The 144179-nt window shown below is 35.5% G+C and overlaps 6 protein-coding genes across 8 annotated transcripts; 2 read left to right on the plus strand and 4 right to left on the minus strand.

Annotated features, from left to right (window-relative positions):
• The first annotated feature begins 6483 nt into the window (after positions 1 to 6483).
• On the plus strand, positions 6484 to 10157 carry LOC105250411 (E3 ubiquitin-protein ligase RNF13). Its single transcript, XM_011256490.3, has 8 exons — positions 6484 to 6973; positions 7673 to 8005; positions 8082 to 8274; positions 8353 to 8564; positions 8661 to 8835; positions 9001 to 9156; positions 9247 to 9456; positions 9546 to 10157. The coding sequence occupies exons 2-8, from the start codon at positions 7826 to 7828 to the stop codon at positions 9767 to 9769; spliced, it is 1350 nt and encodes a 449-aa protein (XP_011254792.2). The 5' UTR covers positions 6484 to 6973; positions 7673 to 7825; the 3' UTR covers positions 9770 to 10157.
• A 9804-nt stretch (positions 10158 to 19961) lies between these two features.
• LOC105250403 lies at positions 19962 to 79285 on the plus strand. The gene is made up of 4 exons (XM_025406129.1): positions 19962 to 21969; positions 75657 to 75879; positions 77809 to 78012; positions 78204 to 79285. Exons 1-4 carry the CDS (start codon positions 19981 to 19983, stop codon positions 79064 to 79066), a joined length of 3279 nt encoding a protein of 1092 aa, XP_025261914.1. The 5' UTR covers positions 19962 to 19980; the 3' UTR covers positions 79067 to 79285.
• A 25973-nt stretch (positions 79286 to 105258) lies between these two features.
• On the minus strand, positions 105259 to 117614 carry LOC105250382 (cryptochrome-1). 3 transcript variants are annotated; one of them, XM_011256447.3, is made up of 11 exons: positions 112238 to 112476; positions 111443 to 111676; positions 110365 to 110616; positions 109766 to 109950; positions 108113 to 108369; positions 107678 to 107845; positions 107275 to 107415; positions 106771 to 106922; positions 105992 to 106188; positions 105774 to 105800; positions 105259 to 105664 (listed from the first exon to the last, which is right to left on the minus strand). In XM_011256447.3, exons 2-11 carry the CDS (start codon positions 111658 to 111660, stop codon positions 105519 to 105521), a joined length of 1743 nt encoding a protein of 580 aa, XP_011254749.2. In that variant the 5' UTR covers positions 111661 to 111676; positions 112238 to 112476; the 3' UTR covers positions 105259 to 105518. The 3 variants fall into 3 exon arrangements, with proteins under 3 accessions (XP_011254749.2, XP_011254741.2, XP_011254767.2); XM_011256439.3 differs by lacking the exon at positions 112238 to 112476 and adding an exon at positions 116733 to 117614 and having other exon boundaries at positions 105261 to 105664; XM_011256465.3 differs by lacking the exon at positions 112238 to 112476 and adding an exon at positions 116733 to 117613 and having other exon boundaries at positions 105263 to 105664; positions 108140 to 108369.
• Positions 117615 to 122102: 4488 nt separating this feature from the next.
• On the minus strand, positions 122103 to 127052 carry LOC105250376. The gene is made up of 4 exons (XM_011256426.3): positions 126584 to 127052; positions 125300 to 126172; positions 125010 to 125141; positions 122103 to 124895 (listed from the first exon to the last, which is right to left on the minus strand). Exons 1-4 carry the CDS (start codon positions 126924 to 126926, stop codon positions 123595 to 123597), a joined length of 2649 nt encoding a protein of 882 aa, XP_011254728.1. The 5' UTR covers positions 126927 to 127052; the 3' UTR covers positions 122103 to 123594.
• A 1569-nt stretch (positions 127053 to 128621) lies between these two features.
• LOC105250368 (translocating chain-associated membrane protein 1) lies at positions 128622 to 131035 on the minus strand. The gene is made up of 7 exons (XM_011256413.3): positions 130768 to 131035; positions 130060 to 130236; positions 129859 to 129974; positions 129541 to 129753; positions 129355 to 129464; positions 128981 to 129268; positions 128622 to 128870 (listed from the first exon to the last, which is right to left on the minus strand). The coding sequence occupies exons 1-7, from the start codon at positions 130897 to 130899 to the stop codon at positions 128776 to 128778; spliced, it is 1131 nt and encodes a 376-aa protein (XP_011254715.1). The 5' UTR covers positions 130900 to 131035; the 3' UTR covers positions 128622 to 128775.
• Positions 131036 to 132846: 1811 nt separating this feature from the next.
• LOC105250361 (vitamin K-dependent gamma-carboxylase) lies at positions 132847 to 138142 on the minus strand. The gene is made up of 11 exons (XM_011256401.3): positions 137950 to 138142; positions 136934 to 137172; positions 135861 to 136182; positions 135602 to 135784; positions 135307 to 135470; positions 134964 to 135191; positions 134636 to 134898; positions 134243 to 134443; positions 133868 to 134106; positions 133341 to 133655; positions 132847 to 133096 (listed from the first exon to the last, which is right to left on the minus strand). Exons 2-11 carry the CDS (start codon positions 137157 to 137159, stop codon positions 132928 to 132930), a joined length of 2310 nt encoding a protein of 769 aa, XP_011254703.1. The 5' UTR covers positions 137160 to 137172; positions 137950 to 138142; the 3' UTR covers positions 132847 to 132927.
• Positions 138143 to 144179: the final 6037 nt, after the last annotated feature.

Consider the following 144179-nt stretch of genomic DNA (forward strand, 5'->3'; position numbering starts at 1 on the left):
AGTAGAACGATAAAGTAACACGGATGAAATGTATTTGTGATTCTAAATATTAAAATTATTAAAATTATAATTATTGTCTGTAAAAATCGCAATTATCGAAGTGATTATTTAATATTTTGGATCCCTATAATTTAATCGATTTTCGATTAAATTGTATATTGTTTTATTAATAAGGATTGAGAAAATTTAACGCATTGGTTGAAATATAGTTAATTTTAATATTGTTAAAGTAATGTTACAATAAGCATCGTTGATCGATATTATAACATAATTCATTTTTTTATCCTCTTTTACGTATCCCGTGTTTCAATTTGTGTTCTCAGTAATGAATGATTGTGATACGATAAAGATTTATCGTTGCAATACAGTATCATGTCGTTAATTAATTTTTAATTAATTAATTTTTGTTAATATTTACAGCAAATTATGTTTCAATACTAATCATAAACGTGTTTAACAAAAAAAATTACAATAGACGAAGCGTTTCTCACCACAACTTTATTACTCGAGAGTCACTGTACGAATGATGACAAAGCGATAACGTATAGAGCGCTACTGTTTATATTTTATATTTCCAAAGTCGAACGCCGTTATCGATAATTTGCTGAAATATTTTATAAATTGTAAAATATACATTAACGCAGAATATTAAGTTAATGAAGTATTTTAATTTATTGATTAAAATTGATTATATATTAAATAATTTATCACGGAAACTTTTGTTATGCTAATTATTTGCAAGTATAATTCAATTGTTTTAGTTCGTGTTCTCTCATAATCCAAATTATATTTAGATTTTCAAGAATGATAAAATAACACGGATGAAATATATTTGTGACTCTAAGTATTGAAATAATAATTATTCCGTAAAGATCGCAATAATCGAAATGATTATTTAATATCTTGAATTACTATCATTTAATCGATTCTCAATTAAATTGTATATTGTTTAATTAACAAGGATTGAGAAAATTTAAAGCATTGATCGAAATATATTTAAGTTTAATATTATTAAAGAAATATAATATAATAAGCATCGATGATCGAAAGATTATGTTTAATTCCCCTATCCCTTTTTATGTATTTTCTGTTTCAATTTTTAATCGCGGTAATGAATGATTACTATTCGATAAAGATTTAACTGTATCGTTGCGATACAGTTTCATGTCGTTAATTAATCTTTAATTATTTAATTTTTGTCAATATTTATAGCAAATTATGTTTCGATACTAACCGTAATCGTGTTTAGTAAAAAAATTACAGTATACGAAGCGTTTCTTACCACTACTTTACTCGAGAGTCACCGTGCGAATAATGACAAAGCCATAATATAGCGCGCTACTGTTTATATTTTACATTGCCAAAATCGAACATCGTGTTATCGATAATTCGTTACCAAAATATTTTATATATTATAAAATATACATTAACGTGAAATATTAAATCATAGAAGCATTCTAAGTTATGGATTAAAATTGATTATTTATTAAACAATTTGTCACGGGGCCTTTCGTTATGCTAATTATTTGCATATATTATTCGATTGTTTTACTTCATGTTACTTCATTTTACTCCGTACGTTCCAAACTTCCTTTCTTCTCTTATGTATCTTTCGTTATTTCTCTTTGTGGCATTCACTCACTCACGAAAACACGATTTAATTATAATTAATCAAATACGTGGCGCACTTTGCACGAGACTCTCAATAATCATACAAAATAATCATACGAAACTTATATACGCACTTAAATGATAAAAAAGCAACATGACCTTTACACGAGATTAAAATCATTCGCTACTTGCTACAGCAATGCGTATGCTACTGATACGCATATTATATGCTGTATAATATACGAATTATAAAAATGAAAATATTAAAATAATAAATAAAGTTGTGATAGTAGTCATTTAATTAATAATTAATTTATGTTCACATTTTAAAAAAATTTGAAGTTTAGTTGTTTGATTGTAACGCAAAATATTAAATTGTAGAAGTTTTTATATTTATAGATTAATTAAATGATTATATCTGAATATAAGAAATGAATATAAGAAATGATATATGATCTGAATATAAATGACATATATATATATATATATATATATATATATATCTGAATATAAATGATAAATATAAATGATAAATAATTTATAAACTATTTACCGGATAATGTTGCTTAATACGTGGCCCAGTGCTTTTTAGACTTGCTTTTCCTTTCCTTCGCTATTTTTTCGTTGCACTCACTTTCACTCCTGAAAACAAGATTAATTAAGATTAGTTAATTAATATTAGTATACGCGAAAATCGCGAGACATTTTGCACGGTATTCCTGATCGCGTAGTAATTACAATTAAAAGTTTAGCAAGTACTAATTATAATTATCATAGCGAATTATGTTTTAATACTAGTCATAATTTTATCGTTAAAGAAGAAATTTAATAATATACGAAATATTTCGCACCTTACTCTTCGAATGTTGCCGTGTGAATGATATGAAGACCGTACATGTAAACACAGCGCGTCATACGCCGCCAAGGCGGATCGTGTTATTATCCTGCCGATCGTGTTATTATCCATTCACTGCTGATATATTTTACGTACTTTAACATATACACGAAATGTTAAAGTGTCTAAAAGTTTTAGATGGATTAATTAAATAATATTTGTTAATTTGATGTATTGCAAAGCTTTTTATTATGTTAATTATTTCGATTTATGGTTCGATTGTTTTGCTTTCATGCGTTTTGATTCTAAATTAAATAATTAAATTTTAAATAATTGAAAAATAGAACGAGATAAAGCGTCGCGGGAATTATATTTTATTCTATAAATATCATTAAAGTAATAATTGTTCATAAACAATACGGACCACAAATATTTATCAAAATATCTTGTGTATCATCATTTGTGTGATAATAATTATGTCGCGCGCGTATCTATTAATAGTATTGATTATCATATTATAAAAATTATACGTATATTTCTAATCGAATATTCTTATTATTATCGATTTATTTATTCGCGTTTTCTCGCGAATTTTAAATCGCGATTTATTTTGTAATTTAATTGTTGATTTACATTGAAGCTTATTTTATTTTTTCGTATTTTGAATATTTCCTTTGATAATCTACGCAAAATGCGCTAGTAATGCAAATATTTTCTTCTACAATCGAAGAAATGTTCAATAATTTTATTAATGACTCTTTTAATCACGATTATATATATTTACGTTACATAAAACTTATTAAATTCTATTATCGCATATCGATTGTTAATGATAAATATTGCATAATTAATCATCGCTAATCGGGATTGTCTGGACTATATAAAAATTTTTAGTAAATTTTATATTATACGTATATTTTAGAGACATTTTCGTGTATTAAATTATTCCATGTAATAAATAAAAATTATTTTGTATTAAGTTTCAAATTATATTTTACATTCACTTTTGTATTAATCCCTGTATTGAAAGAAAATAAAAATAAAATTAAAAAAAATTTTTTTCTTTGTATCTCCACCTTACAGAGGCATTTGCCGGATGAGATTTGAGTGCTCTAATGAACCTAAGAGCTATGCCGGCAGTAACGTATAATACGCCGATATTCATATATGTAGACTATTTTTATATTTAAAATAATCTTAAGTCTGATCTTATATCGCGTCTTGAGATTCCGATCAGTTAGTAAAATAGTTGTATTTTCCAACTTACTTAAGACGATTTTAAATATAAGAATGAATTATGAATGCCGGCCTTAGATAGGGTTACCTATGCCGGACAAGTCGAAGGGAAAGAGTCAGACTAAGAAAGATATCAAAATTATATATATAATTAAAATTATGTATATATATATATATATATATATATGTCAAAATTATATATATATATATATATATATATATATATACATATATATGTTATTTTTAATTATATTAATATTTTTGAATAAAATGAAAGAAAAAGAGATAGTAATTGAGAAAATAGAAAAAAGACAACTACAGTGATTTGAATATCTCAAACCCTTTCTCCTCCTCTTTCTCTCTTTCTCTCTCTCTCTGAGTGATTTGAATATCTATACTCGAAAGAACAAATGTCCATAGAAAATATTTCGATGGACTCCATAGGAAGGAATAAGCATGACAAATGATGATAATCCCTATGATTTTAACACCAAGGAATATACAATAAACCATAATAATCCAAAAACTCGAAGAAGAAAATCATAGATAATAGAAATAAATAATAGAAATGCATAATGATTGGAAATGATTAGAAATTAAAAGACAGTATGAATACAACCTATTTATTAATAGTAATACTATTTTGTGATTATATTAAATTTTATAATTTAGTACATTGTATTATATAAAATATTAAGCATAAAAATATTATGCTGGTAAGAAAATTATAATAAAAGTATATAAATAATGTCGACTATATTAGAATGGAACATATGAATTCTTTATATTTTATATAAAGGAAGAGATATTTAAAATATTTTGCAACTATATTTTTCGAATCTTAATTATAAAAACTTTAGAAAAATCAGTGATTAATTTGACAAATTCTATACATGTATTAATAATTAAATAAGTAATAAATAAATAAGTAAATAATTAATAATATAATAACTTTTTTAAATAATTAAAAAAGTGATTAATAAATATCAAAGATCAATTTATTGCTAATTAAGATTTATAGAAATAACGGTTAAAAATGTTTTTATTCCACAGCAGGCATTTTGTGTTGCATGTTCACGATTGCATAATTTATTTACTATCAATTTATATACATGAGTGTCTTGTTATACTCTGGTGTTACCGACATTTCGTGCATATAGCACGGAACGAAATCAGAAATTGTGCACATGATACCCTTTGAGAATATTCATGGACTTTGGCTTTGTAGTTCATGTCCACGTTTTCAATGTCCATAGAGGGAGTATCGCTTTCAGGGATCACCTAAAAGCAGGCAGTGACATCTCTCAGTTTTCTCTCTGTATATAATTATATGTCAAACCATTTTCGATATTGCGATTCTCGAAATATCAAAATGATCGACAGTTTCAAGCGTCTTCAGTTCGCGAACGCATTTCAGCAACTCGTAACATCGCGTCCGAATTATTTTGTGTTTTTCGCGATTGTTATTAGTTAAAAGTAAGTTAAAAGTGAATTTTCCTCGTAAACTGCGCCGTCATTTTCTCATTCAGATGCAGCAAAAGTGTAATATTCAGGTGTGTATTTTTAGAAACGCATACATAAAATTATCGATGCCTTGAGATAATTGAGGTAAATTTATGAATATTTCAAAGCTTAAACTCATATTCATGTTAATTATAAATCATATTATTTATAACATTATCATAATATTATTTATATTATTCATATTTATATTATTCATATATATTAGTGATCATACATATTATATATATGTCATCTTTCTACAATTAAGATAAGAGATTGAGAATAATTATTTTTCTATTTTACTCTTCGATTACGTAATTTTTCAACAAAGGGTAAGAGAAATAATGAAATAATACGTAGGTGAAAAAATGATTTCAGCGAAGTACGCCGAAGAATGACGCTACTTCGATACTTTGAAAATCGCAATATTAAAATGGCCGACAGTTTCAAATCGCAGTCAATTGCGCCGCGTCCGAATTGCTCCGCGTTTCTCGGATTCTCTCGTAGAAATTATCGCGACGGGTTTTGTAAAGTGTCGACGCACGATTTTGTTGTAACGTGTATTAAATACATATCGTGTACAATTATTGTATGTCGATTTTTCAGTGTCGCCGATCCGCTTTTGTGAGTGATCCAAAATCCTCTCTTCGGATACTTCTTCTGGTCTTCATTTTCCCGTAGAAATGCAACAAAAATGTAATGCATAGTCAGGTATGTACATTGCCAGGTATGTGCATGTCATCATTTTACAATTATTCTTCGCATATTTTCGTCATTGATTCTCTCTTTGAATCGTCGTTAGAGTAATTTTGTCTGACTTAATAAAAACAACATAAAAAATAGGTCTTTTCACATGTCAGAAACTACTATATATTTTTTTATCACAATATTTGGAAATATCACACGATACTTTTTTGAGTCTACATTGTTCCTTTGACAAATAATATTTGACACATTATTATTATAATTATTATAAGTATATATTGTACATTATAAATCCACACATTTTTCTTTTATGACTACAAAAAAATTGAGTCGTATATTTATTTATATCTATACTTATATATTTATTTAATTTATCTACATTATCTATAAATCATCTATATTTATTACAATACAAGTGATGTGTATTGCGATTGTTAGTTAACAATTATTCCCAGAGCTATCATGACTATCCATTTGATAGTCACGTAACTTGGTTGGGTTGTCTAATAAATTCCGTCGATGATATCCGGAATCTTAGTCATAATTCAAAGCGCTGCAAAACAGTTTAAATACGCCTCGCCTACGCACGCATGCGATTGGTCGCATCCTACGCAGTTCTAGGCATTTTTATGCACGTATCATTAGTAGTGACAGTCAGGCGATTGACAGTTTGCTTTATCCGCCAGGTGATTACGATCTTCAGCTGACATTGACCTGGCAAACAAAAAACAAACTATTCCGATTAACGTCTGCCAGTCGTTGTATCGTCGTCGTTCGCGTTCGTCGTTCGATGACATTAGTTGGGAAGAGAATATACCTAACCTAAAAACCGAACGTCCGGTCGTGACATTTTCGTTGTGAATGTACGCGTCTCATCTCTCTTGTCAAGTGGTCGCATTTATCGAGTGTAAAAACACTCTCTCGGGAAAGAGGGATATTTCCGAGTCGAGAAAGAAAGAAAGAGAGACAAAAAGATAATTGTCGGAGGTGTCATCTTTATGTTAATGGCCAGTCGAGGAACATACGCGACACGACCATGACTAATAGCCTCGTCTGAATGAGAGTCGTGTATACAATTTTCAAGTACGTATATCACCCGTATCCTTATTAATGACGAATTAATGAGTTGCTCCAAAAATTGTACGCGACTCCATGTAATGCGTCGTTTGATAACAGCAGTGCGTGGTCGTGATATAACGCACGGTTAATCGGTTGTGTGTTGACCCGCTGCACAAACACACACGCGCGTCGCGTCACGTTACTCATCGCGTTTAATTAATGTAATAAACTACTATAGCGAATGTTATCGCGACGTTCTCTTATCCGAGGGGGCTCGTGTCAATATCCCGAGATCATTCATGGGAGCCATTTCACAAAGGAAACAGCAACAACAGGTGTTACTACGTATTACTACGTCGTTTCGTTAACTCGGATAATTGAAGTGTTTTTCTTGGCTGGGTGAAGATCAATTTTTACAACTGTCATTTGAGAATCGCGCTAATAATGCTTTATCTCGAGATCTTAAGGTTGTTGAAAAATACGTGAAATTATGTACATGAAGCTAAATTGTTTAAAACTTGTTTGTTTGTTTTGACTATATGTACATATCATATCACAAATCATGAGTAATATGTGTCACTATCTATTGTGTATGAGTAACTCGAAGCTTGAATTTAGTACATAAGGATTTATTTTCATGTGATAATTACAAATTAAGAATCTAATCCGAAATTGCGCAGCAAAATATTTGAGAAATAAGATGGAACATATTTGTCTTTCTAGAATAGATCTCAACTATACTTTTTACAATATGCTTTTATCTACTTTGGATGCATTTTCCATAGTAGATTTGACAATTATATAATGAATTGTTTAAGAAAAGTTTTAATAAAATACTAAAATTGATAAAAAGCTGGATGCTTAAACTGGTTCAAGATGCGACAGTGTTGTTTAAATCACCAAGTCCTATTATGGCTTATGTTTCTGATTCTGTATGCTACATACAGCAGTGCAGACATTTTAGTATTTTCTGCAATGGCAAGACATCAAATTGAAGAAGAATTTCGCGATATGCCTGCCAAATTTGGAGGTATAATACCATCAGAAGGAATTAAGGTATATTTCTTTAATTTTTTTATGATATAAATTTTATTACACATATATATGTATATATTTTTTATAATTTTATTAGGGTATGGCAGTTTATGCCAATCCTGCCAATGCATGTCAAGAGATACAAGGTCCACCTAATAATACTGATTACCATGGTAATTGGATAGTTTTAATACGACGTTATAACTGTAGTTTTGAAGTGAAAGTTCGAAATGCGCAAAAAGCTAAATACAATGCTGTTATTGTACATAATGTAAACAGCAATGAATTAGGTAAATTAGATGAATATTATATAATTATAAAAATGTTATCTATTTATATAAAATGTTATCTATTAAAATTGATTCCAGAACCAATGTCAGCAAAGGATAATACAGGAATTTCTATACCAGCTGTATTTGTTGGTGATGTTACAGGATTAGTTATCAAAGAAAATTATTTATATGACCAATCATATTTTCTATTGATTAACGATGATCTGCCATTCAATATCAATACACATTTACTCTTGCCCTTTGCTATCGTTGTTGGAATATGTTTTCTAATCATTGTTATTTTTATGGTAAGTTACAGATGTGATACATTCAAATTTTGCATAATATGTTATTTTGCTACAATACTGATTACCTATACCATATGTATTATTTATATTGCACAGATTGTTAGATGTATAAAAGATAGAAGGCGACAACGGAGGCATAGATTACCTAATTCTAGTTTAAAAAAGATTCCTATACATAAGTATACAAAGGGTGATCCATATGAGACATGTGCTATTTGTTTGGACGATTATGTGGAAGGAGAGAAGTTACGAGTTTTACCATGTGCACATGGTAAATATTTCTTATTAACAAAGATTATTAATTTAATTATATAATTTAATTATATAACATTGAAACAAAGGTATTTTATTTCATCAATCAAAATATTTCTTAATATAATCTGAAATATATTGAAATAATAAATTATTACATTATTTCCTTGTTTGTAAATTTTAGCTTATCATTCAAAATGTATTGACCCATGGTTGACAAAAAATCGAAGGGTTTGTCCTGTCTGCAAAAGAAAGGTTTTTGCCGCTGACGAACAAGTTGTAACCGACGAAAGTGATTCGGATGCTGATGACACAACGCCCCTCATTCGCGTCCAACAAGGTATGCACACAGATATTTTTCTTTTAGAATTAAATAATTCAGATTTGTAATTCATCTACATCACGAATAACTCGAAGAGAAATATTCTAGGTACACAAGGAGGAACGTTCGTGCAACAGAGAGAGAATCCTTTTGATAGAGCCAGGAGATCACAAGCTAGGCAGGATATTAATAATTCTAGCGATAGTAACTCTGATTCCGATCAATCGCTTGTTACTACCGATAATGGTAATAGTACGACTAGTGAACCAATGAATGTAGCTTGTGATTTTCTGGTATCCGATAGCCATAGTATAAATGGTGAGATCACTCGCTGATTGTACACATATCCCGCGTATGCAGCTATATGAAATAATGTTTACAATCTATTAATTTTTTTCAATTTATAGGTGAACGACAAGAGTTAGAACGTTCGGATAGCAGTACTAATCCACATACAGTAAGTTTATACACGGGCGCTGAAGAATTTCCCGCATCTATTGAAATCGCACAATCGCGACGCGGGGTCATGACAGATCTCCCTACGTCAAATTCTGATTGTCATGTTGAAATTTCGGATAATGTGACGACGTTGGCCAGTAATTCACAAAATAGAAACGATGTCATTACATAATGGCCTGACTATATGATTATTATTATACGTTACGAGTCGAAATTCGTGAAAAGGATTTTTTCTTTTCTTGGGAGAAAAATTGATTCAATATGGTGCACGGAGTTATAATAGAAACAATGTAGGATAATGAAAACGGATAATCCAAAAGTAGGTAGGTAAATAGATAGTATTTTTTAATATAGGCAAATTCCATTATATTTTTCTCAAATAATGATATTACCACTTTGCTTTATGCCAAATATCTTTTTGCACTTATGTGTCTAGTATTTATCTGAATTACATCATATTTCTTTTGCGATGAATACCATATGCAATGACGTATCATGGATCAATAACTCTATTTTATATATAATTGCGAATCTTTTTCGAGGAAAATATTTTATATTTTAGATTGAATTTATGCGAAACTTAGTGAAAAATTTGTTACTTATATTGAAAAGATATTATATATGTTTTATTTTGCTTTATTTCTTTTCATCCTTAAAATCATTTTCAATAAATATGGTAAGACTGTGTTGAACTGTATGTGTGTATGCATGCGTATGTATGTGTGTATCTGTGTGCGTGTGCTAACTCTAATTCACAATTTAATAATATTATTTTGTTTATTCTATATATAATTTAGTGACTATATACATATATATGGCCTACTTGATTTTTATATTCTAAATTTATTCTAAATTTTGTATTTTCCTTCTTATTTGATTACCAAAACATAAGTATGATTTGTTATATACTTATAAATAAATGATTATGTTAATGATAAGAGATGAACATACTGGTGATACTATAAAGTGATGAACATAGTTTCGTTTTGACGTTTTCTGTAAATATTATCTGTTAATATATAATAATCGAAGATTAAAAATATATGAATTTTTTTCAATGCAGGACATAGAATACTGTGAACAACAAAATAAATTTCGAGTTTAGATATTAACTTCAAGTTAATCAAGTTGAATCTTTAATATTAAGTTTTATGAAAAATTTATTGTTATTTAACATATATGCTAATTAATTAACTATATGTGAACTAACTATATACTGTTTTATATAAAAAAAGGTAGAATAGTACTTATATAAAATGGGCTGTATACAATACAATATATCGATAATTATCTATAAATTTTGTTACCATCAAATACCGTCTGTCTATCCGATTTGTCATCGATGTAAACAGGGAAACAAAAATTACTATGATAATGTGAAACAGTTGTATGTCATTTAAGTCAAATGTAGAAAAACATCAACACTGTCAACATTTATGACTATTAGAATGTTTTGATAGAGATTCAATCGAGAGTTCGTATTCATGAACGTTATGAAGACTCGTCGAACAATCCTGTTGATTATTTATATAATAAAAATACATACACACACATGCATATACACGTGCGCGCGCGTGATTTAGTTTCAGAAAAAGTAAAAACAATATGTTTAAACTAAAATTATCTGTGAATAGGGTGTAACGCAGTTGAAAATTTGTAAAAAGATGTGTAAATAGCTCGGAGAGATTCACTATATAAATAAGCAGTACGTGAAAAATATTTTTATTTGTTTTTATAATTACCAAATCGGGACACAAGAATATTTGCTATTATCTTATTGTTTAACGATACAGATATATTAATAAAAATGAAATGTATTTATATATTTTATCATATTATATATGATTTGTCTTCGTTGGGAGACATAGGAAGCACAGACATTGCAAAAAACCTAATGATAGCGATATCTAATAAATTGTCTTTTTTTTCTTTTATCGAAAGAATAGGAGGGGCAAATCTATCTCTCTCTCTCATAGCTCATTAGAAAAAAATAGCGAGTTCCCTTAAGTAGCTTTATCCTTTTCACTCAAACAGATTTTATATTTACGATAAAAATATAATAAAAACAGTCTATGCTTCCTCGGCCTCAACCTAAGACTTACTGCCTTTATTGATAAGCGATATACTCGATAACAGAAAAACAAAGTTAAAAAAATAAATAAAGATATTCAACCTATAAATATTATAGCAAGAATTTGTAAAAAAGAATATCAAGAATGTCAAATTTATCTAGTGCGATCTCTATAAAAACGAAAAAAAATTACGAATTATAATACAAAGATAATCTCTTTAAAATTATAGATCTATCTATAGATATATCTATAAATATATCATTATATTTTGTAAAAAAATATCCATCACTTTGAAAATCAAAGATAGAGTAGCGGAAATTAGAATCTTTCAAGATAGAATCTTACAAGTTTGAAAATTTTTAAGTAGAGAAATAATAAAAATTGTGAAGACTTTCCGAATTCCACGATTAATTTGTAACTCGAAAATTAAAATGACCGCAAGTGACAGCGAGTCAATCGACGTTTTTAAGACGAGTCGGATATAACAGAAGAGGAGGATGGCAGGACCGCAGTCGAGGGAGGAGCGTTGAGAGCGAGGCTAACACTTTGCAGACGGCAAGTGGTCGCACGTGACGGTACAATACTGTTCGCGTCCTTGCCTCTTGTACCTCGCCTCAAGACGTGTACACACGAGCGGTAAGAGATGGCTGTGCTGTTTTACGTCGTTCCAAGCTACTCGTCCCATATCGTCCCCCCATCGTCCCCTCATCGTCTCTTCGACGACCGAAAGAGAAGCTGGTCCTCTTCACCTTCGCTATCACAGCAACCCTGATGCGACTCTCCAACGGCTTCCTTCCTCCATCACATCGTCCTCTCGACACGTCCTTTTTCTTTTTTTCGTGATATTACTGATAACTTTTGCAAGCGGACAGCGTCACGCGATTGAAATTGTATATGAATTTATTAATTCATGAAACAGAATTCAGATACTCTTATTGTTACCTGTGGATTGTAATAATTGAGGAGGAAAACAATATCTCGGAAAATGTTGAGAATCTCTCCAGAGATTTTGTTTTTCCATCTAAAAGAAATATATGAATTTTATATATTTCTTTATTCTATGGCGTTGAAGACGCGTGCTTGAAATGTATATGTGCATCATAATTGCTGTCGCGAGGAGTACGTCAGGAAGAGGCGCTCCGAAAGGGAAGAGTGATAGAGGGTGGTTTCGGGGGTCATCCGTGGATGGACCAAGCAACAAGACGAGACGAGACGGGCTATCTGCGTGACTAACCCGTCGCTACAGCTGGTCGTATTATCGATTCCTGAAAATTTCTCTTCACTCATGGTCATGCGCAACTTCCATTTCCACCTTGAGAATACGGGTCGCGCACGCAACGTGGCCATCGAGGGAGATGCGGCGGCGCGCCAGCACGCACGTGTATGTGTGCGTGTACATGTGACACGTACGTGTCAGTAAGTATTGCATGAAAAAAGGGAGGCCCGACATCAGTGCGTGCGCAGGCTGTCCCGAGGCGGAAAACGCGTTGGATCTCTCCTCTCTCTGTTAGAGGTATAATCCCCGGGGGTGGCGGCACCTTCCGCCAAATGGTTCGAGAGAGTCTAAAGTTTTAAGCATATTAACACCAGAATACACTCGTGGAGATGAGCAACATGTTCACCAATTCCAACTGGGATTTAAGGGTTTCTTCGCGCGTGTATGTGATCTTGTTATGAATAATTTATGCTTTTGTTGATATATTGTTGTCTTTTGTACTTTCTTATGCTCGAGGGAAAACTTGTATAATAAATAATAAATATGATAATAACACTTTATATAATAAATAATAAATATGATAATAATGAGATAAGATAATTTTAAAAAAACACAATAGGATAATGGAGAAAATGTTATTTAAATACATGATGCGGATATCTTTCAATAAATTTAATGCAGAAAGAAAGAATTTAATGCTGTTCCGAAAGTTGTTTTTCATGTAGAAAGAATTTTTCTTAAATGCATGTTTGATATTGATTTATTATTTATTTTTATCTGCTAAAGAGCCATCTCTTTTTTCCCAAAGAACTTCAAGAATGAAAAAATGGCCTTATATAATTCTCATTCTATTTATTAAATAGTGATTTTGTAATATGTTTGTACACTTATGACTAAAATTTTTTAATCTAATAATTAATAGTTGTAACAATTGTTTAAGATTACTCTTTCTGAGCTACAAAATATACGATTTTATTAAAAAATTGTAGAAAAATGTAAAAGATAAAAATCATTATAGATATTTACATAAGATTTTTTTAACTTGGTTAACAATGTGAAAGTTTCTCTGCTAATCAATTAATCGCTAATCAAATTTAATTAGCTCAGAAATCAAAGATATATCAAAAATATGATGAAATATTAATATTATAATATTATAGGATTAATAAGGATTAGAGACAATAAGATATGATATTATACGAGCGGGTACAAAATTTCATTTAAATCTTGATTCGTGCAACATTTCAACACATCACTTTTTCTCCCGTTCTTTCTGTCTCTATTTCTCTCTTTCCCTCTCTCTTTCTCTCTAGTCTGTCTTTTTCTGTCTCTCTCTTTCTCTTAGCTGGTCTGCGAAACTTAAATAGTCGGATGGAGCAGCTGTTTTCACAAAAGGATGTGCACGTAAAGACTATTCTTCATATATGCGTTTTAATTTCATTTTCTTTTAATAATACAAGAAACATTGTAAATGTAAGTCGAAAGTCAGCTCAAGTTTCAATATTTTATTCTCATTTATTTCACTATATGCACCTGTAAACTGAAATAATTTATTTGTGTAAATAAATTATAATGGAAAAAATGCGAGTTTTTTCCATTGTAGGAAAGATCGAGCTAACTAATAATCAATATTTGCGGAAAGTTCTCTCAAATATATAATGAGTAGAATGCTTATTATCATTTTATGCTTGGAGAGAATAATAAAGTCGTTAAATTGTCGAAAATGAAACTTCGACTATATTAATAATAATACAAGAAATTTTCGTTGTTTTGAAAATGTTTTGTGCCTTGATATATTATTATGATAATATTTTTTCTAAAATTGATTACTTTATACGATAAAACTGCATGATTTCATAGAGATATATGCGTAAATATGTATAAAAAAACCAATTATCTTTAATCATTATACATATAACGATCCTTATCATTTTCTATCATTTCAGAGCAATCTCACAAGTATCGCAATTTTTCTGCGAGTCGCGATACTCGATAAAATTATGCTAAGCATCTCGCCATTTCGACAATACTCGCTGATAAGCGTTATCGTATACTTCCGCAAGAATTCTATAATCTAAGAAGCACCATTCTGGAGCAAAGAGGTAGTCTTCGAGGGCGCCGCGGAGAAAGGTGATGCATCCTACCGGTCCTCATAATCGGAAGTCGAGCCGAGACGAATGCAAAGTCAGCCCAGCTTGTGCGCGGTCCGATCTCTTGTTCTCCCTCTTTCTCTTTCTCTCTCCCTCACCCCTCTCGGGTTCGGCTCGGCCTCTCGACCTCGTCGACGCCGATCGAAGTCGAAGCGTATATAACGCGCGGCGCGGCGCGCGGCCGTGGCCGCCGCCGCCGATATATTCGGGTCGTTCGGACGGTCGCACGAATCTCGGAACGAGCACAAATCCATACTGCGCCGCGCGCACGAGAGAGTCGAGGATCGTACTTGGGCCGGTTTCTCTTCTCTCTTTTTTTTTTTTCGGCGAGCGCTGCGTTCGTCGGCACTGGGGCCGGTTGGGCGGGTCGACGAGTTGGCAGCGAACGGGGGGAGGCAACGAAAGAGATGAGGAAAAGCAAGACGATGGAAGGAAAGGGAGGGTAATTACAAAGAAGAAGACAGAGGCTGGCGAAGAACCCTCCACGGGGGCTAGATTCGAATGTCGGGGGAAGGAGAGAGTAGAAAAGTTGGAAGGCGATCGTGTGTGTAGCGCCGTATGCGCCGAGAGTAGGCTGGAGGGGGAAAACAGAGGAAAAGGAACGAAAGGGGTTAGTACGATTCTTGGGGTATAAAGGAGATAGAGGTCGGAGAAAGAGAGAAAGAGCGAGGGAATAAAGGAAGACGGGAAAGGGGGTGAGCGAGGAGGGTAACGGTGGACGGAAGGGATGATGAAGGGTGCAGGATGCGAAAGGGGAAGAGCCGCATGGAGAAGGGGGGGGTGAAAGCGCTCGAAGCCGCCGTCCCTGGATGGGGAGCGGCGCGAGAACGAAGATGGCGACCATGCTCAATGACGTCCATCGTCGTCGTCGTCGTCATCGTCGTCCTCATCGTTGCTCTCATTGTCGTTGTTGTCAAAATACGCAAAGGAGAAATGTAAAATCTTGAATGCCAGATGATGTCGCGACGATGATTACGACGACGAGAGACTTGGCTGTCAAACGTACCCTGTTGGTACCCCTCTTTCGGAATCGCGCCTCCTCAAGGGGTGCAAGGACGAGAACGCAGGTGGCGCAATTTTCGCGAGGAGAAAGAGTCCGCCCTACAAATCTCTTCCCGCGGAGGCGAGAGCGATAGGGGGAGGAGATGGGGGAGAGGAAAGGGAGATGGATGAAAGCGGTTGGAGTCGAGGATGGAAAGAGAGAAGATGACGAACGCGTGCACGAGAGACAAAGAGATATCAGGAACAGATAAACAAGCCAGAGAGAGAAAGAGACGAGGGTAGAAAACGGGATGCAGGAGAGAGGACGGAAAGAGTAGGTACCAAGAGGATGATCAGGGGTGGGTGACGAGAGAAGGGAGGCGGACGATGCATGGTGCGCGCGCGCGCGCTCAGCAGCGCGACACGGGGAGACGCGAGAAAGAGAGAGACGGGACGAGGGCGCTCTCCCCCGAAGTTTTGCGACGAGTCTCTCCAAGAGGGATCCTCGGGTACGTCCGTGTAGTACGGGAGCTAGCCGATAACGAGCTGGCGCGCAGTGCCTGATGTCGGCGCGGGTCGCGCTTCTCGCGGTGTTTCTTCTTTCCTCTTCTTCTTCGTAACGTCGTCGTATCGATACGTGCGCGCGCGCGCTCGATCGCAAAGCAAGCAAGAGTGGTGTGTTGTACATGTTGTGTATGTGTGATCTACTTATAGCTTGGTGCGCTCACTCGCTGTGCTCCCTGTCGTCCCTTCTTCCATCGCCGGGCCCGTCTCGACGTACGACCGTTGGCATCGTAATTGTCGTCGTTGTCGCCGCCGCCGCCGCCACCGTTGTCGCCGTCGCCGTCGCCGTCGCCGTCCTTTAGAGCCGAGATATAGGAATATAGGGGGTGGATAGAGAGCGAAAGAGAGAAGGAGCGCTTGTTATTACCTCGGGTAACATCCGGATACGTCGGATCTACGTGTCGCCGTGCAACCCGACGCGGGTCTATTCTCCCCCGTTCGGGGGGGCGCGAACAGAGTGGATTCGCCGTAACCCTCTCGAAGCTTTCGTTCGTGTCGCGCGAACAACATCCCCTCCTTTCACCCTCGCTCCCCCTTCCCGCTTACCCGCCCGCGATCGACGCATTCGATCGTCCCGCGATCGTCCCCGACGATCGTCGAGCGCCTTTTACATACCAAGTGCACGATAATAAATCATTGACGTCAAAGGGTAGCGCGAGATATTGATACTGCGAGAGGTTCGCGCGCAACAAGGGGGATAACGAAACACCACGTATCGTACAGATACAGATCGGTAATCCCGTCGCCGATCGCGGGGACGAGGAGAAACAGCTCGCGCGTGTCTAGACTACCGCACGTGTGCGTAATGGTATTATAGGTGCGTTGAGAGGAAGTAAAGAGAGATCGAGAGAGAAAAGAGAATAAGGATAAGATAGAGATATCTTTGCGCAAAGTATCAAGGGGAACGGAACCAAGGTAGAAGGCGCATCAACGAGGGCGAGGGATAAATTTCCGTTGTATTCATCGGGGACATTGGATTTACGCGATTCGACGAGTGGAGGTGCCATTAATCCTCCGACCCGTTACTGTCATCGCTACATCGCGAGCATCATCTACCACGATCATCCGTCCGGAACATTATTTTCCGGTGGCTCGTGCTGCCGTTGATCGCCGAGAGACGAGAGTGGAATCGTCGGGCGCGCCGCGACAAGGCACACACGGGGGTGACAATGCGCCGATGCGACGACGGTGGTGCCAGCATCAGCATCAGCATCAGCAGTACCAGCAGCAGAGTTCCGAGTATCACGGAGTGGCCTCCAGCGCGTACGTCCAACGTCGCGAGTGTCGCGTCGACCCTCGCTACGATGACGATGACGACGTCCTCTTAATAATGCCCCCTTGGTATACCTCATCTTCGTCGCGGCCGTGAGATACCCGCTAGTGTCTGCCGATTGTCGTCGTCGCCGTGATATCGTCGTCTTCTTTCCGCGTGCGATCTTCGGTTCGCGGGCGGAATTTATCATTCGTAGCAGTTAGTTAATCGGTCGTCCCGTTCTCTCTCGAGTGTGTAGGCAAGCGCGAGAGAGGGTGGCGGTGGCGGTGGTGGTAATACGAATGGTAAAACGCCATAACCTCATTCTTTCTCCCTCCCTCGTTCAGCACCACCGAAGAACCACCGAGACATCATCGCCGTGACCGAAGCTCGCCTTGTGTTCATTTACCGTTGTCGTGTTCCCGACTCGGTTCGAGTGAGCGCGGGTTTCGCTTCGCTTCTCCGTGGGTGACGTTCGCGTCGGGTTGTTTGATCGGTTGTTACCGACGCGTAGTGCCCCGGGATATGTCAATGAGGTCTCGGGTGCGGCGATTCGACAGACTACCGCCCTTGTCCGCGTCATCGTCGTCGTCGTCGTCGTCGCCGTCGTCGCCGTCGTCGTCGTCGTCGTCGTCGCCGTCGTCGTCATCGTCGTCGTCGTCGTCGTCGTTGTCGTCGTCGTCGTCGTCGTGGTGGTGCGTGCTGTCGTGCCGCCACCGGCCGTGATCATCGGCGACGACAAGCAGCAGCAGGGGGTGCTAGGAGAAGGAAGAGGAGGAGGAGGAGGGTACGTAGCCGGGAGTTCAGGATGCAGCATGAACCTCGGTACCCCGTCCTGGGAGCTCGCGAGCCTCGGCAGGGGGACTACGACGACGACGAAGCGGGTGTTGTTCAGGTGCTTTCGCATCAGGTCGTCCTCGATACACGCAACGTCGTCGCGCGCGTCGAGAGCTGCCGCTGCCGCCGGCGTCGTCGCGCTCACCCGGAAGTGGCGCACAACACCTGGCACAGCGAGGACAGCAGCAGCAGCAGCAACAGCAGCAGCAGCAGGGGGAGGAGAAATCGCGAGACCGGCGAGCGACACGAGGTGGTGGTGCGGGAGAAGGTGCAGGTGGCGCGGCAGGAAGAAGAAGCGAAAGCGGAGGTGGTGGACTATTACTACGAGCGCGTTGCGTTGCTGTTGCTGCTGTCGCCGTCGAGGGAACTCCTCGCGGCGGCGGCCGGTGTCGTCGTCGTTGCCGCCGCAACCACCGCAGCAGCCGCGACTATCGCTGTCTCGGTTGGCCGTGGTACGCTGGTCCAGGGGAACTTCTAAGGGCCCCGCCAACCCGGATCGCTCAGGCAGGTACCTGGGCACCTGGTCCGGGCGACGTACGAGCGGGGCTGACATCATCGAACAGCGGGAATACTCCGGTGAACGGACGCTTGCCGAGAAAGGGACAGAGTGGACGACGAGGGTTACCGTGGCGCGAATTCGTCCACCGCAAAGACGAGAGACGCGAACGGCGAGAGAGGAAACGGAGGGTTTTTCCGATCGAGAGCGGAGAGACGTCGAGACCCGATTACCCGTCCAGGAAGGCGTCGACGCGTGTCGCTGCGCGGTGGAGAAGAAAAACGACAGGGATTTGGCGCGAATTATCGAGTGGCTCTCGAGTATTTCTTCCGGGATACCTCCGAGGAAACATTCGAAAGCGAAGTCGTCTCGGAATCGGTCACGTTGCACCGGAGCATCGCGTCTCAGCGGATATAGCGGAAGTAACGGTAGCAACGTTGCAGGCCGCGTCGCGAGCGGCGTCCCGGAAGCACGAGGAGTCGAGAATCGGGGAACGAAGAGCGTGTCGAGAGGCGGGCCTCAGCCTTGGTGGCAGCGATGCGGGGCCTCCTGCAGCAGCCCGGCCGCAATACGGATCATCCACGCCGCGTGTCCACCGCGAGTCCGTGTCACCATCGTCATCATCGTCGTCGTCGGCCGGCGTGCGCGACACCGACAAGCAGGAGGCGGCAGCGACAAGATCGGTCGTTGGTGGAGGAAGGCAAAGCACGTTGCATCGTACGGCTCCGAACGTGCGCGCCGAGGAGCGTCGACGGGGAGGAGCGCGACAACGGGACGTCGGGGACGTTAGCGTCCCCGATCATCTCCTGGCGCCCATGCGGCTCGATCCGTTCGGACTCACGGGACCACCCACGTCGAAAAAACGGAAAAGGGAAGAGAAGAAGCGGCAGCTATCGCGGTCATCATCATCATCGTCGTTGTCGGCCCCGTTCGTTCGTGCCGCGTCCTCCAGATCGTTCTCCGGATCGACTCGCGATCCGACACGCAGCGTCGTCGCCGCGCGACTCCACGACGAGGAAACCGGCCGACATCGCGACGGCCCCGATAACGAGGAAGCCGGAATTGCCACTGCCTTTCGCGTCCCTCGCGATTCCGCTTCGCGCGGCGTGGTGCACGCGCGCACGCGCGATTGCCACGAGGATCACGAGGACGAGAATGATTACGACGGCGTCGTCCTTGCCGGCGCGCCGCTCGCGCGAACGCGCATTCTCCGCGTCGACCGTCCGTCGCTGCAACGACGAGTCCCGCGTTCCGCTCGAAGAGCAAGAGGAACGGCACGGAGAAGACGGGAGGGAGGACCGATCCCCGAGGAAAGGCCCGACGTGGCTGCCTCGGCCGTTTCTTTTGTCAACGTGCTTGCTTACACTGCCTATAGCGATGACAGAGACGACGACAACGGTGACGACGAAGGAAGAGTGCGTTTCGAGCGAAAGAGGATTCACGGTGGACCCGAAGGGGATCGCGACGAGCATACCGAAAATGGAAATGACGACGACGACGACGACGACGCGCGTGTTAGTGTTTCGAGTAACGAACAAAGATGCAGAGACGCGAAAGAAAACGCATCTCGCGAGGACTACATCTGCGCGGAAGTGGATGCGATTAATCATGGTGTGCCTAAGAGTGATCATCGGTGGGCATCGCCATCCTCGTCGTTGGAGCGCATCGATAATTACGGTTGCGAGCACCCGACAGTGGACGAGGAGTTTGACAGGCATGGACGAAGAGAGGAAAAGAGATGGAGACGTAGCGATAACACTGCCTGGTTCCAAAAGCCAATTACTAGGAGGAGAGGAGGAGGAACAGGGGAGAAGCCGCGTACGCGCAGGAGTTATTACAAGTTGCTGCTATTTATGCTATATCTTCTGGCGTGGCCCCTGCTGTGCTCGACCAGTCCCTCGGCTCACTTTACCTCGACCTTCACGCAGAATCCGACCCTCGCGCACACCAAGAATCCCGCGCAGCGAGGGAACGCCTCGCCGCCAGACGCATCGTATTCGTCGTCGACGGTCACCATCCAACACCAGCACCAGCAATCGCAACAATACATTCCGGGTAGCGATTATAATACCGATAACGAGCATCATCGTCATCACCAGCCGCAGCAGCAACAGCAATACCAGCAGCTGGAGAGGAAAGAAAAGCGAGAGCAATCGGATCGAGAAGAGAAGCCTCAGTCAGCGCTTCCCGACAAAACAATATACACCTGGGAGGTGAACCAGTTGAATCCTTGGCTGTCGGCCTGCGATCTGGCGGGACCAGCGCCGGCCGACCTTCAGGGTAGTTGCGGTCCACCGGAGGTGCCTAAGTACTGTCCGATGCAATGCAAGGATGAGAAAGATATGATCGAGAGAGCGGGGATCAGCGGCGCGAGGACGAAGACGACGACGACAACGACGAGAACAAGGGTCGAGGATGGGGTTGGCAAAGAGAAAAAGAAGGAGGAGGGCGTACGGACTGCCCGGGAACAGTGCCTTTTATATCTCGAGGAGTCGCACAAGAAGAAGATCTGTGGGGATTCTAGTCGGAGTACGTCAAATCTTTCCTTAACGGATCGATATCAGTTCGTGAGCAAGCTGCGTCTGCGGCATTGCTGCGAGCAAGCGGTAGTCAACGCCCTGGCGCCGGGCAAGGACGGCCTGCTCGAGGTGCTAAACGGTGGCCGGACATGCAACGATACCCTGGACAAGCTGTTGATTGTCGATGCCCTGGCCGCGAGGCTGCATTGCGAGTTCGAGGAGGTTCTGGCGCGCTACGATTGCGCCCAGCCATACTCCGTCATCCACAACTGCACCCATTGCAAGGTAAGAGGCTCGATTTCTTGTGTTTCGCGACGCAAGCTCTCTGTATACAGCACTCGTTGTTTTCAAGTTGAAAATAAAACGATATATATATATATGGCATGAAATCGAATTATGATCTTAATAAACTAATTCTTCGTACATCTTGACATTTGAAAGAAAACGTGTTAACTTCGTAAATAATCTGAGAATTATATTGAATTTATTTGTAACATATTTAAATAAATCTTGTCGTATATAATAATTTCTCTAAAAAAAGCTTTATATATTATAACAAATTATAAATTTATTTTACACGGCTTGCAATCTGTTTCATGCTATTTATAAAAATGCACTTTTTAATTTAAAAAGCGAACAGAAAAACACATTTTAGATAGGATAAGAATTAAGATATCAATCTCTTTCGTCGTTTGCACTTTGGCGATTCGATAAATCTATAAAAGTTTCCATATTATTTTCATCATAATTACAAAATATCTAATACATCATCATAATTAATACACTGAATCTCTAGAGATTTCTAGTTACTACTGTAGATATACAGAATATTTTTTAATAAGTGCGAAAAATTTTAGGAGATGATTCTTTGTCGAAAATTAAGAGGAGTTTTTCATATAAACGTTAAAAAGTTCTAATAAAAAATTGAATAAAGGTTGGTAGTTTCATCCCCTTCTAATAATACGAGAGCCTGAAAAAATATTAATAAACAACTTTTTTACCAGTAGAAAATATCCACTTAATTTCATTTCTTTAACTTGTTCCAAATTTGAGAAAAAAATAAAAACTAATTTTTACTCGCATTTTTGGAAGAGTGTAGGAATATATGTTTATATGAAAAATTTCCCTTAATTTTCGACAAAGAATCATCTCCTAAAATTCTTCGGATTTATTAAGAAACATCCTATTTATCCTATATATTTTAAATGTATTTAAATGTGTGTTGTTTCGAAAATCTTGCTTGAATATACCGCGCCAATTTGTAGTCACGCTCCGCTGAAATTTATAATGTTTCGAAATTGTGCTTGCGTTTAGCTGAAGAAACGGCTCGTACGCAATTATTTGCGAACAATTAAGCGATTAAAGTGCGCGTAAAATCGCTCGTTGATTGGAACGAAAGAGTTTCGCGCATCGCGACGCAGCCTTCGGCGCGGGAGAAGTTGTTGGAAATTCTCGCGAATTCTCTCTCTCGTTACCGAGAGTTTACATCATGCTCGCATCTAATATAGGATATAGTAAATTTACTCGCTGCATCTCTTCACAAGCTGTCGAATCTCTTGTTGGCTTCGCGAGAAAGAGAAAGACAGGGGGAAAGAGAGCCGAACTGTTAATCGTTTAGCGAATTCGTAAATTATGCAAACGCTATTATACTATAATGTGTAAGATGCAGATTATATAATATAATATTATATATATAATGTGCGTTCTGCGAGTTGTCGGGGTTCGAATACCTGGGACAGATACCTTAGACCTTTTGGGTATTTCCACAGGGAGCTTTCACGCGAACGTTTCTAAACGCGTATATATAGATCTTTTTCTCTCTCCTTCTTCCTACATCTTTAGACGCATAAATCTTGAAATACGTCAAGTCGCGCAGCTTTAACTCTTGGAGCTTATAACTGTAATTAACCACCGGTAGTCGAGTATATTTGGAGGAGGCATTCTCGTGTCTTCATACACACAAATCCGAGAGGAACAGGAGAAGGAACATTCAAGAGATATATCTTCTCCCCTTATAAGTTCTTCTGTATATGTAGATAACGATAGTAATCTCCGAGGGCGGTCAATTGCAGCAAGACGAATTATTCGACCCTCGTAGACTATTATCGATAGACGTCCCGGTGTCTACGACAAATGGGACTAATTGACGAATACAATGGTAAATCGTGGGTGTATACCTTGGAAAGCGAGCACTTTGTCGTCGTCGTCGAATGAATTAACACAGATGTTTCTCTCTGCCTTCTACTCGACAGATAACGCCGATGCGTAAATTGTCACCTAGTGATCGCTCTCCGGCTCTCAATGAGCTAAAACTAATGCTACGACCAGCGGTATGTCTGTCCTCGCTTTGTTCCGCATTATCATCATCGTCGTCGATGGTCGTGTACAAGAGTACGGTAAAGTTCGCGCGCGACAATTCACAATGGCCGATATTATGCCTACGCGACGCGGTTCACGTGAAAATTACGCTTCCGATAGATGATGCATCATCGGCAACCCTTTGTTGCCGTTGTCGCTCCAGTTTTGTTGAATTTGTATTTTTATCCCGCGCACGATCTTAATTTTAGAGATCGATTATTTGCTATTTATTTTGTACGATTTATTCGCTTTATCAATTTATCCTTTTACATTTTTTCCGATATCATTTCGTTATATCCACAAAAATATAAAAGCGCTTTCGGTTGTAGTAAATACGATCCACGTTCGTTTAATTCAGTTCGTTTGTTACGTGAGATCGAGATGCGGATTGATTTCCTCAGTCGGTTTCGAGAGTTTACCGCATCGCTATTGGCAAACTACATCGCGACGTGTGTAGAATGCAACGTATGAGAATGAATCCCCCCACAATCGACATTAATGAGCGTTTCCAGCGGTAAAGTAAATACTCTTAAAAGCAGATTTAATTTATCGTCAGCGCTTCTCCCTTTCTTGCCTTGTCTCGTTTTCTATTTCCCGAGAGCGAAATGATCTTATTTCCTGCGAGCGACTCTGAGTAAATTTGTCCAAATTTACCTGCTGACGTTTCTACAAAACATAGCACGGCTAACGAGGAGAATTCCATCTCGTTGATTGTTTATTGTTTTATTTTTAACGTGAATAGAGAGAAAACATCTGCTACAATCGCGTGAGAATTATATTGTATTTTACCATACAGAGTGTCATAAAATTGGCAGAAAATGGATACGATTATTTTTTTTGCAAAATACATGGCCGATTCTTTCGGATAACGCTATGTATTATATTTTTATTGAATATACGTCTTAAATACATTACCTTTTGTTATTCGTATATGTTTCGCATAAAAAATTGTCACAGTATTTTAATTTCATATATTCTACAGTGATAAAATGAAAGTCGAAAATTATAATATGATAATATTGAAATCATAATAATTTTCGAAGTACAATTGTGATTAAAATTGATCCACGAATTAATATCCAATAGAATTAAAAAACCAATGAAACTCAAATAACATATTTATATAATCTGTAATTTGCTATATATTGATTTTTATAAGTGAAATTGATTTCCCTGCTCAGCTTATATTACATCATCTTTTAATTTCTTATTGTAAATATTAGCTAAATAATTAATTGATAATACTTTTAATTAATTAATAATACTTTTTATCTGTGTTAGTCGCAAATTATTTACTCATTTTTCTTGAATAAAAATTTAAATGTTATATTTTTTGAACTTTTATTGTGTCTTTGAAATTTTTATAAAATTTTCGAATCTTATTAATTTTTAAAAATACGTTAAAATATTATATAAATATTATATAACATTATACACGAGATGTATTCTATATATTTTATATATAATATCATACATATATGTATATAATATCGAGAAAATTTTTCATTTTGCATTTTTTATATTTACAATAAATTCAACACACATACATACATGTGCTTTACATGTAATTATTTCTATCATTTTTTTGATACATAGGGACTCATAAACAAGCAAAAATAAGGGAGAAGGTTTTTAATGCCGTGAGAAATGTGTCGTTAAATTCAATGATTTGATTATAAATAAATTACGACTGCAATTATTTCTATTATTTTTTTCTATAAATCGTGACTCATAAACAAGCAAAATAAAAAATAATAATAGAGAAAATTTTTATTCTGTTCTGAGAAATGCGTTGTTAAATTAACAATGATTTGATTGTCAATAAATTACGATTTATAATTATGCGATAATCTTATCGACATTAATTTAAAGCTGCGAGAAATAGAATAATATAAATATTTAACATACCTGCCGATCCGCCGATCTGTCGACGTCTGTTTCATAATGCTAATAATAGGGCGAAACATCGGGGCGAGGTATCAACACTGAGGTATGCGCGGTATTGTTTTTGTTTTGGCGGTGTAGAGAGAGAGAGAGAGAGTGTGTGTGTGTGTGATAGGATACGTGGCCTCGTCCTATTGACATTAGCGCGGTCGAGTCAGTAGTCAGTAGATCGACAGCTGAGCGGTTGTACGCGTCTTTGCGTTATTCTTTAAGAATACGCAATTATTTTACGTGTGAACAAGTACAGATTATTAGTGAATGTGCGTGATTTTAATCAACTCTCGCGATTGACACAACTCATAAGTATCGAGGCAACAGCTACTTATTGAAGCACGATTATTTCGCTCGACTAATTCGAGTTCATGTAGAAATCGCATGAGAAAGAATGAGAATTATAAATTTTCATTTCACTACAGCGTTTATTGACGTTAATTGTCTCTTTAACGAAGCTCGGATATATATCGCATTCTTGAAATTTTTCATTGAAATCGAATTTGCTCGTCATCATTGTAAGAGTACGAAGTAATACGCAGATCGCCGAGTGATTTAAATAATGAGTAGTAATGTGATATTGACCGTTTTATTAATAATGCGCAAATTTCACGGGATGTATATTGAAAATCAATTGTGCGTAAAATACTGTATTTCAATTACATATTTTCCGACGATCTATCGCGTCTTAATTGGCCATTAATTCGATTCGCGTAGCATGGTATCGAAGTAAACTTGCCAATATTCTCGATTTATTTCGATTAGTGATAAAACCTGGCAGATGCGGGACGAATTCGGCTTCGAATCGCGCGGACATCGCGACGCATTTATCAGAAAATATATAGTGATAATTAATTTTATATCTCGTTAATTGCATAACATAAATCCGACAAAAATTTTGGTGTATATTTATTGAAACATGTGTTTCGCGTAAATTTACTTTATTTATCGGCAGAATGACGATGTTTCGAATGTTATATTAGCTCTGATTTTAATTCGTATAATTATTTGTATACATCATAATATCGTTTCAAAATGCGGGCTATATATGAATGATGTGCATTTGATCGAGCAATTTTCAAATTCGTAGCTTCATATTCGTAGCTTCAGCTTTGTTGTTTTCGTAATATAATAAAGTGATCGAGAATATAATAAAGTGATCGAGAATGCCGTATTCTTGTGATTAGCGTGTGCACAATTATAATTAATCATGTTTTCGCGAGTGAGAATCATATGAATGTCATGAAAGACATACAAGGATGGAGGAAGAGGCCCGAAGAGACAACGGCGAAGCAACGTAAGGTAAGCAGAATTTATAATTTATTTAATTTCTTAATCGTTATTTATGAAACTAATTACTGATTTATTTCTTGTCTATACGTGCTTGTTTTTTATTAAATTAAATATTTAATTAAACTCTAACTATAATAATTATTTTCTTCAATGTTAATTATATTAAACATTAATTATATCAAACATTTTCCTTTAATTTGGATATTTACATTTTAGGAATCAGCTATGCATTGTTTGCTACGACTTCACTGCTGTACATCGTGCTGGTGAGTTTTTATTTTTTATTTTAATTTGGAGGATTTTTATGAAGATTATATTTCCATATATATATATATATATATATATATATATATATATATATATAGATTCACATTCATACACATTCATACATATATGAAATACATTAGATAATGAGAATATAAAAATATAAACGAAAAATTAAAATTATGTTTTGGTATAATTATTAATATATAAAAATTTTAATTATCCTTCTCTTGTTTCTCTAAAAATAAATTTAAAAATTTATTTTATTATATAATAAAACTTGTTCTACTATATAATATAAAAGAGTCCTTTATTCAATAAAATAAAAAAAAAAAAACATTATGGCGATATTTATAATAGTTTCTTAGAAAGTGATGTATTATGGAATTAATAATTTATTTTTATAAATAGCAATTTTATTTTAATTTTTGATGGTCTTTCTATCCATATTTCTATTGATTCCATATTAATTTTATATAATCATATTGTGATGTTATACTATTTGAAAAAAATATTAATAATCTAATATAAAATCCCTCTGATAAATATTTTATCGTAAAAAAGAGATTTTTTTATATAAATTATTTCAAATCAATCAATTATTAATTATCGTTTATATTTTTATATATTCGTTATATCAATATCAAGTATTAAAATACTTGATATTAAAATAATAGAAAATATATGTCTAAATTTTATTAATAATTAATATCATGAAGAATTAATTATAAGATGATAATTTATTCATTAAATTGCTGTGAATTAAGCGCGCTTTTAAGAAAACAATATTGAGAAGATTATTATCATAATTAAATAATTGGGAAAATAATAAAAATGATTGTATTATTATATGTTGAATCTATTTCGAAAAAAAGAAGACTAGGAAGAGAAAAAATTTCCTTGTATGATATGTATGTAACATGTGTAAATAAATTATTTTGCCGACTATTTTTATCTTAATTTTGCTACAAAAAATTAGTTTTTATTTTTTGATATAATAATAATGTCAAAATGTGTTTTAAAATTAATATCATTAACGCTTTCACGCGTTCATTAATTGCATCGCGTTTAATTCTATGCAAGTGAAAAAATGATGACAAAAAATGGCAAAATTGTTTACAGACGACTATATTGTCGTATATTACACTCGGAAAGATGCTCGCACGGTAACATTAATAAAGCTCATCTCTCATCCGCTCTCGTTCCCTTCTCCCCGTGTCTCCTCTGTCCTCTTTCATCCTCATTCTCGTTTTGTAGGAACCATTGGCAGTATATAGTAAAGTTCCGTAGTAGTATCCTTCCCTCGAGCAGAAATCCTATTATGACCTGATTCTACTCGCGCAGCCATCTTAAAAGATGAAAAAATTATGATATAAACCGATATTGGCATCGCGGAGAGAGGATATTACGTGTGGCTTACGTACCGAGTACGGTGGTCATATTTATCACTTATTGAATCGATGGGGTGACCAATAGTACCCCTATAATCCTGTCGTCCTGTATGTATAGGCCGCTGTCAATTCGTAAAAGGTTGCCGACCCGACGATTTCAGTTGCTATTTTAATATCAATTCCTAAAAAGATATACATTTTAACCGCTATTTTCTCTCTCTTTCTAAAGCACATATACGTACTTTTTAAACTAAATTATTTTCTATTTATTTCGCAGATTTTTATAATAAATTAAATTTAACACACAAATTCTTATCACTCTCGCAACGTGAAAAATTATTTTGCAAAAATATGAGCATTTTTACGAGACATGAAATGCGATTTTTTTTTAGAGCTTTCGCGTAGATAAATAAGCACCGCACTTTTCTGATGTTACAGACGAAGTCCATTCGAGATAAGTTTATGCGCGTATTAAGTAACCGAAGTTTCTTTCGGGAGCGCATACTCTAAATGTATATAAACGTTCAATTTTTACACCCCGTCGTAAAGTTTCGACGAACTGATTTAAATATTTTTATTGTTTCGCGCACGACAGGATCGAGATGTATGATGGTCGAAGTGAAAGAGTTTATTGACGAAAAGTTCAATTATGAGGCAAATCTAATCGTGCGGAAAAGACATCTTTTTTAATACACGTCAACTCTGCGATATTTTTAATTCCCTTGTCTCAAACATCAGCAATACTTGAGTTACATTTTAAATGATTTTTATCTCGTAAAAAGTAAATCTCGAAATCGGTAAAAATATTAATTCGCGAAAAAGATAGTCGTATATATTTTGATTAATACGCGTTGTATCTCCAAAAATTTCCGGAACGAGTATAGGATGCATATAAAATTTGTGATTTAAATAATTCTGCGAGACTTATCGACTAAATTAAACTGCGATTACATAATTGTGAGTGGCAAAGGTCAAGCAGCGAATCCGCCCAGCCCTGATCATGCATTACGTACGTGCATTTTTAAAGTAACTCGTCGTATCTCCGAGTGATATATGGACCGGAGCATTCTTAGACTCTCTTGAGGAGTAGGAGAATGACGGCTAAATCTCTGTGCGCAACTTTCTTTCCTACCATCGGCGGAGGGTAAAAATACGCGGGGACCAGATGATTCTACAGTCAAATCTCAAGTGGGAATATAATGGTCGCGAATCGATTTTTGCCGAGTTATTTCTAAGTCTATTTTAGCTTCTCTTGTCTTCCCGCATTAGCCGTTAAATCCTGACCTCGAGAAGAGCCTTAAAATAAATCGTACAGTTAGCAAAATTCCAAATTAGAATATCGCTAATTTTATTGTAGATAACGTATCATCGAATTAATAGGGAGCTTAACGAGATTTAACGGAAGAGATTAATATTTATCACGTGCACGATAAGCGCTTTACTATTTTAATTTGAGCTAAATTAATAATCTATAATCTGCGCGTACACTATAATATTTTGTCTTTAATTCGGAATAAAAAATAAGCAAGTTTTTCTTGCTTACAGATTTTGATGCCGATTAATTGCGAATTTCCTAACGCGTGAAAATTAATCGTTTGAATATCATTTATTTATGGATCGTATGGATGGTACATTGTATACTGTAAATAACAACGAAACGCATAAATTGGCCAACTTTCGACGGAGTTGTTTACGCGATTTTCGCGCATTAAGATCGCACTTCACGTTTCCACGACAATGGTTCCTATCAAAAATCTCATATGAAAGAATCTTCATGTTTTTTTCACGATTTTGCATCCCGTGCAGCTATTTTCACATGATTTATTTTTGCTCGGTTTAATTTACTATATAATTCATGGCAATTTGCATGTATTAATGAAATTACTAATACATTATTGAACATTTTTTTCTTATCAGTTATTGATCGCAGGGAAATTCTTTTTTTTCTCCTTTTTTTTATTATGATAGCAATTGATTTTCATGTAGAATTGATTAAAACAATATAGAACGGCAAACAATGAAATCGATAGTGTTAGGAGAAATTAAACGTTACGTAGTTAAATAATATTGTACGTATTATACATATCATGCAACTTAGAATAGTATTAAAATTAATTTTTTTATATTAGAAATGATACATAATAATTATTACATTACTTCTCCGAATATTGTTTTCTTTTTATTTTAGATATAAAATATAAAAAAATTGATTATTAAATATACAATTACATAACTTAAATTATATTTTCGAGTAGTAACGTTTTATGAAGTTAATTAACACTTATATGATTTAATTTATTATTATATACATTTTTAACACACACACACACACACGTGTGTCATCATTAATATTTCTGTGCATTTAGACTGCCAAATTTGTATTTCAACAATAATTCAGCACACTCGAAAAGAGAAAACTGCAATTTTCAGTAGAATACATTTTTAACTTCTTAAATGAGGATGCGATGCGCGATAGTTTGTTCCATATCAAAGGCTCGCTTTTGAAGTTTTACTATAGTTGCGAACTACTTCGTTATAAACTCGAGATTATAGGTCGTATTCATATAATTTTCTCGAAATACCTCTCTTCGTGGCTTATCGCTCTCGTTTCATCACGTATCATTATAATTATCGTGAAAATTCAGAATTTTGACATTTTTTCTCTAAAACTATCTCTTTCATTCTCTCTCTCTTTCTCTCTCTCTCTCTCTCTCTCTCTCTCGCTCTCTCTTTCTTTCTCTCATTCTCTATTAATGTAAATAAAAAATGCTCTTGCAATTTCTGCGACATTGATACGCTTGTTGATTGTTCAGATAAGTTTGTCCAATTTACTATCTTATTCAAAAGCTAGACAAAAGTTGCCAGGCTTATTTAATGAAGCTCGTTGCCACCCATATACAACTTTCGGCTGTTCACTGAAGGAAAGAAGAGCGAAAAAAGATAGGAAAAAACGCGACAAGACTTTTAGTTAGAAGAGACTGGAAAGTCTCGGAATGAAATCTTGTAGATACACATCTCTTTCTCTCTTTTTAAACAGAGTTACATCTTTTTTCCGAAAGCTCACTTTAATTTTGTAAAGAATTTACCACTCGTTGCGGATTATTTTTGTAGTATAAAACAATTGCGGTATCACTGCAAGCGCAAAATTTATTATATACAATACTTTAATTGAAAAAAATAATAAAAGAAATATTGTATAATTTAAAAAAGACATCACCTTAGATAATTTTTAATTCTTTTCTTTTTTATTATTAAAAAGTTTCCTAATTTTATATCTATTTTTATACAATAAAAACTTTAACAATTTAAATAATAATAATCTCTACATTATATATATATATATATATATATATATATATATATATATATGTGTGTAAATATAAATATGATATATTAATGTATTAATAACATATAATGTAATTTATATAATATATATTAATATAATATATTAATATAAATCATTATATATATATATATATATATATATATATATATAAATTATATGATTAATTAATATTAAATTTATATTAAATTATGTGATTTATATATAAATTACATTATTTTTTTTATTTTTTTAAATAAAATTTTTTTATTCAAATTGTTATTTTGCGCACATATATTTGTTTAGAGTTTGCTACATTTTTTTGGTAGTTTTTTTGATTACATTGATTATTCAATCGCTTTCTGTGTTGTTTTTAAATCAATTTCCAACTATTTATTTGCTGTTGAAATATATGCGAGAGATTACAGAACTATCCGATCGTGTTACAACGACTCGATGCATTGTAATCTGCGCTCGATAGCCAACAACTATTTCGAAATGCGAAACAGGGTTGAAATACATAAAATTTTCTAAATATTTTGTGTTATTCTTTCAGCTACATTTTATAACGTCAAATCAAAGCAAAAATAATTATTTTCAAGTTAACTATAGTCCTTGTGATAGAAATGATAAAAACTTAAAAATTCAATAAATTAATCTCTAGAGATTTAAATAGATAATAAAATCTTTAGATAATTTTAAAAGAGAATTTTAAAACTTTTTTAAACGAAAGTTTAATCAATTTAATTTACCCTAGTTGTTTTATATAGTATATAATTAATATATTATATAATAAAATTAAAAAATACAGTTATTTCCTCCAAGTAAAAAATTTTTTACTTGGAGGAAATAACTGTATTTTTTACTTTTTTAATAAAATTTTTATTTTCTTAGGCAAAAGTTTTAAATTATTTTAAAAAGAACTATTACTTTTTCTACAATATTTGTAAAGATGCTCAATAATTATACTACACAATATAATTGATATCGTGTTGCATCCAGTAGATTGTATAAGTGGATCGACAGACAAGTTAGGTCACGGTGTCCTTAATTGAGATCATCTTATCGGAAATAATTGCATCTATCTTCAATATCGATCCACGAACCGACAACGATGTAGTCTGATATCCGTTGAAAGGACAGATGTATCTTTCGTAGATACCGTTAACGTCGAGCCTTCTCTCTTGTAACTGTCATGCAAATAGTAGAACAGATGCGTTACAATCATCTCATCGGTAATCGATTGTTGCATCTGCCTGCAGTTTGATAAGCTTTAACCAAGTAGCACGCAAAATGTTCTCTCAAACGGTCTTGCGTAACTATGAATAGATAAATGTTTGATAATTTTCGATTAAATTATAAAATCAGGCATAAAAAATCTTATAATCTTTTAGACTAATAAAATCGATATATATGAATAAAGTGAAATTATTATCATATTATTAAGATAATTTATATTAATTTATATTAAATTTAATTATCGTTAATTAAATTTGATTTTGATATAATCAACATTATGATTACTTTAGTACTAATAACTTTGGTACTAATAATAAATAATATTATTTTTCATCATTAACAACATTACTAGAATCTGATAATCTACAAATTAATATGAAAATTAGAAATTAATATGAAAATATAATTAACACAAAGTTGTTATGAAAATGTACATGTACGATATCATAATATAATGAATGTGATACAACACAAATGTACAATATATTTAAGACACAATTCCATTCTTCATATTTCTTTCATGATTCGGAACAAAAATTCTTAATCTCGCGATGATTTCGATGATCATATAGTGGTCATTAGATCGATCAGTAATCAATTAATTCAATCGAGTTTATCGTGCAATTTATCTCGTTCTCTGGTTATAATGCAATAATTGTCGATCTTTTCGCTCATGGTGCATGATGGTCGCATCCGCTAAATTAATTTTATTAGGCTCATGCGGCGTCGTAATTTTTATGGAGGTATATCGATTAAGTCAAATCAGCTATAATGAGAAAGGGACGAGTATAATTCAGATGTCGTATGAGCAGAAATGAGTTTTATCACGATCGAAGCATAAGTATAATACAAGTCATGTACGAAATATGATTTCTCCCTTCGAATTCCATTAAAATAATTCGCCGCATTAAAAAACTTAATTTCATATCGATAACGATGCCAATTTATTTGGACTGTTACGTTCTTTTTTTAAAATTTATTTTTTTTACATTTATTTGATTACGTTTTTTTAGATTTATTTAGATTTTTTACATTTATCTGGTTTTAATCTATCATGTTACATAGAATGTAACAGTGCATATTCGATTCATTTAATTAATTCATTTTTATATTTGTTTAAACGTCCTAATCATAACAATGAATTATATTTAAGCTTCAAATTTTTTTTATTGCAATTAAAATATTTCAGAAACCAATAAAATATATTGTTATTAAAGTAGGAATAATTATATATTTTTGTATACGATTCTTATTTTAAAGAAGAACAATATATCGCGTGTTGATTGTCAGTTTGAATGAGCGAAAAGGGAACATAAATATATCGTTTATAAGCTATAACGGGATAATTGCGACGTAGTCGGTGAGAGATCAAAGCGTATAGAGAGGTTCGTCAACCTTTCGTCTAATCAACAACGGGTGCGGGAGCGATTGTTTGTCAGACGGGATTCTCGCCTGATTGCCCGATCTAGTTAGAAATGGACACAGAGCGGACAAGGGGACGCCTTGGTTAAATCCTGGGATGCGCCCCTTCATTCGCAGACGATGCAACGTTGTTACGAACGACCGACGAGTCAGGAGAAGATCCGGAATCTCTTCAATCTCGGGAGAATTACGCGAGATTCTCGTCACGACTAACGCCGCTTTAACCTGGCTGTTTATGAGCATCCACTCTTCCCTCGAATCCTCTCGTTCCTCTCGAATTCCTCTTTTCTTCCCGTGACGATCCAAAGCAAGTGAGATAATTCGTTTCGTTAGTCTGAGAGCTTAAAAAAAAATTCTTTTTTCACCTTTTCTCTTAAGCTACAATGTAAATCCCCTTGTGATATTTAATAAGGCCGGTGAGTGAGCGATAGTCTATAAAGGAGATTAAGACTTGACGTTAATTTTAAGCTGTACAATATAGGTTGATTCATTTTAATTTTAACAGGCAAATATTTTGAAAAATATGCGAGATACAAAAAAATGTTTCCATCCACCATCTTATGTCTCCTTTAAAATATATAACTTTTGTCTGAAACATTTTTTCGTATCTCGCATATTTTTCAAAATATTTGCCTGTTAAGATTAAAATGAATCACCCTGTATATAATGGGTGTATATATATGAAATGGGAAATTTCTTAGTCTGAAGAGAAAATCTTACTTGCAATATAAAATTTATAACAGATATTGTATACAAATATATATATTTTATAGGTTGCAGTTAATTAAAACGAGATATTAATTATAATATTTTTTATAATGTCTTGATATATTTTTGAAAATAACGAAGATTGACTATACGTAAAGTTTGTAAAAACATTTTTCCATCATGATTCTGTATTACATAAATAGACTCTTGGGAAACGCGCGGGGAATGTTTCGTTTAATAGCTCCACGTCTTGTCAATTCTGTTCGGCGATAATCTGAGATTAATGATATAAACAGGTCGTTCGAGAATCATAAAGGCAACGTTAATCTCGCGAGTCGCCCTTAAGTCACGCTAAGTCAATGTAATACGGCGAGCTAAATTCTGGTTAACCACGCGATGGATTAAGATCCAGATCGTAGGCCCGACGACAACAACGATGACAGCTACGACGATGCCGTGGTCGAGCGGGAAGCTACGCGAATTTACGAGCGATTTCGTTCATCCCGAAAACCGCATCCCGTTTTCCCTAATATCGAAGGGGGCGGCGAGGATGAAGAGGGATGAAAGAGAGAGGAGGAGGGGGAGGAGAAACGGTAATGGACTCGAGCGTAAAATAATTGAATCCAAAAGCTGGGCGCGCGAAACGTTAACGCGTCATTCTAAATTATCGCATTAACTTAACCACAGTTATAACTCTTTTCACTGCCGGGTGTATATTATGAAAAATTATTTACGTCACTCGCATACCAAACTCCATTTATAATTCTATTAGATATTCATTTAACACACGATTTTTAGGAGTTTTTTTTTTAATTGTACATTTGTGTGCGCGTATATAGGAAAGAGGAATAAATTTTATATAAAATTAATTAAAAAATATTGCGAATGCGTGATTAAAAATTTCTCAAATATTTTATATGCCATTTGTATCTTGCAATTATTTTCGATCTCGATTCTGCACACACGAGTCTTTTGACGAAATCGAACAATGCGTATCGGCGTATGTTACATGTTGGATGTCGTTATCAGGTCACAGTTATCTGGCGTTTTATCGGCGAGACTTTTCTCACGTTCCCATGGTGCATTCGACATGCAGTCAAATGGAGGTTTACGGTTCGGGATTTTAACATCGTATACGCGCGCGAGACTCCGAGGAGCGGGATTTTGTTGTGGGATAACGCGTTATCACTTATGGCGTTGTCGTTACTGCTGATTTTTCCCTGATATGATTGAACATACGCCACCCGATCGAATTTTCATGTTGAAAAGACATCAAGCAGACGAATGTTACGGTCCCCTGATGGTAATATACGATTTTTATGAGATATTCATGATGTCTCGCCCCGTCCGTTCTTTAAAGTCTTGGTAAAGTCAGTCAATAACGGCATTATCGCTGATATCAAGCATCTTGGAACGAATTATTATTATTATTATTCAGACTCCATCAGGAGCATAAGGTTTCAGCAAAAGATTTCCACGTCTGTCTATTCCTCGCTATTGATTTTAGTTTATTAAACCATTTGCCAGTTTCGCCATATACAGATCTTCTTCAGGATAATCGTGGTCTTCCTCGACGTCTAGTATCCTGTGAGTTCCATTCCAACTTGGAACGAATATGCTTTCGTTATTAATTTTACTCTTAATGAGAGAGAAATAAATTGGCTGAATTTTTTTCCTCAATTATGATAAAATTGTTATAGCGGATAAACTTAAAAGAATTCGCTAAAATATTTCTACATTTTTGGTCTTGTATTTTGGGAGGAATATCGACTCTTTTTCTGAAACTAATTTTTAACAAAACAGACAAGGTAGATTTCGCGTTCGAACAACGAATCCGATCGCGATCCGATGACGATTTTCAGCGGCAATTTCGTGGTCTCTTTGATCGCGAGATCGTTTTCTGCAGTGCAAATCGCCATTTCAGCGGAATAAATCCGCGAGCGAAAGTTTTCCGCGCGCCGGCGGAAGTTCTCTCGCGCGGAAATTGCTGCCGTGCCATTTGCGTACGGAAATCGATTCATGGCAGGATAAACCGCAAGATAAATCCCTATCTTTGCTTTCTTTTTTTTTATCCTGTCGCGGAAAAAATATATTTTTAATTTCACGGATACATTCTCTCCAATTCAGTTGTTTTAGAATAACTTAATCCGATAAACTTTTGACTTTGAATAAAATACATAAATCTCTTGTCGTCGCTAACTCGATAATTGAGAAAAAGACACGTTGGGATACAGATACCATCAATTTATATAAATAGTCTAATGTAATTGAGAGGAAAACTGTCTCTCGCGAGTTTAAAGTGATATATATAACTGATGTATTTTCAGATCAAAAAATGACATCGATATGAGAGTGTAAAAAATGTACGAGATACATGATTCGTATTGTAACTTGGCGAATGATATCATTTATCTTGAACAGCTGACGATTGTAAGCGTCATCGGATATTGACATTTAACAATTTTACGTGATATAAAAACTTTATATTATATCCACAAGGTAGCACACAGTTTTGCTGAATAATATTGCAATTTTTGACAGATTAAATATATTTTGAATTTAGCAATATTTAGAACTTTTTCTTTTATAAAAAGAAAAATAAAATAACCTTTTAAGTATTAAAGCGACACATTCCTAGCTACACATGCTGTTATTTTTAATCGGCAACATCTTTTTACTAGACTCTCTGACAAGTTTGATAATCGCAATGTTTTTTCCGAACACCGCTTCGATTATCGCGGATAACGCTCAATTTACGCTGCACTTTTCTTTTTTGCTTCACGTTCGTTTCCGTCCGTTAACCATTCATGGTGCATTTACGTGTCATAGGGAAAAAGAGGAGAGAAAAAGGTGAGACAGCTCCTCGTCTCGATGACGCGATCGATCGCGAATCGCGACGTGCGCTGATTATTATTATCATTATATTTTATCGCGATGATTATCACCGCGTACATCCCTTTATGTTGAAATAGTTTAATGCATGTGTACCAGACGACCGTCACCGTGCAGTTGCAGCTTCGGCCTGTCGCATGCAGGCGGTCACCACTCTCTCTTTCTCTCTCTCTCTTTCTTTCTGTCTCTCTCTCTCTTGTGCGCGCGCGTACAGCCTCATATGCATGTGTGTGCGTTGCTTAATGATTTATTGTTCGATGTAGTAGCTATAGAGTTCCTCCTCCATCTCGTGTTCTTTCCTTCTCTATGATTTATAAATTCAAATTATCCGTTTATCAGCATTTCATTGCGATACGCAAGTGAACGCGTCTTCATTACTTGCAGAGCTAATTGTCGTTAATCGTTTCATTGATTCCAGAAAGTTTAACTTTTCTTTCATTTAATATAATTAAATCCGCTCGCCGAGCATTTACTGCTGTTCGTTTGATATTTTATAGTGTTTACATTTTTAAAAAAATATATATGTAAATTATTCTATCGTTAGAGAAATTTTCAAATTCATAGATCTTTAATCTGTGAATAAATTTGTAATTTTTAAACTGAAATTACGGATAAATTTTTTAATATAGATATTTAATTTATATCTTATAGTATTTAGGTTCCCTAAGATGTATTGATTCTTTGAAATTTATAAGACAGATCTATGGATCAAGAGAATTATGGATCGTAGTCATATATTATTTATTCGTACATAACTCCACAGATCTAGGATTTCATAGATCTTCAAATATATCCGAAGATCTATGGTTCGCGGATTTTCGGATTCCCAGATCTCGTTTATCACGCTTTGAACTCATTCGACGATCCTCCACTCCACTTTCTCGTGGCGGAAACTGCCACGCTTTCAGCGATGATGACGAGGGTGCTCTCGTTGAAAAATGCGAAAAATGCGCGTTACGTATCTCGGAGCGAACGGAGCGTATTATTCATTCAAATGTGTCACGGGAATTGATATTGTCATCATTTTGCATACCGTCGAATTACCATCGAGAACGATGCGTGTGGAGCGTTGCAGCCTGTCGTATGCAGATACCGACCACTTCTCTTTCGCGTATATGTGCGCGTTATGGGCAATGATAGTTTCACACGTTTATGTATGTACATACATTCGTGCAATCTCTCTCTCTCTCTCTCTCTCTTTCTCTCCCTCGTATAATCTTGTGTAACGATTCAATGTCAGATGTAGCTGGTTTTAATCGCGGATATCGTCACTATTCAGCTCGCGACAAATGTCTCTCTTTACGGATAATAAATTAGCAGCGAGCGAGAGTTCGGTGCAAAGCTTTGTGCGAACGACAATACGATAATTCTGGAATCATCCCGCGAAGAGAGATTTCAGCAAATATCAATCATCACGGCTGTACCGACATATAGACGTAATTAATTGAAATCTTTTTTATTCAAAACGAATCTCTGTCATTATATTCTCTCCTTACAAAGCGGATTATATTCGAAAATATACTTCCGTATCATATAGAAATATTTATTTTCGGTCTGATAACAGTATCGCAAAGGACCTCGGGTCAAAGAATCACGCACACACACATATACGAGTCGTACCGTAAATTCTCGTCGCCGCAAATCCCGGCAAATTTCACCTTTCGTACGAGATTACACGTGTCGTAACGTATAAGAGAAAATCCGCACAGAAAAAGCCGCTCGGGGGATATGATCGTCATCGTCGTCTGATGCCGTTAGCTTCACGAGTTGGTGTATATGTAGATGTAGAATATTGTCGATGCATATGTATATGCAGTTGCGGCCTGTCGTCCGCAGACGATGAGCCACTCCTCATTCTCATGTATGTACAGCCGTGTAGGTGCATACGTATTTATGTGCGCGCGCGCTCGTCGAGTGTCGACGGCGCCCATTCCTCATCCGGGCTGGTCCCCCTCGAGCATAGGAGGGAGAGGACACTTCAGATATTTGGCAACGAGCCGCGGCCACGGATGTGTCGTCGTTATTACCTCGATAAACCCGATGTTCTCCCAGGGCCGACTCGTGAGCATGGCATCGTAACACGTGTTGTCACGTCGTAAATACAAATCTGTACCCGAGAAGAGCGGAAGGACGTATAAGCGCGAAAATTATTTTCTAGGAAAGATCCGCGCGAAAGTCGAGAATCGTGAATGTATATTTTTAAAAGGAATTAAATAATATATAAATAAGTCTAGATGAGAAGTATGAATATTAATTATTTTCTTGTGAAAATTGCGCACAAAACCTTTGAAAAATGCATCAAAAAATCGCTAAATAGTTAATTAGACTAATACACCGATGTCTATCTTTTTATTGAAAGGATTAGGGGACTCGATAAAAGCTCCGAATTATTTATTAAAACACTTAATCTCTTCTCAGCGCGGTTATCGCTTATTAATGTCCCCTGAGATTGTTTCATATAAAGTTCATTCACGAAACGCGTTTGACGCGGCTTACTCTCGTTGCGGTCTCGTTATATCCCACCGATGTGATCCTCTTCCCGTTTTCTCTTGTTGCTCAAGTTTCCCCGGAGAATATCATGTATGCAATCAATTATTCATCTTTAACACGGTTCTGCTTAGAGTAAAGTAGTTCTTCATAAAATGCATCTCACATCTCTTATCTTTTTTTTTTCATTCGCACTTCCCCTTTTCTTTTCAAGTTCCGTGAAATATCTCGCGCGGATTTCTTGGTCGTACACATCCGGAACGATAATAAAAACGGAAGGATTGCGAACTATCGAACATGCGACAGAAGTAACGTCCTTTAATATCCTCCTTTTTATGTCACCGTCTTTAGAATTATGGGCCGAGAAGTGATACTGTTACGTTTATCGCGATGGGGAGATGCGTTCCGATGAAAACACGCGCGGCTCTTGCCCTTGAAAAATGCAATCGCGAATAAAAACACTCTTATCACCCAGAAAAATGTAGATAATTTATGGTCGATATAATTTAGTTAACGATTCGCAAATAATATATCTTTTTGGGAGAAAGAAGAACAGAATTTTTCACTCAAAAACCTTAAAATTATTGCTGTACTTTGTTTCACGCTCTTATCTTCCCGTTGATTTTTACGTGTCATTTATTTTCGACTTTTCGCTTCTACCTAGATTCAATTATTAAATTCCACGGATGTGTCCCGTCTCGTAATTTCATTCACGAATTTATCTAGGTCCCATAGAGCCAAAGAGGAGCATGTCCTGCGCGGCTTTTACAAAAAGCCACAATTTATATCGTGCATTTAGGAAACGGTCTTTCAGTGGGTCGGAACGACAGCCGCTCGTTGGCGATATTAATGCATAATTAGTGCGTCATTTGTCAACCGTCTCGTCGTCGCGGAAGCGCGACAAGTCATCCGGCTGCAAGTTGTTCGCCGATCTGGCGTTATCCTGTCGGCGCCAATTGTGCGAAATGCGAACGTACGCGGTAAGCATGGTATTAAAAGTCGATGATGTTCTTTACGCGATTTACTTTGCGATCCTGTTGAAACGATCCTGTTGAGCCGGTATCCGTAAGTTTCGTGTACTGTTAAAAGTCGGATAATCTCATTTGAATTTTGACAGAGTAGATTTAATCGTTCCCTTGGATAAGTATTTTCACATAGATTCATGATCAGAAGAGAAACGTGAATATATAATTAACGTTACCGAAGAAGACCAAGATTGTTCTAGCAATCTAATATGTTGAAAAATTGCTGATACAAAAATTTGATACATAAATTTTTTGATATCTCAGCATTATCACGATTATGCAAAGAAAAACTATTATGATACTATTACGATACTATTAAAAGAAAGAGAGAGAGAGAGAATATTTTAAAAATAATCCTGAGATTTAATTTTTCAGATTATCAATTATCGACAAGTAGTAATTAATTCCTCACTTCTTATTCACACAACGATTTTCCTATATTATAAATTATGTATATGTACATTATCATTTTCATAATACTATTTTTTTCGTAAATATTACAACAATCAAATAGATAAGTTATGCCAGCTGCGAGAAATCGTAAGTCTTGTTAGTGATGCTACCAGTTCTTTTCTTTTCTCTCGAATACGAATTTGTCGTAAATCTCTCTTTCGCGGTCCCATCGTGCTCTGTTCCGCCGCCACCCTTGGCACATCTCCGCACTTTCACGCTCGTAAATCAAGGATGAGTCGAGGGTAAAGTTAATAGGAACGAAGTTTGACATGAATCCAACTCGACGGTAGCCGGGGCGAAAGTTGCAACGAAAACAAGGGGTCTCATGAAAGTGTATCACGCGTACATATCGCGAACGCATTGATACACTTTTGTCGATGAATTTACTTGAAAACCGTAGAATACCGCGCGATTTGATGAATTGATCAACTTAACATGGCACGCGCCAAGATTTATGCGTTATCTGTCGAGAAAATAGGAAAATACAACGCCGACAAATAATGAAAGTCTCTTATAGAAAATAAAGAATGAAATAAAATACAATTAGAGAAAAATTCAGATTATTAAGAAAAATTATTTATTTAATATAATTACTTATATTAAATAAATAAAGATATAAATTAAAAATAAGAACATAAAGATGATATAAAGAGAGAAGAGACACTTTTATTCCGATCATTGTTTTACTGTCAAACATGGTGTATGTTTAAATCTTTTTTTGAATTTCTCTTCTCGAAAAAATTCCGCAACAAAGCGAGCTTCAATTTTTGTCAATTTTTTTCTCGTTCAAAAATGGACTCCCGATCAAAATTAGTCGACGATCGAATCGATGGGAATTTAGACGATGGCATTTCTTCCGCGCGCAACTGAAACTCCGATATCGAGTGCGATAAAGTGCGCGTCATAAAACGTGTTGTCGGCAAAATACGGTCGTGCAACGGTATAAAAAAAAAGTCTATACGGAAAACAAATTGTCCCACTCCGATACATCAGTGGCACGTACGTTTCGAAGTGGAACGAGCCGAACCTCGGGGAGATCAATCGAAAAACGGCCATCGATTACACCGGCTTTCGTAATTTCCGAGCTTTCTTCCGGAGTTCCTCCCCTACGGTCTCTCGCCAAATATCTCTTCGAGAGAATCGGTACAGAGGACATCTTCTACCTTTATACTCTTCTGAAATTGATGGATATTGGCTCTTGTCATTTGAACGAAACGGAAAATCATCATCATTACGGTTATGATCGATAAATTGCATTATCCCTTACATCATTGGTACGCATATCTATAGGATGATTAGTAATATATGCTTTTCACAATAAGATCTCTCGATCTATTTTTTTTTATGAATTTTATTTAATAAACGTTGCTTTCTAGCCGAATAAATGAAATATCCATATTATCAATTAATCTCAAGGGTTGAACAGAATCTTAATTTAGAAATTTCACATCATCAAGTTATTCAATATCGGATATCAAAAATAATTGGGAAGGCACATCGCGTGCAATTGAAATATCGTTAGAGTCTTGAAAGGGATGGAAGAAAGATTTCCGGCGGGGCATGCGCAAGGTAATTTGTACGGGATCCCATTAATGGATCGATTCTGTAAATTACCGCGTTTCCCTTAGGATCTCATAATGCAGATCGAATTAAGCGCCCGGCGACGAGATAGAGAGCGAGCTTGCGATCACGGATCGGTTAATGGAATTGAATGAAATTCCGGGATACGATGTCAGGCGCACGATTTTGGGTGGATCTATTTATTTGACGCCAATGTTATAGATAAAGAGAGAGAGAGAGAGAGAGAGAGAGCGACAGAGAAAGAGAGAGAGAAAGAGAGAGAAAGGAGGAGGAGGAGGAGAAGGCGGTGTCCTTATCGGTTCTAAGGTAAGCAAGACATTAAGGCGTTTCCCTTCGGTCTCTGTCTATCCGACGAGGAGGAGGACGAGAGAGTATCGATCCTTGTGAAAGACAAGGAGAGGACAACGTCGTTTCTAGAGCCCTGGAGAGGAAACCACGGGATGGAAGAGCCTGGGATCGAACCTGTTACCACGCCGTGCTCTTAATGAAATTATATGATTTCGATTTAATTCGGCGGATGAGCAAATCGAGGCAATCATCTACACGGTTATCATCCACGCATAGTTCCACATAAAACGCTCTAATTACATAAAACGATATACGATCGTAATAATTTGCGTTTGTTGGACGAATTGGAAATTGGTTTCGGAAACTTTATGTTATCGTTTTCCGGCTTAAATAAAATCTTCATGTAAAATCGAGAGAAAAGGAGATTATTACACGAAAAATATCGTGCTGTCATCAGCGTGTATCTTTTCGCGATATCTCGCGTAAATGAATTTATCGATGATTTTTCGTTAAAGAGATATATTTTTTTTGATGTCTATTTCGCGCTGACAAGAATAATTCTATTATCATGGGCGGATTTTATTCACCTGTAAGACATTGTGCAGTTTTTCATTCGACGAATATATTCATCATATGTGAAAGGGAAAAGTTTTTATCACAGAAAAGAGTATATATACATAAGAATGATTATTTTTCTTCGGCAAGTTTCAAAGGCTTTCAGGATTGACTCTAACGATACTGAGTTTGTGTCATAATCCGATAAGTGTATCTAATGACGAATTTTGAACACTGAGTTTAAACATGATGTACATACATCCGCGAGTTTCTCACGGAAAACAAACTAGCGTCGGTTAAATATACGCTTTGAAACTATAGCTACTCTTCATTACACGATAATGAATTATAGTTTCATAAACTGCTAATTTTAAATAAATTTTTTTAGGGCAAAAGAAATCCATTTAATTAAGAAATATTATGCATGCGTTTATTTTTATGAACATATCATGAAAGTAAAATGTATTATTATAAAAAAATGATACTGTTACTAGTATCGTCGTGTAAAAAATTGTATAATTTTAAACATATTATTATAAAATTTTTCGTTAATATTTTAGCTTCTTTACTTTGAAGATGATTCAGACATGTCTATCTTATGGGCCAAAATGCTCGCATGTATCGACGCCCGAGAATCCGCGAGAATACGCTTGAATGTCGCGACGCAGCCGCAATCCCAATACTATGTCACCGGAGATACTCTAATAGAGACGAATTAATTAACGAGATTGATGTCCAAAACAGAGAGAAAGAGAGAGAGAGAGAGCGCGAGAGAGAGAGAGAGAGAGAGGGAGGGAGAGAAAGAGAGGACCGCAATGAGAACTGGAGCTAGCCCAGGTACCGGGCTGTCGCGATATCCTACCAAAAATAGGCATCGTTATTTCGAGAGGGGTCGCGCGAAAGGAGGGGGTGGAGGACGAGAGAAAGGGAGGGGGCGGTGGCGGCTGGATGCTGGTGGCGGATTGAAAGGGACCAGGACGATGGAATTGGGGTGGCCGGGGTAGAGTGGCGGCAGGGTGAAATAGGTTGGGACGGTGGGTGGACGGGTGGGGAGGCGACGTGGGGGTCGGTCGGGTAGGATGCAAGGTGCAATCAATAGCGAGATTGCCCTCGCTCGGTCGCTACTCGACGCCAATATAGGAGCGTTATAGACACATATACACATGTAGAGCCGTTACGATTGCAAATCTACGCGAGTGCTACACACGCGAGTGTGAAACACAGCCTCTTCCTCTCACAGAGGAAGGGGGCAGGGGAAGAAAGGGAGAAGAGAGGACGCAGTTGGTAGATGACGAGACGGGTTACGATCACGGCTTAAACTATACTATCGCGTGCATAAGGCGTTCTGAAAAGTTTCCAGCTTCCGCGACGTGGACCAGCGGGATAATAACTGGAGCGCGGGTCCTATCTGTGAAGCCTCCATCGCAGCTCTCTCTCTCTTTCTCTCTTCCTCTCTCTCTCTTCAGAGATGGAGAAATGAATAGATTTTTATGCGCCGTTTCTTCCGATCTCAATATCGCACTACTTGAGATCCTCACGTATTTCACTTACTCAGTTCGGTATCGGTATTATAGCTATATGTTCTGCGGAATATACAGTCTTTGAATCTCGTCTGTTAGAGAGAGATAAATATAAAGGTATCTACATACAAGGTATCTCATATAGATCCTATCGTATTGCTTGTAAAAAAAATAAGCATCTGGCTTTGCCAAAATTTCAAAAAATGCATCGCATGTTTGTGATATTTTATTTTTTTTAATATATAACTACGTGTATATGTATTTGCTATTTTAATTCTTCGTATAAAAATTTGATGATTTTATTTTAATTAAGTCAAATATTTATATTATATATATAAATTTATATTACATTAATGTCACTTTATTTACATTACAACCAGAAAGTGTTACCATTAGGAAATTTATTTTATGTTAATTTACATAAAATTTTTTCCTTCAAATGTTTTATTATAAAAATATAAATATTACATACAAATTTAATTACATTAAAATTATCAAAATTTTTATAAAAAGAATTAAAAAACAGCAAATGTATTATATTGGCATTAAAAAGTGACATCTCGAAAATGATCAGGAAGTTTTGCCAAAAAATTCTTATTTATTGACAAGAAGTACAATAATATTGAATTGTAATTTATCTAAATGGAATATCTTGTAGACTAGATATTTGTCGTTAATTGATTGAAAAATTAATTGATTTCGCTTCAGTTGCATTAGTATTATATGTTATATCAAATGATTGTAATTAATTCTGAAACATCTGTATTTTACGATGTTCCTAAAACAATATCTTACTTTGAGGAAAGAAGTAAAATGGAAAATTTCTGTCATAGAAGAAAATTTTGAGAGAATTTTCTTTTTCTTTCTTTTTGTTTAATATATATAGATACTATTTGATTATCACATAATTTTATTTTTTATAAAAAAGAAATAGAATATATTTTGTAATTGAAAAATTAACGGTAGTTAGAGTAGAGATTGTATTGCTGGTAAATAAGACACCGATAATAAAAATTTATGATGATATAAATTTGTAAAAATCATATATTAAAAATCATATACTACGCGAATTAAGAGCTAAGAACTTGAGATTAGATTTGTGAAACTGCCAATTCGCATACCATTTCTTCGTGTTATATTATTTACATTCGCTTATCTATAATGGTGAAAATAATACTCGCATAAATAATATTTTGCATTTGTCTGCTGCGCATTTTGATTAAATATTTTGCATATTTTGCATTTTGCGAGATTGCATAATTCTTGATTCTTGATTCGAATCATTCTCCCTCTTTTGTAAAGATGTATCGTTATCCACATAATCAATTCAATGTACGCTAACTGCCATCGAATATGCTTACGCATGTTTACACATGCGTTTATGCACGCTTGTATACGCGCGCGGTTAATGCGAATATCTGCTTATCTGGGGAAACGCATGAGGTGTCGAGATACCATGAATACTTCATCCTCATATTAGCGTCGATACGCCATCGCTTTCCCTGCTTTAAGCTGCCGACTATATTATCAGAATATTTATCCAATGGCGGTCAAAGTACATGCATTTTCTTTGTTTTACACAAAGTTTGCATCGAAAAAAGATTGGTTTTCTTCGAGAGATTTATAAATTATAAATTTATAAAAAATCATAAAAAGATATTTTAAAATAGCTTTAAGTAATTAAAATAAATAACGCATCTTTTCTTAAGAACTGTAGACTCAGACTTGCAATTTTTAGATTGCTAGTAATTTTTTTGACAATACGCAAATTACTGATTGGAAAAAATATTTTGGGAAATATCTGCCGTATAGTAACATTGCTATTCACTTGTTCCGTATATCAAAAATAATAACGATCATTCATGATTCGATAATTTTTATTTTGGCAAAGAATCCAAGGCTGCGAGAGAATTGGGATAACTTGAGAATTTACTATCGAGCTTCTGCCAAATCGGAGCGATTTATTATTTTTGCATTCGTTTAAACAGAATTTTTCAGATTACGAGAAATCAAGTTGGATAATATATTGAATAATGCCATTAACGTTAAGAGCCGCACACTTGCAAGAGATTGTGATTTCTAAATTGATCGAATGCTTAAATAAGCATAAAGAGGAGTAATAATTAAAACGATAATTAATTGTTAGTGCATTTAAACCCTCCCTTTGGTCGATTATGTGTATCTAAACACACTGTGTATTTTATGCAACATCGATTCATAAACCTTGCGAATATAGCCGACTGTGTTTCGTAAGCGGCTCTATTTAAAGTAGTACGTAATTAAATTGACTTAATTCTGCATATAATACTGCATGAAATATCTTCCTCGTTATAACTGTCTCTGTGCCGTTTTTGTGTCGACAATTGCAATTGCATGATTCTTGCTAGGTTTTTCAATAATTGTTCGCCTTTTGTTTAATCCATATAAATTGATCTAGAATTATAATCTATTTAATTTTATATGTATATATCGAAAAATAAATAATTCTTTTAATCAAGAAATTATTATCATTACACTGAGAAAAATTTGAGTGTATCAACAAGATGTATCTGATAGAAGGCATTTTAGTTAAACCAAGCAGAATTTCTAGTTATCATAATAAGATTTGATTTTTTATAACAAGAACGTTTAATAGACTTTACTATAAGGATTTGGTTAGTATTTTCTAGTTGACTCTATAAAACTTTTTGTTGTATTAACTAAACATGGACAGAGTGATGGGATATTTTTTTTTGTAAATTTAGTATTATTACCAAGAAAATTTGGTAAATTTAACAGAAATTAATTATACTTATCTAGTAATTCCTAAAGGAATTCTGATTCGTCCATTTTCCAACAGACATACTGATTGAATCTATCAGATTTCTAATTAATTTAATGATGTTTTTTTTCTCAGTTTAATGACTTATATCATGCATGACATAATATGTGATTGACATTTTAATTTAAAATTATTTACTTATTTAAAAGAAACTTTACTTGATTAAAAGAAAATTAAAGGACGATAATTATAAACTGAGAAGATAGAATTGTTTCTGTATCATTTATCGCATTCAAAGTCCGAGTGTTATTAACTTGGAAAAGAATTCAACGCATATATATACAATATGTTAATTCGATATATGTTTGCAAATCTTGCGAACAAATTAAAGCGCGGACAAAGAGCTCGTTAGATGACGGATAGAAATTAATGGCGATTCATTTGCGAACGATTGAATATTCATGTATAATAAAAAGGACTTATCTTTCTTTCTTGAGAATCAGAAACATTCCATTCAATTATTCATAAGCGTGACCGTAATTCGCACAATTATGCATCGTTTTAGCGAAAGATCTGAGGAAGTCTGGGACGGTATCGTTTATAATGGTAGTTAGGGAAAAGCTAGTGTAGCAAACAAAAAAAAAAAAAGAAACCGAGAGCTCTAAAACTAGAGACGTGCTTGACGTCGAGCTCGACTGATTGCAGCTGTAACACCGTAAGGCGTTGCACGCAGTTGCAACCTCGAACGTGTCGGGCAGGCTATTCGAAACTTGAGATAAGTGGAAAAAGTTGCGCCCTGTACACGGTGAGAAAACGAAGAAAACAAGTTTCGTGCGAAAAACTAGCAATAATCTTTTTTTCCCGTCAGCACTTTGTCTTCACTTTGGACGTAGAGATTTCTTAATAAGCGTCTCTTTATATGTACGAGCGTTTGCGTGCGTTGCGTCCACAGGTATCAGGTCCGCAAATTGTTTAATCATTATTATCACTACTATATATTGCACAATATATCCTAGATAAATGTGTAGTAAAGTTTCTTTGTCGAAATTTAAGACTATTTTTCAGATTATATTTGCGATATTTGCATTGAACAAAAATAGACAATTTTTAACATTAAGTATCTTTATGAGACTCCAATATTTAAATAAAAATTTTAGTCATTTAAAGTCAATAAAAAAAGATAGGTGGAAAATAAGAAAATTGTAAGAGCCAAAAAGATATATATAATAGACTAGAATTTGCAAATAAAATTGTAATGGCGTATTCTTTGAAACTTGAAAAGCGACTGTCAAATTCTCCAACAATTTCGCGTTTCAGTTACAGAAAGTCAATAGCGTGCTGCACGCTTCCGTTTCTGTTTTATCTCGTTGTGTTGTCTTCGCTAAATCATTGGCCGTTTGGAAGGAGAGGGAATGAATGAGAGGAGGACTGAATAGGAAGAATCTCTTTTCGTACGCTTGTCAAAGACGCCAGATAGGACGTGAGAGGCCAAAAGAGTTTGGTCCAAAGAGGCAGAACGAGCTTCTCGGTTACTGATATTGATCCAGTATTCCATTCGTGCGGAACTAGTTCTCTCTCCGAAGCAGCTTTTCTCCTACTCTCTCTGTTTCTCGTTCTGTTCCTCTCCATAGGCTCTTTCTTCTCACTTATCCCTTTATCCTAGGCTTCTCTCTCTCTCTCTCTCTCTCTCTCTCTCTCTCTCTCTCTCTCTTTTTCTTCTCTCAAGTAGCAGCAATCTTTCCTCGAGCCTAAAAAAGGAGAAAACTAACGCGATGTTCCCGTCTTGCTGTTACCCTCTTGCTTCCCGAAGAAAAGTAAGAGAGCGTAGAAAGTTGGCCCCTGGTGACTAAAAACGCTCGTACAAAAACGAGGCGAGGGTGACGCGAGAGAGAAAAGATCGAAAAGAAAAAGAAAGAGAAAGAGATGGGAGCTTGTGTAAGACAAGCGAAAAAAGTTGCCATGCTAGATTTTTTTGTATGTAGCGTCAGCATCTTACTCCCGTTTGAAAAAATAATCTTTTCAATTAACTTTTTATCTTGTCTTAACTTTTTCGTCTACATTCGTTTTTTATAAGTCTTCCATTAATAAAGCTTAACATTGTCTTATTGCGAAAATGTCGTATGAAAAAAATAAAAACGTGAAAATAATTGTTTCACTAAGAGATCGCTTCGTAAGAATACCCTCAGCTGCCTAAGAGTTCTGTCATTTATCGAGAGCGCGATTGCTGTCGGCTTTACGGAAAGCAATCGCAGTCAACGGCATATTGGCCGTTTGTCACCTTTCCCCACTATTAACTCCGAGGTAAAAAAAGCGCTCGCGCACGCTGTAAAAGCTGCGGTTTTTTTATCGTCTCATGTACAGAGAGGAGAATTGTTCTAACATTCTTCTTTCCATCTTTGTTTTTCTCTCGGTGACAATCGCGATGATCCCCTCGTCTGGCGCGGTGCCAGAGGGTGCATCGCGCAATGTTCTTTTTTTTATCTCCGACGAGATCTAGTCCTCGCTAAGAAATTTTTACGATCACATGGGAGAAAGTAAATTTTTGTTATAGTACAACGAGACGAGTCACGCTAGTCAAATATCAAGTAAAAATCAGGATTCTAAAAATGGATTTTCGAACATTAAGAACGTACCGTCTCCATCTTTGATACCTTTCATTAAACACATACAAGCACACACATATATTGTAAATAATATGTTATAAATGATATATAAATGAAAATAAAATAGTGTAGAACACATGATATATTTTAAATTTAAACATTAAATTCAACTATTTCCACAAAAACAATATTTAATTTTTCTAATGTTATATTACAAATAATTATAAATTGAAATATGTATATATGTGCTGCAAAGATATTATAAAATATCATTTAATAAATAATAATAATAATAAATAATAATTTATAAATAATAACAATTTATAAATAATAATTTTTATAAATATAAATTGCATTTTTATAATAAAATATAAATCGCAAATAATATATAAATCGCTTATAACTCAAACTTACAAATTTCTGAGGTCATAATTGGACAAAAATTTGGCATTATCATCAAAATTTATTGAGACACTCTCCATGAAAATGAGATGCTTAAAATTCCATCTGTAATCCGCGCGCGGAAAGATTCTGCTCTCAATGAACAAGCCTCGAAATTACTCCGACAGGAATCCGACGATTCGAAATGTCGTCGCTGCGAGCGCGTCAACGCGAATACTCTAATTCAATCATTCCGACGACGGTAACGGGGCCTCGTCTCTCGACCGGGAGGCTGTTGTCGCTACTTAAATTAATTCACCCGTCTATGAGGGGAAAATCTATCGAAGAAGAGAAGAAAGCCACGTCTGTGGTCGCAATTCCGACATAGATCCAGCTCGCTGTTCCGTGATAAGCGTAAAAATAATATCGCATTCTAGGTATTGTGCGCCTGGAGAATTTTGTCGATCAATACAGTATAAAAGATGAAATAAAATATAGACAGAGGAAAACTTTTAATAAAATATATATCTATATATGGCGTGCCCTTTTTGATGCTTTCGAAACTTCTTCTTTGCAATCCCGATCATCGACTTGCTCTCCGATAAAACGATTCGTCGCGCTTCTTTTTTTCGTATAGAGAAATCACGTTATTTAGTTACTACATTTGTATGGAGATATTAATCTTTAATTACATTATATATTTGAACACATATCTCGTCAAATAAAAGTAATATTAATGTAAAGATAAGATGTAATCAAGACAGCTTCTGCTTTGCGGGTAATTTAATCGATTTTGTTTGCAAATAACAATTCGTTTTTGTTATTTATGGAAAGGCAAGATGCAATTACGATAGAGCGACATCGTCGAGTTGCTTTTTGGTGGGGAGGGATACTTTTGCAGAGGGTTGAGAGAAAATGATCGTCGAGCGATGAAAAGGAGAACAGCGCTGTTGAGAAGACGAATAGCAAAAGGAAAGGCGGCGCAAGGTTCTGATCAACGATAGGACGTGGTTGGAATTCGAAATTTACAGCAACGAATAACGAATCTGATATCGTGTCTCGTTTCGATACTCGAACTTGGCGCGAAGTCACGACCGCAATATCAATCAAACGTCCATTGTCCAGTGTCGTCCGTTACATTCAATTTTCCGACACGTATAATGACATGAAATAGTGTTAGAGAGATAGATAAAGAGAGAGACGGAGAGATGATATATCTAGAATAAATTCTCAATGAATAAGAAATTAAAAGAAAAAATATATTTTGAAGAAACGCAAAATGATTTGTTCGATATGTTTAAAATCAAACAAAATAATAATTATTATGCTAAATTAATTATTCTAGCAGTCTAAATATAAAAGAAAGAAAAAAACAACATAAAAACAAATGAAACACTAAAATGCTACAATTGATAGATTTATTAATTCTGAAATTGATTAAAATTATTATAAAACGTTTTGACATCTTGTATATGTCGCTCATACTAGCATGTAAATTGTCTTTGGTTAAATAGTGTGAAATGTCATGGGTGGAAACGCACGGATATGTGCGAGTTCCGAAATAATTGAATATCATCTGAGAAGCTCCGTAAGTTTCCGCGAGTTGAACAAGTTTGTCATGAAGGGAAATCACGGTTCGCCTAAGTGCGGCAGTCGCGAGAAAACGACGACGGTGGTTGGAAGCCATTGGAAAGTCATCAGAGCCATCGTGGAAAACTTGCCAAAAGATTTGCATCTCTATAGAAATCTCATCGGTACACGACATAGTGATTTTCGTACTTTTTTCCGTAGCAGTTGTCTCTTAAAATCAATTTGACATGTTATTAACATGCAATGGCTATTATAAAATAACTATATTATCTATTAATTTAATTTTACTTTTAATATTTACATAATTGGAAGAGCATTCGCGTGATCGACATAATAAAATTTTGAATTCTTCAAAGTTTGATGGAGCAGATTTGCAATAGTCATTTGCAATAGTGAAATTGCATTTGACACATGTTAAGTCAGGAAACGCGCTCAAAGGTCGATGTGAATCAGAGAAGCTCGCGCCTCTTCGCCTGTTCAGGAACATCTGTGTTGTTCGATAAGCGTTATCGCGGCACCTCGCGATGAGAGAACAAAAGAGGCCGTTTGTGGGAATGACTGCGGCGAGAAACGTTGCAGCGAATCGTTGCGGAAATTAAGGACGCACTTGCATGCGAATGTGGCTGCATTGTCGTTGCAATGCCTCGTATAAGTGTACATTATTTATGCGCTGGAAAAAGCTGCGAGAAATTCGAAACATCAGCGTCGAAAGAAAAAAAACAAACGAATAAAAGATATCAATCTCTCTCTAAAATGGAGACAAAATTAATATCGAGAAATATTAAAAATTTTGAATTAATCTATATGCGTATAATTTCTAACTTATGCTAAATGCTCTAAATTCATTTTTTTTCCGGTTTTTCTGGCCACGAAAAGTTATACTAGAATCATTTATTGGAAATATGATCGACCTATCGTTATGATTATAGAGTCTATTGAAATTCCCTCTATATTTTACAGCGTTTCTTATCAATTACCAATATCACTTCTTCAGCATATTAATCATAAGCTTCATAGAACACGGTGTGAGTTTTGAGTTGGGGAGCAAAACAATGTCGGAACTCGTACTTGTCGCTCGACTGACGCTCCGACACTTTTTACCGCTCTTCAACTGCACGCGGTCAGACCAGTAGTATAGCTCGACGTCTTGCGAGGCAGGCGCCATTCGTGACACGGCGGACTTGTTTGCCGGCTCGTACGATAGTTACAGAAGTGTGGAGGAAAAGTGTCTTGGGAGCAGTGGACGAACCTTATGCGACTTTTCATTCGGTTCCCGGTTGCGATAAAAATTAGGAACTTTGGTCCCCAAGTCGCGCAGGTCACCCCGCTAAAAATTTTCTCTCGGCCGAGAAATAACGTCTATTTCTCGACTTGGTACTTCGCGAGGGTATCTTCGGCGGCAGCTGCTGTCCCGCGGGAATAGTACGAACAACTCTGAAATCGATTCGCACCGACTTCGAAGATTGCGGCGACTAGCTGTCGCAATCTGTCCACAACAGTATTGAACGCATCATCATTGAGTATGCAAATTAATTGTCGTGTATAAAATAAAAAAGATAACACGCAAGATTTTTATTTATTTTTTATTCTACAGATTTCAGTCGAATTTTACTGTAAATTTCATTTTTACAAAGATGAATTGAAAATCGAGCATTAAAGAAGATTGTCAGAAAAGATGACGTCTAAAAAAAATTTCGGCTCAGAAAAATTCATTTAAAATTTGTCAAAAAATGTAGGACTTGATGAAGAAGAGGGAAGAGAGAATACGAGAATATATCTTGTGGAATATAATAGAAAGTAATTTATATAAGAGAGAAAAAGAGAACGTGCAGATATATATATACCGTGTCTGTGGGACAAAATTACGGTGTAAAATTGCGATACATCGAACGACGGTCTATCGATACACTATCCGACGCGAAAGGATGGTCTTTCTTGAAGCTGACACTGATACGTTTTCCAAGGGACGGAAGGAGACATGTTGAGGTCGAATAGGGTCGCTTGTTCCGTCTATCACTTCTTCTATATATGCCGGTCAGCGTATTCTTATTGATAGCGTCTTACATGTCCGATAGCTTGCTCCGGCAGATTTTAATTTCTTACAACATGCCGCTGCAATTTTATGACATTTTTCCGTTAATATCTATGAATAAATTTATCACGTTACCGTCTAGATTACAAGTTTGCGTTTAATACACGTGAATAAGAAGGAAATAATATTTAACGATATTTAATAATCTTTATATTATATCAAAAATTTTTTGTTTTCTTTATTTCTATTTTAAAATATTTATATATTTATTGACATACAGAAAGTACTTTGGTTGTTTAAAGAAATATATATTTATTTATATAGTTTAGCATAAATATATTATAAATATTATTAATATTATGAATATCATTAATATTATTAATATATGATTATAAATATTTATAATGTGCGAAACGATTATTTTATAATTTCATCATTTGCAGTGATTTTAACGCGATAAAATAATGAAATCAGATAAGGTTCGATATCTGTTAAGCACTAAAATACCTAGGCATTAAATTCTCATGGTACTAACTCTAGCTAGGAATGTAAAATGCATGTAGGTTCAATTTGCGGCTCACGTTCGCGAAAGAGCGATCACATTCCAGACGGTGATAATGCGGGGAATTCGCGAGTGAATCGCTGATACTAACTTAATATCCCGATTTTGGCGGCGGGCCAAGGATCGGCGGTGTCCCGTTGATCACCGTGTCTGAAAGGCGCTGTACACTCATTCGCGTCGACATGTCGACCAAGTTAAACGTTTCGGCGCACATATACGCAGGCACACGCACATGGTATTTTCTATCCGCTGACGCTTCCGCCCACAAATTCCCGCCGATCGATTCTCCCTCCTCCTCCTGTGTATTTACACACGGACTCACAATGGGCGACCAGGGCCAGCGCACGCATCATTCCACCCCTGTTACACGGTGCGTTGAACGATTTACACGTCACGAGTTAGGTTTTAAACGATGCCCGATGGGAGAAAGAACCCCTTGAGCCTCGCCCGAATGGCGGAGGTGTCAAAACGTTCCGCGACTCGGAACCGATTTGACTCGATTTTCGTGCGTTTACTTTTTCTCTCAGAGGGATTAAGTGGATAAACCGCGAATAAAAAAAGAAAGAGGGAGAGAGAAAATGAGAGGGATAGTTTATTTAAACTGTTTTACTGTTTTAACGATAGTCGGGGATAGCGTGTGAGGCTATAAAATTTTTAGCGAAGAGAAAATGAATGTCTTTTAGAAAAAAGATGTGTTGTATTTACGTAGCTAAAAGTTTTCATTTATAAGTTTAAATGTGAATTAATAACACGATACCTTTTTTATCTATGCAATCTTATTTTTGCGAATATAAATACTGCTTCATTGAATTGACGTGACTACATCATAGATTGAGAAACAACCCTCCAAAAATTTTTATTACATTCCAAAGAAATTTGTACATATTGATTTTGCAGAAAAGATAATGCAAAAATAAAATTGTTTAATTTACAAATACTGTAATATTTAATTCGAACAAGACATTTTTTTTAATTATTCAAAAACACGTTGGGTAAATCATGGGTAAATCATGGGTATTGTTTTATGCGAATGGTTAATAAACGTGATTCGTTCCGGAGTATCGAACAGTTAATTTCGCTCCAGCATTAATGAAAGCAAGACAATGAAATCTTTGAAACACTGCGCCACGTTGTACGTCGCTCTGTCTGCGACTTGATCGCTTCGCAATTTTCTCGTTGTAAAGGGTTAATTACGTGCGAAACGAAACGCGTCGCTGACGAGGTACAAAGGATCCGCGTTACGTGGACATCGCCGCTGCACTGAGAAAAACACTTTGATTGTACCAACAAGACATATTTAATAGAAGGCATTTTGATTAAACCAAACAGAATTTCTAGTTATCACAATAAGACTCGACTTCTTATAACTAGAACTAGTTTAATAAATTTTACTATAAGGATTTGATTAGTATTTTCTAGTTGAATCTATAAAACTTCTTGTTATATTAACTAAACGTGGACAGAGTGATGCCATTTTTTTTGTAAATTTAGTATTATTACCCAGAAAATTTGGTAAATTTAATAGAAATTAATTATACTCATCTAGTAATTTAAAGGAATGATTCTGATTCGTCCATTTTCCAATAGACATACTAGTTGAACCAGATTTCTAATTAATACAACCAGATTTTTTTCTCAATGTGTGTATATTTAGGCGTATCGCGTTGCATCTCAAATCGATTCGTGTCCGCGCTTTTACGATGGAGACCGGAGGCTCCTTTAAATTCGTCTAGTGACTCATGTAACGGCGTCGCGTTAATGAACGTGTATATATACACGCTTCTTTTTCGATTATCGATTCTATGCGAGAGAGAGGTGAGTTGTACTCACCCCTCCTTATCATCATCGCCGCCGACATGACGGCGAGCGAATAAGCTACCCCCGTTGTAAACTACCCTGTCGCGCCGGCGATGACAGGGCAACCGCCGGTTATTTCGAAGAGTCCTTTGCTTCTCTCCACGCCGTATTTATGTACATGCAATTGTAAAAAAGTACATATTTTATCCGCTGTTGTATTATTAAAAATAAGAGTCTCGAGATGTTTAAAATCCTCTCGCGCGAATTTTTCTTAACAATGTCGAGATTTTATTGTATTAGATAAATTAAGATAAATTCTCTTTATATTATGACGTGTATAAATTTTCACGTTTAGGGGAATATTACGAATGCATGTAATACTTACATATTAATTTCAAAAATATTGAATAAAAATATTAAAAAATTCTATAATTTTATTTTGAATAAAGAGAAAAGATAAATATACATTTCACAGAGATCAAATATTCCATATTTTAGTATTGAGTCAAATATTTGAATTACGTAATCTGCTTCACGAGCGGCGACGAACATATGTTTCCATTTTTGGATCTTTTAAATCGCCGAATGAGTGCTCCAAAAATTATTCTCTGAAACTAGCTGAAAATAAATTTCTTTCTGACTTGTATTGTAGTATTTTCCTGATCGTTCTCTATTTCCGTTCGATGTTAATCTTATCTTTTCTTAGGATTCGGTAAATTAGATGATACGTCGCGCGTTTCTCCTCGTATTTTCGCGAACATAAGCTCCAAGTGTCCTACGTGGAAAAGCTGCAAGCAACTCGACTAGGCACTTGAGATACGAGAAGTCCTCATCAACGATCCTTTAACCCTCTCGCGAATTCCAGTGGCGTTTTCTCGTTTGTTCGGCTTCGATCATTCAAATGAATATTTTTCGTTTATTTCTATGCAATTTTTATTTTGCGATATTTCAATGATTCACCTCGGTGTTTTATTATTTTTTGTCGTTCTTCGATCAAGCATATTTCTCGACTAAAGATTAAAGAGATCACCCAACTTCATTTGATCATCCGACTTCATTTGTAAAAGTAACGTCGCTAAGCTTTTTGTTCGCCGAAATAGCGTAATTAGCATGAGTGCGTCTCGATTGTACTCTTTTGCTCGAATTATCGAACCGCACTAATTGAACCCCATCGATATTCGTGCGTTAACAGCCGTGAAATTTCATTTAATTGGGGTGAATGACGATGGTGCGAAAGACACGAATTTAATACAGGAAAATAGACGCCGAGATAATGTCTCGCAAGGACGAAAAATGTCTCGGCGTTTTCGTTTATTATGCTCTAGCAATCAACGTTGACAGACACTTTATTCCGTCGCGTTTTCTCGCCGCGCGATTTTGCTTCTCATTTTTTTGCATGTTCTTCGCGAATTTCTCCAATTATCTGGGATTCACGCTGACGGTGCAATTCTATGATATCTAATTGCGATTTGTTAGGTGTCCAAAATATGAAGATTTAGATGAACAAAAGTGCAACGTATATATAAGATATATGTCCCATAAGAATAATTTATTATCAGTATCCGCACATATATACACATGTCTATACAGTAGAACGCTGCGTGTTAGTGGCTATAAACGCAGCTATCATGAATAATTTGACATTGCCGCCAATTCACGGATCGTTTAACGTCACCCTTCCAATTTTCATACGTCTTTCAAGCATATTGACATATATAAACAGCCGTTATACATATATGTATATATTCTGTACGGTACATATACGTGTACCGTATCATATACGTACACATATATTCTCGGTCTTTTTAATATTTATCATTTATGTTTTTCATTCAATTTCTTAATTTGTATGTTTAAAAATTTACGTTATTTCATAAAGTGTGCATAAAACAGAAAAACAAATTTTTAGTCACCATTATTTATGAGAAACATATGAGAAACAAAAAATTTTATATAAATATCCTATTTGATCTCTCTTGTTTTCTAGTTATAGCCGAGTTTTGCATTCTAATAATATACAGCTGTTTATTTTTATAAGGGATATTCGAAATTGCTACCTTCTGTCTGAATGCAAACCTGCAATCGTATTAGAGTTCCTCAATCTTTTAAAAATTCATTTATTGCCAACATTGAAATACTTTCTCAACGTATAGGAATAGGAATTTTCGCAAATAGAAACTTTGAAAGTTGGAGAAACTCTACTGGTTTGCAGTCAGACCATTTCAAACATTTTCTATAAAGGTAAACAGCTGTTCATTATTGGAGTGTAAAATTAACTGTAATACGAAAACAAGATTAAATAGGATGTATGTGTAAATTGTTTTCATAGTCTTTGTATCCTCTGTTCAGCGTTGAAGTTTGAGCCCATAAACTCGTTGGAATGACTGAAATTGTGACAAGCATGTCGATGTAAAGTGCAAATTTACCATTTATTTTCGGAAGATAGCTTATTTTTTCGCGAAATATTATAATATAATATTATAATATAATATATAATATATCTTTATAATATAATATTATATATATTTTTTATCTTCGTGGACAGGAGTGCGGTTTTGATTTATACATAAAAAACAGTTTTGTTGGTAAAGAATCCGCTCGAAATATTCCTGCATTTTATGAAGGATGTATAGGTTGGTCGAATAGATGGATACATAGGAGGTGTATCAAGTTCGAACGTCAATCCCCCGTTCGCTCACGATGATGAAATTCGTTACGGTTCAATTTCGGTTCAATAGCGAGCGAGCGTGAGCGTTTACAAGCAGATACGCGCGCTCGCTTGTAATGCAGCGCGATCACTGCGCAAATGAGGTCAAACCGTGTTACCAGAAATCTCTCCAAGTTTTGCCGCGATAGATATATATGTATAGATAACCGATTTACACTCTCTCCGTTCTTATTCCTTCGCGTCACTTGGCTCTTCTCTTCAAGAAATCGTTCCTGTTGTCGTTTTTTTCGGACGACGACAAAGACCGTTTATATTTGTAAGCCTTTGAGGTATCGGCTTTTGAACTTTCGACGTTCGAACGCCGCGAACGTCACAAAGCATCGATTTCGTCTCGAATCACCGCGTATAAATAGTGTTTTACAGCCGATCGTCGATTCTTGCGAGACAGTTTTTAATTTATGGTCCGTGTTGTAATCACGATTTATCTAGTTTATCACTTAAACGAAAATTTGCAAACGCCGGATAGAAATATAAAGTAACTTCTTCTCTTCTATTTCTTCTTATTTTCCTAATATATTTAAATCAATATAGTTAAATGTAACACATATACATATCTTCTTCTCATTATTTAAAAAATTTATGTGACATAACAAAATTTCAGATAATGTACGCATGTCTAAAAGATATCTCGGTGATGTCTAAGATATCCTTAAAATATGTAAATGTTCGCGGTATTTATTCGCAATATATTTAAGACTATAAAAGAAAATATTTTTTTATACAGCAATATTTTTATTAAGCACGTAAACAATTATAATTATTTATTCGTCATTATCTTATATTATTTCACATTCTTTTGCATAAACAGGGATATACGATAAAGAATGTAACATATTTGTGAGTATTTATCGCGTTTAATAGAACGATAACCGCGATACAGATTCGCATATGTATGGCAGTTACACTAAACGCGCCAATTAACGTGGGGCATCCCGTGGATATACAACAGAACAATAATTACCATCACCTCAATGCGTTATTTCGATAATTATGGATCTTTTGATAATATCGATACAATATCATTTTAATTTAATTTAACTCGGTCGAGAGAATGCATTGTAGATGTATTCCCGCGGTGTATGTACATACACGTGTATAAATGTTTCATTCGATTTAAATTAATTACTCGAGTTTCGCTTTACCGCGCCCGCGGTGTCGATGAGCTAAATTCGATAACTCTTTTTTTTTGTCGTACGTGTCCCGAACATCTGCATTCAGCGCAGTTTATTGTCGATGTGCTTCCTGCAACACACAATTACTATCACAGTATTATCAGATACGATTTCACGTACTCGTGTATGTTGCATTTTAAAAAGTCATGTTATATATTATAAAAGTTTTTAGTGAGAAGCGAGAAAAAGGAGTATTTTATGTATATAATTTATTTCTTTTTGCTGCGTGTAATGTATAACGTTATCATATCAATATATCTTTAATCTTCGATACATCTTTAATCTTCGATGCAGACATTGAGATTTTATGTAGAAAAAAAAGAGAGGGAGGCAAAGATTCGAAGTGCATCGAAAGATTGATTCGTAGAATTTTTCTCAGAATTTTAACGTTTGAATTCACCGCAATGTTAGCTCATTAACACACGCAGTTAACGCACTTTTACTAACTCATTAACTCCTAGGTCACAATTTAAATTTATCAACTTCAATTTTCTACCCATCGTAACTTTAGCGCAGCGGTGTGTTTTAAACGGCGAACTCGTTACTTAGCAGCACTCGGTGCTATTCGATGCACTTCGATCCGCTGGAAATTCGTTCGCGGTCCGCGTTTATTACGAACTTGATACACGAACTCGATATACGCGGCGGTTACGGCTTTTACAGTCGCGGTGTATCAATTCATTTGGTATGACCAAGCGTTGCATCTAACAGCCGCTTACAGTTGCAGATAGTGCATCAGTTACAGCCTCGAACGAGAAAGAGAGAGAGAGAGAGGGGGGGAAGGGGGGGGAAAGAATGCATAGGAGAGATGAATGCGTTTTGCGGTAATTAATTGTGCGAGATCGTACGTCACGCACGTCAATGGTTTCGATTTTAGATAGAAAGAGAGATAGTGAAGAGGATACGCGATCTAGCTGGAAACCCGATTCACTCATGCGTTTCCCCGAGGTTTTACGCAAACTGTTGCGTTCCGCACGTGCGCGCGATTTCGATTCGAAAAACGCGAGGTATCTCCTCTGCAGTTGCCGAATACATCGGCGGTTCCGCTTTGAAGATATTTCATGTCGGAGGTGATTATTTATATTCTATATAATATATCTGTTCCTATATAAAAAATTATGACGTTTTTCAAAAAAATTAAATAAAATTTTTTCAAGTGTTTTATTATGCAAAAATATAAATATTATAGATCTAATCATTTATTAAAATTTTTACACGAAGAATTAAGAAACAGCAGATGCATTGTGCCAACATATTGAAAATAAAATATCTCGAAAAATAATGCATCTTTAACAATTTTTCCAAAAAATGCTTATTTTTTTTGATGAAAAATATCGTAATATGAATTTGTACTCACTTATATAGAGCATATATTTATATAGGTACAATACATAAAGAATTTTTATGACGCGATATATGGAAAAAATAATTTTTATTTTACGAAAAATCGCGCTGGGGAGGGAAATTCTTTCACATTTAGATTTGACGTGCGACATTTAAATCGTACAAAAGTTGACGTTCATCTTAAATCCGACAGCTTCGACAAGCGTTTCCCGAAAAGATCGGGCCCATCATTCATCGCACGCCATTTATCCACCCATACATACCGTCACATCCCGATTCTCGTGTAGATATTCGGGGATGTCGACGGCGGTTACATCGGCGTTGGCCGCTGATAGCGACATCCTTTTTCCCTTTGCCTACATATTTGCATTTTCAATTCGTCCATCGTCTCGTCGACATCGCGGTCTGCGCACTTTGAACCTGCCCGCCCTGATCGAGAATTATTCACTTCGCGATGTTTGCGACACGACCGTTTATCATCCCTTTTGGCGATAGAGCTTGTCTACATTCCGCTCCCCCTATCCCAGTAAATATATCCCGATTTTTCATTTGCACTTTCTTCTTCTTCTTTTTGGTAAAATAAAACTTATTTTTCGCACCCATGGATGGATGGGGTAATCTTTATTCTCTCTTTTTTTTTTTTTAAAGATATATATATATATACAGGGTTATCTTCCGTCATCTTTTAAAGACAGATTCCTGGGATCATCTGACGATTTTTCCTCAATGAAAATGTCGAGGTACTAATGATTTTCGAATTATAAGTGATTGGAAATAAGGGATTTTTCGTAAACTAAGCTTTGTAGAAATAAAATATTAACAAAACCACATTCTTTGATTAATTTTAAATAGAGTTTATTTTAGTTGAGTTTTAATTTAAGATTTAATTGCAAAGATATATGATGACAAAAATCGGAAACATGCAAAAAATAATGGCTTTCATTGATATTTTCGCTGAGAAAAAATCGTCTTCAAATGATCCCAGGAATCTGTCTTTGAAAAATGACGGAAGATAACTGGGACACTCTGTATATATATATATATATATATATATATATATATATATATATATATGCAGATCAAATGATGATGATATTGAGATAATTCATATTCCCGCTTATTTTGTATGCGGAAACATGATACATCAAATAGAATTATAAAAATTAAGCTAGCTTTGGCAGAATCGTTCGCGAATGCGTTATTAATCGCAGATGTAAGATGCAGCGAGTTGTAAAGGTTTAAGTCCCAAGTTTGACGTGGCGCAATAAAAATGAGCTCGGTATTCGGTCGTCGAGTTGGCTCGCAATATCCAATAATCGATGTAATACCTTGTCGGGACGCGAAAACCGGAATTTCCCGCTGAAGCCTATTATACGGTCGAAAATACAGATAATGTAATTATACGGCTTTGTCGAAAACGACGCCGGGGATTTCGACGCTGTAGGCCGAGAAAGACCGCATCGTACACAGAAAGCTCGCCTCTATATAATACGTTAACAGAAAATAAAAACAAAAATTAGTGGCCATTTAGGAACTCTTCGAGGCAGTCGGCATTGCTTCTATCTTTATCTTGGAAACGATGAAAAATACAAATTATCGTTGATCGTTATTATTTTATAACGACCAACTATAATTTATATCTCTCGCTGTTTCTACTTTTATTATAGTATCATGAAATATGTGAAATAATTAATGATTTATAAATTAGATTTTTGAATGTGTGAGGATTATATATTTTAAGCCGAATATTAATTGATTATAAATCTTTTAACGTAAAATTAATTTAATTCATTGTGCACGAAGAGAATATTTTATGTATTTTATATATTTTTTTAAATATTTGATTTGTATACTGTTATTATATTATTATTATTATTATTAAACAATTTTACATCGCGATGTAAAATTTCTGTGAGAGATAACATTATTAATTTTACTCTCGTGCTGCCGTCTGCATGTACGTAAAAAATTACTCTGCTTTATTCTCGCGATAAACTGAAAGTATGCATATTATTCCCTTGCGCGTTTCATTTCCGGCATATGATTTTTCGTCATTTTCAAATTTCATCGCGAAAAAAGGAAAAAAACCGCAGTGCGACCAGAAAATAAAAAAAAGTTTTACGGTCATTGTTCCACAAACTTGACTTGTTATGAAATTTCATTAGCGTTGTCTCGAGAATTGTGCTGTGAAAATACTCGGTCAAAGAAATCGATAATCCTTTTAAATGACAATTTTTCATCTGCGTGCAGGCATGTGTTCATAATTAGTTTAATGATCAAGCATTATTAAAGGCAGCGCTAGAAAGCTATTCTCTCCCTTTGTAATAAATTAACACAAATTGTTCAGTTAAATTAGAGTGAGAAAACATGAAAATACAAAGTTTAGACTGATTGATCAGGGAAATATAATAATATACATATATATTTCTTATTATATTATTCAGAGACGAGGGAGAAAGAAGTTTCATTGCATGACAAGTAGCTCGAATTTTCGAATTTTCATATTTGCATAATTGAATAGCTAATATTAAAGTAACAACTTATGCTGTATCAAGAATGTTTATATTATACACCATAAAAACTAAATCTGAATTTCTTAATTTTTTCTTACGTCATTTTAATCATAATTTTTTTAATCAGGATAAGTCTCATCTACGCTATTTTTATAGAATAAATTTATATCCACACATGAATTAACAATTTAGAGGGCAATTAGCGAACAAGAAACTCCGAATTATCGAAGCGCGAGTCGTTCATTCGGTGGAAACGATGTGAATTCTTGATTCAAGGCGCGTTAAAAGGCGTCGAAGCGTAAAAGGCTCCTCTTTGTCTCGCGTGCACTCTGCTTTGTGTGTATATAAAAGTGACACTTGCCGTCTTCCAGGCAATTGTCTTGCCAACAACTGCGGTGGCTCTATCGAGCTGTAAGTGAGCTGCACGTTGACGTGCGATTCGCGTCATTCCATAAAGCGCGAAGGATTCTCTCCTTTAAATCACCCGATCTCACGATCTTTTGCTCGCGCAGACTGTATTAGATAAAAAGAGAGGAAGAATTCATTATGTTCTCTTTCTTTATCTGAAGAAATTCCTGAAGAATTAGATGAGAGTAAGAAGCTAATCGGCGTTATTTTAACTTACGTCTTACTCCAATTATATTTCAATTTTAATTAGTAAGATAAGAAAGAAACTCTGGATGGAATTATTTCGTGAATTCTTGATTATACTCGTTTTTTTATTTTTATTTAGTTTAGAATTTGACGCGATGTTTCATGCTTTATGGAATTAATACTTTGCAGGATGAAATGATACGAGGAGATGAGCGCATCGAATTAATTTGAATTTTTTTTTATTGATTATTTATTGATTTCAGTTTCAGTTGGCCGGGCCGTAGCGTCAAATTTCCGGGCAATGACTTCGATTTTCAGTAACGGATTGTGAACGGCGCGAATACGAAAACCGCTCGGTATTGAATCCCTAAACCTTTTCGCTTTTCGCATATTTCCGGCTCTCTCTTCCCCTTGGACTTCTTTTTTCGAGCGAATTATTGCATGCGTGGTCACATTGCATTCGCATTCCAGATCGACGACACTCGTGTGAGCGGACACGTATAGAATACCGGAAATAATAGCGGATCTGCGAAATGAAATGTTTTTCTATTAATATTGCGGAAAATATTCGTCGATCGAAAATTCGAGCTCACCACTTGAAACGCAACCAATTGGCGAGCGGTGGGCAGCAATATTAGAATTCGATACTTGCAAATTCGTCCTGTTATGTTGTGGATTTATTATACATCGTCGGAAAATCGGACATTGATGAGAGAATACTCGGACGTACAATCCAATTCCCCGGTATAAACTCTTGACCTTAATTTTAATAATAAATTCCTTAACAAATTATGTTAGCAACCTCTATCGTTATTAATATTATTACCAATTCTAAAGTCGTAGATTTGAATTCCAAAGTCGGAACAAAAGTAGAGAGATACGAGCATATTTAGATTGATTGCCTCTTGCGCGAGATATTAAAGTCTCGTGAGTATAAGATTTAAAATATTCCGAAATTCTCGACTCCTCGCGAATTCTAAACAGTTTGCGAAAACACAAATTTAATTACACAAATTTAATTAAACGCGCCCTTTTCTATTTATATGGATTTACTCATGCGTATGAAATAAGCACGCATCGCTCGGCGATAAGTAATCGGATGAACAACGAATGTTTATTCGTTGACTAGTTGCGTTTGTTATTTTCGATAGAGTAATACGATCGCATTGATCCACCTAGTGTAATTTACAGGCTGTCGAATTGGTATCGCGCACGCGATAGATATCGACTCTCAATTCGTGATAAGGGATAGATATTGGATAGATATTAGCGTGTCGTGTACACATACGCAATTAGCGTGATATGCCGGTCGAGGTGTGCCAATATGCTTGTTAGTAATTATATACATCGCGAACGTTCCTGGGAGGTTTCTGGACGTGCCAACCATAAGTTTAACATCACAGGAAGAGTGCCCTCTCTTCAGGGAGGATTCGATGCGAATTAAAAAGCAAAGGAAAAGAAAGAGGGAGAAGAACCGAGCAGGAAACAACGACGTCGATGGTCGGCAAATGAGTGACTCGGGGCGTAGCGGAATCCAATTATACCACCAGTATTTGGACGATCTTTTCCATCCCTCCGTCGCGGATCGACTTCCCGGATTAATTGTGCGATTCTTCTTTCTCTTTTCTTCTTCTTCTTTTTTTCATTCTCGTCCATTTCGTTAAAATCGTTATCATGGGATGCGCTTTTTTATGAGAAGTTAGTTGGTGCAATTGTTTATTAATCGGGTTACGAGAGGGTTATTAGATTACTGTTTATCAATATCACATGATATTATCAATTGTTTGCATTAACATTAGAGAAGCCAAATATACATAAATTTAATCAAATATGACATAAAATTTCTCTCATATATAAGTTAAATATATATTTATGATAAAAGTCTCATTAAAATATATAAAGTTTTAACTTAACATGTATTTCTATCTCTGAAACAAAATAGCAGTTAATTACAAACGTTTTATCTCGTGTTAAGAGTCAAGTAAAACCAGATATCTCGAATTTTTTGTAATTTACATGGAAAATAAGTGAACTTTCTAAAAATAAAATAAAATTTGACAACATATTCGAGCACGGAATAAAACAAACGGATTTTCTACTTCCGCTCCGGTGATCGATCGCCCGTGTTCGACCAGAGGGTTTGTGCGATACAAGCGGATTTCCCCATCGAGTCGATGGTTGCCAAGCTCCATTATCTCGTTCGTAAATCACTACATAATGAGTCCAACTTTCCGCAAGCGGCAAAGTTGTTTCTGGAGTCGGAAAAGAGGGAGGGATACAGAAAAGAGAAACAAGGAAAACAAGGATTGCGACGATAGTCGGATTTTGAGGGGATGGAAGGCACGCGAGCGCATATAATAATAGTCTTCCCCAGTTGCGTCCTACACTGGAGGATTTGAAGGGAGAATCGCAGCGAAAGACAAAGAGAGGAAAGGAGAAAGAGAGAGAGAAAAGGAGAGAACGGATCTGGGAGGACGACGTTGACGACGACGGCGGCTACGAAGCGCGAGGATGAGTCGAGAGGAAATGGTGGCGAGCAAGCGCGTGGATTTTGGGTTGGCGGGAAAGAAGGAGGAGGGAAGGGGGATAAATATAGGCCAGGTAACTGGGTCACCCTGACTGAGGGCATTGCTTTTGCCGCGCGACCACCCCCTTTTCCATCCGGTCACCCCCCCTCGTACCGCGTTAAAACCCCCCTTGATATCCCGATCCGATACGTCGACGATGTTCGACGACGCCGACGTGTCCCTCTGCTGTCGCAGCCTCGACAGGCGACCACCGTTCTCTTATTTATATTATGTCACGTTGTACATCACCCTGTCCTGTCTCTCGTAGATGGGTTCCTTTCTTCCGTGCATAGTTAAAAGTTTTTCCTCTCTTCGATGCTCGCGCTCTGATTTTTCCTTTCTCATGTTTGTCGATTTCTCCCCGAGGTCTCGTTTAACCCCTTTACAAACTCTCGTCGCACTCCGGAATGTATCTATCGGTGGCGATGATTCTTAAAAAATAGATGATAAAATAGGTAAAAATAGATAATCTATTTTATAAATAACGATTCGATGGCATTTCTTGTCGTGGAAAAACTGTGAAAATCAATTAGACAATTCCATTTTCTAAACGTACATCGTGTTTCGAAGAATTTATATAATTCTAGAATAGAATGTATTTTTAACTTTGAGACTTTTCTTGTGAGTTAGTTTCGAGTATGACTTATGACCCGCTTCTCAGAGCTTCACGAAGCGAGAAAGAAGGCAAACGGTGCAAAGAAAAATACAAGACAAGCAAAGAAACGTGTCCATTTTGGGATCTCTTAAGAAAAATGTAAGACCGAATTTAAAACTTTACAACAGACTTCATTTGTATGCGCATAAAAGCGGTGATAAAACTCGGACGAAAAAGGTGCATTTATTTTGCGAAATATGTTAATGCAGCATTATTCTTCAAAATTACCCCCCTCTAATAATTAATCGACGCACGTTGCGCGATTTTTCCGAGCAGTCAAACTGCAGTAGTCACTCTTCTTGATTGCAGTCTCTTTTTATGATTTTCCATCCTTTATTTCATTTTTTAACGCGATTAAGACTGTTTAAACAGCTGTTTTAATTTTTAACTTTGCCTGAAAGCAACGGGTCGTTATCGATTAGATAAGACCACACGCCAGCAGATTACGCAATAACGATTGGTCTTGACTGCGGGGGTAGCCGGGACAGGAGAGAATACTCGACCTTTCTTTTACTGGGGCGCTAGGATTTTCCCACGTCGATTGCGTTGTCATTTCATTACTATTGTGTCGGAAGCCTTTGGAGGGAATTCCTTTTTTATTCGAAAACTCATCCTCCCTTAGGGAAGGTCATATTCTCTGCGACACACGAATTTCGGCATCTAATACTTCCGCAATTCATTTCTCGAATTTTTAGAAATGTACACAAAGCACATACAGAAATAAGAAATTTTTTATAGATTTATTTAATATAATTTTTATATATATTTATTATAATTTTTATATAGATTTATATAGATTTTATATAGATTTATATAGATTTTATATAGATTTATTTATAAAAAAAATGTTGCATGGAATGTGTGGTTACAAATTTAAATCGATGAAATTAAAGATCTTTATAATACATGTATTAAATTAATTAATTAAAAAATAAAACTTTTAAATATTCTTGCTATTTCAAAATTATTTCAAAGTTATTTAGTTGTGTAATGTAACACGATTTAATAGTTCAAATTAATTTAATAGTTTGGATATATTTTAATATAACTTAAGATATGTTTGACATATGTTATGCAATGTATCATTGTTTTGTTCGCCTGTTGCTTTTCCTTCTTTTCGAATCTGCCTCAACTGTTTACTTTTGTCTTTAATATTAAAAAAATTTTATTATTTAAAAAAATCTGTGCATATACAAAGTTTCACTGCGCTATTGGAATTCCCAAACAAATTGAAAGCATTGTGCAAAGTATACAGTAAACGTTCTGCATCTCCTCTCAAATCCCAATTAAAAATAAATAGATAAAAGAAATTTAACGATAATAGATTTACAGAGAATTAAGCGATAATAGTCCAATATTTTTATAATTATTATGGAATAATATTCGAGAAGAATGGAGAAAGAGATGGAATTAAATAACGAGAAACGCCTCACACAAAGAAAGAGGGCCAGGATTAAAACATACGGGGGAATGGATGAGTTAAAAAGAGAGAAGGCAGAAATATTCGCATCTGTGCCTGGTTTGTACTAACGTGGGATAGTTGTCGAAGAGTAAAAGAGAGAATTGGGTCAGCCAGCTTGGAGGGCACTTCAGCTGTAGGTACCTATCTTTCTGCTAGCGGAGCCACCTTGCCATATTGTCTCTCTCTTTCTTTTTTCTCTTTCTCTCTCTTCGCTTTCTTGTTCGAGAAAGAGGCTATAGCGTCGAAGGTAAAACCTATGACAAACCATTCGCATTAAAGAAGAGGACAGAATGAAGGAGATATATGTTCGATGCGGCAATCGCAGCCTCAATCCGCGCGAGAACCAATCACGTAGAAGATTTCCAGATATCTCTTATGTTTGCTATTTGGAAAGGAGGAAAAAATAGGAAAAGGGAAGAACTATCTAACGCTCGACAGATGAGAGAAATCGTTATGATTACAAGTATGTACGTTTTCTCTAAAAAGAATACTATCACGAAATGATGATTACTATGGAACATATGATATTATTTTGATGCTATTTTTTGACACGGGGGCCTTGTATATTAAGAATATAAATGTTAATACATTTCAGAATATTACAACTTTTATTATTATTCAGGTAATCATGGAATAATATCGTAACCTATCTTTCCTCCCTCACCTTCTCGCCTTCGTATCCTTCCATGTATCCTTTATTGCGCCGTTTGTATATTTGCGCATCTACCGTCCTGGTTATTCCTCACGCTGTCCTATTAAACCCTCCTAGCCATCCCCGCCTCCACATCGTGTCATTACCGACAAATATCCTAGCAACGAATATTCTAGCAACGATGCGACAGAAGAGTCGGAAATGAATCTTCGCTATGTATCGCGAAAAACATTTCTTGTTTGATTAATTTGAAGGTGCCAACTATTTCGATCAATCTGGAGATACATCTCAATATTTTCTTTGTGAAAAAAAAACCGGAACTTCTGATATACAAATCTGATCAAAAGACCTCTTCGCAAATTAGCGATTCCTCGAAGATTAAAAGATATGGAGCACTTTAAATTACAATGCATATTAAAAATTTAAATGCTAAAGCATTTCAAAGGTATACCGTGAAAATTTTAATCTGATTAATTCATTCTAATTTAGTTGTGACAAAATGTTCATATTAATTTATATTTTTTGCAATAGAATATTTTTACGTTATAGCAAGTCGAGGATTCACGCTTATTATTCGCTACAGCCAAAAATTGCATCTTGAATGCAATTGCAACGAAGCATATATATGATACTCGATAGGTTCAATATATGCATCGTCTCGTGGAATATCTCTCAAGAACAGTCATCGATGTCCATTGTTACGTCGACTGTTCGGGCGACGCTTTGCGCGAATTTTGAATTGATTTTTCTCGATCGAATCTTCAACAATGCGTGCGAATGACAGAGTTGCATAATTGGATTCGCGTTTTCTCTCGCAAAATTTTATGAGAATATCCGTTTATGGATGATAGATACAACAAACTCTCGATTAATGCATGATTTTAACGTAAATTTTTTAAGTATTCCTCGTTGCTTTTAGAGACGCAAATCCTTGAACATTCTTAAATGCGTTTTAGGTGATATTTTCAACGAGACAAATTCCGTATAATCCGGAAAGTGAAATATTTAAAAAGTTAGATATTTGAATTAGTTATTACTACCTTTTAAGATGGTGCACCAGGCACCTTCTCCCTTTTCAATATATAAAGCTTTAAGCTTTGACTATCCTAAATGTCATCATTTTTAAATGTGTTTTAAAAGATATTTGCGACGAAGAGAATTGAAATTCTGTATCTATATATGTATAATGTCTCCAACAGTGAAATAAAAGATTTAAAATGTGAAATAAAATATTTAATATTTTAAATATTTTTAAAATAGTTGGACATATCTCTGGACATATTATTTATAACTAGCTTTCTCTCTCTCTCTCTCTCTCTCTCTCTCTCTCTCTCTCTCTCTCTCTCTCTCTCTCTCTCTCTTTCTTTAAATGATATATTTGAAAAACGAAGGAGAAGAAACACCGAGTTTCGAGCCTTTATACCATACACTAAGATTAGTCTATTTATAAATTCGAATCTGTATGTGTGATCCGGAACTTTGCTTACGCTTACTATAATACAGTTGTGCTTCTGTCTCGGTAGAGTTTAATATGGAACATTTTCCCAGCGGAGAGAAGCGACGTTCCAACAGCCTCTCGCGATGCTTTTGACGTCTACTCTCTTTTTTCCGAGCGTGCACGCGAGTAATATAATACATACACTGCGAATTTAATAAACTTCTCTCGAGAAGCGACACAAAAGAACCGAATCTACCGGGTGTTTTGAGAACGATATCTCTTTATCTCTGCGCAATCTCTTCACTCAATTCGCGCTTCATGTAGTAGCGAAAAATTAATTCTGCTAATTGAAGTGTGTTATTAGGCTCGTTTTGCTAGGTAAAGGATTCATTTGATGATTAATCGTTTACGGTTCGTTGAAAATCAAAAGATCTCGATAAACGGAGGATTAAATTTGCGTCGAGGACATATTTCATCGTGGATAAAGTTTTCTCTGCCTGGTACGCAGAATGATTAAACACAGGATATATATATATATATATATATATATATATATATATATATCATTTATGTAGATATATACATATATGTATTTCTTTTTTTTTCAAGGCTATTTTTGTGTCATTTTTGAGATTAGAAGGCTATTAATTAAAGTACCTATTCTATATTCGATCGAATTAAGTATATTAACGGTATATGGATTTAATTTTTGATCATGTATATCCACTTCCAATGCTTGTTCATATCTTTCCCAAGAGATGGTTAAAGTGCTCTGCATTTAACAGTATTGGGAATTGTATGACATTCGATAGACACTGGGATTGATTTGATGCGCGGATAAAAGATTGCATGTCAATATATAATTATAGCACATTTCGAAAGGATGCGCTAGAGCGATCGTCATATTTTAAAGATGTAGGTCAGATAACTGACCCACCTTATTGCCTATTTCGACCTCATCGGTTTGGCCCCGGAGATTTCTTGATATTTGACAAGTAATCCTCGAAAAGCCTGAGACGCTCGTAAACCGGTAGTCTGTCCCATAGGAGACGGCTAATTTAGACGGACGAACGAATGAATCGGCATTGACGTCTTGTCTTTTGCCATCAGCTTTTGTTTTAAAAATGGATCTGACCTATACCCGTGTGATTTGATTAGGAATAACGCGAGAATCATCTTTGCATTAATTTTTATTACAATTTTAAGTAGCGTGATTGAAATATCGAATCTTGCCGCGACATTACATTTTCGATAAAGCTTGCAATTGATACTTATGTATTTGCATAAATCATTAATGGATGATATTTTAACAATGATATTTTTTGCATAGTTACATAATTTTGAAATGTTAAATATTTTTATAATCTTATGAAATGTAATATATATATTTTATATATATTTTATAAAATTATAAAAATGTTATATTTATTTATTTATTTATTTATGTGTATGTGCTATATATATGTATATCTTCATAGAAAGAGAAAAAGAGAGTATTACAGCTGTTAATCTCATAAAGAATAATTTATGAGGAGAATTAAATAGAATTATCTGAAAATAAACATATTACTCGAAATTGGTATACTAATAATGATTTATTTATTTACACGCGTTTCAACAAGATACGCTTTTAGAAGAGCGCTCCGTTTAATAGGAAAATATACTAATTGGGAGGCTGGGAGAGGAATAATAGCTTAACGCGTATAAACTCGTTTATTTAACCATTTCCAGCTCCCTTATTCTATGCTTTGTAATATAGTCTCATTGCTTTTACTTGCATTAACAGCATCCAGAATAGCAAAGAAATGCTTAAATGTAAAAACACATGTGTAGAAAAAAATATCCAATGTACAAAATATCCATAATACAAAATGTTTTATTGAAAAATCTTCTTAAAAGTTTAGTTCTTCTTTCTACAATTATAATATACAAATCCTCATAAATTATTTTGCGTATAGTTTTTTTTCAACTAACAAATAATATATAAAATTTTACTTTGCATGTTTTATGTATGAATGGCTACAAATTAAAAATTAACTTATACACGATTTATTAATTACACAATATTGTATGATTATACAAGTCAAGAATATACGAGAAATTAATTATTATTAATTGTTTATATAATAATAATATGTTTATATTAGTATTAAATAATTGATATTCTAGTTATGCCATTGTTAATTCGATAAAAAACTAATTAATTAATTATACTTAATTGTAGAAATATTAAATTATATTGATCAACAAGAACAAACTCTTTGACTCAACTTTCAGCTTCTTTTTTCCTTCTCGAGATTCCATTAATAACTGATTCAAAAAAATATCATACATCGCGAACAATTACAGAAAATTCGACTAATCAGGACATAACGATTCTGATTGCAGGAGGCGTATAGGAAATGGGTGTGCAGCTCCCTGGTGCCTTACTTTGCTCACGGGGGACCGACGGACGCGGAAACCCCGGGGGGCAGTCGGAACGGCCCCAGACTAAGGCCCTGCCGATCCTTCTGCCAGTTCGTGGAGCAACGTTGCCCCTACTTACTTCCGGGCGATCGTGCCCCCGCGTACCCCACGCAATACGCCGGCGAACCCACCTTTCTTTGCAGAGGTAAAAAAAAAACAAAAAAAAAAAGATAAAAAACGAAGTTAATCGAAAGCATAGCAAAGTTACCGTGCTTGATTCAGTTGAGTTGTTTTCTCTCTTTCGACGAACCGTCTTCTTGACGAATCTTGAAGAAAGGGTAAAAATGTTCGCTGGCACCCTACTTGCTTCGCACAAATTTGCGAAGCGACGTACATCGAATCAGTTTCGTTCTTTCGCACAACTACGTTCATTTTAATTAAGAGATATAAATTTGCATGAGGACGTAGGAGCGCATAAACAACCTGGGTGTGGTGAAACGCCCTTCATATAAGCTTCGCGAAACAATGCGGGTCTCAATGAATTTACGCGTTTGCGCTGCATCCTCATTTAAATTGTTATTGCGTACACCATAAAGTGACCAATGATGTTTTAGACTTGCGTAATTTCCCATAACAAAACGAATAATACATAAATTTTTTTCACTCGCGCACGCATTTCTATCTTCACATTTTTGTTTTTTCATCCAGCATATCCCGTTTTTTAACTCGGCTGATTCGGTAATTTTGATTCTTTACGGATATTCTGATATGAATAAGTATTAAAAATATAGTAAATAAAGAAAGATATTTATATATAAAATACATTCTCATATATAAAATACATTTATTAATTAATGATATTAATGATATATATAATAGTGTGATAATTATTAATTATCGCTGAAAAAGGAAAATAAATGTAATAATTTACGTCTTCCTTTCTATGGGAGAAATTGACCGTGTAATTTTATACGATGTCGGAGGAATTTCCTCTCTTTATATCGTCGTGTGGAGCGTAAAGGGTTGATATTATCGAGCGCATGTCGAACCATCGAATATCTCGATGTATTTTCTCGTTTTTTTTTTTTCCTCTTCGTGCGGCGATCGTAAATGGCGAAGGAATGCCGCGTACTTTTGGGTATAAACCGCGTTAAATGGGACGCGTGTCGTATGGTTATTGGAAGACCGGACGCTTTATCGAGCATTCCTTTTGTCCCACCGTCATCCCAAGATCGTCCTGGCTGATGTAATCCTGACTCGAATGCAATTCAACTCTTCACTATTCGCTATCGCATTTACGTAATGAAATCTTGGAAATCTTTCTTTCTTTCGTTATTTCATGCCATCTCCTCGCAACTCGATTTAAAATGCAGAATTTAAGATGATATAAATGCTTAGCTGCGAGAGAAAAAAATATAAATATGAAAAAGTATACACTTTAAAAGAAAAAGGAAAATGTGAAAATATAAAACGAAATAGAATAAAGAATAAATAAAGTTTAGCTCGTTGCATAAATTTTAGTTATTTGCAATGTTAATCGTGCAGCGAATTTAATTTACAAATAGATAATTGATTAGAAATTTGATTTTTGATCATTAATAGTTTATTTTTATAGTTTATTTTTATAAAATTTGTTTATCAGTTGCTAATGTGAGAATTATTTAAAAAAAAATTGCTTTCGAATTAATCGATGTTAAATTTATCTAGAAAATCTAATGAATCAAGATTAGCAGTTACGTGTCAATTAATTCGTTTTTAATCAACTAGACTTAAATTCTTATACGATAAGATTGCGCATTCGAAATAATCTAATGCACTGACATACAGAGAAAGACCTTTACAGAAGTGCAACTCTCTATGTGAACGACACACTTTACGATGCTTTTGATTTTACGATACATTCCGCGTATATTTCGCAAGCCCTCTCCCTTGAGGAAAGTATCGAAAAATGAATACAACTCGCGAAGCTTTTGAGTTTTCTCCGAAAAATGATACACGTTGCTAGAGTGCATGCTAGACAAGTTCTCTGCTTCTTGTTTTTCTTTCCCTGACGAATTTCTCCCGGTCGATGGTCGACGACCGTTCATGTTCGACCGTCCGTGCACGAGGTCGTTGGAAAACGCGATGATTTCAGATCCGAATATCCCCGAGACCGGCGAGCAGGCCGCGAGGGCGTTGCACAACAGCGATGACAGCGAGTGCTGCTTCAAGGTGTGCGCCGAGGACGAGCCAATGATGGGTATCTGCGCCAACTGTGAAGAGCCGTGGAAACATGGTAGGGTTTACGACCCCTGGTCGGCTCCCCAGTGCGACACTGCCCTTCAGTCTGATCCTACAGGTAAATTCGACGAGTCTCGTCTTGGCGATTAAAATTAACGATTGATCAAAACTTTATTAGAATAAATGATTTTTAAAGAGCAAAATATTTATCTTTGGCAAAATCAAATTTTAGATTGTTTACAACGTTTTTTTCTTTAAACTCACGAATAAAATCGTCTTCATTGATCATCGACATCTTTCTGGGCGCAGATCAGTATCCGGGTTCGCAGGCGGGCCAACCGGAAGCGGACACGGACCGCGGGCCCGCCGATGACAGCCAGGAAACAAGCACCGCATCTTCCTCGTCCAGCACCCCGGTATCTTCGTCAACCACCACCACCGACAAACAGAACACGTTATTTTGCGGCAGCGGCCGCATCGGCTCGATACCAAGCGCATCCTCGTCCGGTCAATCAAGCCCGTCGATCGTCCTCCAGCTTTTCTGGCTCTTCTCGATCTTAATTTCCCTCCCCGCGAATGCGCTGCAATACAACCTCGCGCCCTCCTGGAGCCCCTTTGGCTTTTTGCGACTGATCGGTTCCGGCCTGCCAGGCGTATTCGTTCTGAGAAGGACCTTCAACGATCTTCGCGCTTCCACTTTCGGTCCACGCTCGGCCGGAATTTACCGGTATGCCGTAGTGCGGTGTCTCTTGTTCATCCTCTGGATTCCCAGACGGGCAGTGACAAAATGTCGTCGTCGCGGATGGTGGTGGTGGAGGTCCTGGAGGAGATCCAGTAGCCGGCACTTTCGCTGGAAACTTCCTCGTCACGTCGTTCCTGGTGACGTCGCGCCCTGGCGATCCGTCCTGCGCGACGCATCGACCGCGGTCTTCGTGCTGTTCCTGAAGTTCACGGCGAAGTGTCGGTGTCGCGATTGGTGGTGGTTATGTCGCCGATGGCGGAAGTGCGGGTCGACGGATGGACAAGACGCGAGACTCGTCCGGAGAAAACGTTCTACGATGATTCGCGGGAAGCGTCGTCGAGGACGTCGGCGAGGAAGGGGTCCCAGTGGAATTTTCAAGACGGACGTCGCGAGTTCGGCCAAAACGATGTCCAGGAAGGATCCGCCATAGAGCGGCAAAGTTCGCTTTCCTGGATACCCAGGATCGTACGGGTTTTTTTCTATCTTTGGCATCTCCGCGAGAATCTTCCCTCGCGGAGTGCCGGTACTCGAGAAGTACACCAGGGTCGATCGAAGCCAGACTCGATCGAGGACAGACCGATAACGGAACGTCGCGTCGAGCACAACGCAAGAAGACAGGAAGGATTAGAGGATGTTGCACGGGTAAAAAGAACACCAACGCCGCGAGGAGCTAAAGAGAAGATAGCAAAGGCGAAAAGGATCAAGCGGAGAAGCGCGGGGCAGTCACGTCGACAATTCGGTTCCGCAGATTGGAGCAAAATGGCGAGAAAAAAGGGAGAATAACAAAGAACAACAACAACATCAACTACAAAAAAACAAGAACAGAACGAAGGAAACGTAACGTCTAGCGCTAATAATAATGATAATAATACAATAATAATGAATAAAACAAAATAAATTAATAAATAATCAATAATAATAGTTAATAATAATGATAATGATGAAATAATATAATGAAGATTAAATAATGGAGTAAACGATATAAATATATAAATATATTATATAAAGAGAAAAACGATTGAAAAAAGAGTAACGTTAAAGTAAACGATAGAATAATAATGATACGATTATTATTACACATTAAATTACGTTACACACAGAGTGAGAGAAAGAGAGAGAATAAGAGAGAGCGAGCGAGAGAGAGTGAGAGAGAGAGAGAGAGAGAGAGAGAGAGAGAGAGAGAGAGAGAGAGCGAGCGAGCGAGCGAGTGAGAGAAAGAGAGAGAGAGAAAGAAAGAGTGAGAGAGGATGAAAAAGAGAAGAACGAAAAGAGGATAGATGTAAAAGCCGACAAAGGTAGACATACAGGCACACAAAATAACACACGTACATACACAGAGGAGTATAAGTCGTTAAATTTTAACGAGGTAGCATTAAAAAAAAAACCGTAGGTAGATAGTTTCTTCGCGGCGAAAGAACGATCGAGGGAGGTCTCTTGAACGCACTAAGTAAGATGCTGACGTATTCTTATATAGTCGGTGTGTAGGCTCTGCTAGGAGGGAGGGGGAGTAAAAACGCGTGGCACGGGATGATAAATAAGCACGGCGTTATCGAGATATAATATGTGTTCGTTTAGACATTACCGTATAAATAATAACCATAAATATAAAACATAGAAAACTGTGTTGTGTAATGAGAGACCTGAGAGTCGAAATAGAGAGGGTGCGTGTATGTGCATGTGTGCGAATGAGGAGAAGAAAAAGAGAAAGGGGGAGAGAATGATGAGGAGACGCGAGGATGAAAACGTGTTGGACGACGCGCTCCACGAGTCACGTGGATGATTTACCGAGATGGAAACCGAGATCCGGGAGGGAGGAAGAATTTTAGAGTCGAGTTTTTTCCCCTCGCGCGTCGGGTGAGCGCGAAAACGCGAGATTCCAAGAATCCCTCGGCTCCCGTTCCGCATTTCGATGCGGTGCGTTCGATTACCGGGATCGACCATGCGGAAGGTAAATGTCGTGGACGGTTGCATGGTGGCCGGTCGCGTTGAAATCACGCTGGTGATTTCGCCTCGCGCGATGAAAATGTCAGGACTCCGATTCTTTCTAGGCTTGCTATGATTCTTAAGCGTCATCTTGGCTCGGATTCTTCCCTTGGAATTTTACGCGACAAGTTCATTAAGTTTTGAATTCGTATCGATCCGCATTTTTTTCCTTTACCTGTTACGTTCTCCATTTCATTCTTTTCGTTTTCCCATTATTGGTTTCCTTTGATTTTCGTTATCTTTTTTTTTATTGGAGAAGATCTTTTTGTGGAAGATTGCGCGCGCTTTTGTTCGTAGCTTTAGGGATCTTTTGGAATGGAATATCTATCTGTACGGATAAGATCGAAGTCGATTGCGAGTCGATTTTGGGATAGAGACAATAAGAATTTTAATTATACTAATGGAAATTCTAAATAAATGCGAAATGAAAGATAGGAGTGCGAAGGTTTAGCTACTTTTTATCGAGCAATATACCAAAGAATGAGATCTTATGAATCTCCATCGAACGAAAGATGCGAACAAAGAAGGGGAAATAAAAATATGTGAAGTTAAAGCTATGTAAACAGTGGAAAGAGGTAAGGATATGATAGATGAATCGACAAAAGAACGCGAACAACGCACGAATAATGGCAGGGTATATTAACCAAAGGAAATTTAAATCCCAAGGGAAGCGGATTTCGTTTCGCTTGTGTAATAAAAGACTTGGTGTAACCGAATTTTCCGAAAATAGGAAAAAAATAGCGCGCGCACACACATATACACACACGCATACACATTCGCGCGCGCGACTATCGTCGATGAAAAATAGAACGCAGGGTAGGAGAGAATGTCCTCGATCACGTAGAATAAAGCGCGAAGTAAGAAGAAGGTGTTTTCTGGTCACGTGAAATAAGAAGCGGAATAAAATCTTCGATCACGTCAGGATCAAGTTAAGGAGTAGAAGTAGAAGAGGACGAAGAGAAATGAAGACAGAGGGAGGAAGAGAAGATCACACGATACGCACAAATTCGCCCACCGCCTAAAGAAATCGTGCTGTTACTTGTTTGTGTTATTTCTCGTTGTTGAACCGAGTGAAGCCACGCGAGGGTGGAACACTGACAGAAAAGAAAAAAAGACAGCCTCTTATGAGAGAGAAATGTATCTATATATAATATCTATCTGCCATCGCGGAAGAAAACCCGGGGTGCGGCGGTTCGATTTAGCGGATCATCGTAGCCCCGATCTCTTAGGAAGACACATGCACATTCAAACACACGAACACGAATAGAGTGTTCATGCGCAAATCGTGCCCGTTAGTGCGATTGCATTGCGCGAAGAACGAAGGTGAAGAAAATCGTATTTTGCGCGAAATCGTACACCTGTTCCAGTCGGTGCGACCAGGTGATTCGACTCGAGAAATAACGTCGCGACGCCGACGCCTCTTTCTGGTACGACGAGAAGAGGGAGGTAACTACCTTGGCTCGTTTTTTTTTCTCTCTTTTTTTTCTCTGATTTTTCGCCGTATTTCCTCTCTCTCTTTCTCTCTCTCTCTCTCTCTCTCTTTCTCTTTCTCTTTTCTTTGACCGTAATTTCTGCGGAGGTCAGTGAAAATTGATCGAGTTTCTTTTAATGTCACACGGAAAAATGTGTGATCTAATATATACTAAAAAATACGTATATATACTATATTTGTATAATTATAACTAAATTATATTAGATGTAACATAAAATTATTATTACAGTTAATACATAGACACATATATACATACGTTTAATATTTAATATATTTATCTACCAACTGTGTAACATATTTCATCAGACTTGTTATTTTCTCAAGAATTTTATTCCGAAGTCAGAATTGAAAAGCTTCTCGTTGCAATTGTTGTTTAATACCTCTCAGGTTGAAAAGTTGAACGAAAAGTTTAACTTTGAGATGAACGAACGGACGTTTCGTAATCTCGCGTTAATAATTAATATCGGGGAAATTGTATACCGACGCGGATGTAAACGCGGCCTAATTACGCCGAAGGGGCGAAGCTCCGGAGAGCATAATTTTGCAATCAAGTTCGATCGATGCAAAAGGAACGCGGGGGCGGGAACGCAGGGGATGAGGAGGGGAAAGAAAAACGGGCGCCTCCGCGCTGAGTCAGAAGCGCGCGCGTCGCGCTTTGATTAATCGTCGCCGAATCCGTTTATAAATCTGTTACGCCGCGTCGCGGAGAAACGTCCATTCTTGATCCAAAACAACCCGCTCGCGCGGCGAATCTTAATTCGGCGAATAATTCGACGGGAGACATTGGACGAGTCCAACTAACAAGATGAGAAAATCGAATCCTTAGCCCTAAACTTTGTAATTGTGAGATGCATCTCCGTTGTTTACTACTTTACTCGAGTAGTTTCCAACTTTTGGAATGATTTTCTTGGAAATTTTGGAATCTTCTTGATCCGCCTGTTATAATTTCTTTATATTTCTCTATACTTGTACGTGTAATATAATATTATATTGATATTATTATTATTATATTACATTAATGTTATAATTTATCAATATTACATTAATATTATATGTATATAATTTTGATATATTATATATAATTTTATAATATAATTTATATAATTTTAATATATTATATCTATAATTTATATCTTACAATCAATACTTGTTCAAATTTATTTGTTCATTTCTTTCTGTCAAATTTAGGATAAATTTAAGTGGTTATTCAGACCTTTTCGACATTTGGATATAAAGAAACATTTAATTTTTGTTATCTCAAAAAAATGGAATGATAAATTGGTGCACTCGAAAATGCAGTTGCGTTAGTATGTGTTTTATACGCGTGTCTATATTCATAGACGTAAGTGCAACGAGGGGGAAGAGAAATTGTTGAGGATGAATTATGATCGTCCATCCCGATCGACTATTTGCTATTTACTCGGTCTAGCGGGAACGTTAAAATGTTCTCTAAAGTGTTCTCGCTGGAATCTATCGCCAAGAAATTGTGAGTAGATAACGCACGTTATACAGCAGAAAATACGTAGCATGAATATAATTGGGTTATAAATAGGTACCTCGTGCAAATAAAGTACAGAAAATTGTGACATTAATTGATGAACATAATTTAGTTGTATGTGTTAGAATCTTTTGCGATAAAGCCCTTGTTTCAAAGAGACATACATTATAGTAGAAATGAATTGAAAAGTAGAAGAACACTCTTTCCATCTTCTGAGATTAATCGTGATAAAAATTTCGAGTTAAGAAGCGTATTTCGTCTAATCGATTACAATGTCTGCTTGATAAGAACCGGGAAAGAAAATGAGGGGAAAAAGTGACAATACACGAGAGAGTAAATAGCAAACAGTTGAAGGGCATAGTCATCATTGCAAAAATGTAGAAAGAAGAAAAAGAGAGGAAAAGACAGAGGAACAGAGAGAGAAAGAGAAAAGAGAGAACAGTCGTTGTCATCATTGTGATTGCAGGAAATCGTGCAAAAGAATAGGGTGTGTTCATTGCACATTGCGGAGCAGAGAGAGAGAGAGAGAGAGAGAGAGAGAGAGAGAGAGAGAGAGAGAGAGAGAGAGAGAGAGAGAGAGGAACGAAAACGAAAAAAATAGAAAGACGTTTGGCTTCGCGCGTGTGTTAACCGTATTGTTAAACATTGTCTAATATGTGATTGTTACCAATTTACACTTATCAGATAGGGATATGAACGTTACAGAGAGATTTAATCATAGAGCACCGCCATTGAGAAAAAAAGAAAAAGAGAATATATAAATAATATAAATATACATGAGAAAAATTAGGTATACTGTATACATGTACACATATATAATATATATAGATATATATATATACAGGGTGTTTTTTAATAAATGCGAAAAATTTTAGGAGATAATTCTTTGCCGAACATTAAGGGGAGTTTTTCATGTAAATATACACTCCTATATCTTTTCTTATGGGGTTACACTCCTCTAAAAATGGAGGTAAAAATTAGATTTTTATTTTTTTCTTAAATTTGGAACAAGTTAAAGAAATGAAATTAGGTGGATATTTTCTACTAGTAAAAAGATTATTTATTAATACTTTTTTCAGCCTTCCGTATTGTTACAAGGGGATGAAACTAGCAGCTCCTATTTAATATTTTATTAGACCTTTTTAATGCTTATATGAAAAACCTCCTTTAATTTTCGGAAAGAAACATGAAATAAAAACATAAAATTTTTCACACTTACTAAGAAACACCGTGTATATATATATAAGTATATATAAGAAATAGCAAAAAAATGTAAGGACAAGCAGTTTCGAAGAATAAGATAAATAGAGAGATAGAAAGATAAGGAAAGACAGAGGGAAAATTGTATCACGGGTAATCGAGAGTTTTCCTTATCCTCGGAAGTTTTCCCTACCTTTAATTTTCTTTCGCGTATGTAAATATATGTAATATCGCGCCAATGCGCGTAGACACGCGTGTGATGGATATACGTGGTAGTGTATGTACGTATGCGTGTTGTGTAAATTACAAGAGAAGCGTGTTGGCGAATGGCAAAGGGCGCGTATGCGTGCGTATGTGTGCTAAATGCACGTAAAAGAAATGAAAATTAAAGAACACTGTTTATGTGCGAGAAAAATGATGCAGACAAATGAGGCAGAAATCGACCAGGAAGTCACCGATTTATTCTGCGATTAATTCGTTCTGTTTCGTTCCGCGGCGTGTGGAAAATCTCTCGTGATATTGAGGGAAGTTGAGAAATTGCGTTTTGTAATTTTTACGATGGCCATTTGTTCCAGAATTCTTGGCAAGTGGCGGTGCCACGATAGTTGAGGGTTAAGTGGACAAGTTTCGAGAGTGGTCAAGAAGATCGAACACCCGGCAGCTCATAGAAATTTACACAGCCTCTGCCTTTCCTATCTATCTGTGTGTCCGATCCTCTTCGCGGATTAGAGAAACACGTCGCTCGCGCGTCAATTTCCGCGATATGTGAAATATATCCTCTTCTCTATCTTTTTCCCACATATCTTTTTTTTTTTATCCTATTCTTCCGTCTCGCTTATGTTTTTCTAAATTCCACCAGCAAAGAGAACGTCGATCGCACGTCACTTTATACATATATACAGGTTTCTCTCTTCTATTATTTCCATCCTCTGTCCTTATTCCTCGCTCCCTCGATCGACAGATCCATTTAAGGATATCGAGAAGAGTAAGAGAGAAGGACGCGCGGCCTGCGGTCAGCTTTTGCAGCCGGGAATTTCGCACTGACAATTCTCGTTGCGCTGCAAAACCGCGTTGCACCGTTCACAGCTGAGGGTTAACGACATTACAATGGATAATAGTATTATAGATAATTCGAAAAGACTGCCGTGACCGAGTACGTTAGGTTTCCTTCTTTATCCTCTGTCTGCTCGACATTCTTGCGCAGAACAACTCGCAATTTCCAGCAGCTCCTTTTACATCGTCCGCATTTTCATCAGTCACTTAATATAATTCAGACCTGGATGTCTCCGCATTTCAGATCTCTGAAGTCGGAGCTGCCTTCTAAACGAGTTCTTTCTCATCATTCGGTTCATGTTACGCTTTATTCCTTGAAAAGAGAAATTGACTTGCCTTCTAAATCAAATAATTGAATGGTTCTCTCTTTGTTTCGATATTATTAACCACGTTAACGTGAGCGTAAATGACAGGTCGCCCCGATGGGCCTTAATTAATGGCAATTAATTGCTAATAATACGAGGGAATAATCGAGAAACGGAAGAGATGGGAAATATCATTTGTCGTTGCCGCAAAGAGGCAGAACGTTGCGAAAAAAATACGAAATGTGTGTTGAATTTAAAGAGAGATCTCTCTGAACCAAGCCGAGCAACTAAAACATGTGTATAATGTATCTCGCGCGTATACAGGTGCCTTATCTCGAGGATTCCGACATCGCGTATATCTTTAAAAAAAATCTTAACACGCCTTGAACGCCAGAGGCGTCTGAGTGAATATAATTTAAAGTTTACACATGTCTGATGTTCAAGGAGAAAGGATGTATCGCGAAGAGGGTGGTCTCCATTTAAAAAAAATAACCGACGGTGTTTTTCGAAGTCAAAGTCGCATTCTCTCTCTTATCAGTTTCTCCATTTCTGATACATACAATTTGGAAACTTGAGACACGGCACCATGTATACATACACACATACACAATATATATATAGAATGACATCGTGTAGAAATACATGAGCTTAAAAGCTCTCGTAAGCACATGCAATTTAAGTAGAGCGAGAGGAAGAGGAGAAGTGGATATGAAAGAGTATATTATGTGAGGAAAAGATGGTGGGACTCTTGAAGATCGAGTATGAGGGACGAGCCTCTGATCGATTCGACGACGCATGAGTGGGAGAAGATTGTGCATAAATGGATCGATGCTAATTAGTTTATTAATTATTTACTTGCGTTCGCGCGTACGAAGTTTGCCGATGGCGCCAGATTAATCATCAATCTTGCCATCGCGGAAATTCGCTGGGATTCCCTCTTGTCGGTCCATCCGTACGTGTAACGCAATTATTTACGTCGTCACACTATTGATACGCTAAACATTATCGATTGCGCGATTCGACTCAAGAATTTATTAGACATTCACTCGCACGATTGAGAGGCACAAGAGAAACGCGAAATACATTGATACACAGTAAAAAATAAAATGTTAATTATAACATTTTTCAAATATCCCAGAAAGTCCACTCTAAATTTTAAGTTAAAATAACTCATTCGTCGTATGTTATTTATTGACAAACTAAAAATGTTAAATAATTGATACATTTATTTTTGTTATTGTGACCTTAAGTGTAATGTAAAAATAACATACAAATTAATTAAAAATTACATAAAAATAGTTACAATAACTCGTAAGAGAAGTTGTTGTAGGTTATTAACATATAATAGTAATTATTTTAACTTAAATTATTTGTAATAAAAACATTTGAGTTTGATAAATTTGATTATTTTGTATGTCAAAGTTCAAGATTATTTGAAGATTTACTTTAACTTTTCTTAGAATGTTAAACTGACTTTGAAACATGTTGATTGTTTAAAATGATTATGTTAAAAATACTCAAAATAATATTTCATTTCTAAGAGATATATACAAGGTGTTCAGTTATGAAGTTAATATAAATGTAACACATGAAAACATTATAAAAATAATAACATAAGTTGTATGTTAATTTTACATTAAAGTAGTTAAAAGTAATCAAAACGTGGTAATACAAGAAAATTTTAACATATAGACTCATAATTTTTTACTGTGTACCCGCTTTTATGACAATTGCAAACTTATTAATGTAAAAAGGCAATTTACCGTAATGGTTCTTCTCGAAATATCCTTAAGCGAGAGCTATTACAGAGTGTATGAAATTCATTTCGCTTCAAAGCATGACATCAAACATATTCGCGGAAAAATAATCGTGGAAAAAATAATTCTCTACACATTGCGAGAGACGTAATCGAGCGAAATATCGCATGGAATGCAATTTTATTTGAAAACGAATAAATTCTTCTAACACAGCATTTTTATCTCGCATTAACTTAAATGACGAGCTTTAATATGACACTCGTGTTTCATAGATATGTCCTGAGATGATTTGGTGCCATCACAAGCGATTAACGAGCTTTTAATTTTCATCCTCATTTGCTACAAACATAAAAATATGCTCTATTTATTACCGCTTCTTCTCGTTATCGATTACGATTACTCGGTCGACTTCCGGTCGATTTCCTCTCTACGTCGATGCATCTAGAAGGAACGATCCGCGGATCGCTCACTTCTCTTGCGGAGTTCACCTCTAAGAAATGATAAGCAATGTTTTTGGACCAGTCGATTAAAGAAAAAGAAAAAAAAAAGAAAAAAAGCTAGATAAAAATATATCTGTGGGAGCGGAAATAGCGGAGAGATATATGCAAGTGTATAGCTACGGTTTTCCGCGCGGTGAAAAATTCGCGACGAAGGAAAATCGAGATAGAGGAGAAGAAGGAGCAAAGGAGTGAAAAGATCGAGAGGCAGAAGAACGAATGCAGACGATGGAGGTGTGAGAAACTCGTTTCGCAGACTTCTGCGTCGTTGGTTATGCGACAAGGAACGCGCCGACTATATTTACAGAATGCAGATTAAAGTCTCGTTTCGCGACATACAACCGGACGTTCGCGCTCTCGTTCTTTGTACACTTCGACTAAAGGAGAGATAGGTACAACCATTCACTAAATATGTCGGAATTCGTCGATATCTTCTTGAGAAATGTCTATTCGTATCGCGAATAGTTCTGATTATCTGTAATATGATTATATAAATTAATGAAATATTTACGTGAAAAAAAAAAGAATCAAGAGAATAGAGAAGCCACAAGCCGTTTCTTTAAGCGACAATGCAGAAATTTTAGATAGAGAGTCCGTCAAGTACTGTATTCTCGCATTGCGATTCTTCAACGTATTTCGCAATTAAAAAGCCGACATAAATTTTTATTCAATTATTAACAATTTTTTGTTTACGAGATACACCACGTGAAAATGGAAAATATCACAATGCGAGGTAACCACTCAACAAACTCCGGGCTTGAATCTATTTGCACGCCGATTTTCGCACCGCGTTAACAATTAATATCCCCCCATTGTTCTCTCTCGAGCCTCTATTCATCGGATACATTCTAATGCGCGCGATTCGTACAGCTCGACTCTTGAAATTTTAATTACGTCCAGCTATTATCTCGGCAGTCCGCCGCCACGATAAAAACGTCGGAATATCGCGTATAAACGCATATAAACCATCTTCTCGTTTACATTGCCTTGCCCGAACGTCGGTCTGACTCTTTACGACGACGATACGAGTGCGAGTCTTTATGACGAGTCTTTATCTTATGGTACCGCCCATGAATAGCACTAACTTACAAATATATGGTTTTTATGTAAGAGGGATCAAGCGCCGGTTTGAATCATCTCGAGTCGAAGACGATTCGAGAGAAATGAAATATGAATATAACGAAAGCGAATATACTATATATTCGTAACAACCAGGCAGCGAAATTAATATAAATATAAATATTGTCGCATTGCATCGTAAATATTGATGCGAAATATTGCCACATTCTTTTTTTTTAGATAGAGAGAAAGAGAGAGAGCTTTAGAAGCTTATTTTTCGATTTTATCGGAAAAACACTTGGTTATATAAAATCCGCTGAAATTATTTATTATATATGTACATATATATATATATATATATATATATATATATAAAATATATAAATATAAAATATAAATATAAAAAAAATATATATATATATTATATTTTTTTTATTTATGTATTTTTTCCTTCAACTGAGCTGCATAATAAAAGTGTAACATTGCGCTGAAATTAAAAAAAATATCCATTATTCACAAACTTGATTCGGGTTTGAGAAGAATTCGCCATAGACACGATGTTTCTTGATGATTTCTCCTGCCTATTTGCGATTCTCTTTAAAAATTAACTTTTTTATCTCTTTCTCTCTCTCTCTCTCTCAATCTTTTTAATTATCCGATACTAGTGATGATAATAGGAACGGTGACACAGTCGTAGAGAGCCGCGCCCGCAATTCGCGCATGACGTACATAAAAGAGAATGAAAATCATGAAATCTCGAGATACGCGTTTTAATCTTTTATTTTTTCTCTCTTCTTTTCTGCTTTTCTGTTTATCTTGCCAATTTTTTAAATTGTTTCTCTTGCCCTCTTAATTCGATACATGCAGTTGATTTTTTCCATATTTATAACATGCTACTCTTCACAATATTTGTGTACAATTTTATATTTCGCTTTTATTTGCTTTAGCGGATTTTTTACAGAATGTAAAAAGAGTTTTTCTTGTCTTTCTTTCATTGTTGCTTATCGCTCAGATTTTTATATTCGTCTTTTTGCACTTCAAATGATAAAAATCTCAGTCTGAAGACAGCAAATGAGTCACTCGCTTTTTTTCAATGCTTTTAATTTTGTAATTTTTTATAAATCATCGTTTATCGCGAAAAATTCATCTCGCATGTGCGTCGACAAACGGTAAAAATGATCGTAATTTTATGCGTGTTGCGTGTTCGCGATTTTAAAAAGCGTTGCTCTCATTAAGGCGTGTCGTTATCACGGAAATTTCCCGATAAAAGATTGCCCGAGAAGAAGGATATTTTATTGTTCTATGCGTAAAGTAGAGCACGGCAATATGAGTTCAGGGCGTGAAATACTCGGATCTTTATATATACAAGTACATATATTTGCTAATAGGCGTGTCTCGCGCGAACCGGGCAATATTTCTTATTCTTTTCATTAATATTTCCAACTCGATTTCTTTTTGATTAAAATATCAAGATATCAAGAATCGAGACCCGTGTCCCGGCTGCGCTTTGAATTATTCCGATATCACGCGGAGAACTGTTGCATTATTCTCACGCTCGGAATTTATTTCTCATTTTTCGCATAAGGACATTCCGGGTATAAGAACATAAGATTTCCTGCGCGTGAAAGTCATTTGCATTTCACTTTGAAATCTTTGCGATCGTCAAAAACATTAATTTTATTATTAGTATTATTTAGTATTATTAATAGTATTTTATTATTAGAATTATCGTACCTCGATTATGTTTGCTCCCGGTAATTAGCTATTAAAAGCAGACTTTGTAAAAAATCGCATTATCATCGACTGTGGTCGCATGTATCGCAAACACGATCGATTTCAGCTCCATGCTTGGACATAAAATTTGTCGGGACGATCGCGCTATTTGTTCCGAGTGAATTCAAACGGCGCGACGCTAAAACCGCAGATTTTATCGACCGATGGCGTGGAACTTTAATGAATTGCCGGATCGATAGAGACCAAAATAATTGAGTGCCGAAGACGCGTAAGAGGAAGCGTGCAAATAAAGGTGGACGGTTTTAATAATGAAATTGTGACGATAGATAAAAGACTAATAATGACGCGAGGGAAAGATAAGATCGCGTGTTATTGGATAACGTCTCGGCAATATTCGATTTACGCTCGTCAAAATACGGGGAATAGAAACGAATAACGCATCTTCGGCGGAAACTACGACATATGAGCGCGATAATGGAGAATAATGGAAGAAAATGCGAGACGATCCTCACTTTAGAGGACCAGACCCGCGAGGAAATTGGAGTCGGAGGCGCGAGGGAACGAAGGGAAGATACATCTTTCGGCGCCCGGGGGTTAAACGCCCTCGACATCTCCCGGAGACCGAACCCGAAAACTCCTCGATCCCTGCGCCCGTCGATTCTACCATTTTTTTCGCCATCATCCCCCGACATCACCTCCGCGCGAACCTCGAAAACACCCCCTTGGCACCAGTCGAGTCGCCGAGTCTCAGATTACTCTCCTTCCTTCGCGTAGCAGTCTGCTTCGGGCTCGCGGGGGTGCGTTTTACGACGCGTCACGTGCGAAACAAGCGAGCGAGCGAACCCTCTTGGCGCGAATCATTCGCCGGGCGTTAAAATAATAACGGCAATAAATTCCGGCTGGAAGGGAAGATTGTGCGGAAGGGAGGGACGTATCGCGAGCAACGCGACGAGAGGACGAAAAGGTAGAGACGGCGAAGGAGAAGGCGGTGGCGGCTTAAGGGTGGCGAGAGGATGCGGAGAAGCGGCGGCGGCGGCGGCAACTGCGGAGAGGAGAAGCGGCCTCGGCGAGGGTGAAAGAGTGGTGGAAGGTGGGTCGGAGGAACCAGGGTCGGGGAACCGGTCGGGTTTCGGTCGTGACGGGCTCCCTCTCTCGGGGGGAGCGAGAACGAGAGAGGGTTAGAGAGTACGTATTGATCTCACACACACACTCACATACACACACACACACACACACACACACACACACACACACACACACACACACAAGTTATCCGATACATAGCGTCCGCATAAAACAGGCCACCGACGTCGACGTCGTTCTCGACGACGCCGATGTCCACGTCTTTGTGTCTCACACTTTTGACGGTTCCTGCGAAACCAATTTCGAACGAGAGTGACATAGCGAACAGAGAGCAATGGGAGAGATTGAGAAAGGCGGAGATGCGGGAAGAGGAGGTCAAGTTTTCACCTCCCAATTGGTCAGTATCGGATCTATTGAGTCGATAAATTTGATTTAACTGTTTATACGCGGATGATTCCGCGATCTTGCAAGCATCTTCGCCTTCCTTTCCTTCATTCTTCGTCTAATAAATTTTGTCATCGGTGTATTGCAAGAGAGCTCGTATTTTTCTATAAGCGCTCTAGAAGTTCGTGAAAATCTCTGCGTTATTCAGAGCGATTTTCTGACGTTACAATTATAAATTGTAATAAACTCGTGTTGTCAGTTAAAAGAGTTAAATTTGAAATCTGAAATAATCAGAGAATATCGAGCAATTACGAATTAATAATTATTATTCGTGTTAAAAGAGAATTTTAATCAATGTATATCACAACCTCTCTCTTTCTCTTTCTCTCTCTTTTGTGTTTCGTTAAATTGATTGACAGACTAATAGTTTTATTCGATTTCCATTGGCTCGCATTTTAAGCTGCTAAAAATTATACTAATCAGATCTTTCTCAGCATCAATTTAGTTAATTTTTTGTAAATTCAATTTCACTCACCGTCGCCCGTTTCCTTCATTTTAACTACCGTCTTTGCTTTCGTAACTTCGTTATTCGCGATATTACCGCGGCCGACCCAGTTGTGAGGGATCGCAAAATGGAAGGTCGGCGAGAAAAAGGGCCGCGAGAGGTGAAAGAGCGGGAAGGGCGGCTGAGCGGTCATCTCGTGGAATTTCGACGGAAACCGCAAAATTGCTTTGACGCGCGAAGAAGAAGAAAAAGAAGAAGAAGACAAACGAAACGTTTCGTAATTTCAAAGGCTACGATAATTTCGGATTAAACGCCCATATTTCTCCCCGCTCGTTTCGTCTGCGACGAGGATGTGCGGAGGCGTGGATGAAAAGGAGAGGGGAGGAGAAAAGGGGGAAGGTTAATACTAGGGAGCCGCGAATATGAGTACGCGGGGGTGAGTCGAGCGACCTGAAATTCAATTTCACGCACCGCGGCTTTCGTGACTACCGTCGTCAGCGATGCGCCGCCGTCTGCGGGCTTCTTCCGAAAATCTTCTCGGATGAGCATTCCCGGACGTCCCGGACGTCCAAGTCGTCAAGATCCCCAAAATTGCCGTGAAAGATTCGATGATGTCGTTGTCAAATGACGATTAAGCGGAAAATCGCGTCAATCATGCTATTGACTTTTCGAGATATAAATATTATGATTTTTCTAAAAAGAAATTTCTTGTTCCATTTTCAGTTTGTTCCGAGATAAATACGAATAATTATTATATCATTGAAATAATTATCTTAACTCTTTTGAAAATTTTTACACACACACATATACGCATATCTAGAAGAGAGAAAATTTTAAAAATTTGAATTTTACAGCTCTCTTTCTTTTGACTAATTGGACGTGGTTATAAAATGTGAGATTTTAATAAATTTTGCGTGATTTCCATTTTATTTAAAAATCCCAGCCGGAAAAGAATATTTTAAATTTTATTTTAAAGCGCTTCTTCGTATAAAAATGATGATATAATTCGTTGGGATGAAATATTTATATTAAGAAGCTTTAATTCTCCAATTCTGAGAGCAATTTCATGTCGGAGCAAAATTTTGTGGTACAAGTTTCCATGTATCGGCAGTAATGCAAATTCACAGGAGCTTCACTGTCATGAAGGAGCTTCACTGTCTTGAAATGATTCATAGTCCGATTAATAATAGTTTCTCATCTGATCAAGCCGAAAAAAATTAGCTACGTTATTAGTTATTTTGTCAAAGTTCTAATCCTGTATTTTCGATTGCGAAATTATGGTAAATCGAAGGAATTTTAAACTTTTTTGTCATTTTATTATAACACTTTTCACGATTATTATTATTTTTTACAATTATTTATTTGAGAAAATTAACTCTACTTCAAATATTCGTTCTTTATAAAACTCAACGAAAAGATTTGCGTTTTTCGACCGAATTGGCTTAATAGCGTGGTATTGAGATACAGAAGTAGCGTTTTCGTTTTGTCGGACGGGCTTCGATAACGAGCGAATCTCTCATTTCGGCGAGGATGGAAACCAGAGAGACGGCACACTCGGTAAATACTCGTTGCGAAATAATAACAGCGCTGTCTCTACGGATTTCGTAATACTCCTCGTTATTGCAAAAGGCGGCGCCCCGGCTTTATTATTTCACTATTAGATATCATAATAATCCTAACATCATTCTCATTCTCGCGATGCAATAGGCAGCGCGAGATATATTCTTCGACACACGAAACAACCTATAATTATTTTATATATGTGTGAATCAAAGTATGTATAAAGATGAGACGCACAAAATTTTCATTAACTGTGAGAAAAACCGCCGCATTTGGAAGTGACCGTTTGATTCGCATTATTTGTCACGACGATTAAAAGGAGGAGAAATAATTGTATTTATCCTTAGATTAAAAAAAAATAAAAGAATATAATTGTCCGAGCTCTTCCTTGGAAGCCAAATTTTTGGATGATGAAGAATAATTCCCGTTAATTATTACTTTCAGTAAATCTCTCCTATTGAGTTTTTATTATATTATCGTCGAGACTTTTTAATCTCATACGCAGTTTTCACGCTCAACTTCTTGCTAGCGATCTACTTCATTAATCATCGGATCTTCATTTATCTTGCTTTTATCAATCAGACAGAGATTACGTTTAACCGGGATAATGATCGTACACTGAAATCTTTCGTTTTGACGATTACCTCATTTACCGTCTGTCTTTCTAAACTCGACTAAAATCGACTCGCAATCATTAATAATATGACCAACGTGAATATCATGGATTGAAAAAAAATAGTTAATCGAAATTTTGGGATAAACATTAAGGTAGAGAGAACTTCGATATTTTCTTTACGAATACGTCGATTCTCCGAATAGCAGAGCATATGTATATTTGTTCAAATTCGAAAAGGAGTCACGTTTGTGTGTGAATTAAATTTTCAAATATCTATATAAAGAGAGCTGTCGTTCGGACTACAAGCTCGTTGTCGAATGTATGCGAATGTGAATATCAAAGGATGAATGAAAGATGTTAAAAAAGGAATGAATGAGATAGAAAGAGAGAGAGAGAGAAAGGAAAAAAAGAGCCACTGCCTTAGCGACAGCAGGATCCGTACTAGCAACAAGGCCTTAGAAAGTAACAAACCAGAAACATAATTAGAATTAAATAAGTCTGTTGTTGTTAACAAAAAGAAAAAAAAGATCTAGAAAGAAGAAGTCGAAAAAAAGAAGAAGGAGAAGATGAAAGAGGGAGAAAAAGAAACGATATTTAGTGAAGAACCAGGCGGACAAAAATGTTGACGTATTGTAAAATTAATTAGTCGTTGTATTTAAGCGCGTAAAACACGTAAACATATAATATTTAAATATATATGTATATATAAAATATATATATATTATATATATATATATATATATATATATGTATATGTATATATGATATATAATATGTATTATACCTTAACCCCTCGTGTGTGCCCATTATTAAGTAGGCCTCTTAAAATGTAGTTTAACGTAGTATATTACATGCTTGTCGCAAAACTAGGTATGATAATAATGAATAATATGCGAGCGAGCGAGAGGGAGAGAGAGAAAGATAATATGCGAAAGAAAGAGAGAAAGGATGGAGAAAGAGAGAGAAAGGCAGAGTGTGCGAAGAGAAGAAAGGACGACAAATTTTCGAGAAGAAAGTCGAAAATATAAATTAAAGGAGCATCGAAGCGTTCGGAGAAACGACAACGCGCTTATGGTCTTCCACAAGTAGCTGTACACTTTCTCTTTTTGATCCTTATTTATCTTTATTATCTTTGTTATTGTCACTTGTGGTTCTTTCGGTTTTCAGCTCGAGATCATACTTTATTTTTGCGTTAATCATAGTCTCCATTAATTGGTATGATTATGGCTGTCAGGCGGCTAATACGATTCCGAGTAAAATTATTAGATAAATTTGTAAAAAAAAATCAGATTTCTATCTCCATTCTGATGTGTAAATGCGGAAGTCGCGCGTTTATTCTTGGACTGAATATTCGCGACGAGTACGCCATTTTGTACGGGCTTATACGGCTGCGAATTTGCAAACAATTATATTGTATGAGCATAGTCGGTGGCGTAGTATAGTTGATTGTACTACTGTAACGAAAACGAAGTATATTCGATTACAAAACAAGGTTGAGGTCTCATTTAATAGCACAAACGCGCACGAAACTCCAGCGCTGAAAATTCACTTCGCCGCTTTCCGACCGAGGGATGGTCGATTCTTAAAACAGAAATTGAATCCAACTCGCACTCCTTGTGTAAGGAGATTGACTTTTGACAAACAATGCAAAAAAACGTAATTGCAATTTTTTTATCCTCATGCCTGGTGCGCTTTATCTCAAAGTTAATTAGAAAGTTTGTTGCGATTTCTTCATATTTGTTTCATGTTTAGATGATATCATCTGTGAATCAGGGTGAATTAGATAGTACGTTAAAAAAATTCTTCAGGCATTTCGTTTGAATGAAACGGCTTGTCGCAAATGCAGGATAACGCGCGGTCGAAGTGGAATAATTCCGCCATTTTGAAAAATATATTTGCAGCTGCTCAAACTTTATATAATTTTATATAATGACAATTAATCGCGAGATGCAATAATCATTGGATTGTTACAGATTTTAAAAAATCGGGATTGTTTGTCATTATATTTACAGATGATCGTTAATTAATTGCGCTAGTGGATTCGATCGAATAATTCATCAATCTCCCGCGCGTGGTCTGTTCGCAACAGATGCGCGTGCCGCGGATGCGTATACGCACGTGCAATGACACGTGCGCGCGTGACAGAGGAATGCTTCCGATAAAATTCACCAAGAGATTGCGTGTCGCAGGTGAGACGTTACGGTAAAAAAATCTAAGAATTTTTATTACAGTATAATTTTCTCGGGAGGAAAAGATTTCATCTTTCTTCAAGCTCAAATTTTCAAAATATTAAGCTGCAGGCGATTCAATGTTTTTTTATTAATTTGATTTTATTTCAGAAAGTGGGGATTAGAAATTTATGTTATTCCAAATCACCAAGTAAATTAATGATACTGAAATTCGCGTTAAAATCAGGATAAGAGAACCAGGACTCGTTATTCAGACATCGGAAGACGATTTCTCAACAAGCACAATTGACAATTGATCGCCGACATTGTTCGTTTCTCATAGAGAATGGCGCTCACGCGGATCGTATCTGTTTAATTTATCCGATGAACCGTATTAAAGCCTGGGTAATAACACAATAAGCGATCACCGTGACTCGCGGTAAAAGCGCTCGTTCGGAAGCGAAGACGTTGGATATTCAGAGCTCGTCTGAATGAATATCGACGACGTTGGCAAGGAAGTTATGTTCTCATAGTTGTTATTAAAGTACTTGCCGCACGTTTCTCCCTCTCCCCCGGTTCCCTTCCTGTATCTCCGCGAATTAATCCCGTTGCTTCGGAACCTCGAGGTTTCACAACTTGCTACGGTTTGCAAAATCGATAATATCAGCCACGATACGTTTTCGCGGTTCGTTTCTCCGCGTCTCGTATGCTTAAATGCTTAAATGCTTACATAATTGATATGAGCGATAAGACGATCGGATCTATCCATGTTAAAAGTAATCGCGAAATTTATATCGAGAAAATAACAGTTTACTTAAAATTTTTATAATAATTCAAATTTGCGAATCATGTAATATTTGAATTTTTTTTCTATGTAGAAGGAGGAATTCTTTTGTTAAATGTATTGTTGCTTATCAATTTGATAGCCTAGTTTTATCTCCCAACCATTTTTGCATCTTATTTTTTATATTTGTGATACTCATATCTTTTTCAGTTATTTTTTCTGAGAATCTCAAGTGAAAGATCAAGATCTTTATAGTCCCTTTTAGAATTTGTGGTCACTTGAATGAAAAGACGTGGGTTTGAAAAGATGTCATTCACATGTCTTACGCGATTATCGCGTGGGTGGCAGAAAGAAGAAGACTTCCTTCAATTGGAAATATCTTCATTTTTTGGTCCTTGTCATGATTAGTTTACTATTTTTTTTCATTTCATTGCTTTTTCATTCTAGTAGCTTTAAACCATTATCTTCTTTGATTTTTGTTGCTCTTAAACTTTACATTCTATCAAAGATTGAATTGTGTTAAAAAATGATCGCACTATAAATTGACTTGCCAAACGACTGGAATATTAAAAAGAGGATATTTTTAAAATTTTTCTAAAATGTTTGTCGATTACACTATTTTTTGTTATCCGCTTAAAAAATGAATCATATGTTTAATAAATTTTCAATTTAATGATAATAATTTTCTATATATTCGTTGACCATATTTTAATTAATTATTGTTTTATTATTTTTTCTGAATTATTTTATTAATAATTATTTATATTAGTGAATACACTTTCAGTGATCTTGATATATTTTGTAAAGTTTAGAATACTGTTTTATTTATATCTTAATGACGATCTCTCTTATTGTATAATTTTTTACATATTCATATAAATGTTAATCTGAGTAATTTCATTTTTACAATATATATTAAGATGTATGTTATTGATATAAATAATTATTCTTACATTTTTATAAAAAAAACTATCCTCTTGAAATTATTTGTAAAAATAAATTTATGGCAGAAATGTACACGTACGTGTTCATAGTTAGTACAAACATTTTATCTTATTTTTTGGAAAATAAAATTAATTATTCCTCTAATAAATAAAGGGGAATAAAGGGAAATAAAAAAAGGGGAAAATTTGCAGAATTACAGTAAACTTGCTGAGAGGATAATTTCGTGTTTTCGAGACAGAGTTCAGAGAATTTTGAATCCATCAAACGGAGCAAGATTTGTGGTTGTGGAAATAGCATGGAAAGGGTGGGAAAATTCCGAAGTTCGATCAGCCATCCTTCTAGACGTCACTCCTCTCGATTGGTTTATTTATTGAGAAGAAACTTGGCTACGACTCTGATCCATCGAAAAGTGTCGGCCTAAGGAAAGAGAAAACAGGGGAGTTATTTCTCTCGTTTATTCGTTAATATTAATTTAATATTTATCCACCATCTCCAATTCGTAACAGATCAAAATCGAAGTCGCGACTTGGAATTTATATGATCGCAGATTAATTGTGTCACAGAGATCTTCGAACAATATCGAAAATGAGGGAATTGCGCGTTCCTTTTTTCTTATATTTCTTCACAATGATGCTTTACTATCCTTCCCTGCATCTTCGCTTTTAAACGCAATCTCGATTACGTAAAAGAGGTTGAGATAAGGGCAATTGGGAGTCTTAGATTGGACAGGATTCAGGAAAGTGAAAACTCCCAAGCTTTATAACAAGTTTTAGTTGTCTTTCATTTGTCATTTTTTGCGAATAAAAATTTTTTTTGTTTATCTTTCTTTTATTAATTCGTTAAATCACGAAAGTACATTTTAAGAAGATTACGTTAAAGAGCGAAATAAAGAGTGCAATGAATTGCGCGTATCTCATGTAGTATGACTCTTGAAAAATCGGACTTTGAAAAAAAAAAGATATCTTTTGATCCCCGGTCTGCATTGAGATAATATTGACGGAGATAAAAGGCACTTTGCACTCCGTTTGGCGCAAGATCAAGAGAGCCCACGGCTCTCTTTGAAAAGTTAAAACACCGGTGACACACTCTCTTGACGTCGTTGACGTAGATATAACCGATACTTCGCCTTCAGCGATTCCAAAGTGAGAAGTTCAAGTGACGCTCGATTTTTTAAACAACGTACTTTCATAATGGAAGTTCCAACACACACCGTTGCGATGATTAAAATGAGATAAAATTTAAAAAAAAATTCTAACTAGATAGTAAGGAAAATATCGCTTTTTTTTTCATGTGTAGCGAATATTAACATTTTCGATTACGTGTGAAATGAAATACTTAACTTCTTGTCATATACATACATATACATAAGAGCCATTCCACGTGCTCGACGAGGAACACGGCGATTTTCCACGGAAGGAGCGATAAGGCTATTGCGGAAACGGGTCGCCGTGGCACTTCGCCACGACCGTTGAATTTCGCCGGAAGTCACATCGACGATGGGTAAATGAGGCATATACGTGGAACACACGGACGATCGGTCTCTGATCTATAACGAGCCAAATTCGCTCGTGGCTTCTTTCGGACATTAAGCGATATTATCGCCGCGATTTCAACGACGGGCTTTCTCTGGAAAAGAATTTCGTTGAAACGATTGAATCACCGTATCAGCCATTTTTAAGCTCGAATCTCTGTATAATCCGATTTGTTGGAATCGGATGTCAAGCTGATGAAGCTTTGTTCGCAAGTTAATTGTTACAGAGATCTTTGATATAATTAATGGTTATCGCGAAATGATAACGTCGCGATAAAAGATGCGAACAATTTATTTTGAAAAGGACGGGAAAATCGAAAAGACTTTCTAGATTTCTGTCAATCATAAACGATTGATTCATCCATATCATTTTTCGCGAATCGCGTACGTTATAGCCAAAATTCTTTACATCGGATAAATACTCTGCTGATTTGTTAACAATCAAATACGTTTTCGCGGATTGAATAATTAATTGTCGTTTTAAGCATCTGACAGCTGCAAATGTTGACGTGGAAAATCGATGAACATTTATCCTGTATCTCGACATTGCAAAATATTCCAATTTCACAAATATCTCTCGATCGAGGTATTGAATATTAAATGCACAATTCTGTAACGTACTGAAATAATAACGCGATTGATAATTAAAATTAGTAAAACGCATAGCCAACGAAATAATTAATTATCGATTATTTCTGTATTAAATGGCGATTATATCGCGTCATATTATTTAAAAAAAAAAGCTATTGTGGAAATATTTCTTTTGTTCCTTTCTCTTTTTCTATCGCTTTGATCGCATTTAATACAGAAATTACAATATAATTTTAATTATAACTTTCGCTATTTTTTCTCCGTAATAAATATAAAGATTTACATTAGATTTAGAGTACGCTTCGTGCTCTCTAGATCTTGATGTAAACACATTTATCGTGGGAAATTCGGAAAGAAAACGAGAGAAAAATAAGTTAGACCTCTTGCATTCTATGCTCTTCTTCTCCTTTCTGATCTCCGATTTACGGATCACTGAATCGATCATATTCGAAGTCTCTTATGAATTGCCTATCGTGTCGAATGCATGCGACACGTGTCGATGACACGTGCGAAGGTAATAGAGACGACATGATAGGAAGGATGGGGAGAGAGAGAGAGAGAGAGAGAAAGAGAGAGAGAGAGAGAGAGAGAGAGAGAGAGAGAGAGAGAGAAATTGCGAAATACTACAGGTAGTTTCAAATGTAGAAATGCGAGAGTGCGCGATAGCATATGTAATCGTGAATTGAGGACGAAGAATTTGTAGTGAGTCGTCGTCGTCCTTTTTAACATGCGTCCTGATCGCGTAAGATATTGTCAGCCGAGCCGGCGATCGTCGACGATCGAAAGAAAAAGAGAGAAAGACACTTCTCTTCGGCCCTCGTCCGGATTCGCGTGACGCTTCTCAAAAATCGTTCGCGTAATTGAAGAGGATTCATTTACGCAACGACAATCAGCGCGTACGATCCGCAAAAAAAAAGTAGTGAGATAGTTGACGATAAAATTGTGGAAATTAGTAGTCGATTAGCCGATAGTTATCACTAATTATTAATCTCTAATACAAAAAAGAACGAAAGAGAAAGTGAGAGAAAGAGAGAGAGAGAGAGAGAGAGAGAGAGAGAGAGAGAGAGAGAGAGAGAGAGAGAGAGAGAGAAAATGAATACATAGAAAGGACGTACAATCGTGAAATGACAGCCGCGCCGATCCGGGCAAGGGTTTCGTCCTAAATCGATGCATTCTAAATGAGAGGTCGCGTTTTGCAGTCGGCCTGCACTTTTGCCCCCAATCTCGCGATTATTCATATCGCGGCGAACAACGTTGGTTTCCCCGACGTGCGATCGTCGGACGCTCCGACGTATAGTTTGTTGTAATAATGAAGAAAAAATTTAATTAGCGAATGTGTGCAAAGTTATACGTACGTTTGTCCAGTACTATGCTAAAGAAGAGAAAAAGAAAGAGAGAGAGAGAGAGAGAGAGAGAAAGAGAGAGAAAGAGAGTACTTTCTCTGAATTGAGTCTCGATGTCCACAACCGCCATTGATCCTTGAGCTATCAAATTTGTGGATTCTGGAACTCTCATTGAATTCTTGAATCTTCAGAATCTTCCTGAATCCTGAGATTCTTGCGTTCTCGAATGTTTGGACGCTCGAAGTCTAAATTTCTCGAGTATACGAATACTAAGATTGGATCTTTTAAATCCTTGAAGACTAAAGTCTCTTGAAAATTATGTCTATCACTTATTGTATCGATCAAGCTCTAGGATCTTCGGTTTCCCCCGAAGAAGAGAGATCCTTGGAAAGCTAGATCTGGAACAATTCCTATCCTTCTTGGATCTTTGTATCGTCGCGATTTTAGAATCCAAGGATCTACATTACTGGATGCTTAACTTTCGATATTTCTTATCCTCGAATTCTAGATCTAGATCTCGCGATCGTAGTTTTATCCGCTAGAGAGTATCGACGGTTCGGTTTGTACGAATTTGATTTCGCAAGGCATGGTCTTACGTCGCAATTGCGACGATTACGGATCGAATTTTGCGAGAGGCGAGACGAACACGATTCTTGCCCTCGTGAGAGGGGCAAGCGTCCAAAAGTTCGTGGTGCATTGTACGCGCTGGTATTTTTTCGGTGTTCCACGGTGATAGATTGTGTAAAACTAGAGAGACGAATAATAAAAAAGAAAAAAAAGATGAAGAGACCGCGGCGCAGCCGGTTTTTGCCGGTATACATAGAGATATTTACGTAAGGAAGGAGGAAAAGCGGCGTCATATAAAATAAAATGTATAGATAAAATAATTTTGAGAGCGCGACGCGAATGTCGAGTGACGATGATGTTACTACTACTGTATGAGACGAATAATAACACACGATTAATTATTATTAACGATTACAATTAAATATTGTCCCGATTATTATTAGAGAAGTATGGAGATTTATTACTGCGACCACGAAGTTCGCAAAGAAGAAAAAAAAACTTTGATCTTTTATCGCAAAGAGGACACACAACCAAATATATAAGCGTTTGTAAGGCACACATGAAAAAAAAACACAAACAAAAATAAGTTAGTGAGAGAAAGATTGCGCGAAAGAAAGTGAGAAAGAGCACGAGAGTGAATGAGAGAAAGAGAAAACGCGAGCGTAAGTGAAAAAAAAGAGAGAAAGAAATAAAAGAGCGTGCATGAGAGAGAGACATTAGTTCCGTTTTTGAATGTTGAGAATGTTCATTTGTAATTGTTTAAATTTAATGAGAAATGTACTGTAAAACTATAAGTACTATAGGCACTAAAAATATATCATTTGTTGACATGAAAAAATAAAAAAAAAAACCGACTGTGTGAGTTCTATCCACGCGCGTGGCGTATTGCGTATTTGCATTTTATATGCGCGTAATTGCAATTGCAACGTATATTGCGTGCGAGTACAAATTCTGTTTTTTTTTTCCTTTTTCTTTCTCTCTCTCTCTTTCGCTTTCTGTATACATATATACATATATATATATATATATATATATATATATACATGATAACGAAGTCGCGAATTAAAATAATCAGATAGTCGCGTTGCTGCGCCTGTTGTAAATGGAAGTGTGCATACCATCGCGTGAAATCGCGCATCTCAATTAGGCGAATGAACGACGAGCTTCACTTTAGCATTAAGCCACACGGGCATAGTAACACATATAAATCTATATAATATAGGCCATGAACATATTATCGATTTTTGTAGCAAAAGCAAGAGAGAAAGAGACGAATCTCTTTATGCGTCAGAAATCTCTGATGATAATGAAGTACCATTAAATCGTAAATATGATAGAAGCCCATTAAATGTTTGTCTTGTCAAGTTGATCCAAGTTTATTCTAGCGCTCATGACTAACATGGCAATCTACTTTTCTATTTTTCGTCGTTTACTCAAGAAAGAGAGCGAAAGAGAAAAGGAAAGAAAGAGAGAGAGTTACTCAGTTGTCGAGTTGCATCGGGAATATGCGACACTTAGGGAAACGGCTCTTCAAGATCCGCGGAGAAGAAGGTAAGTGACATTTCGAGATATTTACATGGAAAGTATCTTTTATACAACGCATGTACTCGCTATTTACAATCATTACTCACAGCCATAAAAATTCGAAATGGCACGGTTGTTGATCAATAATATATTACGCGAGAGGAATATCGTTGTATAGCAAAATGCAAAGTGTTCGTAGTAAACTATTGACACATGCGAACGGTCATTATGTAACGTGTGCTAAATCTGCTAACTGTTAAAATATTCGTTTCTTTTTTTCTGGCTGTTAAAAAAGTAACGCAGTATTCTTTTTCGATTATCTACTATTATCTTTAAATGTCTTATAGTCTTATAGTTAATCCTTAAAAATTATCACCGGAATATAATCAAGAAATGTAATTATAAAAATCGATATATTTTATTTATATATTGAACATGCATAATATTTACTGAATTCGTTGAATTTATTAAATTATAAATAATATTGGAATAAGAATAAATTAAAATAGAAAAGTCATTAACTTAAAAGCAAATGTAATTGGCGCCTCGTCTCTTCGGGGCAAATTAAAAGTTAATCGAACAAATACAAGTATAATTGGAAGATTTTAGTTCCACACTTTTAGTAAAATCCACAAGAGAGAACGTCAACATCACAAACAACACGTTAACGAATTCACTATTAAATCATTATTATCGGCTATCGCTATTGCTGCTGTTGCTGTTGCTGCTGCTGTTGCGCCGAACTAATGGTTTCTATTTTCTGTTCGTTCTCCCGATTCGGCGAGTCCTGCTTCCTCTTCTCCTCATCGGTCTCCTTCGTCGGCGGCGCCAACAATGCATTCAGCAAGCCTTGCATTATCAGTATTATTAACGTAATTTCACACGATTTTACTTTATTACGCGAAGTATGTCACAGGCCGATTAATTATTATTTAATTATCGAAATCAGTTTACTCACCGATGTTCTCTCCTTTGAACGAAGCTCCTAACAAAAAGAAATCTCGATTAAAACACCGTCACAGAAATGAAAAGTAACTTATAAAAATCAACACTATTCTCTTTTCACAAAAAATAGAATCCAATTGATGTAAAATGGTCTGGAATACTCTTCCCTCATCATTTCATCGGGAAAAGAATTTCAGTTTCGTGCGCAAAGAGCCATAGATTTTTACTCACCGCGGTACTTATTCAGCTGCTGGTACACCTGCTTCATCCTTTCGATATTGATACGCGAAGTCTTGTTGTGATTCACCATCGGTAGCGAGTACTCCTTGCCGATGACACATTTGGCGGCGTGTTGTATGCTGAGGGGTGCGTTCCACGGTTCGTGGATATATCGGGTCGGAAAGTTCTTCAGCACTGGCAGGTAGCGTCTAATCGTGTAACAGTACAAATAAGATCGATTTTATCGAGGGAGAGGGTAACCACCCTTTCCACGAGCGTGCAAAGTTATTTACGGGGAAAATTAATGGCAGAAGAAAGTGCGAATAATTTATTTTGTTTGTGCGTGCTCGTCGCACTCTCGTAAAATGTTGAATAATAACGTTATTTCGTAAAAGCATTAATAATCTGATAATCGGATGTTGTCGTCGCCGACGATTTGCCACGATTAAACTTTAATGGAACTAAGCTATTTAACGTTCCATCTATTTCCATCTATTTCGCGGCTAAATTCTACTTCTCGCGGATTCACGCTCGATGCGTTGGAAATTAAGATCAATCAAGATTAAAATTTCCATTAGTCTGGTCATCTCGTGAACGTTAATTTCTGCTCTGATACCATTATATATACACGCTTTTATTAATAAACGTTTTCAACGAGGAGATAACAGACATAAAAGGACATAAGAGATATATAAACGCGCTCATCGAGATTTTTTCGAAATTATTCGCGCTTCTTATTTTAACAAGAATATTAAAAAATATTTTATAATCCTAATCGCGCGATTCGTCACCTGATATAATCGCCGTTTGGATCCGCCTTTCTACCGAATCGTACGGGACAATAGCAATGGAAAAACTGTTGAAAGAATGAACTGCACGACAGCCACATCCACATGCCGGCATTGACGGACCAGTCGGCGTCCAAGAGCAGTTCATCGAACACCTTAAATTATAAAACAAATTCATGGAATAATTAAAAATTAACCCAAACTGTTAAACATAAATATTTTACTATTATTTAATATTAATAATCATGATTTAATAGCTATTTTATCAATTTGTCAAGTAATGAATAGAATAGACCATGATTTATTTGAATCAATTACGTTTAAGCAATTTATTTAATTATTTATTTTTTTGCATTAAACTCAGGATTATTTTATAGGATGCATTTCACGTATTTTTGAAAAAAGAATCTCACATTACAATAAAATTCATGTTAATAACAAGAGCAAACGGATAAAACGGACGCTGCGCGAGGCAATCAAAATGCCAGGCACGTCGCGACATTTTACCTTCATTCCTTCCTCCCATGAGATCCAAAGGTCGCCTCTGGTCAAGAAGCAAGCAACCGCATGTCTGGCCAGATGATGTATCCAACCCTCCTCGCGCAGTTGAGTCATAATCGCGTCGATCCACGGAAATCCCGTCTGACCCTGATGCGAAAAAAAAATTTTACTTCGGCCATTAAGTTTCCGAAATCATGTATGGCAATTTTTCTTTTCTTTAATATAAAAGTTTACAAAGACGTTAATATAAAATAACTTTTTTTTACGAATGATTTCGAAGATCTTCTACTTGATTGTGTTGAGGGAAAATATTCATTATTCACGTTGCAAAAAAAAATCACGACGAGGTGGAGTCTGCTCGCGCAGACGATGTAATTTTTGTCTGTGATTGCGCTTAAAATTCACTCACGTTCGCCCATTTTGCGAGCGCCTCGACGTTCTTGTCCCACGGTATCTGCACGCAAATCGGGTTACCCTGCATGCGGTCGAAATTGGAGTTCTTTGTTGCGGCGCAGTAAAAGAATTCGCGCCAGAGTAGCTGTCCGTGTAATGACAGCGGTGGCACCGCTTTTTTTATCTGAAACAATATTGTTCATACCGGATAGAACTTACTCACTTCTCTCAACATGAAATACGCAATATTATTGATAAAAGATCGACAATTTTCGCTGATGTATGACACCAGTTAAGAAATAAAAATCTCATGTAATTAATTTTCAAAGTTCCAATTATTATCGAGCAAAGGGAAGCGAAGACTCTCGTGTCGCAGGAAAACCACGATACATTTCGCGATACATTCATCGTATTATATCGACGCATCGCAAATGTGTTATCAGCGACTTACAACGATCGGGTTGCAGTCATCTTGTACCTTTTTGTACAGATCGGTGAGCTGGTAGTAAAAGAGCCGTGTGCTGAGACACCCGAATCGCAGATAAGGCGAGAGCCCGGTTTGACTCGGCAGCAAGGACTGCGGCGTCATTTTAGGTCTGCCGAAGCTCGCCACCCACGCCTTCCTCTCGAGGTGACGCTCGAGCCGCGCCAGGGCCTCGCTCTCGCCACCGACCCACACGGGGGGTAGCAGACCCTCCGTGTCGAAGCCTGTAATCACGAAGGAGCAATTAAGAGATATAAAGGCAAGATGTCACGTTACGGATACGAGTTTATTAGATAAAAAAGACGTATGTAGCAAAAGTAATGTTTTTAATATTTCTAATTAAATACAATCATTGACTCGTAATTTCAATATGAAAAAAAACGGATTTTTTGCCCTTTATTGATTAAATAAAATTTCGGATATTAATTACTTTTTAATATTAAATGTCTTGATAATCTAGCTTAGAGAGCTAAAATATTAAGAACTTAAAATATCTACTTTAAGCGCGTAATATTTTAATAACTTAATTACTTGAAGTAAAAATAAAATTCTATTATTTTATATTACTTTCTAGAAGCTTATTACGTAAGAAATTCTGCATTTCATCGTGTAGCACTCAAGGCAAATAGAGATATTTTTATTAAGTAAAAGTCGTTTCAAAATGGCCAAAGAATCCTATCACTAAGATTAAAGTCATGGATATCTAAGACATCTTGAATACAGCGCAACGTTAAGGCAAAGATCTTATTTTTTCTCCGTCCTTCAACTTTGTGAAGAATTATGAAGAAAAGAACTGGAAACCTTCGGAATATGCGTGACATTTGATAACAATAAGAGATAAAAGAATCAAAATGACAGAATAACGAGCGATATTTGAAAGTAAATAACGTAGGGACAGTACGAATAAGCTGTTACACAATGTCGGAGAAAAATTTCAAGATGTTCGTAACATTTGATAAAAACAGTCACTTGAAATAATTAATAATCGATTAAATTTATTTGAGCAATTGAACCGAGAAAAACAATACGAAACATCGGATTGTAACAGGTACTATCGACACGGAATTAATTCGCGTTACACGAGAGAACACCTGATTGCTCCCTTATAGATAACACGTTGCAGCCGTGCAACATTAATGTTGCAGCGGCTAATCTGCTGCGAGTAAATTTTTCATGACAAGTACGATAAACTCATGTTAATCCGTACAACTGCCTAGTCCGGAATATCCTATTTGAAATGCACATCGCATATTATACCTAATTACTGCCGAAATAGCGGTCGAATATTTTGATTACGGATGATTCGAGCTTCTAAAATTGTAATTAAAACTAACAATATCCGAGATACTCGAATTAGTAATAATGACCGATCTTGGATTAATTTGAAACCGATGTTTTTTAAAATAATTTTTTTATTCTTAAGGATCAAAGAAGAGTCCAGTTAAAAAGAAGAGCACAATTGTTAAGTTAAAATTGTGATATTTCTTATTATTTGATCCAAAATTAATGGTGAATTATTATTTCGACGATTTATATGATATATATTATTAAACGAAATAAAAAATTAATTCTGGAATTAAATCTTCTATTATTATTCTTTAGAATAAGATCTTTTCTCACCGAGTTCCTCGAGGGTGGGTACGCCATAATGATCATCGTGGTCATCCTTGAGAGGAGTATAGGCATTACCGATGCAAGCGGCAGTCACTGTTGATACTGGCGGTTCCGGCGGGTTCATACTGGCGACGATATTTTGAAATTGATGATAGGTCAGTGGCGGTTTCCCATTGTTTCTTTCTATGATCCTGAAACGTACGATGAAGATAGAAGATTTTAATCATGAAATAATTTAAGAACAAAACATGGATAATCCTAATGGATATAAATCCTATAAGATTCCTTAGTATTTAAATACAATCATATAGTTGATAAACATTTAGATTTCAGAAAACATGAATTTTTTTCTCATATTTCATAAATATTTTATTAAATAAGATCAATGGGAGAAATTAATTCTTGCAATTTTTTTAAAATTAGATTTTAATTACAATTGTTTAGACTGATTTTATTGCATATGTTTGAATTCTAATTGAATAAATTTTCATTATCTACTAATATTAATTAAATAATTTTATATAATTTCATTATTTATTAATATTAATTAAATTCATTAATAATTCTTATAAATTAATTGGTGTGGATAGGTTTTTTGAACTCACTCATCTAGCTTGTAGAGAGTGTGCGAGACCTTTTGGACCACCGAGATACCAAGTTCCTTACAGAGGGCCGAGATATTATGGTCTCGCACGCGACCAAACGGTTCCGAATCCTCCTCGAAGGTCAGATTTGTCGTGCCCCACTCCTTGAAGAGCTTAGGAAGCGCATCGGCCGGTTGACCGCGGATCACGAACAGACGGGAATTCAGCTTCCTTAGGGAACAGTCGAGATCTTCCAAGCACTGCAGCAGGAACCTGAATCGGACGGATATCGCATAAAAAATTGACGTGTTTAAATGCAATTGTTTTGATAGCCGTAATTTTTTAAAAACCGAAATAATGTTTTAAAATTTATATCAAATAACAAATGTTGACACATTATTTTTTTATAAATTTCTTAAAAAAAAATATCGAAAAAGTGTCATTGAAGAAAAAGAATTATATAAAATGTTCTTGCGACAATTAAGATTTGACATAGTAATCGAGATGACATAAATGTGCCACGCTGTTGTTGACTTATTTTTGACCAATGTCACCGCTAATATCCTCTCTGTCGACTGTGATTCAGTAGGATTATCGACAGCACCTAACCGTAGGATCGTTTAGAAGCCGGTTACATAACGCTTAATCAACATGACAAATGATAGATGATGAGAGCCGCGCTTGAACGTTTGTCGCACTAATGCAACGAGATTGTACGATGCAACGAAGATGTACTGCTTTGTATTGAACACAACCTTGGCTATCGCCATCATTGACAAATTAAACAGTCGTTACTCTCGATCGTCGAATATTATATTCATTTAAATTAAAAAAAAAAATAGGGAGGAAAAAACTCTAAATCTATATTATTGACGTCAATTATTAATATCCAAATATCTAAATTTTCCTTTGCCATCAACATTCATTCGCAACAAGATTGAAGCAAGAATAAAGCAAATCGACGTAGAAAGATTTTATCGATTGCATGTTCCAACAAGATAATGTATGCTTGATGTCTGATCGCATTAGTTTTACTTTTTGTAGATAGTCTCAGTCTCTATTTCGTGCGACTCCGCGAAATATATCGGCGGTCGCTCACCTCCATTTATTGATGCCGACATTGGTGCTTCCGGCGAACCAGGGGTCCAGCACAAAGACGCACCGGAAAGTGGACGCCCCCGCAAGACCCTCCTTCAACGAAGGGTTGTCGTGCAGCCGGAGTCCCTTACGAAACCAATGAACCGTATGCTTCCTGCCATCGCCTCGGACACCCGATGCCACCCCCTGAACCATTTCGTTGTTACTACTTCCTGTCATCTTTCCTCAGCGCACCCTTCGAGAAACGCACAATCTTAATTAGTTTATTCGATACATTTGGAAAATTCCATTACTGTTCCATTCGCAGTAAAATGAAGGAATGTTTGCACAGAGTGTTTTAGGAATCGTATGTGAATTTTTTTCAGGTATTTGCTGTCGAATTGATGTGGTTATTTTTTTTTAATCGATTACTTAAAATTAAAATTACTTAAAATTAAAAAAAAAATAGTCTTGTCTGATCATTCAATCGCAATGCTATACATTTTTATTAGAATCAATTACATTCCTAAGGTATGATTTGCCATTGCATGATTAATATAATTTTCCTCAATTAACATCTAACATATATAAAAAAAAATTCTCGAAGATGTGTCTCTAGGGAACTAGAAATTTAAAAAGTGAATTGATTTGACTCTTTCGCTATAAGATTTTCTCTCGATTGCCGTAGATCAGTGCGAAAAACGCATGTCTTGAATTTCTACGCAACATCTCGAAAGGAGATGTGAGGGTGTTCGAAGCCCAAAGAAAAGTACGGCGTGGCGCAAATCAATCCCCGTGGGAGTCCTTTTAACTGTACCTTCAGACGTTCCCCGTCACGTAACACGTGTTAAAGGGTCTGTCTTCCCTTTCGCTGTTAAGCTGGAAAAATAAAAGTCGGTTCGACCTTGCGGTTGGAAGCTTCCTGCTCTATCCTGACTACGCATCGTGCGGAAAATTCGATTTTCTCAGATGTCGGATTTATTTCTGTAGCACATGCTCGAAGAAGGCAATGCTTTGATTGGCCTATTCTGATTTGACGTCTTATCATCCGGGGATGAAAACAATTATTAGCGTTTTGATATTATTTATTTTTTATACCTTTTAAAATATTATTAATTATATCTAGAATTATTTAAAATTATTTATTATATCTGGAATTTTGATAATATTTTTCTTTTATTTGTAATAGGACAATAATTTTGGTTTTTTTCTCAGATTAAGAGATATTGTCTTTCCGAATAATTGGTGATAACTAAATTTCTCCTTGTGAAACGAACAAACTTATTTTCGTAATGATAGGAATCGATTGAGAGCTTTTATCATTTATTGGAGAAAATTTTGATAACCCAATTTTCTAACAATTCCTTGGCACATTCTATTTTTATACTCGCGATATACAGTTTTGCACTCTTCGCACTGTCGCGAAACTATCGCAACAATGAAGTTTTGTCGATGAATTATACGACATCGCGAACTTTATTGTTAGCGAAATTAACATATCCATTATACGTGAGCGCCAGATCAAAGTTTACTTAAGATATGTAAAATTTAATTTTTTGAAAAATCTGGCTTTTTTTCGATAAGCGTTAAGCGCAAGAAGCAACGAGAGACAAAGAAATTTAAAATAATCACCGATTTGAATAATCAGACTTATTCAGTTTCATGGAAATAAATTTTCCTTTCTCAATCTATTTGGCCTTCATGAAAACATAAAATGTTACATTTTGCAATTGCATTTGCGCAAGTTCCTTTTCTCTTTTTCTCTCTTTCTTTCTAAATAATGTCGATTTATTATTACACAGATAAAGGAAAGATTATTCTTTCGCAAGACAAACGTAGTCAGTAGTTGCTTCCGGTGCCAAGAAAAATCTCTGGCTACGCGATCGCCGTATCTCGCGAGATCGAACGAAATTTCAAACGCGGGACCGCCCCCCGTGACACACGTGGTCGCGGTTGATTTCCCTGGCAACCGAAGAGATAGAGCGACACAGGTGCATTAATTTTATCCCGCGGGCACATTTATATCTGCTGCGCCAGTGGCGTACTAACAGGCCAACAAGAACAGAAATATCTCCAAATTCTCCAAACATTGATTTTATCTCCAGTCTTGATCAGTCTTTCCCTTCATTAAAAAAAAATTATATTTTCTTTAGCGAACATTTTTCACATAATTTTCTTCTTTTATTATTAATCGTTCTCTTTCTCCACATACTAATTAAATTATTATTAATTTCTCTCTCTCTCTCTCTCTCTCCATATTTTAATTAAATTATTATTAATTTAATTAGTATTTAATTATTATTAATTTAATTAGTATGGAGAGAGAGAGAGAGAGAGAGAGAGAGAGAGAGAGAGAGAGAGAGAGAGAGAGAGAGAGAGAGAGAGAGAGAGAGAGAGAGAGAGAGAGAGAGAGAAATAAAGAGATGAAGATAAAACAATTTATTATTCCGCGGAGCAAACGCCGTTAGCGGAGCAAGATAATCAAGATCGATCCTTTGAAGTTTCCCTATTGACGGGGGTTGGGGAGAAGGGGTGACCCGAATGTTGGTTACGCTACTGCGCTGCATCCCGTTGCGAACTCCGTTGTATGTCTGTCGTTTTCCTGCAACGGTAGCGAAACCGCTCGAGAGATTAGCCCTTAGACATACGAGGGCTATCTTTTGGCGCGTTATTCATGAGCCGAGGGGATCAACGCGCATTTTGCAGTAATTTATTGCGGAATTCATTCCGCCTGAGATACACACACATACTTATACGTGGACCGCAAGAGGACACATACATGGGGTGCACGTATATCGACGTGCATCGATAGTGTTTTTTGGAGCGTCTTTAATAAATTACAGAAGGTAGAACTGAATTGAATTTATGCGAACTTTTCTTGCTCTTGTAATGCAAGCTTGCCAGAAAATAGTGATTATACACATTTGAAAGCTTGATAATAAAATGAGGCTCGAGACGTCTGTCTTGTTTCGTCTTTATCTACTGGGTGATCGAAATGCCAGCTCGCTCAGCGATTGACCTGCATCGTTGTAAAGACTGACAATTTTACTATGGATTAAGGATTATTTTACGAACCGATACAAATAATTCGACTTTGTTATATTATTACCGAATGAAATACTTCGACATTTTGACTCGTCCATCTTAACTCTTCTTAAAGTCTGATATTGTATTATAGTTACACGTTTCACTACGGAGCAATATAATCAAAATTTATCGTTCCTTAATGGAATTATCCTCTTGTTCTTCGGACAAGTTCTCCTGAGAAACTTCTAATAAAACCAACATGCCAACACGATCGTTCGTCGCTTCGATCCTGTTTGCAGATGATCGTCAGTTCACGCAGAGTCATAATAGTTTCCCGATGAAATTCATTTTAGACAAAAAATCACGCAAAAGAAAAACTTCGATCCTGACGCACACATATAATTAGAATGCAAAAGACTCGTTTCATGACTGCGTTGCAAGATTTTAGCTTCGATTTTTCGAGAGGCAAGCATTCTGATCGAAAGAGCCCCGCATATTTGTGTATGTTATATTAAAATGAAGGTACATCGAATTTTAAGAGAGCATAGTCTTGAAATATATTCCAAGAGTATAGTCTTGGAATATATTCTTACGAGGACGAATTTTATCATTGCACTTGTGTCACTGCATCGCGTTAATTATTCACGTAGACCATGCTCGGCATAAACATTACAAAGTATCCCGATAATATTCTCGATGGTTGAACATACTTTGAAGCATGCAACTTCTTAGGATCGAAAAAGTTGCATTTAACATCGTCAGTCAACGATTATGGACACGAGAAAAAGATATAAAAAAGATATACAAGAAGCTCGTATGCATAAATAAAAATAAAAATGCACGATATCATGTTTGTCGTGAAGCAAACGTGCTGATATAATTGTCCTTTCTTCGACTTAAAGTATGATGTAAGCGAAGCATACATGTAATATCGATGAAACAGCATTTCGGCGAAAAAAAGAAGTAATTTTATCCCGAAGTAAGCGCAAAGGATTTAATAGAGTCAGAATTTTCTGTAGTATTTATTACGTAAATTTTATCAACCACCTGTGGCATCGCTCGCGTGCTGTCGCGTAATAAATAATTTTTCACAAATGAACGCGAAATTTTACAATTATTTAACCCTCTATTTATTTGCATGCGCCGCTTGTTGTTTTTATTTTCCACTTTTTCATTAATTCTCGATTGCCCATTAATTTTTTATATTATTGATGATTATATTCACGTTTTATTCCACCGAACGAAATCAGATTGTCCTGTGCGTTTTGCACTCGTAAATTCGCTTATCTATTCAGAGATATAGAACGTCCGCACGTTCGCAAGAACATCGTTAACGTCGTTCAGACATCGCTCAGAAGACGTTTGTCGAGTTATCGAGAACGATGCTGAGAGAGGAAATTCGACACGACCATCGTTTCTAGAGCTAAACTATCGCATTGCAGGCTGATGGATCATGTTTAGCCACAACGACATGACATTGACTAAATATGTGTTCCGCATTTCATTTTCTGTGACAAAACGTCGCCGACGTATCACGACGAATTTCGGCAAATCCTTGTAAGCGTTAATTGATAAGGGTCGAGAGGATGCGGGGCCATTTGGAAACTTGTTGGATAGATGAGTTAATAAGTTAACCCTTAGGGAGACAGCTGAACACCTGTTTCTGATTTCAAATCAATTCGTATGCGATAAATAAAAGGGAAGAAAAAAAGGAAGGATAAGGTTTCCATAACATTGTCAAAATTAATTATTCCTAAATTAATCGAGAATCTCTGATAAACTTTTGATAACGATTTTGCGTGACATCTACGTGGATATTAATTTCGCGAAAGGTGATTAATGTATTGTACACCGTGTATATTAATTATTCATCAATCATTCTGTCGATTTATGTATTCATCTTATTTGAGTATATCTTTGAACTGAAAATAAACTATTTTTAAACATATATACATCTTGTTGTAGATTAATTTAGTCAAAAAGAGCAAATATATAGAATTCTTTAGAGACTTTTAATGTTAATTTTTAACTGTTAATTTTTCACAGGTTAAAAAGTTTTTGAATTTCAAATAATTAATATTCATGGAAATTAAATTTATGAAGAAATAAAATTTGTCAAATCATTTCTCCTTCAGATATTTAAATAGTGTTCACGCATATATAATATATAAAGAGATCTTTATATATTATGTGCGGAAGAGAGGACTCCTTACACAATTTTTAGTCGTTCAAATACGAGTTTCGAGAACGCTATAAGGCATCGCATACATTACTTTCTCTCTTACTTTGATTGAAATTGGTGAAAGCGCACTGGATTAGAAAGAGACCAGCTGACGCTGCAATTCACTGCAATCCGATGCAATAATCCGCGGAGCGACTAATGGAAGAGACAAGTCGCTGCGGAAAAAGCTCTTTTTCTCAGCCAACAAAGTGCGAACAGCGAATTCGCGAAGCGTGCATCATTGCGATTTTTTACCGATATGATTATCGTGCAGTTCTTTCGATCAGTTTCCGAATTAAGAATACGTTCGAGAAATTAATCAAAGAATTATAAATTAACGATGATTCACACACATCAGTCGACCATCATATCGATGACATCGTCACAATTTCATATCACCGAGTTGAAAATTCACTGCGTAGTTTTGCGAAATTTTACAAACAGTTTTCGATTCGTCGACGCTTCTCACTCGATGTCCAGAGTTTCAATTAAATTAAATCAAATTAAATCAACGACGACAATTCATTCACGATACTCGCTAATCATTACGTCCACAAATCACATCGTCAATCTTGACGTATCGCCAAATGCATTTCCCTTGTGTCACTTTAGTTACGGCATTAATTCTCTTAATTATAAAAATGATAGGAAACACAATCGAACGTTAACATAAGAATGTCACTGGCAATGATCGCGAACTTCGCGATTTCACGAAGCGTGATAACAAGTAAGATTCACAGACGATCGTTCTAGTGGCGTGCACGATTGCACCGATTTTGTATTTATTTCTTTTCCTTTTTTTTTTTTTAATTTCACGCAACTACGAGAATGGACGCGACGAAAAGCCACACCGCACCGTGCTAACAGTCGATCGCATATGCGAACGCATTAGTCGAAGGAGATAGATGGACGAGGGGGCAGCGTGCAGAGGCACGCAAAGGCGAGCGAGCCACGCCGAGTGCAACGTGACCGTCGGATCCGCGCGAGTCACGTGGTACCGCGGTCACGTTGCAGCCGCCGTGGCTGTCGAGAGTGCAACCTCTCGCTTTCCCCCCTCGAGTCTGCCCGAGGTCGTCGGTCGTTTTCTATTCCTCACTTCGTATTCTCTTATCTAAAATCCTCGAAGACGCGAGATACATATTTGGAGTCTCTCTAACGTATCTCCCCTCGCTGCCCCCGCTTCTCTGAACGAGAAGATATCTGAAATTGCAGATGAACTTTTGAAAAATTTCAGGCAATCCATCGATTATCCAAATATTTTTTGTTTCTTTCTTGAAGTGATTTGCCAGAACTCATATTTAGGAATGTATAGATATAAGCAACTTTTTTGTTTTTCGGATAATTACATATCGGCTTTAAAAATTTGTATTTTATTTTCTAGTTGTGCTTACATTGAAAAGTTGCGATGCATGATCTCTCGTATTTTCGTTAAAGCGAATCCAAATTCGCATTAGATGATCTATTTTTTTAAATGAGATCTTAATATTACATATATTTTTTAATAAATCTATTTCAGTAGACCTTTCAAGTTTCTTCTCAATGTTATGCATCTTTTTGTTGCTCGATGAATGATGTTAATATATTTTGCGTAATTACTTGTACTTATCGATGTAAAGCACCGGATTATAGAACGAAGTTGTTATTGATTTCACTTGCGTAACAAATTTGTGTTTGATTAAAATAGGCTTCGTATATTAAATGAAATATGAATTTAACTATTCATAGCGCGACTCATCGATCTAACAATTTATTGCGTGATTCATTGAAAATTTGCCGTTCTCTTCTTTTTTAATTGCAGAGGCAACAATACTGTTCTCTAAATTAATTATAATTTAATTATAATGATAAAAATAAATAAGAATAAATTTATCTAAAATTTTAAAGTTTTTTTATACAAATAATTATCTAAAAATATTCAAATATACATGTATTGTATTCCGTTATCATTACATATCTTGAGTTAGTTAAGCATTACTTCTACATTTCATGCATTTAATATTTGCAATTTAAAATTTAAGAAATATATCATTAACTGTATGGTTAATTAAAAAAGTGTATAAAAAAGTGTATAAAGGTAAAAAATTCCTCTACGATTTCAAATATATACACATGATCTTTTAATTATTTCAAAGTTAAAAAATTGTACTTCATATTGAAAAATAAAGATAAAAAACATTATGACATACATGTATATTGGAAATTACACATTAATTTTATGGAAAATATTTAAAATATATAATATCTAAATATGTATAATTTTATATATATGTAAAACACAACATTATCTATAAATATCTCTTCTTGGTGAAGAACAAAAAAGTATATTCACAAAAAATTGATTCAGAACTTTTTATCTTTGCATAAATTTTTCAGAATATGTTCATGATCAGTAATAGATTGATTATGAAATAAAATTCAATCGCATATCGATTCGCGAACTATTATTTTCTATATATCTGTTGCCCTATATGTACTTTTAGAAATAATTACATCTCGTCTAAAAGTGAACAAGTTTGTAAAGCAATAGTCTCAAGATGATTACATTGCACAGACAGAATGATGATGAATCTCACGATATCGTTCGATAATTATTGGGCGTATCTAGGAGAAATATAATCAAATTACGAGAACAATGTTGGATTCGCGCAATTATTTACAAACAGAGTCTATATAATTCGCGCGAAGATATCAGACGTAATGAAGTTCATGGAGAAATAATATGGGACGGAACATAATGCGCGAACATTAGTTTGCTATTTCGCGACGATGACGCAACAAGAGTTAGCGCAAGCTATCGCAATTGTTGCTCTGGCCAGTTATTACGAGAAAATTACATATCTTTCTGTTTCTTTCAGGCGATTCTGTTTCAAGTTTATTTTTTGTTCTTTATCGGTGAAAGTGATAATGAAATTATTATTTGCTATTAGATACGGAACAGTTACACAGTAATACTAGAATTATCTTCTTCTTCTTCATACATTTTTTTTTTACTTTATAATACTAGATTACAAAGTCTCACACATTATCAAAAGACGCGTGACATAATCTCTAAAAAAAAAAAAATATTTTTATAAGAAATACTATACATAAGAAACACTATCACATATTTGGATTCTCAAAATGATTGCTTCTATTATCAAAAATATTTGGTAAATTATCTATTTATTTTTAAAAATCATAAATTATTTAAAGAGAGCGAGATAATACTTTACTCACACAAATTAAAATTGTAATAGGAAGTATTAATAACAAAAATAAATATTGAATTTTTGAAAATACAATTTCGCACGGTTGCTTCGAATATTGCATAACTTACACTCCTTATGCTTATTTCATGTATCATAGATAGATTCTCTTCAATGTTGCAAAGATATTGTTGTAACTTGCTACGATTCATTGCATAAGAAAGAATTTACCTCAGCGATATCCTTGACCGAAATTATGCATATTTTAATTGAAGTTTTTATCGCATACAAGATAAGCGAAAATTATGATATACACACATATGCACACGTATATTATAATTTTTGCAGAATCATATATATGGCTTTAATTTTTGCAAAGATAATATTAATGTAAATAACTTTTCCGTAACAAAAGATCATTAAATCTGTCATCTCATAAGAAATTTTAGTTAAAAAAATGTTATTAAAATATATTCTATTTATATCCTTATTGCACTTATATAAAAAGTTGTTTAATTATTTCAAAAAAGATTAATGACAAATCGTAATCGATAATACTTTCCATTTTTTCACATAGAAGCGGAAAATGTCTCATTTGCATATTGCAAATAGACACAAGAGAGAGAAAGAGAGATAACTCTTAGAATAATTACAGTCCTATTTATTTGTTTTCACATATAAAACAAGAACGTATCAAGAAGAACGGATGGTACGATTGCGATTTTGCGAAGGCTTCCCGTTGCTCTTGCTACATCTTTTATCGCGAAATCACACACTCACACACACACACACTATATATATATATATATATATATATATATGCATGTATGTGTGTGATATGTGTGTTGTGTGTGACATAATATAAAAATGACTCTTCCTAAAAATCCATAATGAGTATCTCCGTTTCGTCCGGAGTTATAGAATACGCTTGCTTTAATCTCTCGATGCTCTCTACTTATTTATTATCAATACGTAATAATATTCGACACTATCCTGTAGAAGTCGCTCTCTATAACTAAATATCTTCTCTATACATTTTCTATGCTTTAATTTCATATATAAATTTCATGCGCTTTTTTTACATTATATATTCTCATTAGATTAGTTTATAACATAGTGATTCTGTAACCATATTCATCTCCTTTTCGCAACCATTCATATATGCATTATACACATTAAACGTATTCATGCAAAATACGCTATATATTTATACTTAAAATTTATATAGAGGAAAAAAAATAATTGAAAGACTATCTCTGCGACAAGCAGAGAATAACGAACGTTTCGTGCACATTTTCCTTTTAACAACGAATACAATATTCCAATATACGAATATTCCAATTAAATAAACTGACGAATAGAAAAAAATATGGAAGGCGAGAGCGATAAAAACACATTCTCTCACCGCAATCGTTTTATGCGTCCCTTTGTTGCTCCCCGCTTATTCCGAGCTAACGAGGAAACTTTCGGAAGCCTCTTCGAGTTTTGCAAGCTCCTCGCGAATTTGTCGTAGACCAAGAAATGAAAGACCATCATCTCTTTTATTTTTTAACTGGCCTAGGGAAAAAAATATCCGAGTTAATTAAAGCCGTTTCGCCTTCGAAGTCTTAGATGGTTAGGGAGATATCCGAATAGTTTCCTCGTCATCATCTGCGCTTGTATTGTATTATTTTTTATATAAAGATATCTGCTATGATTTAAAAATCTCTCTTCTATCGTGACAATTAAAATGAGGGAATTATGATTACAATGCAATCGTTCCTCGTTGTTTTGCTAACTCAACGGAAAACATTCTTGCGATTTATGATCGAAATAATATAACAACGATATTATTAAATTGTAAAAGATTCTTCTCTGAATCGGGTTACGATGATGAATAACGAACAATTCCAATTATTTCCATTCAGAAAATCTCACAGAAATAATTTTAGAAATAAAACCAGCATATAATAGCGCATGTCGATGAAAAAAACGAGGCTCATCGCACGCTGCAGAATATATGGCTTAAATTGGGGCTGTCGAAAATAGTCGTTCTTACAAGTACGGGCTCTGCCTAGAATAAACAATATTAAGATAAAGGCTAAGTATATATAATTTCCGGATGTAGAATACTGCGTATCACAAATAACAGGAGCGTGAAAAAACGAGGACCCGAATTTATCATTCGATAATTAGCCAATTATTAAAAAAAAAAAAAATATATATATATATATATATATACATATATACATACATATGTGTGTGTGTATGTATGTAGAAACATATATAATAATTAGGGCGAGAAAGAATTTTAATTTATCGGAAACGGAACTCCATTGAAGGAACTATATTTCTCGATAACTCTGCATTCGTCGAGTCCCGACGCGAAATCCGTCCGCGCGCGCGAGATGTATATATAAATCTCTTAATATAACGCTTAATATATAACAATTTATTCGATAATTGCGGTATGATAATCAAGGCCGTCGAAGCTGACAGTAGACAAGTGCGCATATCAAGCGCATATCTTAAGAAACATATAATTCCTCTTTTAACGCTATACACAATTATATTCGTTAAATAATCTGCCTTTCTCGATGATGATATCGATATACAAATGTCATATAACAAATGCTATACATTATAGTAGCTTGCGTGAATATTGGCTAAAGATAACTAAAGTGAGTTTTAGAGTTCCGGTCTCTTAGTTCTGTACTTGGAAAGAAATGTGAATTCAGTCAAATTTCACTTAACTTTAACTAGTAATTTATGTCCACGGAAACAATAGATATAGAAATATAAATATATGTTATCTCGTGATATAGTAACTCCCGATAGAAAGTTCTTATTAATAACTTTATAAATCGCGTAATGATAAAAGCTAGCGCTCTGTTAGTCCTCGATCCAGCGATACACATCGCGGCAATTGTTATTCCGTGTCTTGGTTATTTTCTACTGAAAGCGAAGAAAATGATCAAGGATACCAGCTGTCGACGTATAATCGAACTTTCAAGAAAAAAGCTGATTAACTTGCGTATCTCTAATAATTGTTATGGACTGTTGCAATAAGTAGCGACTTAAGCCTAAATGGAGAAGCTCTCTTAAAAAATAATTGTAATCATTGTATAAAATTACACTTTTTCAATCTCGTGCGCATATTTCATCATCAAAATTACGGACAGATGTATTCCTCATTCTTCTCACTCATCACCAGATTTAACACATTTTTTCGTTCGCATATTGTCATTCTTCGTTTTGATTGTATTTCATTTTATCAAGAGGACTAATAAAAATAGAGATACGAGATGCGTTCCGAAAACTTCTGTGACTTTCATCTTAAAAGAATTCTTTTTCACGGAAGATTTCTATCGAACAAAACTTGTTAAAATTTCGGTCAATTGTTTCGGGAACGTATTGCATATGAGCATAAGTCGCATTTCCTATCGCTATTTTAAAAACGTGCACGATTGATTACGTTAGGAACAAAAACGGCACGTAGGCGCGCATTAACGTTCCATAAAGTGGACACCAAAAAACGACATTGTAACAATCTAAAGATTTGCATTTATACGCTGCGCATTTATACTCTCGCATTGTTATCCAGGTACACATTCGACATGACGCAAACGATCTCTCGTAAAATACATAAGACACTATACAAAGTCGCAAAAAGTTATAATCGAACTCCAACTTTCCTTTATATGTATGGCTTATAGGAACATCCAGCTGTGCGGAGGATTTTCGTGCGCATATGAAATGCGATTATCGCGCACGCGTCTCGTCTTCGCGCGCGTTTGCTGCGATTTTCACGCATTTCGATGGCCTGCCCCGTTTCCTCTTAGCTGTGGTATTCACGGTTCGACCGACGGTTGATTTGCGTTTGCCGTTCGTTTTACAGACTGTTCCGGTCACGTCGGTCTCAATACTTCTCTCATTCTCAGTAGCCTTCCTCGTACGTCTAGGACGCCCGGCTATTCGCTCCATTTCATCGAATTGCGCTTGCAAGCGACGAGCCAGTTCAAAATCCTCTTGCTCCTGTAACAGCAATCGTTCTATCCGTTGCTGCTCCTCGATCGCTTCTTTGTCCGAGAACAGCTCGTTGACGCAAGTTCCGACGTGGTTGTTCTCCGGAACGCATTCCTCCGTCTCGTCGGAAGATTCTGGTGGTGAATCGTAATTAAATCTGCTGTTAGTCTTGTTGCGTTCTCCATCCGATACGTGATCGCTCGATTTAGAGACTTTCGTCAAGTTTCGTGTAGACTTCCTCAGACTCGCTTTACCACTCGCGTCTGAAGGAAACTCGTTTTGCTCCCGATCCTCTGTATTGTTTTGAGAAGTCCTGTTGATTTTCCTCCGTTTCGTTCTCCTCGGCTCAGAGTATTCAATATTCGCTTTCGCATTGTTTTCGAACGTCGAGAACGAGACGTGATTCGTCGCAGGACTCTCGTCTCTCCTTTCAGATAATGTTTTCTTCTTTACTGTTCTGCTTCTTGTAGATGTATTGGGTTCAGTTTTTGAATTCGATGTTTCTTTTTCCATCTTTTCTTTTCTTCTTTTAATACGTTCCGCTATATTTTCGATCGCCATGTCATTGCGATCACCGTTTTGTTCATCATTTTGCGGATTTATTTTATCGACTGAATTTACCGGATCGTCTTCTTCTTCGTCTATCACGTTCGAAGTAAGTCCAGCTACCTTTTTACTACTTCGAAGATTTCTATTCTGCTTAGATTTCACTATCATACCATTTCTCACGCGCGTCCTCCAAGACTTACGAGTTTCTCTCGTATCTGATGCCTCGTCCAATGACAACTTCTTGCTTGTCTTAAGGCCATTAACTATTTTGTTTGGATTTTTCGTATAATTTTTGTTGCTGTCGAATGATGGTTCGGGCACAAAATCGAGTCGGCGAATAACGTCGTTTGTATGAGGCTTCGTCATTAATTTATTTGAGACCGTTTGAGAATAGTCGAGTGATGTCGACGGTTGCTCATCGATCAGCATCTTTGTATTTTCTAGATTGTGCACAGCTTGCTTTTCTTTTGCGTCCTGCCTTATTCTACCTGTAGAATAGAATTATTAAATGGTTAAATTAAGAAAACTATATCTGCATAGTTTTAATTAAATAATTATTTAAACACATAAATAATATTTTTACGTGCATTTTTATAATTTACCTTTGAAGGCGCTCCAAGAACATCCAATTATACGTTTCATGTGCGTAGGCGATGGAGGTTTTGGCACTACATTAGATACTTTCTTTAAAACAGGGATCACTCTAATCAATTTCGGATCTATCTGTTTCCCATCTGAGAGCAAAAATACAGAATATAAAAATTACCTATTATTAAAGAAATATTCTATATAAAAATTTATGAAAAAAATAGATACTACAATTTCTCTCTCTCTTTCTCTCTCTCTCTCTCTCTCTCTCCCCTCTCTCTCTTTCTTTTTCTCTTATACATACCTGAAGAAATTTTTAATTTTGTCCTTGGTACCGTTTTGATCGGCTTGAAATGATGAATCTCTTGATTTATGCTGTCATGACTGCCCGAACTTTCGGCACTCCCTATTCTTTCATCGTCTTCGACCAGTGTCATACACACTTCTATTCCTAAATTCTTCTTTTTGCTGTTTACCACATCGCTTGGTACACGCAACTCTTCTTTAGTTTCTGTTATGTAAGCTTTGGACGTGGAACATCCGGGATCCGTGGGATAATTCGAAGTACAAGGTTGAGTGAATTTGGACACTGTTTGATGTTTCAATGTCTTTGTGACAACATTGTACACAGGTATTTGTTTCTGACAACAATATTTAACTGAAACTTTATGCATATTAGATGCATTTGCCTCATTAGAGCCATATATATTGGAACATATTGTCTCGATTTTAGATAACAATGTCGTATTCATTTGTCTCGTTTTTGAGCTATCATTGACAGACTCGGGAAGACTCATCTGCCTGCCTTCCAAGTATACGGCTTCGGTTTGTGGCGTTTCGACATTATTTACAAGCGTAGTTTTAGTGTTAAATCTCGACGCATCGAGAACGTAATTCGATACTGATGTATTTAAACATTGATTGTAACACTTTGTAGCTTCCTTGTGCTTCTTCACAACCTGCTGCTTTGCCAAAGTTTTGGCCAGCAATTGATCCTGTGCCAATTGAGCTAGCAACAGCTGTTGCTCCTCTGCCTGAAGTTTTTGTATCAATGCTTCGCTGGCTATCTGTTCGGCTTGTCTCTGGCGACGCATCTCTTCCTCGGCCATTTGAAGTTGCGCCTCGTATTCTCTATGTATTTCTCCAGCTGCGCTGAGTATTCTTTTTGTCGCATAATCTATGTCAAAGGAAAATAACTCTTCTTTATACTTGTAACAAAATCACTTGACGTACAAAGTGTCATATATTTTATAATAACTTTACATTCAAACAATGAATAGTTTTGAAGAATTATAGTCGTTAATGTTTATTAATAATTATCAAATCAACTAAGATTTAGAAAATTGAGAAAAATGACATCGCACACACATAAAGATACACAATAACGTCAAAGGCATCGGGAGGATTATATAATCCGTACAAATTATCCCGAAGAAAAATATACAAAGTGTCGGTAGGAAATAAAAGTGAAATATTCAGCGCCATTTCGACAATAGGTTATGTTACATTTGTTTATTGCTGCGACGCGGGCAAGTGTGTGTACGTTGTAAGTGATATATGTGTATGTATGAGCGTGTGCGTCACTCACCAGCGTCCAAGCTGAGATCCCCCTCCTCGCCATTATGCTTGTTCTCGACCTCCTTCGGGAACTTGGTCCTGATGAGCTCCCAGAGGCCGTGGTTCACCAGGGTCTCCGACTTGGTCGCGTTTCGCAGCCAGGAGCCCACCCGGACCCGGCACAGGGGACAGCTCAGACTGTTGTGTTCGAACGTACCCTTAAGACAGCGCAGGCAGAGGTTATGTGTGCACGGCAGCGTCACTGGCTCGATTAATATCCCACGGCACACCGGGCACATCAGATCACGCAGATGCACATCCGCGGTGGTCCGCGACGACAGATCCAACAATTTGGACGTACGCTTCAGATACATCTTCCCATATCTTCTCCGCGACTACGGCTACTGCACTGGGAACAGCTACACTGTTGGTGTCACCGTCGCGACGTCTTCGCTTCGTGTGTGATTCGCGATTCCGTCGTTCCGCGCGCCGCGGAACGCGTGGATCCGGACTGGTAAAGCAGGGAGCGAGATGTCCTCGACCACATTCCTTCCCTCTTATAAAGAGAATATTTTTGTACCGTCGCGTATATACACAAGTCAAAAAACGAAAAATTCGATATTCTTTTGGATTTTGGGTTAAATGGGATTTAAAATTTAATATTCGTATAAAGTTTTCAATTATATATAGGTTCTTACTATAAATAATTAGAAATTAATATTGATGTGCTTTTGGAGTTTTTTCAACTTTTTCTCCTCTATTTAAATTTAATTCCATTCTATTATTTAATTAATAATAAATAGATTTATAATAATAAATTAATAATAATAGATTTACATGTAATAAAATTATTGATATCTTATATGTACGTCATTATTGATGTAGTTTATAAATATATTTATATTAGTAATTATTTTAAAGATATATGTGGAAAAGATATACATTCAATTTGTAATCAATTAATACAATCATTATTTAACACAAGATAGTTAACAATAATTTCAAAATATTCGTCACTAATGTATATGAATGAAAATGTATCTTTCCAAGAGCTATTTGTTTATTTTTTTACATTTTTCTTTTTTTTGTAATAATAATTTCGAAGAAATATAATCTTGTTAAAACACATACAATATTAAAAAAATAAGATCTCTTTTTACTGGTATATATATTAAAAAAATAGTAAAGTTGTATTTAAATGTAACAATATAATTTCATAATAAGATATGTATATTTTTACGACATGATTCTTATAAGACTTTATGGTCCATAATATTATTTCATGCAATATTTTCTTATAACTTATTACTAGTATAATAAATTTATTTCTATTATATATATATATATATATATATATATATATATATATAATATATATAATATATATAATATATATAATATATATATATAATATATATAATATATATGTATATATATATATATATGTGTATATATATATATATATATATATATATATATATATATCACTTGCATTATAATTTAGAAATAATCCAGGACAGAGCCAGACCAGTCCAAGTTGCTTATCATCTAGATGAAGCTTTCAGAGTCTGTTTTATTTCTTTTATTTCTTCTCCATCTCATTCAGTAAGATGGTGGAGAAAAAATTTGAAAGTAAAAACTTGGATAAGTCTATTCCAACTGATTAATTCTGAATATACGAAGAAAAACAATGCACAACAAAGAGAATCTATCAAGAATTTTAAATAATACAGATGAAGAAATTGCAAAAATTTGTTTTAATTTATAAATAGTTCGCGTTAATATATTTAGAAAATATGTAAAAATGCGCGCATAAAAAGACAACATATTAACATGCACATTAATATTTTATGATTCTATCTGAATGCAATTTTTATCTACAATTCATATAAAACCGAAAACGATTATTTACGAATAAAAATATCCGTCTATTATAGCATATCACGCACATTTAAACTCTTTTATAAAATATTTAAAATTCGTTTATACGATTTATCGACTACATAAGCCTAATAATATCGGATAAATTTGCATTCTGCGCGACATAACTTTGAGTCAGTAGCACTATGGAAGTTTCACACTTTTGTATTACAAGAAACGATGCATTTTTGTGCATTTTTGTGTCACATCCTAGTTGAACATTCTGACTTAGGACATATAAATTGTAAAATTGAATATTTATTTGATCAGCCTTATCGCGGTGATTCTTATTTGTTAATTCGTCTATTTTTTTGCCGAGGGACGATTTCTTAGATTTTTCTTCGTCGCCTGATCTACTTCCGGGAGATCGTCATCTTCCGATAAGGCGGATTTCTTACCTGCAAACATACACATGTTTTAATTTCATAAAATAAAAAAATGTTGACAATTTATATAGATAAATAAAGTGTAAAATGATAATAAAGATTTAAATAAAATGAGCTCTCACCTTCTCGCTTTCTCAACTTTTGTTTCGGCTTGGTTTTAACGACAACGGGCGCGGCGTTCTCGCGCGCACGCTTAATTTGCTTCGCGATGAAGTAGTACAAGAGATAAGCTTGGAAGAGCGAAATAACAGATACTGCCGAAAATTGCACGGCTGGAACATTGAAGTTGCCGGTATCATAGTCGAAATTGAATTCTAATTTTCTCAAACCATACAGAAACACCACAAGCGTAAGCACGATGGTTGCGAGCCTTGCGAATACATATGTCGAATTAGCGACGAGGAATGATACTGTAAACATCATATAAATATATTCAGTTATTATATATTCACATTATACAAAGATAATAGTTCAATTATTAGCAAAGGTAACTTACATTTTGTTCTTTTTTCTTTTTGACTAATAAAATGAACTAATCTGGCTCCATGTAACAATGCATCTCCCACATAATGGAGAGTTAACAAGATTATTGCTAATTGTTGGAAGCTGCAGAAAAATAAATTTATTACAAACTAACGAACAAATTTGAGAACAAGAAATATGCAATTATTATAATAATTACTTAAAGAAATAAGCTGCAGATGTGAAGAATAATCCAATGGTTGCATGGAGAATGCGTTGCGGGATGTCCTCTTTCTTGATTCGTTGGAAGTATAGCTCGGGGTAACAATGTAACCAATAAGCAAGTTGTCCGATAAAGAATAATTTCAAGGAGAAGGACATTGGTGCCGGATATTCTTCCCATAATGCCCATATGTTTAAAAGCATATTTTCCCTAAACAAAAAACATGCTTTTAATATTTATGTTCAAAGGAATTATTATTAAATATTATAATTTATAAGATATAAAAATTCTCTTTATAATTAAAATTTATACTACCTAATGATAATATCAATAGCCCATAATGCAGATAATGTATAAAATACTATCAATTGGCTGGACTCGTTGAACTTAGAAAGCTTGACTTTGCTGAGGTGAAGGCGTTTGGAAATTTTCTGCAAAGAAAAATAAGTTAGCTTAGTAACAAAATTAAATATATTTTTATAATTAATATATTTCATATTCGACAGATATACTTACATCAAATATATATTCCTGAAGCACAGCATGCATTATAATAGTTATCAAGAAGTAAAAGAATACTGCGCAGGCATCTTTCCATCCTGTAGCATACTTTATCATTGCTGTTGGATCTTCAGTAGTATTAGTCACATTATGATGAATAGCAATAAACATGTATGCCCATGGTGAAGTAACCTGAGGGAAAATAATTAAGTTAGATAAATTCATTTATATAACAAAAATAACAGAGTTATGGAAAAATATATTTCTAAGAATAATTTGGTAAGTCATTCTGGTAAAACATATTTTAATAATAATCTTTTTCTTCAAGATTAATATAAAACTTCTAAAATAACTTTTGGCACAATAATACAGTTATAAATATAACAATGATAATCTTCATATATATCATGATTAATATATTTTTGAAATAGTATCTAGAAAATGATAAATTAGAATACTTTCATAGCAGCATAAAATTGACAAATCTTATAAACAGATGTATGTTAGAGTATCCAGCAGTCTCAATTAACATCGACAATCTCTAACATATGGTCATTCTACCTGTCAAGTTTCCTCAAATTTTTCTAACATAATTTTTCTAATGCAAGATACAGAAAGACAGAACTTGCGAATAATTCGTACAAATACAATTCATTTTCCAAATCGTTTCACTCGAGTGGAGCAGCCACGCAACATCCACAAAGAAAACTGACAGAAACCGACCTGCACCATCAAGCCGATCACGAAGACCATAGCCACGCAGGAGACGATGTCCGCATGATTTTGTATGACAAACTCATGGCTGAATATCGGCGGATTCTTATTCGAGCTCTTGCGTCCCTTCACCGCGACCATCTTGGCCCAGACGAGCGTATGTTCACTGCACGGCGAACGCGGCACGACAGAACGGACCTCGAGAGCCTCGCCGCGGAAACCGGGCCACGCCGCTCACCGTGGAAACGTCACGCGCGCGGCGGCCAACGCTGAGCGATGTGGCGCTCGCATCTCTAACCTGTTGGCACCGCGCTAGTCACGTTGACGATTGTATATCCCCGGGAGTTTCACTTCCGGCCATCGCGAGAGAACGCGAAAAATTGCGTTTATTTCGACAAATTATTTAATTATATGATTTAATTATATATTTAATTATAATTTAATTATATATTGGAGTTGCAACTGGTCGGACAGATTTACGGAAGAATTATGATTCCGCAGGAATTATGATTCCGATTTGGACGCTAGCTTGACTTTTAGCGCGACGTATCTCGCGCGAATTCGAACTAGAAGCGAAATCTCGTGTGTATGATGATAGATTATTGCAAATGAATTAAAGTTGTAAAGTCCGAGAGAAAAATTGTGCTCGATAATTTCGATACTTTAGCGAAAAATGATGCACTAACATGCGCGCATAATTTATAATTTTTATTCTTGTCACTTCGATTTGCTTGAAATAATGAAGAAGGAAAAAGCGAAAAATACGCGCTTCAATGATAGGCTAAAAGCCTATCATCAATTATCATGCAGTTATGCGGTTACTGAAAGTTGTTTAATCATTAATTATAATGATTATAGCAAAATATTTGTAGATATTTCGAAAGAAAGTTTGACATTGTATAGAATATCTAGCATCATTATCTTTTTTCTCGCTCGAGAGACAAGACGACCACGCATTTTAACAATAATTTACCGCGAAAAATTATGCAGAAAATCAATCATACTATATGAAAATTAATTTAATTATCGTTCTAAAATATTCCATATATTCTAATATAAATTTAGACTAAATATTTCTTCTGCCTTTTTTTTAATTTGAAATTCGATAATCGAGCAACATCTAGAAAAAATTTAAACATATAATTTATTATATGTTTATTTAAAACATATAATTTATCTTGTTGATTGAAAAATTATTTTTTTTATGTAAATTAATTTGATATTATTATTTTCAGCTAAATTTCTATATTGCGAGAATTTATTTCTTTCCTAAATTTATGATTTTTTAATAAATAATATATGGCATAAAAGGAAATAAATAACACAAGGATAAAGTGCATTTTGTAATATTTTAATCTAGAAAAAGAGAGTTTAAATTATTGTTACAATTAGTATCTCAATCTTTAGAAATCGCTATACAATTTACAAACGCAAGTGTTTAAAATAACAATAAATTTAATGAGAGACATATCAAGAATATAAATATATTTCGTACATATATTTTGTACACGTTACATTTATAAAAAAATTAAGTATAAATATTTAAAAAAGAAAAACAGAAATACATACTATAATTCACATACTGCAGTCAATTGGATAATTCTACATCTATATTGGAAATAATTTGTTATGGTAATTTACTACACTTGTTTGCAACGAGATGTTATCTTACAATATTTTGTAACATAAAAAAATAATAAAAATAATTTCTGTGCTATGCATCTTCTATAATAATAATATATTATGCATGTTTTATATATATATATATTTTTTTTAAGAATGTATATAAATAGTTTTTTCTCCCATTTTTTTAATTATTATTAAAGATAATTAGATTATCACAATTAGTTTCAAAATATTCTATTAGTATAATATACTATTAATATATTTAAGTCAAATATTTATAAATTGAGACGTGCACGTACTTCATCATAAAGTTTTCAAAATTTTTTAAAATTTAAATTGAGTTTAAAGTTAAAAATTTTTTTTAATTTTAAAAAATATGTCCAAGGCTTTTTTTATTCCATCAAATCTTTACATTACTGAATTTTATTTAATTTAATTTAACACAAAAGAAAGTTTTTAAAAATACTAAAAATACTTAAAAAAACATCAGAAACTTGTCGATAAGATATAGAGATGCAATCTTAAATGTTTCTCGTATACTCATTATTTGTTAACGCGCACTCGTCGCACCATAGGAACATCATATACCAAGTTGAAGAAAGCATTTGCTATATGAGCGAATGTTCTGGCCCACGCAGTGATTTTATAATTAATTTCTTTTAATATATTTAAAAACAACGGCTGCGTGTTTTCTTCTAACGGAGCTTCTTTTCTGAAAAATAAATATATGTTGAAAACAAGAGTGCAATTTAAAAAATTGTAAACTAATTTGATTTCTTCAATTTATTTATAACAAGGAGAATTTTTATCTATTTTTTAAATTAGTTGAATATAATAAAAATCAAGAATTTGATATTAATATAAACCATATTAAACTAATTTGCATCAAAACGTATCCTTTTTGCATAAATAATAATATACAATTGTAAAATGATTTATGTAATGTAGGTATTCACCTATCACTATCCAATTGCTCCTTCGTTTGATTAGTGTAAGTATACATGTAGCACGCTGGATAGGAACTCGTAGTCTTTATTCGATGAAACATTCCTGTTTTCACGGGAATCGATTTTTCTTTCGGCACAATAATTGCATTCGCTGATTCTTCCTCGTCATAAGTTACTTCGCCCTCTAACACAGTCAGGGAGACGTTCGCAAAATCAGTAGATATATAATTTTCCAAGTACATTTCTGGAAAATCAGCTACAAATAATACATCCGTGTAATTTGACCAGGTGTATACGTGCTGCTGAATTTCCTCCAGTTTATATCTGACATAAAGAAGTAATGTTAATCTTTATTTATTTTCCTAGTTAACCAATTATTTTTATAGCTAATTAATTATTAATAATCTTACAATTATATTATTCTATCCTTTAAAATTAATTCTCTTCCGGTATGTTTTTGATTCCGCGAAAATACATTATAATTAATAGAATTTTAATGATCTTTTTCTCTCTCTCTCATATAAAAATAAACCTACCGGTACGAATTATACTGCGTGATTAATGGCATCAGGAATGAAACAGGTTTAAAAGGATGCCAATCAACCGTCAACATATCGATGTTTGGATCAAATATTCTTTGTTGAAATCTACCGTTTAGTGAACACCACGCGTCCATGTAAATACTTAAATTTGAAGATAGTCTCATCCATTTTTCCTTATCCTCAACTCGGTAATGAGTACTCAACGTTTCCTCTTTTCGACGCATCAGATTATCCTGAAGTTATATGAAACAGAAATATATATAATAATATTTTATTAAGACAGGCAACGTTTTATATAAAAAAATGAGATTTAAGAAAGTCAAAAATATTAGACAATGTTATAAGTGTTTATTGTGATGTTTTCAATACCTTTAAACATTGCGAATATTGGATCGCCATATCTCCGTGTCTCACCCATCGATCTCCTTGGACCCATGCTTCAGGATTTAAATATCGAACTTCGTTATTCACGTTATCGTGCACTTTAATTACTACCAATATAGTATCCCAGGCATGGATCATCATATCCCAAGAATAACCATATAAACCAGGTACCCAATTGTTGTAACCCTAAAATATAAAATATTTTACATAGTCATTAAAATATATATTATATAAAAATTTATTTAAATTTAAAAAAAATTATTTTGTTTTAAAATTTAGTGAAACTAATCCAAATGTATGTATAAAATATAATTTTAAAATAATTATTATTTTTAAACGATGTTAATGTAATAATATTAATATTAATAATTTTGGTACCTTTGATATAAAATGCGAATATGGTAAGAAAAATTGTAGTACAATATGGCACAACAGTGTGAACACTACAAATTTTTGTTTTCTTGTAGCTTTTGGTGATTGTTGACCTCCCCGAAGTTTTTTACAAATATTTGTTGCTTCTTTTTCGTCGGATTCAATCAAATTTTTAGATGATTGCGTATCGTTATCTTTTTTGTCTACTTTTTTATTAAATTCTGATTTAGTAAAATAATTTTCGTCTACCTTTTTCCTCATTCTTTCCTCTGGAAGTGTAAATATTAGAATTTACGTTAAAATATAATTATAAAGATGATTGTTCACAATTTACCTTTATGCATCGTTTTATACTGTGAAATTTTATTTGAAGGCAACGCAGAACAATCGGAACTTAGAGATTCTTTTATTTGACTATCAGTCTCTTTTATGCTATTTACGTTTAAATTTACATCACTCAATAAAATCTGTTGTTTCCAGCTAAAATAATGTGTTAATCTACGTGGCCAGTCCGCGCTACAAAATAGCGACATTGTCGCTAGACACACATACGGAAACATACCTGGAAAAAATCTTTTTTATTCTTTATATAATATCAAAAGGATTCTGATTATGCTTGTTACGCTTTATTAATATTTTATAAAAAAATATTATTATATAAAAATAATGATAGTTACCTATACTAAATAGCCTTGAGTTCATTAAGTGAAAAGCAGCGCAGAATATCATGGCTGGGATTCGTGTTTTTTCAAGTAGCATCCAAAATCCGACGGACAGATCAAAGATAAAGGTGAACCAGTGGACGATTAGAAAGTCAATTTGTTCGGTTGTTAAAACTATTCTGAAAAAAATTGTTTCTTTTCTAGATATATCTGTTTGTCAGAAAATAATTCTTATTTCTTATACGCGTTGTGCTTTTCGTTTGTTACAATATTTGATGTAGTTCTTTATCTCGTTTCGAATAATACTCACTTGAATGGTTGAAATACCCAGTGTCTGGACAGATTTATCATAGCGTAACCTTCGAGCCATTCTCTGCCGGATTTCTTCAAACCGGCCAAGAAGTAAAGGGCGAAAAATTGAAATTTTAAGATGAAGTAATTCCAATATGGCACGGAATTGCCATTTCGTTTGGCGTTATTTGCATCCAATGCGCTACGAGATATTGATATATTAATTTTCGATTAATTAGTGGTTAATGAAAATTACAAGAAATAATAATATGACTTACAAATACTTATTTGCTTCCGTTCCCCAGATTAAGGTCGCTACAATGCCGTAAAGATAAGTATGATTGTTCCAATAACCCTTGTCCAGTATAAAGATGTACCAGTAGGGCAACACAAAACAGGCACATGCGATCTTAAAGTGCAGACCGAGAGCGATTCCAAAGGCACCCATCCACATCACCGTGTATATCATTATCATCCATGGAAGCGATGGCGCTTTCATCCCATGGATCAATGGGAAATGACAGTCCCATGGATCGCCCCATTTTATATCGATGTCTGCGAATCCTCTCTCCTCAACAATGTCTATTATCATGCACAATCCTAAAATTATGTGACTTGTCATTGGATTTTCAGTTTATAACATAAAAATGATAAAATAAGCTGAAAAAGTTGAGAGCTTTTAATAAGATAATTTAATAAATTATTGTTTTTTTATATAATGTTAGACGATATCTCGAAAATTATTAAAATAAAAATGTGCCAATAAAAAATGTATTTTATACAGGCGACATACAATCACGATTATGTTTCTATTGGATCAAACCTCATTAATCCTCACTGCTTTAATAGGTCTTAAATTATGCTTAATTCCTGTGATTCAAATTCTTTGCTTAAAGTGCTAAAGTAAGATTAATGATATATCATTAATATAATAAAATATAAATTATAATGATTATCATGATTACAATTAAAACGAATAACCCATTAATCATTTTTTAATTATTATTGAGCTTTAAGAATTAAGATATGAAAAATATTTTACAATTATATTAAATTTTGCAATAGATAAATGTAATAAAAAAAAGAAAATGTAGTTATATTAGTGTTTAAATACAACTCTAATCCGTTGTAATAATTCAAAGAATAATTCTCTTTTAACGTTTTTCATTTAATTTCTATAAGTATCTATTTCTATAAGTATCTATTCTATAAGTATCTAATTGTCTAGAGTAAAGTATTTCACAGATTTTTGTTCTGCCTTTTAATTTATAATTATTTTTTAATCTATAAAATTAGAAGAAATGACAATAAAAGATAATTTTATTATTTTTAATATTATATGTAAAGTTACCAAACAAAGCTCTTGCCACTCCCAAACTGGCTGGATCAGTTGGACGATAGAGAAATTGAATAAATTTTTCAAAATTCGATACATTGCTTGTTTTGAAATTGAATAGTCTCTTAAAATTATTATTGAACGATTGTTTCAATGATGACCAACGTCCAGACAAGTATTTTACATTTTCTACATTGTTTGGTGATGTAGAAATATTTCTCTTCGACTCGTTTTCCCACATACCACTTCTAATTCTGTAAGAAAATAACATATATCTAATCTTACTTATGTAAGATGTTTTTATTTTTCGTGATTTAGATAATCGAACGTTCGGTTAAACAGCTTTCGGTTATAAGATTCTCTTGTCTCACTTATTCTGGTCAATCTACAGCGGGAAATCAACCGTAATGTATGATAATTGAACGAATTGTTAATGTTGTCAATGAGTAAATCATATTTTCGAGGCAACTTTACGGAATATGAAGTTTATTGATTGTGTAAGATAAAAAAAAGAATCTATCAGAAAAAAATCATCTGCATATGATATATATATATATATATATATATACATAATATATATATAATTTATAAATATTTTAATGAGGAGATTAACAAAAGAGGAAATATAAGGGCGAGACAAATTTCATAAAATTACGTATTAATTGAGAACTCAAAAATGCAACTGATAATGCAATTTATAATTACAATTTATTTAAAAATATTAATTGCTATATCGAAATATATATAATGAATTAATATTAGAGAAATTTATAAATTTATGTAAAATTTAATTTATATACGCATCATATTTAAAAAGCTGCGATGCAAATGCTTTTAGGTAACTTTGCGAATTACGGAGATGATTAAAATAAGTCACGGTCTAATTGTCATACAATAAAAGTACATATCTTTGCATGCAGAATATATATTGCACATCTCATCACGTCTTTCTCCCGCAAAAAAAGTCAACGCAGGTTTAAATGTGCAAAGATCTTTTAATGGATAGAAAAGATCGAGTGCGAATCGCGTACCTGACTAGTTCTCTTCGTGAACGGAGATGATAGTGTAGGAGGAGTCACAATCAACGAAGTTGGAAGACAAGACCTTCGTTTTCGTCTCTGATAGCGCCGTGTGGAGAACCGGACGGCTTCTGTCTGGAGTCTGGAGCAGTTGGAGAAGGAAGAGGAGCAGATCGCGCCGGCTGTTCCAAAGGTTCAGAGTAGGAATACCGTCGCCAAGCAACGTGGCTCGGATTATTGACCCGCGCCCGCGCAATAATTATACTTCACAACACTTCTTCATCTTGCGTGCATTAGGCTCGATAGATATCATCGATCTCTCTTAATAACGAAATCTCTGATCGAGAAACGGGATATGTCACATAATTACTATATGTAATAATAAAATTTGGCGCGACAGAAAGAAATGAAACGTCTTACATATTAAATGGATCACAGACACAATGAATTATTTCCAACTATAATTGAAATTTTTATCTCTGCGTCTATAAATGTAAATCAATTAAAAAATTATGTTAAAAAACTCCACGTTAATTAAAAAAATATTTAATTTTAATAATTTGATTAATAGAATTAAAATAAAAAGTAATAGAAAAAAAGAATTAATATAAGTAAAAAGTATAAATAAAAGCTAGTAAAGAGGAATAGGATATTGTTTTAAATACAAAATATTTATGTAGTGTTTGAAAAAAATACGATTCCTTAAAATATTTTTAAATTAATGTGGATTTTTTTAAAATAATCTTTCAATTGATTTACAGAACGTGTTAATCATGTTGTCTTCTATATATAACGTATATGATTCATGAGAACTCGTTTGCGGCGTCTAGATTACACTCGTATGATCTATATTTGGTTATATTATTTTATGTGTTATCTACTCTTAGCTCTTAAACGAGTATTATTGTTTGACTAAATACAATTACACTTTTGAATCACTTTTTCTAATTAAAATTAAGAATAATTTTTATTAATTAACAAATAAATATTTTTAAAAAATAAATATTTCGAGAAAAATCATAAAAAATAGAAGATTATTTTTATTTATATAAAATTAGATATATTATTTTATATAAATCCGAAAAAATAAATAAAATTAAAATAAATTAAAATAAATTAAAATAAATTAAAACTACCTTTTTTCCTTTGCGAAAAAATATTTGGATAACGATTTCAGATGATTCATAAGAGCTTTATCATATAAATAATCTCGCGAGATTTCTATGCATATAATATATGATTACCTACTATCATTATCAGTGATCTTAGGCTGCCTTTTATTTTGCACAAGCAGAATTGCAATTCGACAATTGGAATATTTGCAACTTTTTTAAATTTACAACAGTGTGATTTTGGAGCTGGAGAAAGGCAGTGAAAATAACTATCTCCTCTCGGAGATATTATATCTACAAGATGCTGTGTCAGAGTGCACATAGTCTCCATTAAAAAGATATCTCTTACTCGTATTATGTTCAGATATGATGAACATTATCTCTGTCCGTCAATTTGCTCTATATAGCAGAACCTGGATTCTTAACGAAGCAATAAATGGCACACAACACGGATTTAATGTTTGTCTGCCTCTTAATAATGCCTGTGTCTTTTTTAATTGTCATATTTATGATAATTGCAAATTTTATATTTGGTAATGGAAATTGAAAATTTTACTTTAAAATTGAGATTCAAACTTTCTTTCTAGATTTTTTCTATTTGACTTTATAATTACAGATTATATTTGATAAAATTTTGAGTTTTCTATTATAATTTTTCTATTTATAATTTTTCACGTCATTTTTTGTTTTAAAATATTTAACTGCCTTTTATTTGTGTCGTCTTTTATTTGTGAAAGTCTAAACGCAGCATTAAACGCGATATGCTATAATAAAATTTGCATATTGCGATAACAATAAATAGATGTATGTCGTAAATAATGGCGTTGTCACACAATGCTCGAGATTATTTAATCGCGCTAGTCATAGTCGTTGAATCGACACCGGGAGTCTTTTCGATCTCGCAGCTGGGGCGTTTTAATGAATGGACGTCGCGTTTCGCGTGCTGCATATATATGTATATATCCCCAACGGCCGTTTTAGGGCTGTAAAACAAAAGACTGATTTATTTCAGCACGCCCCTCAATCTGTCTCCGTGGACCACTTTTGATTAGTGCTGCCTCTTCACGTTTCGACCTTTCGAAACCGCCACCGCAGTTTCGTGACGGATTTCGTTCTTCCTAAGTCATCTTGTGTGACTGCATTTCAGGGTCATATAATTTCTTGCATCATTTTTTAATTAAACAATATTTTTAATAATATAAACAAACAATTATTAAAATAATATATATAATTATATATATAATAAATAATATAACAAATTTATATTCTGCATATAAAAATTATTATAATAAAAAGAATAAAGTTATTCTTATAAAGTTATTCTTAAGAAAATAAAAAATATTAGAATTTTATCATAATTATATTATATATTTTATCATAATTATATTACATATATTTTATTACAATTATATTTTATAATCAGATAGAACAAGTAAAAGAATTTATAAAATAAATTTTAATTTTGTGATGTATAATCTTTTTTGAGATTTCGTTCATGTTTATTACATTAATAAATTAAAATTTTTACTTACTCGCAAATTTTGACTCAAAAGAGAGAAGTGCATCTTCGCAAACATTTCACTCTCGCTTTTATTTCGGGTGACAAATCGAATCTGGTGTTTTCGGTAAGCGAGGAAATTAATAATATGATATTTGTTTATTTCGGCATGGGCCACCCCGAATATTTGCAGAGCGTATTTAGTTTGAAATTTGAGTGGTCGCACCTGGAATCAAATAAGAGAAAGAGAAAGAGAGAGGGAGAAAGAGAGAAAAGTGAGAGAGAGAGAGAAAGCGATCGAAGGCGCATATTTGCTCAGCTATTTATCACGGTTTATTATTTCCTATTGTCGGTGAGAGTCGGCGCATTGTTGACGCACGAGAGAAGGGCCAAGGCGAATCTCTAAAACCGTGACCGATCGAATTTGCATAGAAAATGCGAAGCGCACGTACGCGGTGCATCCGATTACAGGCCCTATTAATTGCGGTCTCTCATTGTTCTCGCGACTCATCGGACCGGACTTGCCTGTTTCTCGGATTACTGACTGTATTCTTTTTCAGGAGGGTTCGATCAAGCAAAGTAAGTACTCGTTTTAATAATGCAAAATATGTGTGTACCTCTCTCTGCTATCATTGATTGAATTTTTCATATGTGAAAACATTTTTACAGATGTGTATTTAAATTTGTAAAATCTTTGTAAGTTTTAAATACTTATGAAGTTAAAATAAAAATCTAGATCTAATATGCAAAATTTGATAAAGCTATTTATCATTGGTAATAGAAATTTTTATAATATATGGTTTTTGTGTGTTTAAAAATCAAATAACATTATATATAAGAAATTATTCTCTAAATTTTATTCCCGAAAAAAGGATTATTTGACGATTATTTATTATTATCGGCACTTCGAATCAGACGGACTCTCGTCGTGTAACAATATCAAGATTGCAAAGGATGCGGGGTGATGGAGGCGGGGAGGGGAGTTAGATGGAGTGGGCAAAAAATCGGGCATAAAATTAACAGTATACAGCCTACAGAATGCAGTTTGTTGCTTGGCAGTAATATTTCACGAAGGTCTCCCCTGCGGGGCAGAGTGGGTTCGTTCTCCAGGGGGAGGATGCAACAATGGAACCCTTTACCGAGCCCCCGGTGCCCAGATCCAGCATCCATACATCATCATTCATACTGAAAAAAAAAGCTGGGGGTACCTTTGCAAAGCGCAAAGATTGGGGGACCGCGAAACTTTCGAGGTACCGAAAATTTCGCATCAAGTATTTCTCAAACGTATCGAGAGATTATATCGCGTCTTGTCAGAAAGTGGTTTTTAATTCAAGAAACAGTTCTAGGGACAGCAGAAATTAAAATCATGGCTTGAAAGGAATTGCGATATTAATTATATATACTTAAATATATCATATCTTTTAAATTATTTTTCAATTTAATATTATATATGATTATTTAAAATTAAAATTTTAAGTATTATGGATATTTAAATATATAAAAGCTATTCTTAGATAACATTTTTAATTAGACTTTAAATTAACCACTTATCGCAAGTATTTTCTCGCAAATTTCTGATTTCATTATATCAATTTTTTCGATTAAATTATGGCAAATATAAAGTTTCAGTGACACGCAGAAAGGATATGTTTTCTCCAAAAAAACTCACAGTGTCATTTTCGTGGCCATTGCGTTTTCGGAAACCAAACTTTACCCCTTCGAAGACACGCCTTTTAAAAAAGGGTTACTCTCGTAAATAATGACAAACAAAAATCGCCGATTATTTCAATAACGTATCCGCGATCGAGAGAAAAGGGTAACCTCGATCGTTGAAGAAAGATGCACGATCAGTTTGACCCGACCTAATCGATCACACGAGAAATGGGCGAATCGTCGAGCTCATCGGCATCGCCTTGGCATGAAGTGAGAACTAAAAGGAGGAACAAGATACGAACGTAATCCGCTTTTCGAAACGAGGCAACCCCTTCGTAGACGACGACCCATCGGTCGTGTCACAGCACGGGTGACTGATTGTAAAACCATAGAGTAACCCACAAAGGGTTGCAACGCTGAGCGAGCAAGAGAGAGAAAGAGAGAGAGAAAGAGGGCAGTTTTCAGAAGGGAGAGGATTTTAAAATTGCGTCTCGTAATCGACGTGTAATCCTCTACAACCGTGACAGTCCGAACATAATGCGCACAACGAGAGATGACCAGTTTGTTTTCTCTGGTAGATGATAAGTAACGAGCTGAATGATCGCATTCTATTCTTTTAACTCTTCTACTGCCAAAAATATATAACCGATATAAAAAGATATCATAAAAGAACATTTTTATTGATTTCTGTAGAGAAACTAATATAAACTCTGTCGTTAAGCAAAACAATACTTTCATTAGCTCATTTTTAATTGAATTAACTAACTTTCAATATTTTTTGTAATTTTTGTATTATAAAGTCTCAGAAAATTTTAAATATACTTAATTAAATAATATAAAATCTTATTTCACATCGCGTTGTCCTTACTAAGCGTTCTTTCTTTTTTAATACATTGTCTTGAATATATTATCTTGTTTATATCTAAGCGCCATTTGCGCGTAGGCAGATAAATACTTGATCAATATTCCGTTCGATTAGCATGACTTAGAGCAGTCTTCCAGAAATGTGATCTCGATCATGCTTCCTTCACGCTTCATTCGTCGCAGCTGCCATGTAGTCGGAGCTTTGCACAGAATACTTGTTTACTTTTTTTCTACTAAAAATCGTAACAGCGTACAGGACGACGTGTTTTGTCACCGAAGGGTGTTTTCGCACCCGAACTATCCTTTTTTTTTCAAAAAGCAGCACGTCTGTCATGCTTTCGTAATTCATCAAGTGCGTCTGATATTTATAAAAGAGTGAATATATGATGTGGAAATATATAATTTCTTATACAAATTTTTATAATTAATTATATATATTTTTTTAATTAAATAAAATGTCAAAAAAGTATTGATAAATTTGATGAGGGAATGAAATTTATTTTGATTCGACGCAGATCTCGGATGATCTAAGCAATGTTTACACGCGCTCATTAATTCCCTCGGACAACGTGTGCGACATGCGAACGAATTAGAATCTGATTAGCATTCGTCTTCGAACAGGCAGTTCATAATCGTCGGAGCGGGAGGATTGACGTGCTCGCATTATCGCGTACGCGAGGGATTTCCATTCTAGGCGCGCGTTCGTCCGAAAGGACGTTTTTAGGGCGCCGAAACTGTGGGGGTTACAGGTACCCCAGTTAGGAGACACTGCTCGCTCCACGGACCGATTGTCACATAGGGGTTGACACGGAAAGTGGGGTTTTTTTCCTGCCTCGCTGGACCTTGTTTTCAGGAAAAATGTAGCGATTTTTATCGGTACTCCGTTTCTCCGCAGGGATCGGATCCTTTGGGAATCTGTGTTTTCCTTTGACCTCGACGACTTATAACGAAGGGGATGTAGAAGGGAGATAAAAAAAACGAACTCATACCGCCTATGTTCGCGGTAAATAGATTTTTATGAAAACTTAATGTATTTTTCGTGTGTATTGTGAAATATTTATTAATATTAAGAATAAAATAAATATTTAAGTATAAATTGTGGGTATTTCAACTAT

The sequence above is a fragment of the Camponotus floridanus genome, unplaced genomic scaffold (genome assembly GCF_003227725.1).
Source record: "Camponotus floridanus strain SB8 unplaced genomic scaffold, Cflo_v7.5 scaffold134, whole genome shotgun sequence".
Lineage (NCBI taxonomy): Eukaryota > Metazoa > Arthropoda > Insecta > Hymenoptera > Formicidae > Camponotus > Camponotus floridanus.

What these genes read in the sequence shown, in the direction of transcription:
- LOC105250368 (XM_011256413.3), bottom strand. Translation starts at nt 130,899, where the DNA reads ATGGTCGCGGTGAAGGGACGCAAGAGCTCGAATAAGAATCCGCCGATA. An exon ending in GCTATTGATATTATCATTAG is followed by an intron (nt 129,754 to 129,858) that starts GTAGTATAAATT and finishes TTTTTTGTTTAG; the next exon opens with GGAAAATATGCTTTTAAACA. An exon ending in AAAAGAAAAAAGAACAAAAT is followed by an intron (nt 129,269 to 129,354) that starts GTAAGTTACCTT and finishes TGATGTTTACAG; the next exon opens with TATCATTCCTCGTCGCTAAT.
- LOC105250411 (XM_011256490.3), top strand. Translation starts at nt 7,826, where the DNA reads ATGCGACAGTGTTGTTTAAATCACCAAGTCCTATTATGGCTTATGTTT. An exon ending in TAATCATTGTTATTTTTATG is followed by an intron (nt 8,565 to 8,660) that starts GTAAGTTACAGA and finishes TATATTGCACAG; the next exon opens with ATTGTTAGATGTATAAAAGA. An exon ending in CGATAGCCATAGTATAAATG is followed by an intron (nt 9,457 to 9,545) that starts GTGAGATCACTC and finishes TTCAATTTATAG; the next exon opens with GTGAACGACAAGAGTTAGAA.
- LOC105250403 (XM_025406129.1), top strand. Translation starts at nt 19,981, where the DNA reads ATGCGGCTCGATCCGTTCGGACTCACGGGACCACCCACGTCGAAAAAA. An exon ending in ACAACTGCACCCATTGCAAG is followed by an intron (nt 21,970 to 75,656) that starts GTAAGAGGCTCG and finishes TTCTGATTGCAG; the next exon opens with GAGGCGTATAGGAAATGGGT. An exon ending in ACCCACCTTTCTTTGCAGAG is followed by an intron (nt 75,880 to 77,808) that starts GTAAAAAAAAAA and finishes CGATGATTTCAG; the next exon opens with ATCCGAATATCCCCGAGACC.
- LOC105250382 (XM_011256447.3), bottom strand. Translation starts at nt 111,660, where the DNA reads ATGACAGGAAGTAGTAACAACGAAATGGTTCAGGGGGTGGCATCGGGT. An exon ending in ATGACTGCAACCCGATCGTT is followed by an intron (nt 107,846 to 108,112) that starts GTAAGTCGCTGA and finishes ATATTGTTTCAG; the next exon opens with ATAAAAAAAGCGGTGCCACC. An exon ending in CATGGGAGGAAGGAATGAAG is followed by an intron (nt 106,923 to 107,274) that starts GTAAAATGTCGC and finishes TTATAATTTAAG; the next exon opens with GTGTTCGATGAACTGCTCTT.
- LOC105250376 (XM_011256426.3), bottom strand. Translation starts at nt 126,926, where the DNA reads ATGTATCTGAAGCGTACGTCCAAATTGTTGGATCTGTCGTCGCGGACC. An exon ending in GGATCTCAGCTTGGACGCTG is followed by an intron (nt 126,173 to 126,583) that starts GTGAGTGACGCA and finishes CCTTTGACATAG; the next exon opens with ATTATGCGACAAAAAGAATA. An exon ending in AAAATTAAAAATTTCTTCAG is followed by an intron (nt 125,142 to 125,299) that starts GTATGTATAAGA and finishes TTTTGCTCTCAG; the next exon opens with ATGGGAAACAGATAGATCCG.
- LOC105250361 (XM_011256401.3), bottom strand. Translation starts at nt 137,159, where the DNA reads ATGTGGGAAAACGAGTCGAAGAGAAATATTTCTACATCACCAAACAAT. An exon ending in ACGGAAGCAAATAAGTATTT is followed by an intron (nt 135,785 to 135,860) that starts GTAAGTCATATT and finishes AATATCTCGTAG; the next exon opens with CGCATTGGATGCAAATAACG. An exon ending in ACGCAGTATAATTCGTACCG is followed by an intron (nt 133,656 to 133,867) that starts GTAGGTTTATTT and finishes TCTTTATGTCAG; the next exon opens with ATATAAACTGGAGGAAATTC.